Source organism: Ahaetulla prasina, chromosome 1 (genome assembly GCF_028640845.1).
Source record: "Ahaetulla prasina isolate Xishuangbanna chromosome 1, ASM2864084v1, whole genome shotgun sequence".
Taxonomy (NCBI): domain Eukaryota; kingdom Metazoa; phylum Chordata; class Lepidosauria; order Squamata; family Colubridae; genus Ahaetulla; species Ahaetulla prasina.
The window spans coordinates 213,382,185-213,486,151 of NC_080539.1; the positions used below are offsets into that span (position 1 = coordinate 213,382,185).

Here is a 103,967-nt window from a genome sequence, read left to right on the forward strand (position 1 = left end):
GAAGGAAGGAAGGAAGGAAGGAAGGAAGGAAGGAAGGAAGGAAGGAAGGAAGGAAGGAAGGAAGGAAGGAAGGGGCAGATTGTAAGAAGGTGACCAGTCAGTTTGGCTTACTTAGCCTTCTATGTGAGTCCTAGCAAACTTTCAGACTTCTGCAGTTTTTGTTTCTGATTTTTTAATTCTGGTTTGAACAGCATTGCAATATAGCTGATATAGTATACAGTGGCTGTGTAAAATACAAGCCAGGATAACTGGATGGAGATGTATTATAATCCTTATGGATGCTGGAGATCCAGAGATCTGTAAAATCTTCTCCCGTGGTTTTCAGAAGGTCTTTAAATATAGTTTTATTTCACCAGATCTTCAATTTTAGTTAAATTTTATTGGAATTCGTGGGGGAGAGTTTGATTTATTATAAACGTGTTTTGAAAAATAATTTTGATTTATTCTGTCGTTGTGTTTATAGTTGTCACTTACAACACACCCGAAGTCTTTTAAGCTGGGCAGGCAATAAAAGCTGTAAAATAAATACATGCGTGCAGCAAAAATTGACACTTAAAAGTCAGAAATGTTGGGAAGAATAGATGTCCAGCCATAAATAGAATGAGGACTCTGGGCATCCATATGAATGTACAGTCAATTATCCCAGCAGCTTACATACATTTGTACCAGTGGACAATGATTATCAAGTGAAGAATCAGGAACAGCAGCTCAAGTGAAAGGATAAAAGGGTACATCAAAGTCAGGAGTCACAGGAAGCAAGTCATCAGTATGAGCCCTCCAGTGACTGGATTTGGCCAGAACTAAGTGAAGGAAGCTGGAGCAGAATATGGATCCCATAGAAAAAAAAAAGTTCACTGAATTTGTTATATGTAAAATGTAGATTAAATTGGTTTGATTCACTCAGAGGTTGGTGTTTGGGGTTAGTCTGTTCTCCTGTTCTTAAATATTGTCACTCGCCTCTAATGAGGAGGTTTCTGGCAACTGTCTTATTTTAAAGGGGATGTTCTGGTATTTTTCTGATCTTCCCAACCGTAATGGGATGAGCCATTTGATATTTTCAGACAACTACAAATCTTTCTGAGAAATAGCGATCCAAAAGAAACTGAGCCACTATGATTTCTCCTGTGCTGCCATCTTAATTTTTTGGGTAGATCAAGCTAGATCAATATTAAGGCAAACCCCCCCCCCCCAATCTTAGATTTAGAAGCTCAAATAAAAATTGCTGCTTTTCTCCCAATAACCAATATAACAATAACCAAATATTAATGTCTAAACCAGCCTCATACTTGTATCACATTCCCCAAATTTAGGAAATCTTTACCCTTAGGTCAATTTAATGTTCTCCCTACAGTTGTCTTTGAAGGGAAAATATAGGAAAACTCCATATGAATCCTGAGGCTGCCCTGTGACATGAGTTGTCATAGAAACCATAGCCGTTGTTCTTCTCATATTGCCAGTTTCACAGGGACATTCACCAACAGTTAAATACCCTTTTATTTAAATTTATAGGGCACTCTAATAGCTTTTATCTGCACAATTTTTTGCTAATCAAGATAAATTTCCCTAAAAGTGGCAAAATTTTGTGAATTATGTGTAAGCTTCACCCACAAATGGTTGTCAGGTAGATCTGTTTGTGTTGTTCAATTTATTGGCTGTATTTTTTATTGACCAATGACTAAAATAAAGTTCTATTCTTCGGAGTCTTCCTACTATTTTCGTCTCTTGTGTTTTTACAAACACTGTTTTCCAAATCCATTTAGTCCTGTTGGAAGAAATGTCCATCTGAGTTCAGTTCCAAGTGGGAAAAAAGATACTGGAAACATGGAGACTGTTTGGAAAACTGGTTTTAATGGTGGACAGGATCACATGCCTTGATGATGTTGGGTGCCTCAGTTTTTTTTTTTGTTTTTTTTTTTGCATTTATATCCCGCCCTTCTCCGAAGACTCAGGGCGGCTTACACTATGTCAAGCAATAGTCTTCATCCATTTGTATACTATATACAAAGTCAACTTATTGCCCCCCAACAATCTGGGTCCTCATTTTACCTACCTTATAAAGGATGGAAGGCTGAGTCAACCTTGGGCCTGGTGGGACTTGAACCTGCAATATTGCAAGCAGTTGCTGTTAATAATAGGCTGCATTAGCCTGTTGCACCACCAGAGGCCCTTTTATGACCTCTCTGGGCTTTTGAATTTGAGCTTGTATTCTGATTGGTTGTCAGAGTCCCATGGGGCCATGCAGGGGCAACTCTGTAGGCTGTCCTGAGTCCCAGGCTTGGTTGAGCCTTGCTGGGTGATGTAATCTTCCCAGGTGCCACGTGATGAGTTATGTTGCTAGATAGGTAGAGGGTTAATCCTACCTTTGTTGGATCTTGGGTAAGGGCATTTGCCTATGAATAGTCCTAGCTATCTCTTTATCTCTTAAGTGCGGACATCTACTGTGGGCTAGTGAGGAGGGTGGAGGCTATTAAGAGAGAGTTTGCTTCCTGCCTTAAAAAAAATGTTTCTCCATTTCTCATCCAGGGAAATAAAATATTCTGCCTTGTTAATATTTCCTAAAATATTTCATTTTTCTAGGAGAGGGGTGAGTGTTAACTTCCGACAAAGAAGCAGATACTTAAATAATGGAAGCACATTGATTCTTTGCTTCATAGTTGAGTGAAAAGATGAAACCACATTCCTCTAAATCAAAGCTTGGTAAAGTGTTAAGTTCAGAATAAACATTCTTCAAAGTCTACAATCGACCATCACAGAGACAAACCTACTGTGTTCTCATGTGGTCTGCTGTGTTATGACTTCTGTTCCATACATACTATTCCCTGTCTTCCTTCAGCAGCTCTGTTTAGTGTTCTGCTGCAGTCACTTTCCATCAGCATGATTAGTCTGCTTTAGGAATTAAATTGGAGACAGTTGTTTCTAAAATGGTGTAGGAACGAACATGGAGGGGAAAACGTAGGCAGATATAAATATCCACAGTCTACACCGTTTAATATGCTACTAATGTTATGATGCTTTCCATACTGCCAACACATCCATTTTCCCAATTTTAATAATGCTTGCTTAAACAAAATTGAACTACTTCTGAATTGACTTTAGAGTTTTTGGGGGTCATAAACTATGCTGGCAGAGTGTAATCATGGTCAGACAGTATCTATCTAAATGAGCCTGATGCTTTGAGAGCAATGAGTTGAATCCAATTGGCCTTCCTTACCTTCAGCTTGGCCAACTTTGAGGCCATTCACAAGTGTCCTTCAAGAACACTAGATTTGTTAATTAATAAGAAGCCCTTAAGTCCTCTGCCAAGAAACAAAAAGTTTAGCATGCTTAGCAAAAACTATTTCACTACTTGTATTTTTCTACATTCGTCTAACATTCCCCCACAATTACTGTTGGTCAACTAAGTAGTAGTTAGTAATAATAATTCATTGGCTCTGTGATATAAAGTGTGGAAACAAATTCCTCTGAAATCGGTAACCCTGTAGTTATAATACAGCATGTTTGCATTTAAAAATTGTGGTTTTTAGGGTCTGGGTACTACAGAGCCATAGCACTAACTCAATAGTCAAAAGTTTTTCTTCAATGGTACCAGGAAGTACCATTCCCTAAGAAAGTATCATAAAAGTATCATTAAGAAAGTATCATGTAGCTGATAAGATCAAGGAAACAACTGCATGGATTTGACTAAGATATCGCTATTTAATGAAGTACAGGTAGTCCTCAACTTACAATAGTTCATTAGTGACCGTTGGAAGTTATAATGGCCCTGAAAAAAGTGACTTATGACCGTTTACGACCATTGCAGCATCCCTGTGTTCAAGTGATCCAAATCCAGGCACCTGGCAACTGACTTATACTTATGACAGTTGCAGTATTCTGGGGTCATGTGATCACCTTTTCCAGTCCATGGGAAAACCAGATTCACTGAACAATTGTATTACTAACTTAACAACTGCAGTGATTCTCTTAACAACTGGGGCAAGAAAGGTCATAAAATGGAGCAAAACTCACTTAACAAATGTTTCTCTTAACCACAAACATTTTGGGCTTCATTGAGGTCGTAAGTCGAAGTCTACCTGTGAACACAGAATCTCAGAAACTCCAATAGGTTTTTCCTAACCTCCTTTATAGCAAGTTCATTCGGGTGGATTTTCTTTGAAATGCTTTTTTCCAGATATTTCCACACCTGGCCTGAGCTCTCATTTGTAGTGCCTCGGGACAAACTGAACTGCCTATTCTCTACCTTCATTACAACACTGCATGCATGCCAAAATAGGGGGAAGCTTGTAGCCCTGCACCTGTAGCTCCTTTCATCATGTTGAGAAATGTAATGAGGTCCTGTGGATGCCACTGAGGGTGGTAAGAAAACACTCCTACAAAATTTGGATTGTCCTACACTTGCAGAAGATGCAAGATGATCTCCACCTGTAGAATATGTATTAATATCAGCAACATTAGGTTCTCAAAGAAAAAAATGTTTATAAGAATCTGGTAAAGGAAAGTGAAGAAATGAGTTAGAAATAGGGCAGAATAGATGGGGAATTCTAATGGAGGTTGAAATTTCAAAGTATTGCTTTCATTGCCAATAATCCATATTTAACAAGGGTTGATTCCAGATTAAAAAGGTAAAAGTTCCCCTCGCACATATGTGCTAGTCGTTCCCAACTCTAGGGGGCGGTGCTTATCTCCGTTTCAAAGCTGAAGAGCCAGCGCTGTCCGAAGATGTCTCCATGGTCATGTGGCCGGCATGACTAAATGCCAAAGGCACACGGAATGCTGTTACCTTGTCCCTATTTTTCTATTTGCATTTTTTACATGCTTTCGAACTGCTAGGTTGGCAGAAGCTGGGACAAGTAACAGGAGCTCACTGCATAACATGGTGCTAGGGATTCGAACTGCTGAACTGCCGACCTTTCGATCAACAAACTCAGCATCTTAACCACTAAGCCACCGCATCCCTCTTTGATTTGATTTGATTTAATTTGATTTGATTCCAGATTAAGATTTATTTATTTATTTATTTTGTCGAATACATATTAAATAATATATATATAAATATAAGTATGAATTGAATACATATAATGAATACAATTAAAGGGAACATTAGGAAAGGGACAGTAGGCATGCTGGTGCTCTTATACACGCCCCTTACAGACCTCTTAGGAATGGGGTGAGGTCAACAGTAGACAGTCTTAGGTTAAAGTTTTGGGGATTTTGGGATGAGACCACAGAATCTGGTGCATTCCAGGCATTAACAACTCTGTTACTGAAGTCATATTTTCTGCAATCGAGATTGGAGCAGTTCACTTTAAGTTTGAATCTATTGTGTGCTTGTGTATTGTTGTGGTTGAAGCTGAAGTAGTCATTGACAAGGACATTATAGCAGATGATTTTATGAACTATGCTCAGGTCATAGCGTAGGCGGTGTTGTTCTAAATTTTCTAAACCCAGAATTTCAAGTCTGGTGGCATAAGGTATTTTGTTGCGAGCAGAGGAGTGGAGGACTCTTCTTGTGAAATATCTCTGGACTTGTTTGATTGTATTAAAGTCCGATATGCAGTGTGGGTTCCAGACAGAAGAGCTGTATTCAAGAATTGGTCTAGCAAATGTTTTGTATGCTCTGGTTAGTAGTGTAATCTTACCGGAGAAGAAGCTACGCAAGATTAGGTTTATAACTCTTAATGACTTTTTGGTGATATTGTTACAGTGGGCTTTGGCACTTAGATCATTTGATATGAGTACTCCAAGGTCCTTGACAGAGTGAGGGTCATCTACAAGGTCATGTCCACTTAGCTTGTATTTTGTGTTCTGATTCTTTTTGCCAATGTGTAAGACAGAGCAGTTGTTGGTTGAGATTTGGAGTTGCCAATTTTTTGACCATTCCAACACAAAATCAAGATGTTTTTGAAGGGTACCTGCATTGTTGGTAGTGTTAAATAGTTTAACATCATCGGTGAAGAGAACGCGGTTACTTATAAGATGGGTCTAATAAGGCTGGTGAAAGAAGGCTTTTTCTTCCTTGCAGTAGACTTCTAGTTCCTGAAATGAAATACTGAAAATTGGAAATTTTATTAAGAATGGAGGAGATCAGAGAATTCTGTTTGGTCAGAGAATGGAGCTGGAAGATGGACATTCTCATAAAAGAATCGCCTTGTGGCCACTGCCAATACAACAAGCTCACTTTAACAGAGAGCAATTTAGCATACCTGAGTATGTTACATCATACCACCCACTCTTTTTCTTACGATGCCTCTGGGCAATGGGAAAGCATTGTTGGAAATTCAAATGCAGGCTTGAGAATAGACTTGTGGGTGCCAATATAATGGCATGCATTTCACTTGCATTAACAAACATCTTAGTTTGCTCCTCTTAATTTATTCTATATCCTCTTAAACCAAAGCAGAAGACAAGTTCAAAGTTACAGATGGACATGTTTATTGCCAGTACACAATCTAACAGATGTGAAAAACAGGACAGAAATATAAACCCAGTGGTTATTTCCATTTTCTGAAAACAGAACAAAAGAAAATCAGTCTAAAAAGAATGATTGCTGTTAGAAAAGCAGGTGAAGATGAAATACAGATCAGAAGACAACGGCATCAGTCCTTTAAAAAAAGAAAATATGAACTCTACATCTGTTATGGAATTATCATGGAAGGATCCTACTCCCTCACAGGAGACTAAATAAAGAGAAGAAATTTAAATGTCTTATCTTTTTGCTTAAATAGATATTTCAAACTTCAGGTTGGAAAAAAGTTTCAGAAATTAGCAGCTTCTGTTACTTCTTTTCAGTATCTGAAAAGTAAAAAAGGCTCAGTGACTGTTTTGCTGACCGAATCTTTAATCCAATGACCTCACAAGATGTGCTGTATTAATCAGTTAATGAGACAGAAATATGCCCCTGAGAAAGGTGCTATCGGTACAGTGAGCATATTTTCTTGGAAAAAATAAAGGACCAACTCAAAAAAGAAACAAATCTGAAAGAGGTTCATAAGGATAAAACCTTTTATCTTTGCTTTCCAAAAAAATAAAATAAAATTCAAGATCAAAACCAAGAATTTTTTTTAACAAAAATACATATTCTAATTTTAAAAAAATCTAAAAGCAAACAGCACAAGTAGTCCTTGATTTACCAGAATTCATTCAGTGACTGTTCAAAGTTACTGTAGGAAGTTAGCACCCATGCCTCTCCTAGAAGATGAAATATTTTAGAAAATATTAAAAAGGGCAGAATATTATATTTCCCTGGATGAGAAATGAAGAAACATGTTTTAAGGACAAAGCAGCTCACTGCAGCTTCCTGCCTCCCCCCCACCTTTGTCAGTGGGTCAGAGGCAGAAACTCATTCTCCCCACCTTTGTCAATGGACCATCATCTGCAACACAATAGGACCTATCTAGCAACAGAAACTCACCACATGGCACCTGGGAAGATTACATAAGCCAGGAAGGCTAGCTAAGACCCCCAACCCCTGGAAGTCTGACAACCAATCAGGATACTCTTCTTGTGCCTCAGGAAGTTCAAAGCTCAGAGAAAGCATAAAACCAAGGCACGCTCAGTATCTCTTTTGTCCCTTTTCTGTTCAGGAACTCAGACCATGTGAACCTATCCACATTAAACTCATCTGTTCAACCTGTCTCCATGTTTCCAGTGTCTTTATCCCCACTTGGAACTGAACCCAGATGGACGTTTCTTCCAACATTACAATAGTACTAAAAAAAGGGACTTATAACCATTTTCCACACTTATGACCGTTGCAGTATCCCAGAGTTATGTGATCCTCCGTTGTGACCTTCTGACAAGCAAAGTCAATGGGGAAGCCAGATTTCCTTAACAACCGTGTTACTAATTTAACAACTGCAGTGATTCACTTAACAAATGTGGCAAGGAAGATCATAAAATGGTGCAAAACTCGCTTAACAAATTTCTTACTTACCAACATAAATTTTGTACTCAATGGTGGTTGTAAGTTGAGGACTACCTGTATATGTAAATTTGTTTTTAAAAGACAATTCAATTTCCATATTTTTCACGTGGAAGACTGTGCATGAAATGGTACCATTTGTACAGTAAAAGTTAAATGATTAAAAGGTGTTACTCCCAAAGGTGCTTTTTTCAAGAGGCAACTGGACTTTCTCGTTTTTCTTTGAAGACATTTTGCTTCTCATCCAAGAAACTTTTTCAGCTCAGAACTGAAGAAGCTTCTTGGATGAGAAGCGAAACGTCTTCAAAGAAAAATCAGAAAGTCCAGTTGCCTCTTGAAAAAAGCACCTTTGGGACAACCATGACCTGGATGACTGAGAATCTCTGTAGAGAAAAGTTGTTACTGTGTCATTGAGAAGACTCAGAACATGTCTACTCTGTCAGCTCTTACTAGTCAGGCAAAAACTACAGGAGAGAAGGGCTTCCCCAAATAACAAGACTCCTTGATCGTCTCCGGAAGCTTACTGGCAACCAGTGCAGCTCATGAAAACAAAGGAGTCATATCAACATGTCAAGACACAGGGCTGCCATTGCTCATGTCCTTGCATTCTGGATCATCTGAAGCTTAGAGGGCAGCCCCATCTAGAAAGCATTACAACAGTCAAATGGAACATTGTCTTTTGTCCACTTCCACTCTTCTTGATATAGCTGCAAGACTCTATTGAGTCAACAGCACCCTACATATCTGTTTCTTGGTGTTCCCACCACACTGCTTATGTAAGTTGGATAACTCTGTTTTTTATTTGCTAATAGACTATCGTTTTGCTAGAGTTAGCATTTTGCTCCATTTTCAAGGTTTTTTTCTTCATTTAAAAATGACTGAGGGTAAAATATAATCCTATCTTGAAATGATTGTAGCTAGATAATTCAGGTTTCCCACATTTAAATGAAGTTTTGCACTATGAGATTCATCTTGTCATTCCCGGAGGACGAAACAAGAGTTCATGCTATACCCGACTCGCCGTAGCTTCACCTCTCTCACAGTGTCACCTATTCAAGATTGAAAAACAACATCTTTATTGCCTTCTGTCAAGACTGGGTGCCTGTTTTATTTTACCAATTGCTATGCCCCACCAAATAATCGCATATCACAATCCTTCAATGTCTTTTCTGAATCCATCATCGCCGTATTTTGCATGGCTGAACACGCTGACAGCAACTAACCTCTCAGGTAAAGTTTATATTGTTCCCAAAGCTTCTTGTGTCTGGAGTCAAACATGTGTTTCTTGGGTTAAAAGAGCACAAAAAGCACTGGACCACTGTTGCCCTTTCAATATTTTGAACGACAACCTTCACAATCCCTTCCTACTGGCAAAGTTAGATAAGTTTGATGGGAATTGAAGCCAGAACATCCAAATGGCACCAGGTTTCTGATCTCTACTGATCTCAAATTCTTCAGGACACTAAAAGTCCTAAAGTTTTGGTAAGCATATAGGAAATTCACATCTAGCTAAGTCGTGTCTGATCCATCGCGACCCCTTGGACAACATTCCTTCAGGCCTTCCTTTCCTCTATCATCCTCTGAAGTCCTACTCACATCTACTGCTTCAGTGACTCCATCGAGCAACCTCATTCTGTCGTCCCATTCTTATTTTGCCCTCAATCTTTCCCAGCATTAGGTTCTTCTCCAGTGAGTCTTTCCTTCTCATTAGGTGGCCAAGAGTTTGATCTTCAGGACCTGGCCTTCTAAAGAGCAGTAAGGGTTGATCTCCTCTAGGACTGACTGGTTTGATCGCCTTGCAGTCCAAGGGACTTGCAGGACTCCTCTCCAGCACCATAGTTCAAAGGCCTCAATTCTTTGGCACTCAGCCTTCTAGCTTTAAGTACAAGCAAATCCAACATATTCCTAATGAATCAAATTAGGGCGGCCTTGCATAGCTCATTTGGTCTCAGATGTGTGAACTACTGTACAACTCTCATACATAACCAAAACACTCTTCTTGTTGCTGGCCAGGCAACAAACAAGACAGGAAACACTCTGGAAAGCACTGAGATGAACCATGATGGAGTTGGATATGGGTTTAGATTTCTCTTCCTTCCAATTCTTTTTTATAAGCAATGCCAGATTATTTTAGCTTGATTGCTGTGTCACTTCAGTGCCCCAGATTAAGATTGAGAGTGATAAAAAATATTGCTGGCCTTGATTGTTCCATGACAAGAGGGATTCCAAGAATCATACCGGATAAATAGTCCTAAATATCCCTTGGAATATCTTGTCATGTGATAGTCTTGCACATGTATTATTTCCAGGTTCCAGCTGTAGGGCAAATCAACAACTTTCCAAGCCAGCCACTGACTCTTTCTCTTGCAGTGTTAATACTGTACCAAATGCAAAGAAACAACACTATCAACATATAGATGCAACAATTAATCCTACTTATACTGAAACCGCAAACTCTAAAAGAGACTTTTAATTCCAGTTTTTAAAAAAGCAATGAAGTAACAAGAGGCTATTTTTGCACAAGGTTAAAGAATGATCTGCTTAATGATCAGCACTCTTCATCATTCATAAACATTCCCTTATCATGCTGCCCCCATCACCAATCATATCAGAAAAGCTTAGATACAGATGGTCCTTGTTTAATGACCACAATGGGTTCTGGCAACTTGGACGTTAAGCAAAGTGGCCCTTAAATGAAAATCATGTGACCACTGGCTGTGCTTAGTGTTACTTCAGACTGGGGTCAGGATGTAACCCCAACAGCTAAGTAAACCAAAACAGCAGGGAGTTTCTGGAACTTGACTTATAAGGAAGCAAGCAAAAGGGAAAACCTTACAACCCTTTTTCGCCACGCTTGGGAATGCTAACCTTGGCAATGGGGTAATTAGCAAGAAGGAAATTAAATTTTGCATGCACATTTATTGGAGAAAGGGTTACAAGAGAGTAAACAATGGAGAATAAATACATAAAAAGTAGTGCGCTGGCGCCAGCTGTTTGCCTAGCATGCTCAAGGTTGCCAGCTGCATAGGAGGCAAACAAAGCTTTTAGCATGAAACTGATTAGACATTTCAGGGTCAGCTGTATGAGTACCAGAGGGCTGTAATTAACTAATGCAGATTTAACTTTATTAACTAGCTGTTAGCACTGTTTGGAGGCTTGCTGCACTACAAAGAAAAGCAGTTCAGCAAAGGATAACTTGCTCAGGCAATCTTTCTGCTTCTTGTGGAGGGAAAATAAGAAAAAAAAAGGGTAAGGCACATGTACTAACTGATTATAATGGCAAATATAATATGAGAGAGAGAGAGATATGCTGTGAAGGGTATAAATGCAAGCACTGGTAGCTTTTTTCACCACTGTTGTAACTTTGAACAGTTGTTGTTGGAGGCAGTCACTAAACAAAGGCTGTTTGTACTTCCTTTCACAATAAAGTTTTGGGAAAGGCAATTCTGAGTCGGACAAGAACCAGTGGAAAAATAAGTTGAATCGGGTTCCAGACTCAGCCTGAACAATTTTGCTAGGTTTTTACTCAACAGAATTCCACATGAATGGACTTTTAAGCCTCTCTGAAATCCAGCAAAATGTACACAGGTCAGACATTATTCTTTAACATTTAAATAGTAAAAGAGCTGTAGATAAGGAACCAAAGTAGTCCAGAAAATGGGAGACATCTGGCCTCATCCAGCTGCGACTGGATACATATAGCATGCTCTGCCATAGTTTACAGAACAATCTAAATGGCTTGGCTCATACAACATGCTAACCCATAAATACTGTATTTTTTGGAGTATAAGACGCTCCAGACTATAAGACCCACCTACCTTTTTTGGGGAGGAAAACAAGAAAAAAAAATCTGCCTCTGCCTCCCAGCAATTTGCCTCCTTGCAGCAAACACCCAACAGCCTGTTCCAGTTTCATCACACCCTGATTAGCACAAGGAGAAAAAAAAACTGCCTCTGCCTCCCAGCAATTTGCCTCCTTGCAACGAACACCCAACAGCCTGTTTCAGTTTCATCACACCCTGATTAGCACAAGGAGAGAAAAAAAACTGCCTCTGCCTCCCAGCAATTTGCCTCCTTGCAGCAAACACCCAACAGCCTGTTTCAGTTTCATCACACCCTGATTAGCACAAGGAGAAAAAAAAATCTGCCTCTGCCTCCCAGCAATTTGCCTCCTTGCAACAAACACCCAACAGCCTGTTTCAGTTTCATCACACCCTGATTAGCACAAGGAGAAAAAAAATCTGCCTCTGCCTCCCAGCAATTTGCCTCCTTGCAACAAACACCCAACAGCCTGTTTCAGTTTCATCACACCCTGATTAGCACAAGGAGAAAAAAAAATCTGCCTCTGCCTCCCAGCAATTTGCCTCCTTGCAGCAAACTGTGGAGGCCGAAAATGGGGCCCGGGCAATCCCTGCAGCCTGAAACAGCTGATGGTCGGGAGGCCAATCCAACTGACAATCAGCTCTTGTGCTAATCAGGCTATGCTGAAACTGAAACTGAAACAAGCTGTTTGCTGCAAGGAGGCAAATTGCTGGGAGGGAGAGGCCAAAGGGTGGGGGCTGGTGGGGCTACATTCAGTGTATAAGACGCCCCCAAATTTTCACCTTCTTTTGGGGGGGGGGAGAAAGTGTGTCATACTCCGAAAAATATGGGTAGTTATTTATAAACTACAGTCTCTGGGTTGACATGATAGGCTAAGCTAAAACCAGAAAGAGCACATTGATGCTTAGCTTATTCAGTAAGCTCAGCTGATTAGGTCTGGCTTCAAAAAATGTTATTTGGAAAACAATGAAGAGTTTACTTAAAGCAACGTTTTATATTCTAAAAGACTGATCCTTTGTCCCAAAGTTTATGTTCCTAAGATGCCAATAACTTCAATCACTGCTTGACATTTAGTTAAAATGTTTCAATAAAAGAGAAACAACAAGCCATTTGAAAATGTATTAATTTAATCAACTTATGGAGAACATTTAGGACCATTTTATTAATAAGCAACTATAATGTCAACATTGTAACAGTAGTTGTACAATTAACTTATCAATATGTGATCAACATGTTCTACATAATTAGCAGAAAATTCAATTCTTTCATTAGCTAGTAATATAGTGGATTAACTTTTTAATTTGATGTGCAACCCCCAAATGTTATGTTAAATGTACCCATGCATGTGCTTTTAAACTTTTTTTATTAGAACTCCATTTGAGACTTCAGTCTGAATCAAGGTTGGCTGAAAAAAAAAAAACCCTGCTCTTCTCCCATTTATGCCATGATCCAGACCCAAATTAATCACCCTACCGCGACATAAAAAACCACCACCATAAGGAAAATACAGAGATACATTTAACGTAACAATTTAGTCCCTAATATAGGCACGTTTAATATAAAGTGATTCCTAAGTAACTGGTTTTCTAAACTGAAAACCACAAAACTCCATTCTTCTTAAATTCAACATGTTTCTGAAAGGTACACAAACACGTGCCACTGAAAGATCTAAACACCAATACTCTGGTTTACAGTGTTGAATTTCAAGCCCTCTCCTGCACATCTTAAGAAAACCAGATCTAACCTATTACATTCCAGGTACAAAAGGCTGATCCCCTCTTGCCCATTTCTGTTACTTGTTCTTCTTCACAACCTACTTTTGAAAGGCCTCCCCATTTGCCTCATTATATGGGGGAAATCACAGTTTGATCCAGGGCCCTTCATCTATGTGGGCACATCTAATTCTTTACATCTCATTACTTGCTATGAATTAGAAGCAACTGTGAACAGTGGGCCACTGTGACTGAAAACTTGTTCTATCAGGATAGCTCCGAACACATTTTAACTAATATAAAGCTGATCCTATAAAACTGATGTTAAAGCAGGGATCTCCAACCTTGTCAACTTTAAGCCTGGCGGACTTCAACTCCCAGAATTCCCCAGCCAGCAAAGCTGGCTGGGGGATTCTGGGAGTTGAAGTCCGCCAGGCTTAAAATTGACAAGGTTGGAGACCCCTGTGTTAAAGGGTACTTCAGGCAGAATCCCCCCAAAATTGGCCATGGCATATCAAAATGGACCTTTTCTCTTGCAATTTTCATCATAACTTCAGTTACCTTGAAACCTATCAAAGAGACATCCTGCAACAGGGCCTACCATAGTCCTCACTGAGAGGGTCTGGAAAAAGCCCGTAACAGGGCTAGAACCAGTCTGAAAGCAGCAAGGCACTTTTCCAGGCTCACTCATCCTCTCCATGAGCAGTCCTGAGCAGTTATCACAAGGTTGTATTAAGCATCTTGTCTTGTTTAAAATATTTTCATTATTTAGTAAGAGCACCTGCTGGGAAGTGCTCCTGCTATGATTAGAGCCTCAAAAGCATGGGCACCACACGTGGTTCTATGTCATCTCCAGCAGTTTTGCTCCATGAGGGAAGAAGTTTCTGAGCTTCCTTACCTTCTTGGTACCCTGCATGGTTATGTACATTTGGATGTCTGGTGAAAAATATTGCAACTTCATCAATAAATAATTTTGACTCTATGTGTATTGGATTCTCATGAAAGGGCAGCAAGGTATTACAATGCAGCAATGGAGAAAAATTAAATATGCCATATACCGATATATAGCTTTCACATGTCTGTCAGTATGCCATGAAAAGATAAGCAACAGCTTCTTTATTTGGTGTATTTCTGATTTTTTAATGAACATCACTTTTCAAAATTAGCATTCAGCTAGTGCATATTTTACAAGTAACTCTTGCTAATATGCCAAACGATTTAACAATTAAAAAAGGTTTAGCAAAATAGGCATAAGTAAAGCAATTTACATTGTTCACAGTTATCTGCATTATGTCTTTCTCCAAAAGCCTGTCTACCTTTGTGACTTCACAATTACTTTGATAGGACTGTACCCACATGACACAAGATTATACTTCATGATTTGAACACTCCTTTTTATCTATAAAGATATGGAACATATCTGCAAAGTACACAATTCTGTACAACCTAAGGAAAGAGAGGATTAAGAAAATCCCACCAGTAAAATAAACCAATTGAGCACCTTAAGTGAGACTAGAAATTTGGGGGATAGCATAAATTTGGTCACAAGAGAAGACAACCAGGAAATTAAACTTCTGCTTTAATTCTATCAAAAAGGCAACTTTATTCCCTGTAACACACATTTGGTTTATATTTGGTACTCTACAAAAACAAAATCCAAATCCTCCATGTATCCCTGTACGAGTAAGAAACTAAACTAGTAATGATAAGGATACCTCACCCTAACTCAGAAGTAAAAATGAATGCACATATGTGACCGTCTTTAACTGGAATCCAGTTGGATTCCACCTGCTGACAAACAGTTTTGTACTTCCCTTCTCTATAGTCCCCTGCATCTTCATTAGAATCTACTTTGAAGAATTGGGACTTTAGCGAGATGGAGTCACGGAGTATTTGAGCACCTCTCTCTTTGGCTGACAAAATCTTAACTGAGACCAATGGGCAACTAGATGGAATGATCCAAATAGCCAATCTCTGCTGAATACAATTTTATTTCTGTGGATTAAATTTAGAAAAATGGCTGCCTATTTTGTAACCATCAGTATTACAATATAGTAATGTATAGGTGCCTATTTTAAAAGTATGTTTAAGCCATCTGCTATAGCAATCTTTAAGATTTGAACATATGTTGATTTTTGTCTTGGACCAGATAGCACTCATGTTTCTGAGTTTAGCTACATAGTTAAATTTGTATATTAAACTTCAATTTTATTATGAAAGCAGAATAAAAGCTAAAAAAATGTGTCAAGTACTTTTGTTTATATATGCTTCTTTACAATTAAATCTTATTTCATAATAATGGATTTGGATGGGTGTAACATGTAAACAGTTTAGTCCCAATAAAGCCAGATTGATTTAGGCATGCTTAGTAAAAATAAGAAACTCTAAGGAGCGGCTCTTGGATTAGCATAAAATAATATCCTTTTCCCTCAACTTTTCTTCCAAAAGGAATGTTTGCTCAGGAGATTCTGTTCTGTCATTGACAGAATAAAATTCTAGACCAATTGCATTGTTTTAACTATCCCGTGAAATTTTATATTATACATTTAATTTAAATGCTCATGGATACTTTTAGAAGCTTGGTATTTTGTTTTTGTGGGTAAACAACTTAAACATTGCTTTGATTTGTAAAGGCTGAAATTTCATTTTTTTTTTCCTATTGGAGGATTAGAACTAATAGCACTATTTTTATTCTTAGGAAAAGTTGCCCTCTAAAATAAAATGAAGACCAATTATGAAGTTTGACATTTTAAGTAACAATGAATTCCAATATCAAGAAAGAAAGGTTTACTTTTCTGGCTCAGTAAGGTTGATAAGAGGATTTAAAAACATTTAATTTTTTAAAATAGTATCAGAAAGGAAAATATGTTTTGTCTCCTATCCAAATATCAACCTTTTTTTCTCCAATTGCAGCTTGGCATTGCTTCTATCTGCTTGAACTGTTCCAATAGAAAATCGTACTTCAGTTAAATATACTCCTATTTTTCATCTGCTTCCCCAAAGTGCTTTTCTATCAAGAAAGTCTCCAACCACATCAGGGTTACTCTCAAACATTTTAGCACCTACAGCAGGAAAGCCATCGAAATAGGTTATCAATTGAATGGATCTAACTATACTTTGAACTGATTGCATGTGAACAGTCTTCACTCTGCAACTGAAAGAAGCAATAAAATTTGCAGGGAAGGAAAAGCTTTTGAAACTAAGTCCATGCTATTTTTGGATACTGGGAAAAGCTATGAGAGTCGAACATTATTCTTTCCGGTACTTCAGCATGGAGAGTAACGAGGTTATAAAAGGCTTCCATTCCCAAATATGTTATTGGGGTCCACAAATTGTTTGATGGATTTCAGCATCCCAAAGCCAACGTCAGATACACATTCTTTTAGCCAGTGTTTTCGTAACTTGCCCACTGGAAGAAAAAAACAACAAAAAGTGTCTTTAATATTCACCATAATAGCAGGAACCAATTAATCTTATGGCCATGAATGAACAAACACTGGGTGATAAATGCTTTTATTCAAAAATGAGAAATGTTTTGCTTTATTTGATTTATTGAGCCCACCAGACTATCAAGCTCATTAAGTTCAATGTATTCCCAAAGGAAACCTGGATTCCAGACTGCCTTTTCTCTTTACAAAGTATGAAATTTAGATCAAGTTTAGGCAAACATGATGACTTGCATTAAATATAATTAAACTGCAGCAGATATTTACATGTAAGTAGAGAATTCTGTACTCTGTTTTAAACAAACAATGCAGAGGCTATAATGAACGAGACAAAGTTATTTTATGAAAAACACTCAGGTTATCAAATAAACAAGAAAACACATTTCTCAAAAGTAGGGTGACAGATTTTGGCTGCAGTTCTATCTGTATGTATATTTAGGAGTAATTTCCTCTGAACCCAGTGGAATACTTTATTTGACCAAATGTGAATAGATACACAAGTAATTTGTCATTCTTATTGTACATGCAAAGCAAATAATAATAACAATAACCACAATAATAATACCAATAAAACGGGGAGTCAAGAAAATAATAAGAAAGATAAATAATAATACTACAGCTAAATGGGTTAATAGATGTTAGGCATTGTTTAACCAACATCTAAGTATTACATTTGCATACAAGACCATTGCTAGCTGTCTCTATCTTTACATAACTTTTTTTGGGGGGGGAAGGGGGGGCTTCAAGCCAGTCTTGACTCCTACTGACTGCTGGACAAGTCCCTGTAATTTGTTTGGGAATATTTTTGGAAGCGGCTTGCTCTTGCTTTCTTCCTAAAGCCGAATGGCCCCAAGTCACCCAGCTGGCTGTGTGCCTTTAACTACCACCCCAAGCTGGTTTCTTCCCACAACTTAGAAAATTATAAATATGAATGTAAACTTGACAGTTTATAACACACAAAACTACAGTTGCTTTAAATGACATCAGCTCTATCATTAAGCAAGTATTATAACAGCATTTAATCCTTGACTGAATAAATTGAAGCAGGTGCTGAATACAGCATGAATTTAAACTAAAAGCTCGATGTATTTGTATGAAAAAAAAAAAAGTTGCAACCAATGCCTCTTGTCTTGGCTGCATTAGGTGCCTCCCTCTGCCACCACCCTCAACTAAATCTAGGATGTCCCATGCTTGAGGTAGCTGGTTAAATTGCCTCAGGAATAATGAATGATATGAACACCAACTGAGAACAGAGTATTATTGTTCCTTTCCCCTGCCAAATATCAGCCTGTCACCAAGCTCTCTGGAAGAAAAAAAAAAGCACGGCTGACCAGGAGTGCATTCTCAGCCACCGATGTGCCAACCAGAGCTAAAGAGACAATGAATAGTCTAAGCCACTATACTCCATTATCTGTAATATTGTTTAAGTGAATGTATCCTGTGGATATAGATGTAATTGTCCAAAAAAAGACTGAAAACAACTGGTCCAACAAGCTGGAGCACATTAAAGCCACAGCAGGATGTCCAACAGCTAGCAGGCCTGCCTTTTCCCCACCTCCACAATAATGTGACTCCACCAGGGACTGAACTGATGTCTGAGCAGCCACCAAACAGCCACTGCATATTTAATGAAGTTGCTCACTGAGTGCTGGAAAACAGAAGGTGCTTGGACTGCATCATTAGTTCTGTCACTATGATAATTTACACATCTATCTTGTCACATTTTCTATGCTTTATACTTTTACAATAATAAATCTAGCATACATTTGATTAGCGAACCGGAAAGTAAAAAAGCTGTGCGGCGCACACCGGTGGTCTTTTATGAACATATTTGGTAAAGAAATTAACCCATTTGTAGCATAAAGCTGCAAACCCCGAATGTCAATTTTCACCGTGTTAGAGGCCCACAGTTGCTTTTTTGCAAGTATAACCAGGCAAGATGTCATTTAAAAAAAGATGATTTTATTTTGCCTGGAAAATATAGCGCCGTTTCTCATATAAAATAACAGCTGCACCACCTGACTACATGAATTCATGGGGCAGAGTATCCTGCAGTAAAAGGTGCAACCTACTTTGCTTATTTTCCATAGTGTGTAAATATAACACTGTTTTTTTAAATATCCAAATTATTTTTCAGTTGCAATCACTGATGTACATATGTAACAGACATACATACGTAACACTTTTATTGTGAATCTTTAATCTTTATTCTGCTTTAAGTTTATAGTTACTGCCTTTATTCAAGCTAATTCATTTTAATTAAGACCTTTTTAGGTCTAGTGAAAGACTTAAAAGCGCATTATTTTATTCTGAAGTATTTAATTTCTCAGCTACTGCAAATGCTTGCTTTTATCCATCCATTCAGCCAGCCTCTTAATATCTATAGTGGATTTGCTTCAGTGACATAGCTGAATAACAATTTACGTGAGACCTTGAAACTGCAAGTGAATATTCATGAACATCTCTTCAATAAACACATAAAAATACTGCCTAGCTGATAACTGCTAAATGAATCAATCAAACCATTTTTAATCAACAGAAACAAATACAAATGTGAACGATTAAGCTATCTTGAATATTGTAGGAATATTTAAGAACCTAGCAGTGTTTTAATTGCTTATTTTTATTCCAAGTGATTATTCTATTCAGCTAGGCTCAAAGATGCTACTGTATCTCCTCAATATACTTATATTAACACATTTGGTATATTACAGTGGACTGTTAAATTTAAATAACATGGACAGCCCTAACATGAGTGTTAACTACTGCACTATAATACAGAGACACACACATGCAAGCAAATGACAGCAGTCCACCAATACTGAATAGACTCATCAGTGCAAAATCTGCACTTCTCATGAGTCCTCCTCTGCATTTCCAATTATTGGCAATTGGGAGGTTAGCATAATGGAAGGGAATTCAAGAGAATTTGGAAATGTCCTCTAATCTCTCGGCAAATTTTGACTTCAAAATATAATGCTTTCCCATGGAATGGAAATGTTTCTTTTTTCTGGTTTCAAATTATCCTACGTAGCTAACATTAAATGATATATTTATACACAAAATAAATCCTGAGAAGAAAGCAACAAAGTCATTTGCAAAGGGCAACTATTTCTCATGAGTCAAATTTCTCAAGATTTTATTTTTTTTTCTCCTCCACCCCCAAAAGGGACTGTTAGGAGTAAAGACTTTAGTATAAACTGTCTACTTCCTTCCATAGAAGCAGTAAGTACTATGAAGATTAAGTTAAACATGCTTTATATTCCTTATAGCCTCAAGTCCCAGACTACATCTGTTTTCTTTGATACACAAAACTAGAGTTAAAATAGCTCCATTTATCACAAGATGATTGTGGTAGGCAGACAAACCAGGCTGTCTGTTTCGGGATAGTGAAAGTAACTGTTATTAATCACAATTATAGGGCAAACTCTGAAGAGGAATTGCATCAATATTCTCCCTTCCACATGCAGGAACAAAAAGAAATACTAAGAATGTCATGGTAAGGCCTGAAGGTCAGTAAATAATAATAAAAAAGGATACTACCAATTTAATCCCAAATCATAAATTGCAGCTCAGAGTAAGTATTAAAAGTCACTGCGGGAATTTAACACATGGTATTTGATAGAACTACTACAGAAATCCCTTTCTGCAAAATTGAAAAATACAAAATTCAAAGTTTATTTGAATGCTCTGTCAACGAGCCATGTATTAATCCCAGACTCAAAATATGAAGCAGCCACAATTCTTTAGTCAAAGTTTTAAGGTTTAGCTTCCATAAATACTGCATGCAACATTCTTTTGTTAAAACTTGTTTCCAACTATATTTTTAGTTTTAGAATAGGCAATAAACATAAATAGAACACTTACAGAAATAATACAGCCACTGTTAGCTGCTAAATTTCTGCCTAAATAAAAAATTCATGTTCAAATTCACTCACGAACAGGCAACCTAATACTATGGCGATCTGATGCTATAATTTCTTTCAACTGGTCAGGCCAAGAGAAATGAAAGCCCAAATCATCTGTAGGATAGCTGGTTGCCTGCTCTGCTCAATTGTTCTCCAGATCAATTCTAGACACATCTTTTGAGTCTGCCTACTGGCTCTCAATGTTTGCTTCCAAGGCCGATGCAGGCATTCCCACGAATGCCAACTTCAACATGGCAGCCACAAATCATTGAGCCCAATAGCTCACTTCTCATTCCATTCCGCCCAGGAAGACATTTCAGATTCATGGCGAGTTTCCCAATATCCAGTCTGTAACAAATCGTGAGATATCTGCTCAGAAATGTTACAGAACCAATGCAAACTTAGAGCATTGCTTCTGAGTACTCTTGACTTATATCCTTATAGGGACATTTTGTTCATCTTTAATTGCCCATCTTTAGATGGGAACCCATGTTTTTACATTTATTTTTTATCAGAACGAGTGGAATATCCTAGAACTGAGCTCTTAAGTTGGACCGGTTCAGGCCGTGCCTCCTGCTTTTCTTGTTCAGTTCCCAAGCAATACAAAGCAGAATATCCAAAACAAAAGGAAGCAGCAACTGCTACAAGAAATACAATATGCAGTAAGATATAATCTATCTCTTTTGTCATCCTACAAACTTCAGGTACGTTTGCCTGGATGAGCAGTATTAGTGAATGGGAACTGCATGACAACAGCATGCATTGCCCTTTGCATGGATATCACGCCCAGCCCAGATCCAGGATAGGTGTCTATCCACACCACAGCAGCATGCCTGGTAGTATATACCATGATGGGATTTGGAGGACAGAGATCTCATAACCAATTATTCCCTTTGAGAGCAAAATGATATAGAAAAACAACATAAGTGCATTGAAGACACCATTTTAAAATATGCATTCAGGAAACAACATCTATTTGGCCATTATAACAAAGAGCTGTTAGTCTTGAAAATATATCATTGTAATCCAGGTTGAGGACAGAGGGCTTGCATCCATTACATAAATGATGAAATGCTATCAGGAGCAACAACAGCTATGACAAGAAATCAGAGAAGTTAATTATTTATATACTTGGGCAGATGATCATTTATTTTTATGCATTGGAAGATTTGGGCTCAAAGCTCACCACCCACAGGCAGCCATTAGAAATACAGATTTTCAGATCAGCAGTTTATCGGAACACATACAAGTTGTTTGAAAGGTTCTCTCAGAATCACAGAAAAAGCACTAGAAAGATATTGGCCAAGTGACTTGGGGGTGGGGGGACGGGGACATGCTGGGATTGAGGAGTTTTCTTTGATCAGTGACACGTAAGGGGGAGAATGCTGAGGAATTGCCAACAGGAATAAAACACTTCTGCCAGATATATTGTTATAAAAGAAATGGTGAGTCTTCTGGATTTTAGAGAAAATAGAAATCCATCTTATACATGAAAAATGAGTTCCAGTCACAGCAGGCTGTTAAATTTCTAAATGAAATCCATTAAATACAGCATGAATTATTAGTACAGAAACCGTGAGCCATACAGTATACTGTAAAAGAGATTCAAATATCAGCATAACCCACAGGATGGAAGAATTAGAATTGTAATAATTAAAATCTGAATCTTTAATTAGGATGGAAGTTGCTGGACCACATGATTGATCAGCTTCAAAACCAAAAAGACACGTTTTTTCAAAACAGTATGGCTGAATATCTCATTTCTGAACATTGAGAGGATGAATCCAACCAGTATTGTTTCAAGTGCAATATCTATGAAAACTGTTATGGTCAGCTCCTAAGCAAAAAAGAGAGCATTCTAATGTCAATAGCTGTGCAAGAGCAATACTTGACTCAAGCAGTTGAAGGGAGAATAGAAATGGTTGGACTATGTTGGGTTAAAAGCAGAATAAGTTGCTGATAATTCTACCTGTAACATTGGACTTGTGAATAAAACACTTGGAAAATGGATGGCTTATAAATAACTTTTCCTAAGGTAATTGGAAAGACTTTGATCATTCAAACTATGAACATTTGTTTTTAGAAATTTCAATCTTTAATCATGCCCCCCTTCTTAATTTCCTACTTTTTCCTTCTTTTTGTGTTGATGGACTAACTGAGGCAAAATAGAAGTTGAGATACTCTGTGTTTCCTTGTTATCTGTTGGTATTTTGCCTTTTTACTGAGCAAATACTAATTAGATTCTTTCTTTTCTTTTTCTACTGAAAACACTTTAAGCCCATTCGTTATTCTTCGTATCCTGTGCTAAGGCATCTCAGTTTAACCTTACAGTTGCCTGTCAGAAGCACTACAGTTCTTTCAACATTTCCTTTTTTACCTAGCCCCCTTTCCCCTTTTTTTGTATGTGTTCTTATTTTGTCATTAGATTTTCACTAACCTTTTGTGTAGCCAAAATGTCTTCCACTTTCCTTCTCACTTGAATAGTTGTCTTAGTGACTACATAAATCAGGGGTGTCAAACCCAATCATATCACGGCCGTATCGGGATGGTGGGTGTGGCCTGTGCAGGCAGTATCCGGCCCACAGGCTACCAGTTTGACAGGCCTGACATAAATTCTAAGTCTTACTTTCCCTTACAATCAAGAATTTGAGCATTATACGATCCTTCTCCCACCCTATGTTCCAGTTACTTCCACTTCCTTTTTCTATCTTCTAAATAAGAACTATGTACAAGATAAATTAAGGGTTTTCTGGAATAACTATGCTTGGCAAGGTTTCTCTCTCATGATTCTGAATTTAAGATGAGGCTACCAAAAGAAACAATGAGAAATAAAAAAGTGTACATACCGTATTTTTCGCAATATAAGACGCACTCCCCCCCCCCAAAAAAAGTGGGTGGAAATGTCTGTGTGTCTTATAGAGCGAATACTGTGTTGGGGGGGAGGGGGATTGGTGCGGCAGCATTCATCGCTGCCGCCTGTCACCAGGGAACACTGGAGCAGCTGATCGGTGGTTGGATTGGCCTCCCAAAATACTGATCAGCTTTTCTAGGTGGCGGGGACTGCTGCTGCCACTGATCATTTTTGCCACCAAACGGTGATGGTGATAGGCAGTGAACCCTGCCACCTAGAATAGCTGATTGGCGTTATTCCGGAAGCTTGATCCAACCACCAATCAGCTGTTCAGCAGCGAAGGCTCCACCATTCTCCGGAGGCGGTAGCAGCTCAGCTCAGTTGACAGGTAGTGGGCGCAACGGAGCGGAGCACTGATGAGCTACGTGCTGAAGCTGACCAGGTTGTTTGCTGCAAGGACGCTAGCCAGATGAATACCAGATGGATACTGGGAGGCAGGGGCAGATTTTTTTTCTTGTTTTCCTCCTCTAAAGCAAATGTATGTCTTATGGTCTGGTGCGTCTTATAGTGCGAAAAATACGGTACATAAAATTCCTCTAAAGTCCCAGCTTTCATTCTTTGTCAGACAGGGTTGCTAATTTCCATGTAATCCAATCCTGGCTTATTTCTTTCCCCCCAAAATGTGCACATGGAAGCATTTTACATATCTGCAGGTGTCTATATGCATTTATCATAAGCCACATTTCAAAAAAATGTTCAGGTCAGGAGAAAAAAAAATAAACAAACAACTTGTGAAACAAGGTTCTGCATTTCCAAAATAAATTACTCTTTCATCTGCACACATCCACAATTTCTTTTTGCAAAGAAATAAACAGAAAAAGAAAATTTGGAAATCTGAACTTAGCAGAAATAAAACCAATCAATTAATTTATAATCAGCCTCACTGAATTCAGCAGCTTTAACTTCCAGATCAGTACATAAACTCTTGCTATGCCAGATATTCATCTATTTAGACCAGTCATCTCCATAAAAGTTGGGGTTAAAATTGGGAAGCAATTCTTTAGGCACTGAGCTGTTTCTCCTCTTGCTCTTCTCTTCATACAAAAATTGGGTGTCTGCAATGAAGAACCTCCATAGTGGTTGATGGATATTAAAAATCATCTTGACTTCTTCCATCTTTCCCCAGCTGTGCTGGCTAGTCTAATTTTCAAGAGCATTCAAGCTTTCAACTCAATATCTGCTCCCACTTGCTTTAATTATTAGAAACTCCTGCTCAGTTTTTAATAATGATATCTATTGTCAGAAAATATAAGATTACCACCCCCAATGAAAAAAATAGTCTTCCTATTGAGTAAATATAAGTGTTTTGTAAAAGATTCTCCATTATCATAGTGTAAAATAGCCACTAAGTTAACTGGATTGTGTTTGGAAATAGGCAAGTAGCTAGGTAGACAGGCCAAGAGGTAATAAGAATGATTAACACTTTTTAAAAAAACAGTACTGGGAAGCATTTTGTATGATTTATATTTTTAATCAAATAAGTCAGAGTGACTGGACTAATTAAAATATAAAACAGCTCACAATTATCTTTCAGTCTGTTCACTTTTTCCAATTTTATAATGTAGTTTTAACTCAAAAGATAACATTTTAGAGACTAAAGAAAATATTCTCCTTTTTAAAAGACATGCAGAACCTGCACATAATGGACTTATGGCTGAAAATATTGAGAACTGACATGGATCAGTTTATAAACTTGGCCAGAAATTATAAACGTAACATTTTATATATACATACAGAAAAAAGCTTGGGGATGTAACCTCCGTTCTTTAAGTGGCTAAACATATATAAAGTAACCCAAAAATATTAAATTCTTGTGCTGTATTTATCTTAATCTTACTCCTACTGATCACCTCCCATCCCTATGTTAAAAGACATTTATTAGTTGGACATTCCTCAAAAGTAACAACATTTCTTATACAGTTAGTTGCCACACTAAGTTTGCTTACTGTATAAGAAACTTCAGTCAGCTCTGAAGGTATATAACAATATGGGTCTAAAACAACATATACTGTAAATATTTATAATACTAGGTATGAGAGGTGTGTAAATATTTTAAACTCAAAATGGGTTATTTCAACCTTGATAGAAATATTCCAGATTGACAGTATTCCATTCTTGACAATTGGGGCCAATTTGGGGATAACTGTAGCTATATATTCTGAAACTATTTTTTTGTTTTGTTTACATTTATACCCCGCCCTTCTCCGAAGACTCAGGGCGGCTTACAGTGTATAAGGCAATAGTCTCATTCTATTTGTATATTTTTACAAAGTCAACTTATTGCCCCCCCAACAATCTGGGTCCTCATTTTACCTACCTTATAAAGGATGGAAGGCTGAGTCAACCTTGGGCCGGGCTTGAACCTGCAGTAATTGCAGGCTTTGTGTTCTTAATAACAGGCTTTACCAGCCTGCGCTATTCACCGGCCCATTTGGCCATAATAAACATTACAATACCTTGCAGTCCAAATGCATTAAGACTTTTTCAAACCAACTGGGATTATTGGAAACAATACAAAATCATCTGTATATAGGAATATAGCAAAAGTATTTTACATAAAATACAAAGATGAAAAGGGGGATCAGTAAAGGTTTCAATTGTAGGATCACATAAAAAATTAATAACAAGGGAGCCTATAAAACTTCTGATTCCACCCAGATTAGGCTCGTGTTCTATATATTTCAAAATTATTGACAATTTACTGTTCAACTATGTGTGAGTAAAAACAGCTATCTATTCTGCAAGCGATTCCTCTAATTCAGGGGTCCCCAATCCCGGTCTGCGGCTCAGTGCTGGGCTGCAGCCTGTTTGAAACCAGGCCGTGGAAGTGGTGTGTGTGTATGTGCAGCTGCATTTGTGAAAGAGGGGCGTGCGAAACCATCCCTTCCATCCCCCGCTGCTTCTGCTGGTCTGCCAAGCCCGAAAGGTTGGAAACTACTGCTCTAATTCCTTCTACAGGAATATCAAATACAAAGCATTTTACACACTGACAAATAAGTATACAATTCTCTTAAGTCTCTCTATGTATTAACTGAACATGCCTGACAGATTCGAAAACTGACTTGTTCACCTGTTATGTTCCAGCCACTCTATAAGCTTCCAGGAGAGATGATGAGTGTTTTATTTGCTAATGATGCTAAGCAGTCTAATTGGGCTATAATCTACAGGAGTATCTTTTCTCCTTTACAGATATATGAATCAAAAATCCCTACTACACAGTGAGTAACTAAAAGTATGATCTGTAACAATACCTCCATGATGATGTGACAAACTTCCTCCATTAGCAAGGATTTCATCTCTAGCTGCTGTCTAAAAAGGAATAAAGTAATATAAATTATTCAGTTGTTCAAGCAGGCAAGATAGTATGTTTCATTTAGTCATCAGCAAATATATAATATAAATGAAGGAGTTGTTACATTTTTTACACTTAAATAAGGACGGTAGTTTTACTTGCAATTTACCTTTTGAGAAACATGTTTCCAAAATGTTTTTTAAAAGTCCCTGATAAAAATGAAAACAACTTCTTTCAAAGCATTTTTATTCTGAAGTTCTATGTAAACATAATATTAGTTGCAATATGTATCACAAGTGCAATTAAACAGCAAATGTTAGCACATATTCATCTTCACACTTATTCCATCCAAAACTTTGTTAGAGTTCTGCAAATATCCTAGATTGCTTTTAAAAAGCAAACAAACAGAAAAGCATTGCAACCAAAAATTATGATCTTAATTGGATGATGGGGGTGGACTTGCCCAACAGCAAAAAAATTCTGGGTCAAAATTAAAAAGTGGCTGGAAGAAATAACTAATCAACATAAAAACTGACCTTCCTGCTGGGAATATTCAACATGAAATACAACAAAGAAATAGAATACTTAATTCTACATATAATAACAACTGCCAGAATAGCATACGCACAGAAGTGGAAAAACGAGAATATACCAACGGAGGAAGAAGTTATAAAGAAAATCTTGGTCTGTGCTGAGGTGGATAAATTAACAAAGGAGTTAAAAGAAAAAGAAGAGTTGGAATATTACATAGTATGGAACAAATTGTATAACTGGCTAGAGACTAGAAATACTAGATGATGAAAAATAATAATAATAATTGGATGATGGGAGAAATAGAGGCTAGAAAAAAATTAGAAATGAGGTTAGAACTTGGGGGGAAAAACTTAGGAGGGTTCAACTTGAAAAGAACTTGAATGGGAGAACCATCAGGAAATTCAGGGTTAATGAAACAGATGACCAACAAAGTCATAAAAAAAATCTCCTTAAAGTTATCAAACAGTCAGTTTCACATTTAACTTTGGTTTAGGTAAAGTTTAAACATAAACTTTATCTAGAACATTTAAGTTATTAAAAATGTAGAATTACCTCTATTTCTTCATAAACCCGAATAGGGTCACTAATTCCTCTGTAGTTAAAGCCCAAATAGAAGTAGACACATGCACCGGCATCATACATCTGCGTCACCCTGTTTTATTTGAAGAAAAAAAAAAACACCATGTCAGATCAAGTAACTTAATATTCTTGTGCAGAGTCCAGTTTAAAAATAAACGATATGGTGACACTGGGATGTAATTGTACAAATATTCCCAGAATTTCCAGCAGCAGGACTTCACATTCCCAATGTAACATTTTACTAAGTTAAAAAAAGAGAGTGCAAAAAAAAAAAAAGGGGGGGGGGAAACAGCAGAATTTCTTCTTCAGGAGTAGCAAATTTGTAATATAATGTGGGAACCAGAACAAGAGTTAAACTCAAGTATTTCCATCTCTCTTAAGTTTGGATTATTAAGTTTAAAGTACCCCAGCCAGCATCAGGATATTCTGGAAGTCCACATATCTCAAAATGGCTAAGGTTAGAAAACACTGCATTATAGCGATAACGATGCTGCTGAAGCTGAACTAACTATGGTTACATTTCAGTCTGATCAACAGAGAAAAGTAAAGGTCACACTTTAACTTAGAAACCTGACTTGTTTTGACTAGTGATGATTTAGATTAAGTGCACACTACAGCTTGCATGACAAAATGTGGTGATTATAAACAAGATAAAGGATTGTTGTAATTTAATTTTCTTTGTAGCAATTAGGAGATTCAGCTGATGCAAGTGGGCATCTTAAAATATTTTACAAAAACTGGTCACTAAATAAATAAGGCTACATAGCATTAGGGTTTTGATGCAAAATTATAATGACATGATTTCAAAAGGATTCTGTGGGCGATAAAGCTCATACTCTGGGCCTATATATCACTTATAGGCTGCCCAACTCATTTTAGAACTTAATTTATATGAAGGTGCTTTACCGACAGGTAGCAAATGGTGGGAACTGAACACCTTTTTCTTTGCATTCTCTTGTTATTCTTTCCTTTACATTTTTGCACAGATCGAGAACCCTAAGGATAAAATAGTACAAAAGTTAAAAAAATCAAAATTATTTAACATATTCATTGATAGCATTTTGTGACCAATATAAGAATGGATTTATTGTAAACCAATATAAGGATTAATTCTGGATCATTAAAAGTAAAAATGTGCCTAGACATTCTGCTTGGTTCTTAAATGTACATATTGCCACAAAATAATCAATAAACATTTAATAGAAACTAGAATTATATTTAAACATGTTACAATTTTTATCTTGATTAAAGCTCCCTAAATTTAAGATCTAGATGAATAGTTCTCTTTATCAGGGCTTTTTCCGCCACAGGCAAATTATATTGGCTCTACAGATTCTTCTGAATGTGGTATGGAGAACCAGTTGACAAAGTAAAGGTTACAAATTTGATTACATTAATTGTAAAAGCCAAATGTACATAATGTATATATACTTGGTACTTGAAAGCCACAAGATCAAAAACGTCTGAATAGTTCTAGAGTAGTCTCCTATAACTGAAAGCCTTAATTGACAATAGCTTAGAAATAATGGAAAACATTTGCAAATTAGAATTTGGGAAATGACAAAATCATAACAAATATTAGAAATGTGAAGATGAGTACTGCCAACTTAATAGTCTCTCAGAATCACAAAACCAATTACAGGACTAAATTTAGAAGGTTTTTAGAAGATGATATCAATAAAGCCATTTAATTAAGCTGTTCTAATTGTAAGATTTTGGAAACTATGTTATATTTTTATAAGTTATTCTTATATTAAATTCATTTTTAACTTTGCTTATGCTCATTAGGGCATCACCAGAGAGATGATGACTGTCCTTTTCTTTTAAACAACAAGTTCTTCTATTGGCTCAAAAAGTGCCTGAAGGCAGAAGTTGTTCTTCTATTGGAGGATGGGAAAATTAGGAGCAAAGTGAATAGGTTTCCTTATTTCATCAAGAACCTTTGATGTATTACTACTAAAATAAGTTTCACATGGACTGTCAAATAATATAGGGTTTTTTTACTATTCCAGAAACAATCTTTATTTTCTACAAAATACTTAGATCATTAAAACCTAAAACCACCACTTCTTAATAAATTTTCCAGAAAAAAAACACTGAATAATGTTTTGATTTACCTATCCCAAGGAACGGATGTTTCAAATGATTCTCCTATTATACAATAATCCATGCCAAGATCCTATTTAAGAAACCAGAAATGCCTTGGATTAGTATTCCATCTTAGACTCATATATTTACTATGTATAAATATGCAACTGAAAATAGTTAAGATTACTGAGGCAATAGACCTGCATTTATCTAATTAAATGACTAGGCTCAGTCTAGGAGTATGGAAAATGTATCTGAAACTTAGTTTCAATTTCTTGTCCTATCAAATTGTGTGTAATATGTATCATGGACTTAATGTATACCTTATAAGCAACATTGTAAAACTATATAATTTTATAAAGCACGAAGAAAAAAAGAAGCAAAACAATTCAATTTTCATGAGTATTGTACTTTGAAAGTTCAAAGACTATGTATTTACTATATAAAACCAAAGACAACGGGAAAAAAACGTATAATAAATATAGTAAAAGGATAAAAATTGCAAGAAAATCCTGAGAAAATTAATAGCTAACAATATCACGAGGAGGAAGCAGATGGTTTCTGATAACTACTTCTTGTTACTTTTTTAAAAATCAGCCTTTTTAGAGGTTTCTGAAAAGTGGTATCCTCAAAAGAAGGGTAATGGCCTCTTGGTCCAATGCCAATTAAAGTTGTTAGCAACTTTCAATCACAATTCGATGTACACCACTCAATTTTAATAGCATATGTTCATATGTATCTCCAAGAATTCTGAAGCCCTGAAATACGGGTGCGTTTCTGAACCGAATCAGTTCAGGATTTTTTCTTGCTTTATTTCAATAGCTTTCCCAGGTTAAGCAGAGTGGAAAATTATATATTTATATATTGTTCAAAAAGTAGAATAAACTTACCCTAAGATAAGCAATGATAAATGTCATCATATAGCCTCTCTGTCCATTGTCTTCTCCAGCTGCAAGACCACTGCAAATTTGAAAATATTAAAATATACTTTCTAGCTCTAAAATGTCAACACTAGCCATTCTGAGGATACAATATTAGTACAGGTAGTCCTCCACTTATGATCACAACTGAGCCCAAAATTTCTGTCGCTAAACAAGGCAGTTATGAGTTTTGTCCCATTTTACGACTTGTTGCCAGAGTTGTTAAACGAATCACTGCAGTTGTTAAGTGACTCACATGGTTGTTTAGTAAATCCAGTTTCCCCCATTGACTCTGCTTGTTGGCAGCTGGTGAGACACTGCAACTGTCATAAATACATGCCAGTTGCCAAGCACCTGAATTTTGATCATGTGACCATGGGGCTGTTGCAACAATCTTAAGTGTGAAAACTGGTCATAAGTCACTTTTTTCAGTGCCGTTGTCACTTCAAATGGTCACTAAAGGAATGGTTGTAAGTCAAGAACTGCCTGTACTTTAGTTGCTAGAATTTATATAGATTAAGTTTAGTTCTAGATATAATAATTGACATAAGAAGTTATACACGCATGTGCATATACACACATAGGATTTTCAAGTGACACAAAGTCCATCATTACAATATGTTGATATGGGAACCCTGCAGATTTGCACTGTTTAGATACTTCCACACAATACCGAGACGATAAAGGACAAAGGTTTTTGCTATTTGGCAAAAAATATTATGCAGGATTTGGAGAAAAATCATTTTAAAAGATTGCCAACACAGTATAGTGGTGAAGTTGGACCAGGAAACCTGAATTCAGGTCTGCACCAGACCCCAGAGATGTTGGACCTGTCCCTTTCTGTCAACCGGTCTTTGAATACTCAAAAGGTTTTGGGGTTTTTTTGTGAGGATAACATATGTCAACCCCTCCTCCCTTTCTCCCATAGCCTACCTTAAAGTAGGATATATATGCAATAAAGCAGACTTTTCTAGCCCTCAAATGATGATATTGAATGTCCACATACGGACAAAGCCCATTCTCAGGTATTGAAGTATGGTAAGATTTGGGCAAATAAAATATTTATCTAGGGGGATTTACCTCATGGATATTGTGGTACTCGCAAACATCCTGTTGCCGCATTCTGTCAATTCTCTGCATTAAGTTTATGATTGTTAGTCAAATTCCTCAGAGTAGGAACATTTTGGTTTGTTTTTTAAAAGGACCGTGCTTCGGCTCCACTTGTTGGTGCTAATGAGCACTGTTCTATGGAGGAGTCAGGGGAGTAGGTTGCTAGCGACATGTTTGATTACATGCAGCAAGAAAAGCAGTTTAAACGGGCTTGGGGACGGTTGATGCCATGGAGCTATTTTCTTTCTGCTGTTACTGGCTCTTCAAAGGAGCAAGAACCTGAAAGCCAACTGGGTTTGCAGCTTGATAAAGTGATAGCCAGACACGAGTTAACAGCTGCCTGGTGGGAAGTATAACAACGTCTTTTAATAGCTGGCTGTATTTTCTCCCTTTTTCTCTGGCATTGTGACAAAGAACACAGTGTGCAAAGGACAGTGTACAAGAAAAACCAATACAGGGCTCCTGTACAGAATCAGTAGCTAGAACAACTAATAGAAGTGCTATCTTATTCCTCATTTTGTAGTTTTCAGGCCAAAAGTGAAGCACAATAGATGTACAGATGTACATAGAGACGTACAGATAGGATACGGAGCAAGAAATTAATAGGACAGCCCATGTTAATCGCAAATTGATTGTGAAATTATATTTATATATACCTATATACACACACACACACATATACACACACACACACACTCTCTTTCTATACTTCAAAAGTACTTCTTTGCATCTGAATGTTTGGGGATGTTTTGGAACAAACCTTTTATAGAATAACATTAAAAAGTAGAATGCTGTTAGCAAAACCTGTAAAACAACTGAAGCTAACAAAAGATGTGCTTAGCAGTAGCAATGCTGCTATTTTTTTTTCTTAAATAGAAAATAAAGTTGTTGTAATCTGAATAAATATCTTCACCATAGTTTCATTATCAGACCCATAATCAATCAAACCAGCTGGACACAAATTACCCTTCCATTACTCAGCTTATAAAAGTGAAATGTTTTCTGTTTCCTTGCAACAGCACAGAGCAATAGGTGACAGGAGGTGGGATATATATAATTAATCAAGTTCTGTTGATTAAAGACAGACAATTTCCTTTTTAAAACAGACTTGTTCATTCCAGCTGTAAGTCAATAATGAACATTATTATATCTTAATCTCTAAACATTACTCTCCTTCCCTGTATTGACTCATTTAGTATCAGAAGTTGCTTTTAAAAATTAGAAAAAGAAAACTATTATAAACAGACATGACTTCAGCTGAATGAGATAAGTATTTACATTTTGTTGTTAATAGTTACGGCTTTGCCAAAATGCACACTTAGGCAAACTAATAGCGATAATATTTGCAATATTTATTATAAAAACATAATTACTGAATATGTGCAGCTAAAAAGACTCAGAACAATGTTAGTTTGTTCTCACTTTTCCATTTTCTATAACTGAAAAATGTGTGACATCCAAGGGTCCATCCAGTTCTACTTAACTCTGAAAAGGTTTTAGGATATGAAATGAAAAATAGCAGTAATAAAATTTTAAAAATCATACCCAAATTTTGCAGCAATATCATAAACCTGCTTTTCGTGTTGGAGGACTTTCTCTCTGTCACCTTCAAAGACCAACGTAGCAACACATAATACATTGGGATCAAATCCTTTGAACTGTGGAAAGAAAGCACCTGCATTAATTATATTACTGTAACATGCACAGCAAGATCTCAGTTATTACTGTCACTAAATTCATTTTCATATTACTTTTGATAAGATCAATTTCAAAAGTAAGAAGAAGAATGACTTTTTTTAAAAAAGGATGAAGTTGAGAATTCACTTTTTGAAGTTTTTCAGGCTGAAATAAACTAAAGTATAATTTCAACTACCAAATACCAACAAATATCATATTTCTTCAAGAAATATCCAGAAATAACAAGAGGCCTGGTAGCTGGAGAAAATAACAAGGACAGCAGATTCTGATGTTTCATTTCTATTGGCATGGAAATGCAGAACAAAAGGGATCAATCACTGTCTCATGTTATAACTTATCTCCTTCCCCCATTTTGGGTTTCAGTGGTAAAGAGGATGCTAACTTTATACTTGGGGGAAGGGAGTTATGGTATGCTTAATATTGGATTATCTACAAAGCTAATAATGTGTTTTTTACAGGTTATAAAATTGTTCTTAATGCAGAGTTATTTTTTCCACAGAGAAAGACAATATATTGCCCCTAACCAAGATTTAATACTATATTTGAATGATGGAATTCTATATTTCTGGCAATATGATAATGCTACACTGTAAATGGCTCGAGAAAAAATTTAGAAGACAATATAGAATGTTTTATTTTTGACCCTACTGAAGGTTTTGTTAAAGAATGGATTCAAGAGATGTGTTCTTTGTCGATATTTGAAATAAGAAGATGGAGCAGTTTGTTTCTACATATAGTCTGGATTTAATAATATGTTAAAGAACTGAGATAGTTGTATATCAATAGTGTATGATAGCATTATCACTGTTGTATTATTTTAATTTTTTTGCTAAACTTTACTATGAAAACTTACAATATATTTCTGAGCTCCATGTATCACTCACAATATCTCACTAGAAAAAACTCTGGGGAAAAATCATTTTAAAAACATTCCAAATTATGCTGCATTTAAAAAAACAAGCCCAACTAAAGATTTGGGTTTATAGAGGATATCATAATTTAGATCCCAATCATACTTTAAGAAAAGCACCAGTTCAGTCCTAAGTTCAATTGTCCCTTGTAATACTTTCCATCTCTATAGCTCACACTTCAATCAGTCTCTAGTGGCAGCTAGTCCATAATTGCTCCCTCAGGGCACCATGCACTCCTTAAATGTCTGCTCTTCTTGTCCACACTTCACCCTAAAAAACCCTTTAAGCAGCCTAAGCCAAACCAGCAGGTCCTTCCTGCTGGCCTGCTCCAGGTAGGACTATTTAAAAAAAAATAAAAATAACATCCTAAGTTAAGTTCCAACCACATCACCTCACTTAAAATGGAATACTCAAAACAGTTTGAGTAACTTAAATTAGAATGAGATATTCAAAATATTTTTCCATTCAAAATAACCACATTTGGGATTGCAAAACACATGCGTTTTTGTTCATCTGCAAACCATCTGACACTGTTCGCTATCAAACGGACCCATCCATACTAAAACTACTTTCTGTGAAACCCACAAAGCTATTTAAAATGTGTATTTTTTTTATTGCCAAGATTAAGATTAGATACCTTCGTGATGTAAAATTTTTTCAGTCCATCCAGTAGTGAAGTAAAAATAGATGCAACCTGTGGTTTAAGGGCATGACCTTGCCAAGAAAGAGGAAAAAAAATTGTAAGAAACCAGAAAGATGAATAAAATTCAGATATGCATAATGGGAATGTATGCAATACGCTAATTATTTGGATGCATGCATATGTACTTGAAACCCGGGAAATTTTGAGATGTAGGGTGAAATAAAGCATTTTTGCATAAACTTCTAGATCTAGCATTTCATGATATGTAAATTATACACCACATCACTCTAGCCTACTTCCTGGATTTATATTCTCTGGTATAACTGTATGGTAGCCTTTTCAAGACTCAAGCACACAAAGAATGTGGAACTTAATTCTCCTCCACATTCTCAGGGCTTTGGGGGGGGGGGAAATCACAAACAGCACTGAGCATAAGGTAAAAGGTTTTAGGCAGTGGTAAAATCCAATGTTTTTTACTACCGGTTCTGTGGGCATGGCTTGTTGGGCATAGTGTAGCTTGTTGGACGTGCTTGTTGGGCATGGCAGGGGAAGGATACTGCAAAATCTCCATTCCCACCCAACTCTGGGGCCAACCAGAGGTTGTATTTGCTGGTTCTCCAAACTACTCATAATTTTCGCTACCGGTTCTCCAGAACTTGTCAGAACCTGCTGGATTTCACCCCTGGTTTTAGGTCAATCTCTGCTTATTCTCTGAACTTTAGCCAAGTTCAATTACTTCCTTAAACTCTTAATGAACTGGCTTTTACCGTTATTGCTGCTCCTACACTTGGGGCCTTCTCTTTGGGGATTTTTTGTTTCTTGCCTTGCCTTTTCTCATGAGAGGGGAATTTTTCTATCACCCTGTTTATACTCTTCCAATTTCATAATCACAATAGGCCTCACCAATTCTCACCAAATACATCAAAATGCAAAGAGGGATTAGAATATTGCAAGTGCCATATAGAATAGAATATTGCAACTGCAACCTTACCAACAGAATACTAATGCTAACAAAGCTTTTTAAAAGTAGAGGATTGTCCACCAGCATGTTATGTTTCTCATAGGACATCTGCTCCACGTGGAATAGTACTTATTTTCTTTTCTTAAAGCCTATAAATGGATCTGTGACTAACGTTGGGATTGCACATTTAATTTTTTTTAAAAAGTTTGTTGCATAATCAAGTACTTGTCCCAATTAACTGTTCAAGAAATTTTAATCTGATTAATCTAACTAAACAAATCACTATTATCGTCCTGGCATGTTTTAGCAATATGTAGTGATGGCTGCCTCTTTACGGTAGTGAGTAACTTACTACAGTAAGAATGACTTACACATCATGTCTTAGTTTCCTGACTGCAATGTTGGGCTACAATTTAAGATTAACAATTTGATTAACATCAAAGGAAGCTTACCCAAGTTCTCAAGAACAATTTAGGATGTGTCTAGGAACTCGAGTATATTGTATGCGATTTTTGAGATTAAAGCAAAAAAACGTTACTTATAAAAACAAGTTGGTACCTATCACTAGCTACTGCAGTTATAAGAGCACATGCTTCATGTTGTTTTGTGATAACCTGGATAGTTCTTTGAATATTGACTTCAAAAATGAGCTATGATGATTAACATCAGATGGATAAGACAGTACAAAGTTGCAGCACATGAAATAAGTACAGGAAGAATAGACAGTATATTCCAGGATGCTGCTTCCAAGTCACTACTTACAATTAAGGAAAGTCTGGTTACCAAAACAATTCCTAAAAATTTTGTTAAAAACCTACCAAACTGAAACTGTACATTGTCCATCAGGCGAATGGATGCAGGAGCACATCGCTATGGGAAAAGAATAAAGAATAGTGGTGAAACATACAAATTAAATTATATCAATGCGCCTGAAAAAACCTGCCATGGGAATAAGTACTGCTGTTTGACCAACATTGAACTTCTGCAGAGGGTTTTCATCATTCAGTAAAAAGATATTCAATAATTGTTCAACACAGGGAGTAAAGTCTAATGTTTTACATTTTGAATCATAATATATTGTTATATTGGCTTTTTAAATAAGTTGTAGATAATTCAAATATATGAGATTCAGTACTATAAAAGATTTTAAATACTGTATTGAACCACAGTTAACTACACATGTTTGAGGAGAATACTTTCTAAAATATATATATTTTTGTCTTTTAATGAGCCCATAATCCCTTGCATCGGGGTGAAGTCAGGGCAACTGAATGGAACCGAGTGCATACTGGCCGAATGCCCTTTCTGTTGCCAATGGAGTGTTTGCAGCTGATATTTACTCATTGTTCCCAGAGAGAGAACTATCTGCCGCTATCTAGGATCGAACTCACGAACTCCTGATTGTGAGGTGAGAGCTCCACCTCTAGGCCACTGCACCACTCAACTTTCTAAAATATAATGCCATATCAAAACACAAGTTAATTGTAACAAGTCAAAAACCACTTCAAAAATGTGATAGCAAAGAAAAATCTTGTTGCTTAAGTCTGAAGGATGAATTCAACCACCAGTTTCCCTTGGTCAAACAGTAAAATGTATATTTGTGTGTAATTTGCTCTCCCTCTGCAATCTGACCTGTAAAATCTGCCCTGGACAATTAGGTAGCTCCCTTGAGCAGGTTTTAGGTAGGATGCCTGGCCACGCTCTCTACATGGGGCTCCCCTTGAAGAGTACCCAGAGGCTCCAGTTGGTTCAGAATGCAGCTGTGCGGGTGATAGTGGGAGCCACACGTTGCTCCCATGCAACACCTCTCCTGCGCAGTCTGCACTGGCTACCTGTGGTCTTTCGGGTACACTTCAAGGTGTTGGTGACTACCTTTAAAGCGCTCCATGGCTTAGGGCCAGGGTACTTACGGGACCGCCTGCTGTTACCGAACACCTCTCACCGACCTGTACGCTCGCACAGAGAGGGACTCCTTAGGGTGCCGTCCGCCAAGCAATGTCGGCTGGCGGCCCCCAGGGGGAGGGCCTTCTCTGTGGGGGCTCCCACCCTTTGGAACGAACTTCCCCCTGGACTTCGGCAACTGCCGGACCTTCGGACTTTCCGCCGAGAACTGAAGACCTATTTGTTTGTTCGCGCAGGATTGGCATAGGATTTTAATAGGATTTTAATTAGTTTCAATGTTTTAACATTTTAAAATTTGGGTTTATTTTAAATGTTTTAATTCGGCCATCTGTAAAATAAGTTTTTTAAATTATGGTTTTATGTGTACCCTGTTGTTGTTTTTATCATGGCTGTAAACCGCCCTGAGTCCTTCGGGAGAAGGGCGGTATAAAAATTTAATAAATAAATAAATAAATAAAAATAAAATTGTGATTGAAGGCAGGGAAAACGTGCTTGGATGTTAAATTTCATCCAAAGAGGTACACTTGCAAAATCAGAGGTTCATAGCAGATATTTTAAAAATAGTCAAAAGATGACCAGAGCAGATAAAGAATAAAAGTAGTAAAAAGACAATGGAAGATTTGAGCATTTAAAAAATACTGTGCCATTCAAGAGTAGAGAGGAGAAAGTATAAAACATGTATCAAAATATATACAAACAAATAGAAAAACAAATAGAAGTGTGCTTGTACAATGGACTGTTCCATGTACTGTATTCTTTTCTTCTCCAAAAATGTCCCTGTGGTTTCAAAGAATAGCATAAAATCTGATAGTATTAAGAAATGGGGAAAGAGAGAGGGCATTCGCCTTTTTTTAATTAGACATCTGAAAGGAATATAAATGAAAAGAAATAAAAGATAGGGAAAAATGAATAAAATACAAAGAAGTAAACAAAAATCTGGGAGATTACAGCTTTACAATGTATCATTAACTACCTATCCATTATAGATTATAATACGGTACTTTAAAAAAGTAAGACTCACTATTAGATTTTAAAATAAGAATGCTGCTTGAAATTTGAAGTTTCTCCAGTTTAATATTTTTATTAGGTCTCTATTTCAAAATTATATTAACCAGGCTTTTATAAGAAAAATACTGATTTTAAGGTAACGGCAATAAATGAAAAGCCTTTTCTACTTCTGAAAATTGCCTACTTATCCCCTTTCCTTCTTATATCTTAATTCCTTAGATTTATCAGAATAACAGAGTTTGAAGGGATTTGGGGGGGTTTCTAGTCAAATATAAATAAATATCTTAAAATATTTTTAAAAATATACTTAACGGTGTTTTTTTAGAAAAACCTGTTGTTCAGTTATACAAGAAAACATCTTCTAAATCCTTTTTAGCACTGATAGAAAGTTTAACAATTTGAAAAAAACCCCACAATAAAATAACTGATGCCACTTCACTTCCTAGAAGAGGACATTTTATGTTTTAAGTAACGTAACTCCAAACATGCAAACAATAATATTTCTGTATTACATGAAAATAGTCTATATCTAGGTTTAATTACTTTGATTTGATATAAATTGGATTTAAAATACTCAGGACTAATTAAAGACCTGCCGATTTTGGTAAAATTTACTCAGTGACTTAATCTCCACCACCTCTCTTCCACTTTAAGATTGTTTTAAATGACAAGGCAGAATTGGAGGGTTGTTTTTTTTTTAATAAAAAAGTAAATAAAACGTTTAAATATTAAAACCATATTGACACAGGAAATAATTCTATATTTATTATTCGTGGCATCAAGAGATCAATTCTCAAAAATGTAAATGTTTTAAACATTTCACCTAGCCCTCTTTGGAATTGATTGACTTGCAGTTTTAAACAGATTCCTCAGCCTGAGAGGCAAGTGGAGTAGGGCACAAGCATGCCATCTAGTGAAAGTACTTGGTACTGCAGCTTTTTAAAAAGTGCAATGAAATACAATTTGAAGACAAGATTACTTTACCTGCTTTGCTACTTCTCTTAAACAGGCCACCCCTTTCTCAAAGTTTGGAAATACTACAGAGCCATACTTTTGGTATTCAGGGACTGGTCGAATTTTTACTGTAACTTCTGTTATCACTCCAAGGATTCCTTTATAAAAAGAGGAAAATAATCATTTTGCTACTGCAGCTGAAAGATATAGAGAATTTTATGATTTCATACCAATATCCAAAATTCTATTCCACATATTATTTAAAGTCATTAAAAATAAAAACCACACGATAGTGTAGTTCATTTCTTTAAATGTTTCCCATCTTTAAAATTCCAAATGATAATGTACAGGGAATGCAGTATTTCTCAAACTGTGAGGATTAGCCTTCCAAATATAATAGTATTTATTCACTATAGCATATTATAAGACTAAATTTTTAAAACAGTATTAAAACTGTTATTCAATCTTCTAAAATGTAACTAAAACTCAATCTGTGAAATAGATTTGTCAAAGGACCCAGCACAAAGTACTGCTCTAGCACTCATTAAAACGAGAATAATTCACACGATTTGGTATAAGCAAAACATCTAAATATGTTTTTACTTGCAAATATAAGTTATTTAAAATGGAAATGACTTCTGACTTCAAAGAAAAAGATAGACATATTTCGAAAGAAACATTTGCAGGTCTATGCAAATGAGCTCACAAAAGAATGTTGATGCCCAATAAACTACTGCCTGTTTCAAAATCCAATCAACCTTAGAAACTATGTGAATACAGTGGCTGTGTGATGATACATATACCATGATTTTATTCTGGTTTACTCCAGTAAGTGAACTCTGCAGTTGTGATTTGTAAATAGTACTTTATGGCTAAGTGTAATCCATCATACAGTTTGTTAAAACCATGGTTAAATAAAGTATGATTTTGCACAATGTCTGAACTTCAGTTGAGAGTTATGAAAATCTGACTAGTCATTAATTTGTGCTAATTACTCTTCAGTATGTTTATTTGGTTCATCAAACATATTAAGGATTTGCTTCTGAAAGCCATTATGTTAAGAATTTATCCATAAGGAAATGTATAGACAAGCATTTCTGAACTATGAATAACACTATCCAGTTAGGCAAAATATCCAGGATGAGTTCACTATCTGTACCAAACAAAATCAGTAAATACAACAGTACAGGTGCTCGACCTACAACTATTCATTTAGTGACCATTTGAAATTACAACACTGAAAAAAGTGACTTATGACTCTTTTTCACACTTATGACCATTGTGGCATCCCTGTGGTCATGTGATCAAAATTTGGATGCTTGGCAACCAGCATATATTTGTGACGGTCACAGTGTCCCAGGGTCATTTGATCCCCTTTTGCAACCTTTTGCAAAATGGGGAAGCCAGATTCTCTTAGCAACTCTTTTACTAACGTAACAGCTTCAGTGATTCACTTAACAACTGTGGCAAGAAAGGTCTAAATGGAGCAAAACTCACTTAACAACTGTCTTGCTTAGCAATGGAAATTTAGGGCTCAATTGTGGTTGTAAATCAAGGACTAACTGCAGAGTTTAATACAGCACTTCTAAGATACATTCTTTTTTAAGTTTATTTTAACATTTTTTTTCAGCTTGATTATGCTATGAGTCTTATTCAAATGGAAATCTTAAATTAGGTGCCCTTAATATAGTGTTAGATTTAAGACTTCTGTGTTTTTTTTTTGACAGATGAAATGCATCAAATTTGTAATTTTCTACCATGATTGAGAAGAAAATTCTGGTCAAAGTTTTGCTTTGCATTTAGTAAATGACAAAAAGAATTAGTGGCATCAGATGAGGTTCTGCAGCCTTTTTATATTTTCTGTTAGTGATTAGGACTTCCTTTTAATATCTGTCATATTAAAACACTATATGTCATTGCCTCCACCGAATGGACCTGATATGAGGCCATATTAACTAATGGATTTAAACTGCAGAAAGGATACCGTATATACTCGAATATAAGCCGATCCGAGTATAAGCCGAGGTCCCCAATTTTACCCCAAAAAACTGGGGTCTCGAGTATAAGCCGAGGAGGAAATGAGACTTGATTTTATTAGATGTGTTCAAACAGAAGTTAGACAGTTCTCAGACTAAATTTGGATTCCCGTATCTAGCACAAAGTTAGATTTAAGACTTCTGTGTTTTTTTTTTGACAGATGAAATGCATCAAATTTGTAATTTTCTACCATGATTGAGAAGAAAATTCTGGTCAAAGTTTTGCTTTGCATTTAGTAAATGACAAAAAGAATTAGTGACATCAGATGAGGTTCTGCTGCCTTTTTATATTTTCTGTTAGTGATTAGGACTTCCTTTTAATATCTGTTATATTAAAACACTATATGTCATTGCCTCCACCGAATGGACCTGATATGAGGCCATATTAACTAATGGATTTAAACTGCAGAAAGGATAATTAATTAATTAATTTTAAAATTAGCAAACCTTACTTAAGGTAAGGCCTGACTGATTGTGGAAGCAGTTATCGAAAGAGGAAGTAGACTTGATTTTATTAGATGTGTTCAAACAGAAGTTAGACAGTTCTCAGACTAAAATTTGGATTCCCGTATCTAGCACAAAGTTAGATTTAAGATTTAAAAGGGCCCTTCCAACTTTATGATTAACTAAATGGCTGCCACATGGGGAAGAGCTGCTCTCCAAAATATACTAGCCATTGTATGACAGCCAATAAAACCCCCACACCATTTACTAGGGAAAAAATGATGAGGCTGATCTTAGCCATCTACCTCTAGCTTCTATTGAAGAAGTTCCCTGCCAAATGATGCACATGAATGCATCCATCCACCATTTAAATTGCTTTAGACTGCTGTTTGGACTCATGTGATAGTTCAGATAAAAACAGTGGAAGCTGGTATCTTGCAACATGTCAGTATCTCACTTTTATGTTATTGTTTTTTCAATCCCCATTATGCACCAATGTAAATGTCCCTAGGAACCACACTTAGTATTCAAAATATAGGATATAGGCTCAATAGTTTAACATTGATACTCACAACATGGTAGCTAGACTATCAATGTTATAAAAGATCAGTTGTTAGGCTCACAAAACAGAGCTATGCTATTTTGTGTTGAATTGTATGAATCAGATGAACAGTGGCATTTGCAGGAAGTAAGAGGCATGTGGGCAGAATGCCCTGTTCCCTATTATATGTGCATGCATATGCAAAAAGAGAAGAGCTTGTGGTATAACAGTGCATTGAGGCACTCCATATTTTGTTGAAAAACCTTGCAAGTACCCATGATTATACAGTTAGTAAAATTCCTTTTCCTTAAATCAGAAGTATTAATTAAATATTGTGTTATAGAAATATGTGAAAAGCATTAAAGTATTGCAATTTTTTTTAAAAAAATATATACCTTCAGATCCTAAAATGAAATGATGAATATCAGGTCCTGTTGACATTCGTGGTCCTTGACAGCTTTTTTGGATTACGCCTTTGGGTGTTACCATTTTTATATGAACCACCTGTATAAATTAGAGTCGGCTTAATACTACATATGAGAATATATAAAATATTCATGTATATTAAATGCCCAGGAAAAACTAATCTACATCCTATTTTGCCATTGTAGATAGAAATAAGGGAGCAACTGACACCACAGAATTTTGTATTACTCTAAATAATATGATCTAGTAAAAAATTTTGGTGCCATCTTAATTCTTTTTCCTCCCAAACCACAAAACGCAGAGGAGTATTTACATTGTTTTCTTTTCGTATGTGTCAAATAAATCCAATATTTGTCAACCACTAAACTACATTTTAATAAATATCAGCTAATGTTTGTTAGTAACAGAAACGTAATACAAATGCAGAAGTTCGATTATTTATTGATAGAAAAATAGAAAAAAATAATAAGAATTATAGAAAATGTTTACCAGATCTTCAATATTTCCATAAACATTTTTCTTCATGCCTGATGCTCGGGTGGCTACCCATCCTCCAAGAGTACTAAATTCCATCGAATCTGGTTCATGGCCTGTACAATAACCACTTTCACCAAGCTAAAATAGAAAAAACACACACACTATTTTAACCACTTTTAGCTGTTAACGTCCACTGCAAAGTTCAGTTTTTTAATACTTCACTTAGACAATACAGGTAGTCCTGGACTTACAACCATTCATTTAGTGACCTTTCAAAGTTACAACAGCACTGAAAAGTGACTTATGACCGGTTTTTACACTTACAACTATTACAGCATCCCCATAGTCATGTGATCAAAATTGCGAGACTTGGCAACTGGTTCATGTCTATGACTGTTGCAGCTATTTTGGGCTTATGTGATCACGCTTTGTGACCTTCTGATGAGCAAAGTCACATGATCAAACTTCAGATGCTTGGCAAATGGCATGTATATGATAGTCACTCTCTCCTCAGGTCATGCGATCACCATCTGTAAGCAACCCAACCAGCTTCTGACATGGGGGAACCCAGATTCACTTAATGACCATATTACCCGTCAGTTGAGGAGTACCTGTATTCTACTTTTCCTGATGGATTATGTTCAAACAATGCTGGTGCAGTATATTTGCCCCCCTATCGACATCTTGCTTCCAATGCTGGAACAAGTACACAGAAACTCTATCTAAATTTGATAATGGCTGGATGATGGTGAACGTGACATTATATTGAATAAGTGGTGGTACTGTCAGTCAGAAGAAACAAAATGCATTCAACTTGTCCTGGTGCTTGTACTCCACTTGGAAGAGTAAATCTGTAATCTGGTAAGGATCCTTAACTCCACCTCTCTATGGATATCCAGATGATGGCGGCAGTTAAGAAATGCAATTTCTGCTTTTCCTGAACTGTATCTTATTCATATCTTGATTGCAACCTAGTTAGACCACAGGAATATAGTCTTCTCAGGATTAGAATAGTATTTGAAAGCTCTCCAAAGGACCAAAATATTGCAGGCTAGGCAATTCTAGGGGTATAATACGCCTACAGTTAGTCCTTGTTTAGCGACCATTCACAGTAATGACAATTATGAAAAAGTAATTTTGCAACCGGTTCTTGCATTTTCAATCAATGCGAGTCTCTAAAACAAAGGAAAGCTGAAATAAGGTCATAAAGACGGTCAAGGTTTCACTTAGCGACCACTTTGCTTAACAACTGAGTTGCCAATACCAATAGTGGTTGCTAAACGAGGATTACTTGTACATTGAAATACTTGATCTTTTGTGTAAAGATGGGGGTGGGGGGGTGGGTACAATTTAAGGCATTGGTGTTCACCTTTAAAGCCCAAAACATCCTTGGACCTGATTATTAGGGACTGTCTATCTTTGTATGAATATATCTACATATTAAGATCAACAAGACACGTTATCTGCTTTCTGTTTCTTCATCTATTTGGCAAATAGGAAAGGCCTCCTGCTTGGTATCAGAATTCTAAATCAGGGGATACACATAACTACCACTGCATAGTTCATATGCAATTGTATGCATTTAAATATGCATTAAATATGCATTAAATATGCATTTAAATATGCATTTAAATATGCATTTATGCATTTAATTAAATGCAAATATGCATTTAAATATCCATTAAAAAAAACTTCAAGCATTTAATATTTTTTGAAGAGAGTCTAGGTAAAGGTACCACTAAATGTAGCATGAATTCATAATTAAGATGTAGATTCCCAAAGTACATGTTATTGAAAACAGAATTCATTACTATTACAAAGGCGTCAAACATTTTATTTTAATAAGATATTAAAATAATAAGCTATTCTAGCTAATACCCATATTTCATTATTTGACTACATAATTTTCTTCAAGATGATAGCTTATTCTGGATCTAAATGGAAGATGATAGAAATGTTCTCAAAGATAGTGACAAAGTCGTTTCTGGTCAGTCACAAAAAACCCAATTTTTAACATACATATTATACTTGCTAAGATTAAAATAAACAGAAAAATTAATAACATAACCACTGCCATTAGGCTGGATATAATGTGCATAACCATACAAATATATTTACTTTATGAGCCAATATATGGCAGTATATTTGGGGTTATAAAAATACCAGCATTCTCAAAGACGTAGGTTAACGATACCTGTTTTTCCAAGTCTTGGCCAACAATGCCAGCATCAACGTGAGCAGTTAAATTTTTCTCATCTATCCAGTGGATCCTGTTCTATTACAAAAAACAACAACATTGTGAAAAATACTGGCATTTAATTATTCAACAAAGCCCAGTTAAAGTCAGTGATTAGTGTAGCAGTAGGCATTAATTATGTGTAAAAACCACCATTCCAGGAATGGAATGTTCCACCTCCAAAGGCAGAATTTTGCATAGCTATATAGACTATAAATCAATAGAGACAAGAAGATGAATGCCCCTTGTCTATTTGCATTGCTGAAATTGCACATATGAAGACAAAAACATCAGTCAGAAATCAAAATCCATACATTCTTTTAAGAATTAAGGAATTAATGAGATGAGGTTGAAATCAAATTTCATCTTACTTCAATTAACCGCAGATGTCGAAATAATTCTAAAGTGACAATATACCAAAGACAAGGCTTTCAGAATAGTGAAAAACTTCAAAACATGTTTTTCAAAAAGAAAATAGTAGGCTCGTGCCAATTTTAAGCTCTTTGGTGTAAGTTTGTCCCTTGGCTTGTTTTATATTCTGATATAAGTTTATGAAAAGTGATATTATAAATACTAGACTTTGAACTGGGGTCAGACCTAACCTGCTTTTATACAAGGTAGGTTCCTAAAACTGCTCCTCCACTAGTGCTTAATCCCTGCACAATAATTATTTGATCAAATAATTTTTCCCATCCTCTTATAACATGATCTTCATCTTATCCACTGTGAGTGTGAGTGAAAAAGCCTTAAGTAATTACCAGGATCAGTCTTAAAGTTATATTTTTCACTTATTCATACAGCTATCCCAAAACAGCTTCAAGGTATGCAAAATTGTTTATGCTTTGTCACTCATAACCTGGGAGGGAAACCAGACAGTTTAGCAATGATTTCAAAGAGAGGCAATGATGAAGAAGAGGCATCAGCAATAGGGATTGCACATTTCATGCTGATATTGTTTTTTACCAACTCGAGAATGTGTGGGGGAAGAGAACAATCCTACCAGTAGATTTTTACAGTACAAAGTAGAATGGAATTCCAACTCTATTGGTAAAATCAGTTTTCTTCTCCTTCCCCTAATCTGTCTAGACTGCATCTGAATATATTTGTAGCTTCTTCAGGAGGGGTGAGAAAATCCTGCTTGTCAATATAAATCAGGGGTGTCAGGCTTATGGCCCATGTTTTAGTGAAGGGGGAAAAAATTGTGATATGTCATGTGCCGACAATGTGTCATCGCACATTTGATACCCCTGATGTAAATCCACTACCGTAATATTGGGTTTCATCCAAAAAAATGTGACAAACTAATATTCAGTAATTCATGAAATCACGTATCAGTTTAAAAAACTAGTCTTGGCCGCACATTAATTAGTTATGACAAAACATTCAAAATTTTCTGATTGAATTTTATGTCTTTAACTACTGTATCAGTCATGAACCCTGAAAGTTTTTTTAAGGGAACTAATGCTGAAATGGTATTATCTCTAATGCAAGTAAACAGCAACAAAATGACCCTGGGAATATAAAACTGGGTCTAAAACTATTTAATTGCTCACTCTAATATTTATTACCACTGAAAAAGTTTAAATCTAAATTATAGCCTTATTTTCATTGATTACTATTAAAGAATGTGGATGCTCGGAGTCATGAAGCAGATTCAGCTGGTTTACCACAATCTGGATCTTACTTTTTCAAATCACAAGCTCTACAAAATCCAATATATTTGATGGTATGTAAAATGAGGTGATAAAATGAGGGCCCAGGGTAGGGGTGGAGGGGTGGCGGTTGCTATTAAAGAGAGTCTAGAGCCGAGGGAGACCACTGTACCTCAGATCGCCGGGTGTGAATCCCTCTTTGTGAGGTGGGGTCATAGATGTCAGATGGGCTTGCTGGTCGCGTACCTGGCTCCTTGCTGCGTGACAGCTGCCCTGCCCGAGCTCCTGGAGGTGCTTGCCGGGGTGGCAGTGGAGACCCCCAGACTGTTAGTCATGGGGGACTTTAACTTGCCATCTGCCGGCTCGTCATCGACGGTAGCTCGGGAGTTCTTGGCCTCCATGACGGCCTTGGACCTGACTCAAGTAGTGGATGGCCCCACTCACATCGGGGGAGGCACACTGGACCTGATTTTTGTCTCTGGTCAGTGGTTGAGAGATCTGGACTTAAAGGAAATAGTCATTGAACCTTTGTCATGGTCAGATCACTCTCTCCTTCGCCTGGACTTTCTGACCGCTACCCAACACCGCAGGGAGACGGAACCATTACGATGGTACCGTCCCAGGCGCCTGATGGACCCAGAGAGGTTTCGGACGGAGCTTGGGCCACTTCCTGAGGGTCTGGCTCACGGCACGGCAGAGGAACTAGCTGCAGCCTGGGAGCGGGCTGCGGCTGGGGCTTTAGACCGTGTCGTGCCTTTGCGGCCTCTGACCCGGCGCAGATCCCAACCGGCTCCTTGGTTCTCCGAGGAGCTGAGGGGGATGAAACGCCGGAGAAGACGCCTAGAGAGTTCCTGGAGGTCCAGCCGCTCAGAGGTTGATCGGACACTAGTTAGATCCTAACCTAGCACCCACCTAGTGGCACTGAGGGAAGCGAGGCGTTTCTACCGCCCCCCCCTCATTGCGCCGGCAGATAACCGCCCAGCTGCCCTGTTTCGGGTGACCCGCTCCCTCCTTCACCAGGGGGAGCGGGATGACCCGTTGCGGGGACGTGCTGAGGAGTTTAACGGTTATCTATACGATAAAATCGTTCAGCTTAGGGACGGTCTGGACCAAAATTGTGGCGATTCAGACGGGGTATCTGAGGGCGGTCTTGGTGATGTTGTTTGGGATGAGTTTGACCCTGTGACTCCCGAGGACATGGACAGGTTGCTGGGTAGATTGAATGCCACCACGTGTTTACTGGACCCGTGCCCCTCCTGGCTGGTGCTGGCCACTCAGGAGGTGACACGAGGCTGGCTCCAGGGGCTTACGAGTGCTTCCTTGTTGGAGGGAGTCTTTCCGGCCGCCTTGAAAGAGGCGGTGGTGAGGCCCCTCCTCAAGAAGCCTTCCCTGGACCCGGCTGTTTTGGGTAACTATCGTCCGGTCTCCAACCTTCGCTTCGCGGCGAAGGTTGTAGAGAGTATGGTGGCATATCAGTTTCCCCTGCACCTGGAGGAAACTGTCTATCTGGACCCGTTCCAGTCCGGCTTCCGACCCGGTTACAGCACTGAGACGGCTTTGGTCGCGTTGGTGGATGATCTCTGGAGGGCCAGGGATAGGGGTTATTCCTCTGCCCTGGTCCTATTAGACCTCTCAGCGGCTTTCGATACCATCGACCATGGTATCCTGCTGCGCCGGTTGGAGGGATTGGGAGTGGAGGCACCGCTTATCGGTGGTTCTCCTCCTATCTCTCCGACCGTCGCAGACGGTGTTGACGGGCAGAGGTCACCCCGCGGCACCTCACTTGTGGGTGCCGCAGGGTCGATTCTCTCGCCTTCTGTTCAACATCTATATGAAGCCGCTGGGTGAGATCATCAGTGGCTTCGTGTGAGGTACCAGCTGTACGCTGATGACACCCAGCTGTACTTTTCCACACCGGCCACCCCAATGAAGCTATCAAGTGCTGTCCCGGTGTTTGGAAGCCGACGGGTCTGGATGGGGAGAAACAGGCTCAAGCTCAATCCTCCAAGACGGAGTGGCTGTGGATGCCGGCATCCCGCACAGTCAGCTGAGTCCGCGGCTGACTGTCGGGAGCGAGTCATTGGCCCGATGGAGAGGGTGCGCAATTTGGGCGTTCTCCTGGATGCACGGCTGTCTTTGAAGATCATTTGACGGCCGCCTCCAGGAGAGCTTTCCACCAGGTTCGCCTGGTGCGCCAGTTGCGCCTTTCTAGACCGGGATGCCTTGTGCACAGTCACCACGCCTTGTGACGCCTCGCCTGACTACTGCAATGCTCTCTACATGGGGCTCCCTTGAAGGGCATCCGAGGCTGCAGTTGGTCCAGAATGCAGCTGCGCTGGTGATAGAGGAGCCCTCGTGGCTCCCGAGTGACACCTATCCTGCGCAGGCTGCACTGGCTACCTGTGGCCTTCCGGTGCGCTTCAAGGTGTTGGTGAACGCCTTTAAAGCGCCCATGGCATAGGGCCGGGTTACTTACGGGACCGCCTGCTGCTACCGAATACCTCTCACCGACCTGCGCCTCACAGAGAGGGACTCCTCAGGGTGCCGTCGGTAGCGACAGTGTCGCCTGGCGACACCCAGGGAAGGGCCTTCTCTGTGGGGCTCCGCCTCTGGAACGAACTCTCCCCAGGACTTCGTCAACTTCCGGACCTCCGAACCTTTCGCCGCGAGCTCAAAACTCACTTATTTATTTGCCCTGGACTGGGTTAGCTTTTTATGGGTTTTTAATTGGGTTTTATCGATGGGTTTTTAATGGGTTTTTAATGGGTTTTATTATTTGCTAAATTTTAATTGCGGCCAAATTGAATAAGTTTTTTAGTGGTATTTTAATAGTATTTATTTTGTAATAGGAATGTTTATTTTATCTGGCTGTAAACCGCTCTGAGTCCTTCGGGAGAAGGGCGGTATAAAAATTTAAATAATAAATAAATAAAATAAATAAATAAATAAAGCTGTCTCCTAATTCCATATTTCATGCTGCTATCAACTAGAAATGATTTCTCAACTTATAGATCTGGTTTCACAAAAAATGTACTGCCATATTTTTAAAGTGGTCTTTTAATCACAATTTTCTTCCTAACATCCAGTCAATTGGTTCCCTTGTGTGGTCCTTGTAAGCAGAGTATTTAACAGTTTCTTCACATGTATTATTAAATAAAGGCCTTTTGCCATTTCAGAAAGTACTGAAATTAACTGATGAAGTTATCATTAAAAACCTAAAGGAGGGTTCCAGAGGGAACTTTCTCTCATCACATCTATATCAATATATATAATACCCGATAATTTTAAATTTCAAGTTTTAGGATAAATTGATGAAATGCTATTAGCATGATTGATACTCATTGTTTAAGATATCCTGATTCTCAAGACCAATATTGTGAACGGCCTTGCTGAAAACTTCTGATCACTAACTGAAAATATTTTACAAACTCATCATGTTATGAGGAGATGCCATCTAAAAAGCTAATTCTTATCAAATAACTTGTGAGAGATAATGGATTTGAAACGTGAAAAACAGATTAAAATGTTTACACAGCTACTCAGCATAAAAACCTCACAAGTGATTACATAAATTCCAGAAGGATTAAAATGCTCAATGAATTAAGGGGATTCTTAAACTAAGTGAAACATTATATGAATGACATTCTGTGAAATTCACTTGCAACTGTTTTGCACACATACCATTTGTGAAGTGTCTAGTGAAACAATTGTTCTTTTTTCATCAGGAGGACACTCAAGTGCGCCGGTAACGCTTGTGCCTCCTACAGATATGAGAAACAGATCAATTTATATTTCATTTGTTACCTCAGTTACCTCAGTTCCTTAGATTATAATTTATAATATCCATTGTCAGAATAGCGGATGCTGTGAATGAAATTATGATGTAAGCAATGGATGAGACCAAGGAAAACAAGCCACAGTCGCAAATATTTATGGAATTTAAATAAAAGATGCATATAACCTGACCTCCAGACCTTTCGCCGCAAACTTAAGACTTATTTATTCCGTCTTGCTGGACTGGCTTGAATTTTTAAATTTTTAGCTGATTTTATGGGTTTAAATTTTTATTAATTTTACAGGGTTGATTGTATTTTAAAATGGGACCAAATTGAATAAGTTTTTTAATGTTTGTTTTTAGTATTGTATGCGTTGTTGCTGTATTTTATTTTGGCTGTAAACCGCCCTGAGTCCTTCAGGAGAAGGGCGGTATACAAATTAAAATATTATTATTATTATTATTATAAGGATTTCCATTAACAAAATACCATGTGGCAAAAGGTATTTGCTATTAAAACTAAACAATTCTATTTGATATATCTTAAGATATAATTGTGCTTTGGGGCCTGCCTTAAAAAACATTTCTTAAAAATTGTTGATAGTTTGATTACTTACCACCATAAGGTATAATACAAATATTATGCTTGCAGGCTATTTCCACAATTTTAACTACATCATCATGGCATTCTACAAAAATGAACAGAGCAGTAGTAAATAGTAGTAGTAAGTAGTAAGAGTAGTAACATTATATTTTAACATAAATTACTGAATGATGCAGCTAATCCCAAAACATTTAGAAGTCAGTTTTCTAATAATGAAAATACTTAATTGTATTAAAATAATAAAGTCACCAATATTTCTGACAGCTTTTAGACTGAAAAGAATCCTTAATGCAAAATAACCACTAACTATGGGAGAAAATGAGATGCTAGGCTCCTTTTAAGCATTTGAGCCCATACTATAAACATTTAAAAATGTATATGTTGTTTATTTCATGACCTCAAATTAGCTTGGATTAACCAATCACAATACAGCAGAATTGATTGTTACAGTTCAACTATCGAGTTGCAGATTCAACAGAATTTTTTTTAAAAAAGGCAAACAAACAAAAAAGCAGTCAAATCCAAGAGTCTTGAAAGATACACTCCACTCTTAATATTTAAAATTAATAAAGCTTCCAGGAAAGGCTTCCCATAAAATTTGAACTGCAAAGTCCATGCTCCTAGGACCCAGACCCTTCCCTTTCAGGGAGGGAAGGCACAGCACTCCTGACGCTGAAGTGCTGATCTAAGTTACCTGGGCCTGCAAAGAATGCTTCTTTTCTGAGGCAATTAGTACAGTTCTGATTAATATATTTCAATTGACTGTGGTCACTAATAATTTTCATATTAGAAGTTTGCACATGATCAAATGTGTCAAAAATTTCAGGCACCAGAAAGCCCTGATTGATTTCATGGATACAACCTCTGTTTTAAAATCAAGTATTTCATTAGCTTCAATGGTTATTTTAGTCATGCCAGGAGCAATATTCATTTAATCATGAAAATTAAGTTCTACATAAAGTGCTAAGAAAAAGTAATTTCTTTGTGATTTTTTGTAATATTGTAAGCCTCCCAGAATTACCCTATGGTAAAATGAGCGGACAATAAATTTTACAAATAAAATAAAATAATAAAATAGTCTATTATACTAAACACTAGCAATTGGAGCTTGGATTAATTTTATTATTGTGGTACTTAGATAAAGTGATTGTCTATTCTCACACCGTGTTAGTAAACAATCACAAATCTTGGATATAGGTTGCTACAAATTTTGCTCATTTCTGATAATGCAATGTCATTCAATAACAAGGATTATCCTAAAATGATTTTTGAAAGAAAGACATAACACATGCCATTCTCATGATCAGATGGAATTTGTTCAATTCTTAATCTGGATAGCTTTGTGTAACTACTGAAAATACCATGTTCAGAAGCTTGGTGAATAGAAGGAGCACATCTTTAAACATGCATTTCAGAAAATATAACTCATTTGTTTAGTAGTAATTGTCTAAAAATAATGTTCAAAAGCAAGTAATTTTAAGACTTGCATTTAATTTTCAGAAAAATTGGAGCTTTGTATATGGTGACATAACATTGTATTATTTTATATGTTTTTATTGTTTGGTACTCTAAACCAAACTTACCAATATTGTTTGGTATTGTTTGGTGTATTCTAAATTCTGAATCATCCCTTTACTTTGAAAGAAATAAGCAAGTAATTTTAAGACTTGCATTTGATTTTCAGAAAAATTGGAGCTTTGTATATGGTGACATAACATTGTATTATTTTATATGTTTTTATTGTTTGGTACTCTAAACCAAACTTACCAATATTGTTTGGTATTGTTTGGTGTATTCTAAATTCTGAGTCAAGCATCAAGCGCAAATAGAGGTTATGTTTTTATAACAGTTCAACCAACATGCGACATAAACAACATTCTTGGCAGATTCCTAGGCTATTTCTGGACTACTTCTCTAATACACACTTTGTATTCTGAGGTTTTTATAAATTGCTTCTCAATTCCATTTTTTCCAAAATTGAAAACACTATGACATAAGTTCAGTAGGTATCATTAAGTGTTAAATTTGTACCCTATGACTATCATTAAGTGTTGTAGTGTTGTTGTACCTTGATGAAGGTATCTTTTCTTTTATGTACACTGAGAGCATGTGCACCAAGACAAATTCCTTGTGTGTCCAATCACACTTGGCCAATAAAAAATTCTATTCTATTCTATTCTGGCCCCAAGGGAAAGGGTGCGCAACTTGGGTGTTCTCCTGGATGCACGGCTGTCGTTTGAAGATCATTTGACGGCCGTCTCCAGGAGAGCCTTTCACCAGGTTCGCCTGGTTCGCCAGTTGCGCCCCTTCCTTGATCGGGATGCCTTATGCACAGTCACTCATGCTCTCGTTACCTCTCGCCTGGATTATTGCAATGCTCTCTACATAGGGCTCCCCTTGAGATGCACTCGGAGGCTTCAGTTGGTCCAGAATGCAGCTGCGCGGGTGATAGAGGGAGTTCCACGTAGCTCCCATGTAACACCTCTCCTGCGCAGACTGTACTGGCTACCTGTTGCCTTTCGGGTGCATTTCAAGGTTCTGGTTACCACCTTCAAAGCGCTCCATGGCTTGGGGCCTGAGTACTTACGGGACCGCCTGCTGTTACCTCATGCCTCCCACCGTCCCGTACGCTCTCACAGAGAGGGACTTCTCAGTGTGCCGTCCGCCAAACAATGTCGGCTGGCGGCCCCCAGGGGAAGATCCTTCTCTGTGGGGGCTCCTACTCTTTGGAATGAACTTCCCCCTGGTTTACGCCAAATACCTGACCTTTGGACCTTTCGCCGTGAATTGAAAACATATTTGTTTATTCGCGCGGGGCTAGCTTAAGCTTTTTAAACTGTTTAGTTTTTAAATTTTAAATTCTATTTATGTTTTAAATTGGGGTTTTTAGATTTTAAATATTTTAATTTCTCGGCCAATTGTGTAATAAGTTTCTTAATTTAGTTTTTTAAATTGTATATTGTGTATGTTTTTTAGCCTGGCTGTACACCGCCCTGAGTCCTTCGGGAGAAGGGCGGTCTAGAAATTCAATAAATAATAATAATAATAATAATAATTTCTATTCTATTCTATTCTATTCTATTCTATTCTATTCTATTCTATTCTATTCTATATGGAACAGGGAAGTACAAGAATGAGAAAAGTGTTCTGAATAGCTTACCTGGCCATACCACTACATCAGGAACCCGCTTAAACATTCCTTCCCTGAGCAAAAAAATCTCATGTAGGCAATGACCTGAAATACAAGGTAAAAATAAGTCTCACAAAGACATCAAACGTTGAAAGCAAGCAATTAAGATGTTATTTTGTGCATGCTGATTTTGCTTACCATGGGCTCTAAAAAGTCTAGATTCCGCTTCCTGTGTATATGAGATTTTAGCATTTTGGAGGTCTTGGAGAAATTCTTCACTTGCAATGGAGGGAGGTACATCACTAATATTTAAGGATGCCTTCAAAATAAAATAAAAAAGAGAGAGAGATAATTTCCAGTATACCTATTCAGAAAAAAATGAGTCACCTTAGAAGAGCATCATTTTCAGATATGCTACAGGAAAAGCAATTCCGACTCTTTTGCCAGCAACCTCTCTTTTAGCAAATCAATTACTTTCCCTCCCATTTTATGAGCTTATCACACACAAAAATCCTTTGGAGGAGTCTCTGGAGCGGACTTTAAGTAAGTGCAGAGAAATAATGAACAACTGAAATTTATTGCTAAACAAACAAAAAATTATGTGTGATACAGTTCTTACTATTTTTATACCACACTTTTATTCAAAGGCCTCCAGAGACAGAATAATGAACTGTTTTCTAAGAGAGACATCTTGAAATACTGCAACTAATTAAAATCAGTGATCTATCACTGTACGAAAGCAGAAGTTTTAAACCAAACAATCTGTGTTTAAGAAATTTTGAATTAACAGATTATATTTTCAACTACAGATCCTCACTGACAAGATAACTACCTGGCAATAAGGCTGGAAAAATTTTTATGTCAGAGTGCCAGAAGGACAATGGACAAAATAAGCAGTTTTATGTTTTAATTGAACGATATATAAAGAATTAACTACAGGTTAATGATTAAAAAATACACACGGCCCATGTATTCACTTACTTTAGGAGTAGTTTTATGTTCCATACTTCCACCAAGGTTTTTCTCTACCCAATCTTTCAAAAGTGGGAATATCAGTCCGCCTATTCGGTACCTGAATCCAAAAGCATTTTCATCAGTTCCTTCCAGAGTGAAAGCTAGTAAAACCCTGGTGCTAATTTCTTTATTGAGATATACACAAGCAGTGGGCATATAATTTCTAGAAGTAAAAGTCTGAGTATGTGGGAAGATGGGGATCTTAAAATATCAGTCATAATAAACTGATAAGAAATTTAATATCCGAAACTTCAAGCATAAAGCAACCTTGCAAAGAAATATTGCTATGATTTTTGTAATAAGAATTTCAACTCAAAAACTTTTCAGAATTCTGTCATGGTCAAATACAGAAATAACAGTTACATAATTTTTAAGTTCAGATAAAGTATTCCACTGCACGTTAAGCAAGCTATAAAACAAATCCCCATGCTGATTACAGCAATCAAAACATAGAAGCAGGTTATTGTTTTTGCAATGGAGAGGAGCAGTAATGGAATTTAGTATTGGCATCAGAATTATTCTGTGTATTAATATTGATTCCCAATGACACATTATTTAAGAAATACAAGACTGAAAGTAGTCAGGAATGCAAAATATGAGCTTTTTGCACTGAGCTTGCAAACAAAATAATTTTTCCTAATGTATCTTGTGCCTAAGATCATTGTCCAAATATGCAAAGTGATGCATACTGGGACAAAACCAGTTACAGGTAGTCCTCATTTAGTGGCCAAGGCAATTCAGTCATTAAATAAAATGGATGTGAAGTGAAACCGCAACTGCGCTTATGATCTTTCTTCAGCTTTCCTTTGCTTTACAGACGTCACAAAGGATAAGTCACAAAGTTACCTTTTCATCAATATCATAACTGTGAACAGTTGCTAAACAAGGCAGTTACTAAATGAGGTCTATCTGTATATGTAGAAAAGGTCCTTGAGCTTCCACATATTTGCTTTGCAAACAAATCAAGAATACATGGTTACTGGGAGCATAGTTCAGGGTTACAAATTTATCTACTTTATCTCAAATTTATCTCTCTATGAAGGAATAACTTCAGCAAACTATAGATTATTAAATGAGCTGGTTACAAATACATAAAAAAGGCACCTTTATTTCCTGAAAACATGAACATCTGAAACTTTTAAAAAATTATGTCTTTAGAGCAGCCAAAGGTATAAATGACTATTGTTATCTATTTTGTAACTGGAGAAGACAAAGTTAACAAGTGGATTAGGGTTCAAATCTTAATTCAGAAACAATATACAATATGTGTGTGTGTGTGTGTGTGTGTGTGTGTGTGTGTGTGTGTGTGTGTGTGTGTGTATAACAATATACCAGTAATTAAGATATTTCTGGTTCACTCAATTACAATAATAGCTATAAAATTCAGGAGATACAAATAAAAAGATATTTTTTATAGAATGCATAATTGTGTGGTACTTTTAGATAATTCGTTACTGCAGAATTTGATAAATATGGTTTAGATGAATTTAATAGCAAATATATGTCACTCAGTGTTGAATTATGGACTCAGATTTCAACTGTGGAAATATAAACAGGAGCAAACTCCACATTAATCTGAACTGATTAATTACATAGTTAATGAAACATTTGCAAGCAAACAACTTAGCTCATAGAGCACCAAGGACTTAACACATAACTTTAAGAAGCACTTAGATTAATGTGTGGAAGCTAAACAGCACATGCCCCAAACAAATCCAACAGTAAATAAACTCTAACTGTAATTACTTCCTAACAAAAGAAAGGCTACTCCAAAGTTAATTACCTATATGCTTCAGCAAATCAATCATATTTGTCTGTGATTATGTATATGGCAGCTTGCAGCTGAAATATTTGATAAAAGCAGAATATGACAGAATTGCCATTGCTCATTCACATTGGGAAAGAGGACACTTGTTTGTGTCACAGAGAATACAACATGGACGCATAATAATGTGATATTTTTTGGCTTTCAATGCTTGTACTCATTTCTTACAATATGTCATAACTTCAATATAGTCATATTTCCCAAAAAGAAAAGAAATTATTTATCTTACTGTCTCCATAGCTGTTACCTTTTTCCGGTGAATTCTCCTTGCCCCTTCTTATTGAAAATGAATTTTGAATCATTGTATCCCCATCCATTCCATTTTAAAATTTCTTGCCTTAAAGGGAAATGATTAAAAAAAATGTGCTGTTAGTTCAATATTTCCAACTTGTTTGGTAAATTAAATTGCAATAAGACTTTTTCCCCCTCCAATCTTTATTTTGTTCTCTGGCAGAAATAGGAGTTGTTATTCAACACTCTTGAAGACATGTCACTGGGGGAAGGCACCTAATAGGTTTTCCGTCCTATGAAAAGAAATAATCTTCCTTCTGCCTAATTCTGTTAGAACAATTCGATGCCAACAGATATTCATCTGATAAAGTAGGCTGTTGATCTGAGAAGCATAGGCAATCATAAATTTATTCACCTTATCAAATACCTCTAAATTCTTCATTGTCTTAGCTATATAGTCTAAAAAAGGGGCCTCCAACCTTGATAACTTTAAGACTTGTGGACTTCAACTCCCACAAATCCTTAGCCAGCTTTCTATAAATGGTTGAAAGTATTTTAATTAACATTGAAAAGTTTTTAGCCTTGGAGCTGCATATATTCTGTTAGATCTGTATTCTATTCATTCCATTCATATGCAGCTCCAAGGCTAAAAACTTTTCAATGTTAATTAAAATACTTTCAACCATTTATAGAAAGCTGATCATTTCAAGCAGCTGAGGGTAAGTGTCAGAGTTTGACCATGTTTAATCCAAAGGTCATTCTAGTTCGGTTACTTAGGAATAGCAATGGGGGAATCAGACATAGGCAAAGGAAACAAACCAACAGTGCCAATCCCATCTCAGCACATTAATAAAAGCGTTTCCTACAATGTCACTGATTCTAACCATAATAATTGGTTAAGCTTTCTCCTTCTCATCCATTTTTTAAAATTTTAGATGGCAAGGATCAAAGCAGGAAGAGTCTTTTATAATAGATTATTCACTAATAAATGGAATAAAGAAATGGCACTAGCTCTTTTGCCAAAAGCTCATTTAAGTTCACATGGACGCTGATAGGAGGGGAAGCATTCTTTTCACAGACACTAGAACACGCACATTGAGAGCAAATAAACATACAGTAACCTAAATGTTAAGTAGGCACCGGGAGATAGCAATTTCGTTTTTCTTAGTATTGTCCATAGAGACATTATATAGTCCAAAATGAGACTACCAATACCAAAATTGTTTTGTAGAAGCCTTTTGAGTTTTACACGATTAAAGAAAAATCTAAGAATTAAATTAAAAACATTAAATTTAAATAGGATTTTAAAGTATTTAAAGCATCATATGAAAAGGAACTGAGCCCCAAAATAATATATATTCTAATAATCTTATAATTATAGTCAGAGACAAAAACAAATCAATGAACAGAGGTTTGTGAATGTGAAATATCTCCCAGCAGGAAGAAATAGGTTAAATGAGACAGCCAAAAGGACTCAAAATGGAACATGGGAAAGAAAGAGATATCCATGCAATCCTGTGTGTCTCTCTCCAGAAACTTTATCTAGAAATAATAATGTTCCTATAGCTTAAATATTTCAGTTTGAAGACCACCAAAGTGGTAAACTAGCTTCTGATTTATATTTTTCAGAAGTATGGATTTCTCCCCAACATCACCTTCCTTTGAACTTTATTCTAAATTGAGAATTAATTTAGGCAAGAAAAAAGCAGGAAAACATTTACCGTATATACTCGAATATAAGCCGATCCGAGTATAAGCCGAGGTCCCCAATTTTACCCCAAAAACTGGGGTAAACTGGGGACTCGAGTATAAGCCGAGGGTGGGAAATGAGGCACCTACCGGTTGGGGAAACCTCCTCCTCAGCTGAGAAGGCTGGCGGCTCCCCGCCCGCCTCTCACTGCACCGGCAGGGCTTCAGTCCGGAAAAATGTGAAAAAAAGAAAAAAAAAACTCGAGTATAAGCCGTATATACTCGAGTATAAGCCGAGGGGCTTAAAAAAAAAACCTTGAGTATAAGCCGTATAGACCCGAGTATAAGCCGAGGGGACGTTTTTCAGCACAAAAAATGTGCTGAAAAACTCGGCTTATACTCGAGTATATACGGTACTTCTTTTCCTGACTATAAACCAAGAGGTACACCAACAGAAAGAAAAGCTCTGTTATACCAATCTCCTATTTTGACTTCACTGAAATTTTAATTCAATTTTAAAAATGTGTTACATTTATTTTACCATCCAGAAATGAATGTGCCTGTTTCTAAACTATTCTGTAAATATATAAATACAGTTTTAAAGCCTGTATAATGTTATAGCACCTCTTGGGAAAAAAAATCCTCCAAGCCTGATTAATTGAACAGGAGCTAGTTCTCTTCATAGTGATTTCAAAAGTATGTATTTCGAAAACAATTTCTAAAGTAATAATTGCTCTGTAATATGTGCTCTCTTAGAGTCAGCTCTCTGCTTTTGCTTCTCAAGAGCAGACAACGTTGACTAGGTGCTGCCACCTGGTGTGATACAGTTTATTTTGTTATTTCTACAAAATAAAGTTACGCTGATAACTGATGAATAGGCCTTACATATATACCGAAAAGTTCTGTTAGCATCTTACCAAGTTTTGCTGGTTTTGAAAAGTGAAGTTGGGCTACTAGATGGGAAACCATCAGGAAATGCCTCAGAAGACTACAAAGGTGAACTATTTTTCACACGGTAGCCAGGAAAATAACATGGACATGCCCATGAAGTTATTAAAGTCAAACTCAAGAAGATTTTATAAAACAAAAATGCACTTTTTAAAAATAATGTTCACTAAATACGGTAGAATATTCCTAACAATGGTTTATACATTAAAACCAAACCTTCTTGTGAAGTGGCATTAATCACATCCATCTTGGTATGATAAATAACTGGAATTTACTCACAAAGTTTTCGAAAGGGATGTGCATATATATATAAAGAAGAAGTTTATTAATGATACGCTAAGCAGCCATGATTCAATCCAAAGGTGACTAGATTTAGTATATGAAGGTAACAAATTTAGTTTGTAACAATTATATATTTGATATAATATTCTACTACATATGATAATGATCTGTTGATTCTAGGTAAAGTGCAATACCTTAATACCCTAAAACCCTAACCATGTTAAGAAACCGCCAAAAAGGAAAATACACCCCTACCAAATTTGTTATTGCAAATAAACCAGTGGGAGACACCAAACTCAGATCGATCGTATTTCTACACGGACAGTGAAACATCTATAAGCAACTAACCAAGCTCAGATAAGAGCACAAACATGCCTACCGTTCTTGTCCTATTGTTTTCCTTCGTTATATCCAATTAATATAGTTATTACATACTCATATATATGCTTCTATATTGTATAATTATTTCATGCTTATGCTTATATATACTGTGTGACAAAAATAAATAAATAAATAAAAAACATCAAGGACTCTACAGTTCAACCCTGAGTTGTCTTCTATCTTCTACTATTGGAAGATTCATTTACCTAGGAAGTATGTTAGCACTGTTAATACTATCATAATTGTAATTACGGTATTATTTTTAATGTTATATGCATAACACAATTTCTTACTATAAGATGTTTGTAAGCTATCTACATTTGTTTCATCAAAGCAACATAGAAACACTTTGCAATAAAACCACTGGATGAAGTAATTTACTGACACAGAGTCAGATAACATCAAAATGTTGATAACATCCACGTCAACTAATTGATGGTGTCAAAGATCTATTGTAGCACTTGGGAATCATTTAAAACAAATTTGCTAGGGCGAATCCTAGCAAGATTATGGGCACATGGGCTATAGGTTTCTGGGGATTTCCCAAATTTAGTTCTGGATAGGCTGGCATTTATCCAGACAAAAATGGTGTGCAATTTGGAGGTCCTTTGGATACCCAACTTTATTTTTATTTTTTATTTATTTATTTATTTTTATTTGTCGTAACAATATATACAAGCGTTGCATAAAGGGTTATATAATATAAGAACGTATATATGAGGAGAAATGAGGTACTATAAACATATATATACATAGGGGAAGAAACAATAGGACAGGAACGGTAGGCACGTTTGTGCTCTTATGCACGCCCCTTAGAGTCCTCTAAGGAAAGTGGTGAGGTCAACCGTGGACAGTTTTAGAGTAAAGCCTTTGGGGTTATGAGAAGAAACCACAGAGTCAGGTAATGCATTCCAAGCATATACAATTCTGTTACAGAAATCGTGTTTTCTGCAATCTAAACTGGAGCGGTTGACATTGAATTTAAATCTGTTGGTAGCTCTTGTGATATTGTTATTGAAACTGAAAAAGTCATTGACAGAAAGGACATTACAACGGATGATTTTATATGCTAAACCCAGATCCTGTCGAAGGCGACGAAGTTCCAAGTTTTCTAGACCCAGGATATCAAGTCTGGTGGAATAAGGTATTTTATTGGTTTCGGAGGAGTGGAGAATTCTTCTCGTAAAATACCTTTGGACACGCTCAACTGTGTTGATGTCAGATATATGGTATGGGTTCCAGACAGGAGAGCAGTAATCAAGAATTGGCCTAACAAATGTTTTATATGCTCTGGTCAGTAGCGTGGTGTTTTTTGAAAAGAAGCTACGTAAAATTAAGTTAACAACTCTTAGAGCCTTCTTAGCTATATAGTTGCAGTGGGCTTTGGCACTTAAATCTTTAGATGTAAAAACTCCAAGGTCTTTGACAGGGTGGGGGTCATCTGTGAGACAATGTCCATCAAGCATGTACTTTGTGATTGGGTTCTTTCTTCCAATATGCAAGACTGAGCATTTACTGGTTGAGATTTGTAGTTGCCAAATTTTAGACCAAGCAGTTAGATGATCAAGGTCCTTTTGAATTGTGGATGTATTGTCAGTGGTGTTGAAAAGTTTGACATCATCAGCAAAGAGAACACAGTTACTTGAGATATGATTACAAAGATCATTTATGTATATTATAAAGAGAGTAGGTCCAAGAACGCTACCTTGAGGAACACCACTCTTGACAGGAACAGGATTTGATAGAGCATTACCAATTTTAACTATTTGTTGTCTGTTTGACAGAAAAGCAGATATCCAGTTGTGTAAGGGTCCTGAAATGCCATAGGATTTTAATTTTAGGAGAAGTTTATCATGTACTACTGAGTCAAAAGCTTTACAGAAGTCTATGTATATTGCATCTATTGATTTACCTAGATCAAGATTTGTAGTCCATAGGTTTTTACAGTGAAGAAGTTGTAAATTGCATGATAATTTTTTCCTGAAGCCAAATTGTTTATTCGAGAGAAGGTTGTGTATTTCTAAGTTCAAGGTAATGGATTGGTTGATGATGGATTCCATAACCTTGCAGGCAACGCAACATAGGGAGATTGAAGATTGAACTTCTAATTGAAGAGCAAGTGGCAGCTGTAGCCAAGAGGATATTTGCATCAATTCACCTTTTTGCTAATTACATCTATTCCTGGATTGGCAGGCACTTCTCAAACTCACTCATGTTCACTCACAGAAGGTAATACAGAAAGTATTTCCAGAGAAATTTGATAAGAAATTTAATTGGAGGCAGAGGTGTATTAAAGAGGGTGTTAAGCAAACAATTTTAAATTTCTACTGGCAATTTCTAACGTTTAAAGCAGAACTGATGACATTTCCATACATCAGAGTATAACTGAAATTGCAGTTCGCACAATCCCCCATTTCCCAAAGACCTACTAGAGCAAAAGATTGTAGGAATATTAATATTCATAATTTTGCAATACAGGTAGTCCCCAACTTATGACCATAACTGAGCCCAAAATTTCCATTGCTAATTGAGAAAGTTTTTCAGTGAATTTGCCCCAATTTACAACCTTTTTTGCCACAGTTGTTAAGTGAATTACTGCAGTTGTTAAGTTAGTAACACAATTGTTAAATGAATCTTGTTTCCCCATTGATTTTGCTTGCTAGAAGGTTGCAAAAGATGATGACATGATTGAGACACTGCAACCATCATAAATATGAGCCAGCTGTCAAGTGTCTGAATTTTAATCATGTGACCATAGGAATACTGCAACAGTAGTGTGTGTGAAAAATGGCCATAAATCACTTTTTTCAGTCCCGTTGTAACTTTGAACCGTCACTAAATGAACTGTTGTAAATCTAAGACAGCCTGTACTTCAAAACAAGAGGGGAGGCAAATAAATGTAATAAATAAATAATAAATAAATAAAATACTAGGAAATGTTACAGTATAGTACTTAGAAAAAGTTGAATCACACACAGCATCCACAAGGCAGCATTATTTACTCCGTTATCTGGGTAATCCTATTATTGGAATAACATTTTTTTCTATATGTTCTTTAATGTACACATGGATTAAAAAAACTTTCAAGTGTAAATGCAAAAATATGCAGAATTTAATGAGATGTTCAGTAGAATTTGTTAAAGTGCAACGATTAATACAATGCCAATGACTTGTGTATCAAATGAATGAATTCTGTATCAAAAATTAGTGGATTGGGTACAAAATGAAAATAGGACAGCTGGGTTTAGAGGAGAACGATCAGCATTAGATCATTATTTGGTTGTCCCATCATTTTAGCAGAAAAATATTCCGTACCCTCTGGATCTTTTGAAACTTTTGTCATCAAAAGTCAACTTTTGATCTAATACCAAAGAAGAGACTGAGACTGCATTACTGTATGTTATTATGCCCATTTTGCAGATAGCAGTAAGAAAAAACACTAGCTCTATTCTGTATAACATAAAAGTTTATCAATAAATTATCAGAAAACTAAAGTTTTGTGCAATGTCATAACATTCACAAATGGCAAATACATGGGACTCAAATTGAGCATGTGTGTATCTACAAATATCTTGGGATGCATTTTCATGCTTCTATCTCCTAGAGTGCGCTTTTTTTTTTTACCGGATAACTACTGCACAGTATATCTCTACAGCTACCGTAAGATTTTGCCACTCAAACGAACGAAGTCTTTCAGCTTCTTTATGGCTCCCAAATGTGCTCTTTCACAAAGCTCAGCATCCTTGAAACTAGTCACAATAAGTTTATTAGGGCCATACAGTATTGATGATCCCCAAAAGTATCAAAAACATGTTGCATGCAGACAGGCATAGTCTTGCTGGATGCTAGAGCATAGTTTCTTCTTATTGCCCTTTTGGTTAAAGTTAATTCTACTTCTTATACGCTTAGCCCTATTAGTACTAGAAATCATTGTGAAACCATCAAATCATTGTGGCTTTAAAAAGCATTAGTTAAAATTCATCAACTGGACTTACCTATGGAATGTCTGTGCTCATTTGGTTTTGAGACTGCTATAACTGTCCTCAAATTCGGGACATGTACCTCCAAATAAATTTAACCAAGGTATCATATCCCATTACTCATCACTTTCTTCAAAAAGAGTTCACTCTAGCTTCTTATTTATCATCCATCACTATTTTGGAAACTTTGCAAGGTTTTCATTTTAGCCAGGCTGGACTCAGCAATCCATTCAAGATATTTTAATGGTACTCCTATGAGATTCTGGTTATGTCCATGTGGTGCTAGCTCAATAGAAACTTTAAGCTAATGCTACTTTGCTGTTCCTCTATTAAGACTCCAGACAGACCTTCAATTTTGAAGAAATTTCCAGGCAAGTAATGTAAATTCTGTTTACTGTTACTTCTTTCACACAAGGATTATATCTTCTCAAATTTTTCAGTTTTGTGCGACTTGTTGTACAACATGTCACACTGTTAACTAGGTTTGTTTTAGAACTAATACGCTTGTCATGCCAAACCTTTAGTAAAACCCTTGTATATACTTAAAGCTAATGATCCAAATAAAGATTTCAATTTGCTACCCAAAGCTACACTGTCTACTAAAAAAGTTTTCCTGGCCCAGATCAATAACTCTAGTATATTCGCAGCTCAGAGGAATTTATTTCGGTGAAAAAGATCAAGCTAAAGCACTGCAGTAGGAGGCTAAAAAGGTAGCAAATCTTACTCAATTTATTCAAGTCTTATGATCATGTTATTGTGCCTCATTTCACTCTACTCTATATTCCCACATGTAGTGGCTGCTATGTTTGCATCTGGTTGGCATTCCTTAATGTACTGTTTTTGAAGGGTGGTGATAAAATTCTAGTAAGCAGTAAAATAAAGAGCTATATGCCATCCAGGGGGGTGCAGTGGTTTAGGAATTAAGACGCTGGGCTTGTCAACCGGAAGGCTGGCAGTTCAAGACCCAAGTATTACATGACAGGGTGAGTTCCTGTTCTTGCCCCAGCTCCTGCTCGCCTAGCAGTTTGAAAGCATGCAAGTGCAAGCAGCTAAATAGATGCCACCTTGGTGGGAAGGTAGTAGCGTTTCGTATGCCTTGGTGTGTAGTCATGCTGGCCACATGACCACGGAAGGGTCTTCGGACAACACTGGCTTCCTCAGCTAGGAAACAAAGATAAGCACCGCCCTCTAGACTCGAACACAACTGGGCAAGGGAAACTTTTACCTTTACTCTTTATCTTATTATATGCCATCTTATTTAAATGGGAATACTTATATCTCATACTCAACTTGAAAATTAGTTTCCAAGGTGCTACAAGAAGTTGGCTTTGAAACATTCAGGAAACAAGATATAGGGAAATATAGTCTCTACTCCTTGGATCTCAAATATTGCTATTGCACAGAATGTTGAAGTCATGACAACACAAAGAGATTTAATAGGCGATCCAATGCTTATGTGCTTTATCATCACTGCGTACATTAAATAATTTAATATGTTTAAGAAGTTTGCATCCCCCAAAAAAGAAATTTAATTCTTGGAAACAGCAAATATTATTTCATAATGTGGTATAAACATTTTCATTACAATAACATAACAGTGCAATGTTTCTTGAACTTTTTACCCTCAGAATCCCCTCCTAAATTTAAAAATTACACAGGACCTAAAGAAAAAAAGCTTTTATTTGTATGGGTTATATTCATTGATATTTACTATATTAAAAATTCATACAGTATTTATTTATTAAATCATGTAAAAATAACATTAGACCACTAAATACTAGTATATTTTGATGAAGAACCCCTACATCTTTTAAACAAAGAAAAAATAATGAGAAGAGTGACACCATTTCAAATGTTTGTAAGTATCTTTAATATCTGGCAAATAATTTTGGTTTTGTGGGCCACCAAGAATATTTTAAGAAACACTGTCACAATTTATACACACACACACACACAAAGTTCCAACCCCTGCAGTAACCCAAGACAGTGTTGTAAGTGCTGAAACTGGAAAGCATAAACAAATGGATCTGAGGACAGGTATAATTATTACATAAACATGGAATAAATATTCATTAACTCAGAGAAACAGGAGGAATATGCAAAATGCTAATGCTGATGTACAGAATTTGATTCCCATATTTGAGTGTCTAGCTATGCAATTTCTGAAGCTACTGTTGTTATGTTACTACATGCAGTGTTTTTCTGGTATGTAAGGATACTGCCGTGGATAATGTGAAATCTGACCAATGGGAATATAGGAATGATTTCCTTTTGTTTCCAAAGCACACAAAGCAATGAGTCTATTTGCAATTAATCTCAAGAAGACAGGAAAAAAATCTCACACTATCCAAACGTTTTAGTCGAAATCCTGGAAATAAAAAGAAATCAATAAATACTAGTAGCTTTATTATTTTTGACTAGATTCCTGCCAGGATGATAACTATACGATACAATTGGTAAAACAGTATCCTTTACATTTAATCCAAGTACAAACAGTCCTTGAGTTATGATGGCAAGTGAGAAGGAATTTCTGTCACTAAGTGATGCAGTCATGGAGCACAAGGTCAATTGACCATACCGCGTAGCAATGGCGATCCCTGCAGTTCCCCCACATTATTAAGTCAAGATCGTGGGTCATTAAGCCTCCTCCTTGCAACTTCCTGCCAGCTTCCAACAGCCAAAGGGAATGGGGAAGCTGGCAGGAAGTTGCAGACCCCAAGCAGACCATAGACTGACAGGCAAATAAATAGTTGCTGCTGGATGAGAAAGAGAGCAATGGGATGTGGGTGGCTGGGGAGGCACAGGGCAAGCATAGCGGGGCTTGGGATAGCTGCTGCTGGATGGGAAAGGGAGCACAAGGGTGCACAAGTGTGTGTGAATGGCTGGGAACAGTGTGACTGGATGGTGAGGCACAATGTGATGCAGTGAGGTTCAAGGAGGGTATGTGAATGGGCGATACTTACTCAAACAACTTAAAACTTTCCCTGTAGGCTTCTCCATTGAGTTTGCTTTTGGGAAACGGCCAGGGATGGTTACAAATTGCGATCATGTACATTGGGACAATGTAACCATTATAAGTGCAGCCCTATTTTCAAGTGCCCTGATCGAAATCACATGACGAGGGTGCAGGAATGGCTGGAACTTTGAGGACTGGTCATGACCACCACTGGTGGTTACGTGTTTGTTCAGTGCTATCGTAACTTTGACCGGTTGTTGAATGAGTGATCATTAATCAAGCCTAACCATTAACCCCTATATACAAATTCTCCCACATATCCTGCTGTGCTGTCTCATCATAATGGGGTAGGGGTGTTCAGGAGTATATGCCAAGAGTATAGATTCCCAGAAGGGTCACCCAAGGCATGAAGGTCATCTCAGCTGACTAGCTAAAGCAAATAGGCCCCTAGATTATCTGCCTTGAAGGCAGATAATCATTTTAGTGATAATCACAAAGACATCAATTCATGTTGTGCTAGAGAAGGCAATAATAAACTATTCCTGCATTTTACCAAGAAAACCATAAAGATAAAAAATATAAAACGATAAACAATATCGTGTTGGATGATGAACTCTTCAGATTGGACAGTGCTCAACAAACTGAGAATGACCTGAGGAAGAGCCTTCAGGACATCGATTGCTGATGTTGTAAAGAAAATCTGAAGTGCACGGATAGAATCAAAATAAGAATATGAACCACAACAAACATGAACACGGGGGGGGGGAAAGTAAAAGACTACTTCTGCTTCAATCGCAATAATACAAGAGCAAACAATAGATTCAAACTTAATGTCAACCGCTTCAAACTTGATTCCAGAAAATATGACTTTTGTAACAGAGTTGTTAACGCTTGGAACTCACTACCTGACTCTATAGTCTCAACTCAAAATCCCAAAAACTTCAACCAAAAACTGTCCACTGTTGACCTCACCCCATTCCTGAGAGGACTATAAGGGGCGTGCATAAGAGCACAAAAGTGCCTACCGTTCCTGTCCTATTGTTCCCTTTCATTATATCAAATTAATATAGTTGTTGCATACTTTTGCTCATATATGTTTTTTCTTTTATGATGTGTTGTTGTTTTATATCGATGTTTATGTATACTGTTGTGACAAAAATAAATAAATAAAAAATTGAGAGTCCAGAGGTATTTCACGAGAAGAGTACTCCACTCCTCTACTCACAACAGAACACCGTATGCCATCAGGCTTGAAATTTTGGGCTTGGACAACCTAGAACTATGCTGCCTACTGTCTGACTTAAGTACACAAAATTATCTACTACAACATCCTACCTGTCAATGACTACTAGAGCTTCAATCACAATAATATACGAGCACACAATAGATACACACTCAAGGTAAACTGCTCCAAACTCGATTGCAGAAAATACGACTTCAGTAGCAGAATGGTCAATGCCTGGAATTCACTACCTGTCTCTGTGGTTACATCCTCAAACTCCCATAACTTTAACTTTAGACTGACTACTGTTGACCTCACCCCATTCCTAAGAGTCTGTAAGGGGAGTGCATAAGTGCATCAGTGTGCCTACTTTCCCTGTCCTATTGTCTCCATTTGTTTATACCCATTTACTGTGTTTATATTTATATTTATACCTGTTATCTTGTACATGTTTGACAAAAAAACAAACAAACAAAGTTCAACACAGTGATGCTTCAGGTAGTGTCATATGCAACAGCGTATTGTAATTATTGGTGCACTGGGATTTTCCATAAGAGATGCACTGTCTGTCAATTATTTTCCAGGTGCAATTTATCGTGTTCATCTTTAAAATCCTAAACTACTCAGACACTGGATATCTCTGAGACCTTTCTCAGAGTTGAACCGCTTTTCCAGTAAGAACTAGGGAGGACTTTCTCAGAGACTCACTACTGAGGGAATGCCATTTTCAAGACTCTGGGCTTTTCTTAATAATATAGTCCTCTTTTTGGTCAATTTACTGAGTGATTATTTAAGCTACTTTTTCCTTATGTTTTCAGAGAACTGGAAAAGCATGGCCCATCAGAAAGGCATAAGAGGACAGGTAAGATCACACTGTGCTAAAAACTGGCTCATTACGCTGATTGGTTTTAGTTGTATTGTTGTTTTTTGTTGTTTTGTTTTTAATCTTCTAATATTAACAATGTAGCTGTCAGAGTCTCCAGCAATGAAGCAGCATAAAATACGTAAGTAATACAAAAGAAATAAAAACATCAAGGTGTCCCTTTGGTTCATGATGTTGTTGAATATTCTTCCCATATTTTAACCTACTTTCATTTGTTTCCTTTCCTCTAATTTAGGATTAAGAAACACTTTAAGGTGGTTAAAGGCAATGTGTTAGAAACCAGGAATCCATCAATTCTACTCCCACTTTAGGCCCAAAACCAGCTAAGTGACTTTGGGCCAGGAATGTTCTCTCAATCCTAGGAAGAAACTATGGCAAACCACTTCTGAAAATGCAGCCGAGTAAATTGCATGGACTTGTCTAAGCAGTTGACAGGAGTCAACAGTACACAAAAAAATTAAAAAGGTTCTGTTATATGCATTAATTGATTATGCCATTTATCCTCACGACATCGTATGGTTTTACATAATTCTGTACCTAAGTCAATTTAATTTCCATTCAGAAGGAAACACATTTCAAGAACAGATCAGCAATACTAACTCCTGAATCAGAAGTAGGTAACGACTCTTTGGTAGGAATATCTGCCTTACCTTGCCTCTCCTGCATTAGAAATCAATGAATAAGAAGCTAAAGTAACAAGGCATCTAATGACCATTTCACCACTCATAAATTGAACCACTTTTCTTTTTCTCATCATAAAAACAAAAGCGGTAAGGCAAGAAGAGAGACTGGCTATCTGTATTTTTTCACTCTCCTATTGGTCAGCTGTAGGGAATTCTACTTCCCTCTGGAAAGATCTGTGCACGATAGGAAAACAACAGTGAGGATACTAGAGATCTTGAGAAAATTTTAAGACTTTGGAGTGTAAAAGATATGCAGTAGTGATATTTTCTGTCATCGTTAAAGTCTTTTGTATATTACACAACGTATAGGTAATCCTCAACTTTAAATTCCACAGTTGGAAGTAGAATTTCCATCACTAAGTAATGTGGTCATAAAGCATGATAACATGTGACTGCATCACTTAGTGACAGCAATATCAGCACTTCCTGTTGCTGTGATTGCTGTTGGTGTTGTTAACTGTTAAGTGAGTAATCAACCCAATCCAAGCTTGGTCCCACCCACCCCAGGGAGGGATCTTGGTAAAGAAAGGGACTGTCTTCTTTTCAACTCCACCCATCAGCCTACCTCCCCCTCCCCCATCAACTCTATCGTTTTGGTCACCTTATATCCAACCAAAGAGCTGTGGTGCCGCAATGATTAGAATGCAGTATTACAGAGTTCAATTCCTTTGATCCTCACCATCTGAAGGTTGACTCTGCCTTCCATCCTTCCGAAGTGGGTAAAATGAGGAACCAGATTGTTGGGGGCAATATGCTGATTCTGTAAATCTCTTAGAGAAGGCTGTAAAGCACTGTGAAGCGGTATATAAATCTAAGACAGATTGCTAGTGCTATTTGTCTGGCCTTGCAGGGCAGCAAGCAGTTCCAGAACAATATGGCTCTGGGGCTGATTGCCATGTTATAGCTCTGAAACTGCAAGAAGCTGAAATATAGCTATTGCACAACGGAAAGCCCAACCTCGGCTCACCCATCAGGGCAGTGTTAAGCAGCTGCCCCTGGAAGTCTTAGAAGCGTGGTGCAAAACCACCACCTCATCAAGCCTCAGGTACCCCAGCCCAGACTTCCTCGCTGCCCTGCACCCCAGCTAATTTTCTTCTTGAAAGTCTCCATCATCTTGATCCTTGTTGCTGCTGAGGCATGCTTGCCCTGGCCTTGCTGTGAATTCATTTTCCTCCGGCCTCACAAGGAAACCAAGGCGACCCAGGGAAAAAAAAGTCTTGGGCAACCCTAGCTGCCTTGTGAAGAACCAGAGCGGGGAAACTTGGTCAGCAGTAGGAACAAGAAGATGGAGGAGGTCAGCTAGAGCAGCAAGGGCCACAGAGAGTAGAAGGTGAAAAGGTCATAGATGTGGGGGAGATAGGCAAAGTAAGGAAGTTGAAGTGCTCTTGGGGTCATAAACATGTTGCTGCCAAGTGCCCAAATGTTGATCATGCGATTGTTGGGGTACTGCAACAGCCATAACTTTGGGGACTGGCCATAAGTCCCTTCCTAACTTCAAATGGTCCCTGAACAAACGGTTATAAGTTGAGGACTATCTGTATAATGAATTATTTTAATAAATCTATACTTACCATAATAAACTTTTCAAGTTATTTATATAGTTGCTTTTCAACTCTTCTAACACAACAGATATGCATTTTTTAAAAAAATGAAAACTGCACCTTTAACTGCATGTGTGTGACAGAATGTGTGGATGACCATGGGGAAAAAAAATCAGACAAGAGAAGCAGGATCCCCCAGTAGCTTAATGGGCAGAAAAAGAAACCAAGAAGAGACCCACCCTATTAGATCAATCAATTAAAGTGGCAGTGGGAAGTTTGTTTTTCCGGATTTGCAAGATTCTATTAATTTAGCTTTACAATAAAGTAGGATTAGTTCATCTAGTCATGCTTCCTGTCTGGTTTACCTGGGAGGGTTGACAATATGCATAAGGACAGCTTACTTGACAAGTATTGTAGAATATGCATTTCTTGTTGGTGGAATGTAGTTAAGTTACCTATTTCAAAACGACCTTGGAATTCTTTTGCCACTGGTATTTAAAAATTTACATCAAGAAAATCAACTAGTGGCAGCACCAATCTAGACACAGAAGTTAAGCAAAGTTGGCCCTCTTTAATACTTGGATGGAATATCTCCATGGAATCTCAGGGCATTTACACTAGATCAGAGGTGTCAAACTGAAGGCCCGTGAGACAGATCCAACCCCCAGGGTGCTTAGATCTGGCCCACGGGACTGCAATGAAAACAGCAAAGGACCGGCCCACGGTGCCTCTGCCAGTGAAAATGGAGCTCAGGAGGTCCACATGTGGCCCACCCAAACTCCATTTTCTGCTGCCACAGCCTCCTGCAATCTTCTGCCAGCAAAAACGGAGCTCGGGAGGGCCATACGTGGCCCTCCCGAGCTCCATTTTCACTGGCAGAGCACTCGGGCCGCTACAGGCGCCCCGACACGAGTGATGTCAAGTGGCCATGCCCACCCTGGCTACATCCCCAAGGCCCCCTGAGGTCAAACACAACCCTGATGCGGCCCTCAATGAAATTGAGTTTGATACCCCTGCACTAGATTATGAAGGCAAAATAACATCACCAAAGGAAATGGGAAATTATCTCCATGTTGGTTCCCAGAATACTATGTCCATGAAATCATCTGAGTTTTACTTGACTCAAAGAATATTTTATTTCAGGTAAACTCATTAGTAAGCTCCTGAATACACAGAATATGGTTCATAAATATTCTATTTTGGCCATGCAATCATTTATGATGCACCATTTTTTGCACACCTTTTCAAAAATTTCCCTTATTATTCTTTTGTCATACACTGACTGAATTCTAAATGCCCACATTATTGTTTCCAATATGCTCTGCCCAGAACAGCCCTTTATTTAAAGAATATGTACATTCATTTCAAAAAGACATCGTTTCCTCTATCCCCCCCCCAGTATAGGTAGTCCTCAACTTACAATAGTTCATTTAGTGACCATTCAAAGTTACAACGGCACTGAAAAATGACTTATGACCATTTTTCACACTTATGACTGTTGCAGCATTCTCATGATCATGTGATTTACATTCAGATGCTTGACAACTGGTTCATATTTATGACGGTTGTATGGTCCCAGGGTCATGTGATCATATTTTGCAATCTTCTGACAAGCAGAGTCAACGGGGAAGCAAGATTTACTTAACAACCATGTTACTAATTTAATAACTGCAGTCATTCACTTAACAATGGCAAGAAAAGTTGTAAGACAGGGCAAAAATCACTTAACAAATTTCTTACTTAGCAACATAAATTCTGGGCTCAACTGTGGCTATAAGTCAAGCCTACCTGTACCCTTACTATTTTAGCAAGCTGAGCTCTAAGCCATCCTGGCTAAATATAACAAATTCCTCAGGGCCAAAGAAGAGAATGAGTTAGAGATCTATCTCTTCAAATGTTAGCAAAAGGCAAACATAAGAAAAATCCAAAGGCTTATTTGGATGCTTCCAATTCCGGCTATTGTTCATCCAAACCTTTGGCTCTTCTTTCAACATTGTGTGTTGCAAACTAATCCACAAAACATTACTATTAGACTGAGTTTTGAAATCCTTAATTAAAAGTGAGCTATAAATCCAATAAAAACAATGGGGCTCAGAATTATACTGCTCTTTATAAACCTGCTAAATTTTGCTCATTACACATCTGAATGGATTTACAGTCCTCCTTTCAGAACAATTCAAGATCCTTTTACAATTATTCATAAAATCTCAATACATTTTAAAAAGGAAATATAAGATTAACTGCCCTGCATACAAAAGTTTTAAATAACTGAGACATGCAAACCTATTACAGACAGAAGTCAGTTAAAGAAATAAAAGCAAATGTTTATGAACTGTACAACATTTTATACCTACAATTGTACACATCTAGCACTTTAACCTTTAGTGCCAACCATTATAAAGAAAATACAATATAACACCACCATATCTTTACAAAGATTATATCTATCTATCATCTTTACATATAAAGATTATCCAAAAATCACATGCAAGAAGGTCCAAATTGTCCAGAAGTCTTCATCACACACACAAAATTACAAGTGACAAGCATGATTAAAACTAGAGTTGTAACCTATTTTAGGAGTACTAAGCAGGTGACTTCCACTGTGCTTCTAACAAAATCTAGCGGATATGTCTTTTGTCAGCAGTTCATGACTGAGTAGGATAGTAGAATGTACTGGTAGTAGTTCTCTAGCTCAAGTGCAACAGCTGTCTCATCCTCCAATGTCCCAAATTCACATGACTTTACGCCATCCAAATTAATGATCGCCATGGTGATCAAGAACTGTACAGGGGTGAAAACTTAGATCGGCACATTCACTGCCGAATTAAGTATGCAAGTATAAGTCCTTAAGAAAGAATTAAGTAGGGGAGCTAGCAAACTTTATTACTGAACTCAGCGACAGCACTTTCAAAAGTGAAGCAAATTTATCAACCTCCTCCATTTATCAACTCTTCTACAGGTTTGCCCGCTAGGATTCACGGGGACTTAATAAAAAAAAATTGCCTGCCTTCCAGCCCCATAAAGAAGAGGGTGGTTGTTTTTTTTAATTATTTCCTTTGAATGCTTCAACTATACTTCAAGCGGACCGTCTATCACCTGCTTGAATATCAGGCAAGGGATGAAGACGCGAGGAATTGACCGGCGGCACATTTCAAGCTGACAGGCAAGGCAAGGCAGGGCAGGGCAGGGCAGGGCAGGGCGCTGCCTTCCTCTCTCCAGCACCGCTCAATGAAAGGTGTCAGGAATCGGGCGGAGGGTCAGGCCTCTCGGGAAGCCCGCAGCCACCGACGAGAATCCGCAACCGCCGCCCTCGACCAGCTTTCCCTCGCTTACCGTCTCTTGGGGAAGGTGCCCGACTGAGATCCTGGTGGCGTCGCGGTTTCTCGCCCTCGGCACTGGCTAGGTGACAGGTCGGCCTCCGAAGCGCCGCGCAGGTGGCCCGAAAGGATTCGCAACCTCCGGTGAGCGGCGGACTGGGACCCGCTACCACCCTCATCTCCCGGCGCTGCCGCCGCCGCCGCCATTTCACTTCCGTGTTGCGCCGTCAGGCGCCGCTAGGGTTAAAAAGGTGCGCGCGCCGTCCAATAGCAGTTATAGGGGGTCCCGTCGCGCACCGCGCCTGCGTGTGTGTGTCTCTCTCTCTCTCTTTCCCTCTCCTCTGTCCATTTATAAGCATGGGGTAAAAAAAAAAAAAAAAGATGGATGCTCCGCCCCTATTGGCCCGGCGAGAGGAGCTGGCGCCTTCTGAATGGCTCCGCCCGCCTCGAGTTTAATGAGTTCTGAAACCTTCAAAGGGTTTTAGTGACCCTTAGAACTTGCCTTCGTCGGAGTATTTGATTTTGCTTTGGAGCTCTCTATGATAGCGGATTTAAACGTCCACAGGTCACCTTAGCAGCTGGAGCTATGGGAGCGGGCGTTTAGCAGAGTAGAGTGTTGCAACAATGGTACTCTGTGTTTAATTGTACAATTGTTCACTCAATGGTTCAGATATACACAGTGCACTGATTGTCTTCTTATTCCTCTGGGGGTTTTCACCACCCACAGCCACCAATTAATGAACCAGTTTTAGCCTAATGTTGGGGGTTGGGTTTTTTTTGTTTTTGTGTTGTTGTTGTTTTGCAAAAGTTGCCAGAGTGATGATACTTCAGTAGTCTTTTTACATACAAAAATTGTATGGCAATTGAACCAATTGCCATGGAAAGAATTTATTGAATTTGCTATTGCATTGTTTCCAGGAGCTGCAAAAAGGCTTGATGCTAACATAAGGATTTACCCAAGTTGCTAAATTCAATTTTATGGCACCTTTTTTTTCTTTTCTTGTGGGTTAGGAAAGGCTCCCTGACTGCAAAGACGTCAAGGAAACTTGCCAAACCCAAACTTTTAAAATTTAATGCCTCATAAAGATAAATGTTTTTCTGATCAGGAAAGCAAAGTGACATTGATATACAACTTTATTATTGTCAGTTTCTTCATGCATTTTTCATTCAGAATCCATTAAGAAAACGTTCTTCAACAGTTCTGTCTATGTTAATTTGGCCTTTCAATTTAACCTATTTTTTTTTATAAATAACAAAGTGGTGGGTTGGACCAAGAGAATGGGACTGGCCAAAAATTACCCATCTGGCTTTCATGCCTACGACACTTCTAGAAGTCCTCTAGAAGGGCCTCTATGGCTCAGACTGGTAAGACAGTCTGTTATTAACAGCAGCTGCTTGCAATTACTGCAGGTTCAAGCCCCACCAGGCCCAAGGTTGACTCAGCCTTCCATCCTTTATAAGATAGGTAAAATGAGGACCCAGATTGTTGGGGGCAATAAGTTGACTTTGTATATAATATACAAATGGATGAAGACTATTGCTTGACATAGTGTAAGCCGCCCTGAGTCTTAGGAGAAGGGTGGGATATAAATGCAAATAAAAAGAAAAGTCTCCTGGTTTTATCCTGAAGCATTAACTACTAGACCAAACTTACTCTATAATTATATTATAAATTACTGTATTGTCAATACGTTTATTTTTCAATGCAAAAATGTGGTCACGCTGTATATTAACATCTCAATATAGGAATACATACTTGTAATTCTCAAAGTAGTCTGGATTGGATCCTGTATGTCTCTGGTCATATGTTCTTCCATATGTTTCTTATTTATTCTAGTTCTCCTTATGAACTTTCTTACTTCCAAGTTAAAAGCAAACACATCTCTCTCTCCTCCCTCCCTCCCCTTTTGTCTCTCAGTTCAAATAAAATAAGTATTTGGAGCATAAAGGTTCCCCTCGCACATATGTGCTAGTCGTTCCCGACTCTAGGGGGCAGTGCTCAGCTCCGTTTCAAAGCCGAAGAGCCAGCACTGTCCGAAGATGTCTCCGTTGTCATGTGGCTGGCATGATTAAACGCCAAAGGTGCACAGAACGCTGTTACCTTTCCACCAAAGGTGGTCCCTATTTTTCTACTTGCATTTTTTTATGTGCTTTCAAACTGCTAGGTTGGCAGAAGCTGGGACAAGTAACAAGAGCTCACTCCATTAGGCGGCAGTAGGGATTTGTCGACCTGATCGACAAGCTCAGCTTCTTAGTCACTAAGCTACCGTGTCCCCTATTTGGAGCATACATACATGTAAATATATGAATATATATGTCAACCTGTGGAGAAATATAGTCTTGCCTAACAGTGACATTTTTAAAGCTTTTTGTTCTATGTTAATTATTTCATATGGCTGGACTGGCCTGATTCTTAAATTTTTAAATTTTAATTGTGGGTTTTAAATTGTTGTAATTTGTATGGGTGTAATGTTATTTTAAATTTTTGGCATATTTGAATCAGTTTTTTAAGGGTTGTTTTAATTATGGTGTATATTTCTGTTTTGTATTTTACTTGCCTGTTCACCGCCCTGAGTCCTTCGGGAGAAGGGCGGTATACAAATTAAAACATCATCATCATCATCATCATCATCATCATCATCATCATCATCATCATCATCATCATTATTATTATTATTATTATTATTTTTAAACCAGATTATCTGCTTACATTTTTAAATATAACTGGTCCAGTAAAATTTGTATTGTACTTCTTCAGTGTTTTTAGACTAACAATAGCAATTAAAGAAATATGTGAAACAGCATCAATTTACATGCCTTAGGAAATATAAAAACAAACTAACAATAGCCTTGTATGTTTTTATTACAGTCTAGCAAAATGTCTGGGAAAGTTGCTAAATTTCATCTTATGACAGCCACTGTTAGAAGACTTTGAATCTAAGCTATGCACAGAGAAGAATAGCTTTTGATAAACATGTTGATTTATGAAGTTTATTTGTTTTTTTTCTTGATCTATGATCATCAAGCAAGTAAATAAAAAATACAATAGGCCTCATTGTAAATTGGGAAGGAACCTTCCCAATTTCTTCTTAAAAAATTAACCAAAGAGATTGAGTAACTGGTCGATGCCAAAACACTTCTCTCTTGAGTGATGTTCAAGTGTTACTCAAGAGAACATAGCTTTAACAAGAACACCCATGCACTTGTCATAGTTTTGAAAAAAAAATACTTTCTGATCATTAAATTAAGAACAAATTTTAAAAAAATTACTGGAGAATGTAGTTTTATAATTTTGGAATTTTGAATATTTTAGAAAATTTCATACAAATAGCCTTAAATAGTTGCTGTAGTAAGGTGCCCATTTAAAAAGAATGAGATATTCATGACAAATCATAGAATTATTAGTTCTCAGAAGACTAAACATAATTACCTGTAGTCTAACTAAACCTAAGTATAAAATAGTGACAAGCGCCCCCCCCTTTACTAATATATTTCACAGAAAGTAGGACTTTATTTTTTAAATAAATTAATTTCCACAAATATTTCCCAATGTAATAAGATCATCTTTAAATCACAAATAGAAATCATATGTCCCACACAGCATGCACAAAAACAACAACAACCCTATCTCTTGAAGCATCCTCAGTACTTTCTGGGCAGTCAAATATCACTAGTTACAAGGAGAAACTAGCTTAATTTTATCAGAATTGGGTCACTAATAAAGGAAAATTAGGTCCTGAGTATTAATTGGCTCCAGTTTCCAAGATACAGCTTCAGGTCAAAATTGCATCAAAATAATTCAAAATTACAAGATGTGTGATTATGCTCCCTAACGTTTCTGCAAAATGTGATATAGCAGGGATGAAATCTAAAAATTTTCCCTACCAGTTCTGTGGGCGTGGCTTAATTGTTGGGCGTGGCTTGGTGGTCAGATGACTGGCTGGGCGTGGCCAATAACAAATAATAAAAATAATAAAGTGTACAAAACAATAAGAGGTACCAAAAACAAACTTTCACACTTTACACACAACCTAACACAACACAACTACACAATGTAAAAGCAAAGCTGGCTGAGGAACTCTTTTTTATTTATTTATTTATTTTTGTCACAACAGTATGCACAAACAATTGTCATAGATAGAACAACATATTTTGAAGAAAATATATACATATATGTAAATAATATGCATCAACTATATCAAATAGATATGATAAAGGGAACAATAGGAATGGAACAGTAGGCACTTTTGTGCTCTTATGCACGCCCCTTATAGTCCTCTTAGGAATGGGGTGAGGTCAATAGTAGACAGTTTTTGGCTGAAGATTTTGGGATTTTGAGTAGAGACTATGGAGTCAGGTAATGAGTTCCAAGCATTAACAACTCTGTTACAGAAGTCATATTTTCTGCAATCAAGTTTGAAGCGGTTGACATTTAGCTTGAATCTATTTTTTGCTCTTGTAATATTGTGATTGAAGCTGAAGTAGTCTTTTATAGGAAGGATATTGCAATAGATGATTTTGTGTGTTAAACACAGGTCATGTCGAAGTCGATGGAGTTGTAAGTTTTCTAATCCCAGGATTTCAAGTCTGTCGGTATAAGGTATTTTGTTGTTTTCGGAGGAGTGAAGAACTCTTCTAGTGAAATATTTCTGGACTCGTTCTATTGTATTTATGTCAGAGATGTGGTATGGGTTCCAGACGGATGAGCTGTATTCAAGAATAGGTCTGGCAAATGTTTTTTATGCTCTAGTTAGTAGTGTAGAGTTTTTAGAAAAGAAGCTGCGTAAAATTAGGTTTACAACTCTTAGGGCCTTTTTCGCTATGTAGTTGCAGTGGGCTTTGGCATTAAGGTCATTTGATATGAGAACTCCAAGTCCACAAGCTTTAAAGTTACTAAGGTTGGAGATTCCTCTTTTAGATAAAAGCAGCTAAATTTAAAACTTCCTTAACTTTAAATTGCTGTCTAAAAAAAAAACTCCTTAAAAAAAATTAGCCAATTAACTATTTTTTAAAGCTCTCCCCCACCCATTTACTTACCCAATTGGAGGCAGGCAGATTGAATTGCTCACTGAGGAGATGGATTGCAGGCAGGCAGATTCAGTTGCTAGCTGATGCAACTGATTGTAGCAGCTGAAGCAAGGCAAGGCTTAGCGAGCCCTAAAGGAGCAGCAATTAGGCAAGTGGGGATGGGTGATTGGGTGGGCATGGGCGGGGGCTGTTGTAAGAGCTTGTAGAAAATATGTTTTTTAAAGGTTCTGGTGATCAGGCAACTCAGCTGGGATCGCCAGATGAGCCTTTTAAAAGCTTTTTTTTTTTTTACAACCTCTTCGGCCAAGAGGTTGTTAAAAAAATTTTTTTTTAAAGTTCTGATGATCCCAGTTGAGCTGCGTGATCATTAAAGGCTTTTTTTTAACTTTTAAAAGCATTTTTTCGACTGAAGAAAAAATGCTTTTAAAAGTAAAAAAAAAAACCCTCTGATGATGGCGTGGCTCAGCAGAGGCAGTGGGCAGGACCAGGGATTTTTGCTACCGGTTTATTTTTTTTTTAATTTGCATTTATATCCCGCCCTTCTCCGAAGACTCAGGGCGGCTTACACTATGTCAAGCAATAGTCTTCATCCATTTGTATATTATATACAAAGTCAACTTATTGCCCCCAACAATCTGGGTCCTCATTTTACCTACCTTATAAAGGATGGAAGGCTGAGTCAACCTTGGGCCTGGTGGGACTTGAACCTGCAAGTAATTGCAAGCAGCTGTGTTTATAACAGACTGTCTTACCAGGCTGAGCCACCAGAGGCCCACTCTCCGAACCACCCACTGCCATTGCTGCCGGATCGGGCAATCTGGTCCAAACCAGGAGCATTTCAACCCTGTGATATAGCAATGAGAATGGTGCCATACCAATCATTACAAATTTATCTTTTTATTGATATCAAATAACATAACTTTCCATTCATTTATTGGTTTTTCATGTGACATTTTCATGCTTTTTGCATGAAAAACTGACCAGCTGTAACACAAGATTCCATTTTATTCGGTATCTAAATTGCGCTTTTTGGCTTTTCTCTTGTGAACTGCAGTAGAATCATCCCTGGGGAGATTCCAGCAATAATTGGCAAGCATTGACAGGCTCCATTTCCCTTGGTATCTTTTCTTCATGCCTGTGATATCCTGATGGAATCTCTCCCCACGGTCATCACTCATTGCTCTACAGCAGTGGTAAAATCCAATTTTTTTTTACTACCGGTTCTGTGAGTGTGGCTTGGTGGGTGTGCTGTAGCTTGGTGAGCGTGGCAGGGGAAAGATATTGCAAAATCTCCATCCCACTCCACTCCAGGGGAAGGATACTGCAAAATCTCCATTACCATACCACTCTGGAGCCAGCCAGAGGTGGTATTTGGCGGTTCTCCGAACTGCTCAAAATTTCCGCTACCGGTTCTCTAGCACCTGTCAGAACCTAAAGTTCTGAGGCATCATGATCATTAGACACCTCCCACTCTTGTAGGCAAATATATTTGCCTGTGTATAAATCTTTATTGTGAAATATCTTGAAATCTTTAGCCAAGCAGCACCTTTATTAACTGTTTTCTAATTCATCTAAACAAAATATGTAAAGTTAACACATTTTATCTTGGAAGTAATTTTATCAGGTGATAATTTCCCAAAATTCGTAGACCAGTGTATCCACGGAGGATCATCAGTGAATTCTCATCCAATGAAAAAAGATATCAAAAAAGTGCTTCAAGTTTCAGTTGTAGCCTTAGTCTAACATCTTTATTAAGGACATGAATGAACAGGTAGACACAATACTTACAAAATTTACATGCAACACAAAATCTTGTGGGGCAAGTCATACCTGTAGAATGTAGATATAAAATGCAATACAGGCTTGATGGGGCTGAAAATACCGCAGTAAAATTTAACTGAGACAAATGTGAAGTTCTTCATTCAGGAATTTTTAAAAAACGCCAATGTACAGATATGAGATGAGATGTGAGTACCTGACTTAGCTTGTGACACTGTGATAGGTGATTATAAATTGAATATAAAGAGCCGAGGTGGCGTAGTGGTTAGAGTGCAGTACTGCAGGCTCCTTCTGCTGCCTGCCTGCTGCCTGCAATTTGGCAGTTCAAATCTCACCAGGCTCAGGGTTGACTCAACCTTCCACCTTCCGAGGTGGGTAGAATGAGGACCCAGATTGTTGGGGGGAATAGGCTGACTCTGTAAACGGCTTAGAGAGGGCTGTAAAGCACTGTGAAGCGGTATAGAAGTCTAAGTGCTATTGCTATTGCTAAAAATCAGCAGGATGTTGGGGCTGCAAAATGCAGAGGTGGGATTCTACCAGTTCGCACCTATTCACTAGAACTGGTAGTCAATTTTCTAAGCAGCTGGGAGAACCAGTTGTTAGAAGAAATCTCCTCCCCCCCCCAACTTTACAGGGTTAATCCTGTAAGGAATTACAACATTCTGGTGTTATTTCTAGCCTAATCTTTATTGCTCTGCTTTCAGAAACTGCTTCTCCGTTAATCCTTATTACATTCTTGGCAGTATGCCAATGGTGGGTTTCTACCAGTTCTCACTGGTCAGGTGAACCAGTAGCAGTAATTTGGCCTGGGCCGCCAAACCAGTAGCAACTGCTGGCTGGCCACAGCCCCGAACTGGTAGCCCGGTCGCCGCTTGCTTGCCCTACCTGCCCGGCTGCTGGGAAGCGGCTGGCAAAGAGGTGGCGGCTGGGAGGCTTCTCACAGTCGCATCGAAAAAGAAAAGGCCAGCCGCCTCTTTGAGAGCCACTTTGGGCCCTTGGTGGGAGGCCAGCCACTGCATCTTTGCCAGTCGCTTCCTAGCAGCGGTGGCTGGCCAGGTCATATTGCCTTCTGGGCTCTGGACCAGCCACCACGGGAGAAAGGTAATCAGCCAAAATAAAGAGGTGCGGGGGAGAAGTGGGGCTAGGGTTGGGGCTGCTGAAGGAGGGGAAATGGGGCGACGAGTGCGACTGGCAAAGGGAGGGCGGGGCAGCATGCAGGAGGCAGCCTTTGATTGATTAGGCCATCCCTGGGCAGAAAATAAGTAAATAGGTAGAAATTCCAAAAAAATTCCTACCTTTTTCTGTGGGTGTGGCAAGGTGGGGTGGTCATGTGACTGAGTGGCCGTGGCTGTGAGTGATGTCAAGTTGGCCATGCCCACTCAGTCACATGACCACCAAGCCACGCCCACCAAGCAAGCCACGGTCACAGAACCAGTAGGAAAAATTTTTGAAACCACCACTATAGTATACCTAGACTTATTGTCACCTGAGCTCTCCGGAGGTTTTTTTTTCTTTACTGGTACTTTTTTTTTTCTTTGCTGGTATTTTGCTTGACTTTCTTAAAGGGGAAGGGTTGTTTTAAGCTTTTTAAACTGCTGTTTGGAGGAAATACTCCCCTGTTGGAGTTCTTCCAGCCGTGATGCAATGATCAGCACTTTGAAGAAATAATTGAATAATGAAGCAGAGCTGCTGAAAAGAAGCTTTTAATGACAAGGAACCAAGTTGAGTGACATTCAGCAAGGCTTCTTGGCTAGCTAGAAAAATTGACATTTAAACGTGAGTTTACATACCCTTTCTGACTTTTGGTCAAAAACTGGTTTTTGGTGAAGTTTAATTCTGTGCTTGGTGATGTTTAATCCTGTGTTTATTGATGGGATAATTTTCCCTATTCAGCTTTTTTTGGAAGGAAAAATGTTAATCTCTGTTCCTGAAAAGAAGCAGCTTCAGAAATCCGGCTAGTTCGTGTGTCTATTTATTCTGGTAATTGGTTTAACAAGCAACAGCACTCTGTTTGTTCCTTTGCTTCATTCTAGTGTTAATTGCTTTCTTTGTAGTTAGGCTTATTTCAAGTGCTATCTGGGGAGAGGGTCTTCTTTCACTGCTTTAGTGGTTCTTGGCACTCTCCTTTTGGGGTGTACTTCCAAGAGGCAAGATGCAAGCTTGGCACTGATTTTTTGTACTGCCTTTCTGGGAGGCATGTGATCTTTCCTTAAATGGGGATGATTTCCTTAGGATATCTTATGAGGTGAGTGAGACCAACTGGTATCTTTAATTGGTGCAAATGGATCTAAGGATTGCTTCTCCTGGGTGTGCTCTTTCTGGAGAATGTAAATGACCTCTCTGTTAAAGGATTTCACTTTATGAACAAGAGTTGGCTGTTGATAGTTATCATTGCATTTTAACTATTTTAATTTCTTAAGATGCTCTGGCACTCTGCCTGATTTGTAACTCCAGCTTGCAGGTATTTCTAATCTAATACTGACATAAGAGGGGTAATAAAAGAAACAGGTATAGCTAGGAATGCTCTTAGAAGAACATTTCACAGACTTCCAAACATTACCTCAGTTGTGAAGCATCCATTTCTTCCTCCCACTTCATCTCCCTCTCTCCCATTACCTTATTTTAAAATCTCTTCTACTTTCCTGGTGTATTAGAAGAAGAGTTTCCTAAGCCGGTTTTTCAAATGCATTCTGAGCTATAATTTCACATCTGATAATAATTTCAATCACATCGCCATCATGATTACAGGGATAAAATGGAGCTTGCTGCTTTTTGTCTTTGTGTTTGTTTTTTTAGAAAAGAATAGAATAGAATAAAAAAAATTATTGGCCAAGTGTGATTGGACACACAAGGAATTTGTCTTGGTGCATATGCTCTCAGTGTACATAGAAGAAAATACAGGTTCATCAAGAATCATAAGGTACAACACCTAATGATAGTCATAGGGTACAAATAAGCAATCAGGAAACAATATCAATATCTATATAAATCGTAAAGATACAAGCAACAAAGTTACAGTCATACAGTCATAAGTGGAAGGAGATGGGTGGTGGGAACGATAAGAAGATTAATAGTGCAGACTTAGTAAATAGTTTGATAGTGCTGAGGGAATTATTTGTTTAATAGAGTGATGGCATTTGGGAAAAAACTGTTTTTGTGTCTAGTTGTTCTGGTATGCAGTGCTCTGTAGCATCGTTTTGAGGGTAGGAATTGAAACAGTTTATGTCCAGGATGTGTGGGATCTGTAAATATTTTCACATACTCCTTTTTGACTCGTGCAGTGTACAGGTCCTCAATGGAAGGCAGGTTGGTAGCAATTGTTTTTTCTGCAGTTCTAATTATCCTCTGAAGTCTGTGTCTGTCTTGGGTTGCAGAATCAAACCAGACAGTTATAGAGGAATAGATGACAGACTCAATAATCCCTCTGTAGAACTGGATCAGCAGCTCCTGGGGCAGTTTGACAAGGGCACCCCTGTTTATTTATCATATTTATATGGCCTCCTTTCTCAAAAAACATGACGCTGGGTGGTATACAATATAAAAACATAAAACAACAATACTAAAATAAATTCCATGATTAAAAGCACCAATATTACTTACTAGAAGAGAACATTGGATATTACAAACAATGAATTCCCCTAGTCAGATCACCATTCACTTAAGAGCGAGTCCAGAGGTATTTCACGAGAAGATTCCTCCACTCCTCTGTTCACAACATAATACCATATGCCGCCAGGCTTGAAATTTTGGGATTAGACAATTTAGAACTATGCCGCCTTCGGTCTGACCTAAGCATAGTACACAAAATTATCTGCTACAACGTCCTAGCTGTCAATGACTACTTCAGCTTCAACCGCAATAATACACAAGCACACAATAGATACAAACTTAAAGTACCGTATATACTCGAATATAAGCCGATCTGAGTATAAGCCGAGGTCCCCAATTTTACCCCAAAAAACTGGGGTAAACTGGGGACTCGAGTATAAGCCGAGGGAGGGAAATGAGGCAGCTACCGGTCAGGGAAACCCTCCCTCCCTCAGCCGAGAAGGCTGGCGGCTCCCCCGCCCCGCCCTCTCACTGCACCGGCAGGGCTTCCCCGCGCTAATGCAAAAGCCCGCCAAGTTTGCACCATCCGGTATAATGTGAAAAAAAGAAAAAAAAAACTCGAGATAAGCAGATATACTCGAGTATAAGTTTAGGACGTTTTTCAGCACAAAAAACGTGCTGAAAAACTCGGCTTATACTCGAGTATATACGGTAAACCGCTCCAAACTCAATTACAGAAAATACGATTTCAGCAACAGAGTGGTCAATGTCTGGAATGCACTATCTATAGTTACTTCCCCAACCCCCATAACTTTAATCTGAGACTGTCTACTGTTGACCTCACCCCATTCCTAAGAGGTCTGTAAGGAGCGTGCATAAGTGCACCCAATTTCTGCAACCCAACAAGAAAGACACAGACTTCAGAGGATAATTAGAACTGCAGAAAAAATAATTGCTACCAACCTGCCTTCCATTGAGGACCTGTATACTGCACGAATCAAGAAGAGGGCCGTGAAAATATTTACAGATTCCTCACATCCAGGACATAAACTGTTTCAACTCCTACCCTCAAAACAATGCTATAAAGCATTGCACACCAGAACAACTAGACACAAGAACAGTTTTTCCCCGAAGGCCATCACTCTGCTAAACAAATAATTCCCTCAACGCTGTCAGACTATTTACTAAATCTGCACTACTATTAATCTTTTCATCGTTCCCATCACCAATCTCTTTCCACTTATGACTGTATGACTGTAACTTTGTTGCTGGCAATCCTTATGATTTATATTGATATATTGACCATCAATTGTGTTGTAAATGTACCTTGATGAAGGTATCTTTTCTTTTATGTACACTGAGAACGTATGCACCAAGACAAATTCCTTGTGTGTCCAATCACACTTGGCCAATAAAAAATTCTATTCTATTCTATTCTATTCTATTTTATTCTATTCTATTCTATTCTATGTGTCTACCGTCCCTGTCCTACTCTCCACGTTTATTCGTAACCTTATCCTGTATTCATAATCACGTTTATGCTTATATCTGTTATCTTATATGTGCTTGACAAATAAATAAATAAAAATAAATAAAAAAGAGCTAGGCCTATTGACACGACTAAATTTTGAGGGACTTCTGGAAGTTTGGCAAAGATGGGCCCTAATCTTACCTAAAGATGGGAACAGTGTTTTACAGGGTGGGTGCTATGGCAGAAAAGGCTTGTCTCTTGGCTTCCATAATGTAGTTCCTCGCATATGGACTCCACAACATACCATTCTGGTGGACCTGATGAGCCGGGTTGATATAATTGGCAAGAGGTAGTCCCTCAGATAATCTGGCCCCATGCCATGAAACTTTTGATGATTAAAACCAGCAGCCTGAATTGGACCCAGAAGCAAATTAGCAACCAATGCAGCTCGCGAAGAAGAGATATAATGTTTACCATTCTAAGGCTCCCCATAACCTGTGCCACCAATTCACGATCCTTTTCAAGTGCAAGTCCGTGCAGAGTGCATTACAGTAGTCCATCCAGGTGTTGACTGGGGCATGAATGACCATGAACAGATCTCCTGATCAATTTATTAGGGGCCACCTTCCTATGGCAGGAGGCAGCTCCAGAGAATCTCATTGTGACAAGGGCATGAGTTGATCGTGACAGGAAGGCCACAGATGGTTCCTCCAATTCCAGGTCACATTGCTAGTGAGAAAACCAAATCAGATGTGCAACCACTGTCCAGTTTTGAGTCCTGGATGACCTGGGATAGGCCCATAGCTATCATGGTGGCTCAGATCCCACTCCACAAAAGGCAGATTGAAGTCCCCTCAGGACTATAATCACAGAGAACTCCATTGCCAACCCTGAGACAGAGTCAAGGAATTTCAGGTGGAGAGATTGCTACATAGCACAGAGGCTGTTGCAATAGATATAGTCCCAGCTGATCCCTAGAACTCAACCTTAGGAACAGGGTCTCATGTCTGACAACTTGTGGAGCAGCATCCCTAAAAACTATAAGAGATTCTGGAATGACGACCACTGATCCTCATCTTTATCCTGGAATCTCACTTGACGCCACACTTGAAACCCAGCTGGATATGTTTCTGAGAGGGGAAACCCCACCTCCAGAACCAGCCAGGTCTTGATAATGCACACCAGATCAGCCTCTCATCTCTCGTTAAATCAAAGATGAGGGAAGTCTTATTACCACTGACCTGGCACTTATTAGCAGCAACAGCCAAAAGCAAGGGCTTCTGAAGACCTGCTGACCAGGAAATTTCCAGGGTTGAGTTCCAGGAGGCAGAATGTGGAACTGGTATAAGACACTGGGCCTGCTTTCTCACTGTGTGACTGCCCTGGTCCCCCACTACATGTTCCCATCACCATCACACTATTCAATATTGTTCTCCCAGTTCTCCTAATACCACACTCCTTATACCCCCTTACCCTATGCCCACTGACTCCCAATAACATCAAACAATTCCAAAGAGTAGATAAACTGGGTCTTCTGACCATTTTTACTCAAGATCTCAGACCATTGAAAACTTCAAAACTTGCCCCATAATCACCCATCAATGCCCTCCTCCCATCAGCCACTTTCACCAGGCCGGCCAAGAGTTTTCTTCCTTCCACACCAACACCCCAGTTCCATTCACCATCTCTCCCGTGAGGAGACAATTAGTTCCTATTCTGGGAAAATCGACCAGCCTCTCACAGGTCCATCCATTAGGTGGCATCTGCACAATGAATGTCACTGACCACAAAATGGTCGCCACAATTGCTTTTTCAGATCTCAGTCAATAAGAAGACAAAATGGCTTTCATGAAAAGAGTCCATGGAAGTCTTCAGGAACTAGCCCTCCTCAGTCACTACTTCCTCTTGACTCAGCGGGTTGCACCTTTCCAACATTCCAAGAGGTCAATGAAGCTATTCTTTGAGTCCGAGACAATTTTGAGGCCACAAAAAATGACCCCCGATCCATCCTAGGCATAGGCCAAACAATGTATGCCATCAACATTACCACTGCTGCCAATGTCACCTTTGTCAATACACATCTGGAAGTCATTCTGGGTTTTGAGGGCTCCTAGATTTAATTATTTTTCATCTTTAACTGTAGATGGGGTAGCATTCCCCTAGGCCAGTGGTGGGATTCAGCCAGTTCGGAGCACTTCGGAAGAACCGGTTGTTAACTTTCTGAGCAGTTTGGTGAACTGGCTGTTGGAAGAAATCATTAGGGCCGAGAACCGGTTGTTAAATTATTTGAATCGCACCACTGCCCTAGGCCTAGACAGAGTTGGTACAGAATCTGAATCATAACACTTGCTGAAAGAGAAAGTAACATCTATGGTGAGGAAGTGCTTTGCATCTTGTGTGTCAGTTGCACTTACTGCTGGACCAAGATGTTCTGCTTCCTGTGATTCATACCTTAGTCACTTAGTCACTTGATTGGATTATTGTAAGGTTCTTGACATGGGACTGCTTTTGAAGAACACTTGGATTCTTCAACTGATTTGATTGCACATTTTTGAGTATTCCAAAGTTTGCCCTTAAAACATCACTACTGCCTGAGCTGAGTTTGTTTTCAGTTTGCTTCTGGATATAATTCAAGGTTGTGGTTATCACTTTCAAAGCCCTGTATGACAAAGAGCCAGCTTACCTGTGAGAACATCCTTTCCTGAAGGTTCCCACCCATTCTATCAGATCTGACAGGCTGGACATACTCTGAGTCCTCTCTTAAAAAGAGACATCTTGTTTTGGGAGATGTGTCTTTTCTAACAAAACTACTGCTTTACGCAATAGCCCCCCTCTGAGATTCAGAGGGCACCAACCTTTTTATCTTCCTAGAAGGACATTAAATTCTGGTGTGTGTGTGTGTGTGTGTGTGTGTGTGTGTCCCACCCAACATTGGGTATGAGAATATCTAATGTACTTTTGCAGAATTCGTTGTATTCTTTCAATAGAAATAACCCCTGTAACCCCTAATAATTCAATTGGGGAAGGTCAAACATATATATTTCCAATTTAGCAAAATGTTTATGTTTTCAGCATCATTCTCAGATGTTGTGCTGCTTATCTTAATTGCTTAATTGCTACAAGAAGACACATAAAAGACAAGCAAGAATAATGAACCATACAATGATGCAACCCCAAAAGTTGATTTTCCACAGGTGTGGAGCAATTTTCAAAAAAAGCTTGCTCAATTACATAGAAATTGCCTCAGCTGGCTAAATAACCCTTTCTGCCAAGCGCAACTGAAGGTTGCAGCATAGAAGATTTATTCAAGAATCTACAGTATATGCAAGAATCTGGTCAACTAAAGTTGAACACTAAATTGGCCCCAGATACAGGTGAACAGAATTCTTGGGAGATTAGACTAGGAGTCCTTGTGAGAATGCACTGGCTCTAAGCTAATGATGTATTTAACTCCACCTTTCAGCTCTTCTGCATTCTCAGCATAGATATTGTTTGTATATGTAAAACAAAAAAAAGGGGTGGCACTACTATCTCCTCATGAATCTTCCATGGTGCCCTTAAAGTTATCAAAGGAAAAAACTGAATTCATTGTGACATGAAAATCATATCTCCCTTGATGCATTTTATTCAACCAATTTATATTCCCTCTTTTTATGGGACTCTAACCAGTTTAATTATATTTTATTACATTCATATGCACAAATATGTGCATCAAAGCCAACCTATGTAAATGTTATTCATTTATTAAACTTCCTTAAGCCTACTTCAGAGCCTGGATTTCCAATATTTTAATACTGAGAACATGCTGACAACTTCTTTTGATGCCCGTGAGGCTTCCTGACTTAAGTGTTTTTATTTCTTTGTACATTTAGTTTTAATTAAAACCAGGAAGTTAGCAGGCTGTAAAACAAATTGCTCACCTCAAACTTCAATTCTGATTCCAGTATTGTTTCTCGGTCCAAGTGAGCTGAGCTGCTGCCACTGCTGGGGACACTGGAGCCTTTGCTGCCGAGCAGCTGATTGGCGGTTGGATCGGCCTCCCAGAATACCGCTGATCAGCTGTTCTATGCCGTGGGGATTGCTGCTGCCACTGCTGATCGCCGCCACTGTTTGCTATCGCCACTCGCCTATTGCCACTGCCGCCTATCGCTGCCACTGCCATTCCACAGCTGCGATCAGTGGTGACAAACTGTGGCGGCGATCAGCAGTGGTGCGGCAATCCCTGCCACCTAGAACAGCTGATCAGCAGTATTCTGGGGAGCTGATCCAACTGCTAACCAGCTGCTTGGCAGCAAAGGCTCCAGTGTTCCCCAGCAGTGGCAAACAGCGGCAGCAAGTGGCAGTGACAGACGGCGGCACTCTAACCCCTGTTTGCTCTGCCACAATATTCGCTCTATAAGATGCACAGACATTTCCAACCTCTTTTTTTCTTGGGTGGTGGGCAGTGTGTCTTATAGTATGAAAAATATGGTATATAGAAAATCCCAGAGTGTAGCTCTGATCAGTAGCAGGTCATAAAAGTGGAGCTGGGATATGGTGTTCGTTGCAATATACCGTATATACTCGAGTATAAGCCGAGTTTTTCAGCACGTTTTTTGTGCTGAAAAACGTCCCCTCGGCTTATACTCGGGTCTATACGGCTTATACTCGAGTTTTGTTTTTTTTAAAGCCCCTCGGCTTATACTCGAGTATATACGGCTTATACTCGAGTTTTTTTTCTTTCTTTTTTTCACATTTTACCGGACGGCGCGGGGAAGCCCTGCCGGTGCAGTGAGAGGGCGGGGCGGGGGAGCCGCCAGCCTTCTCAGCTGAGGGAGGGAGGGTTTCCCCAACCGGTAGGTGCCTCATTTCCCACCCTCGGCTTATACTCGAGTCCCCAGTTTACCCCAGTTTTTGGGGTAAAATTGGGGACCTCGGCTTATACTCGGATCGGCTTATATTCGAGTATATACGGTAACTCAATTCTGTGGCATTTAATTGATTTGTTTCTACAAATATTAATTTTTACATTGACGTAAGCTTATAGATAAGATAAATATGACAGTGTGTATTGTATGGTTAGTTTGTTAAGCTAGAATAGTAAAAGACTTAATTCAAATATCTACTTAGGTAAGCAAACTAGGTAAGTTTCAGAAGTTAAAGATGTATTTGTCATTTAGAAATACTGTGAGAGTATTGAGGGAGGAAAATATTTTTTAAAAAGTAATAAATAAACCAATAATAAAAAAGAACAGTTGTCAGTATGAAAACAAAACAAAACAAAAATGAGTAGCTCACAACGGCAGTCAAGATTTTTTGCAGATGAACATGCAGTTTGAACACACTTCTCCTGGAATAAGAGACCCAGTTTGGTGTAGTGGTTAAGACATCAGGCTAGAAATAGGGAGACTGTGAATTCTAGTCTCAATTGGATAAAAAGCTGTCTAGGTGATCTTGGGCCAGACTCTCTCTCTCAGCCCTTGGAAGGAGGCAATGGCAAAACACTCCTGAAAAACCTTGTCAAGAAAATTGCAAGGACTTGTCCAGACAATATCTGAGAATTGGACACATTTGAATGGAAAGAAAAAACAAAGTCAGGAATAAACTCCTCTGAACCAAGTGAGAGTTACCATATATGTGAATACACAAAACCAGGATTTCACTCTTAAATGGCCACGGAAGCTGCTCTGGTATGGACGATTGATATCCCAAAAGAAAAGCAATACAATACAACTACTTTATATCAATCTTTCTTTTGTTGATGCCCCACAAATATATTGGCTAACAAATGCATCTTACCTGTTTGAGGATAATTTTTTTGCAATGTAATCAGCATATAGAGAAAATATTAAAGTGTCTGCACATCTAAATATGAAGTATTTTGCAACAGCTTAAAGAAGAGATTGCAATTGTAATTGTATAATTACAATAGCAATTGTAATTGGATAATTGTCCAAGCTAAGGGTGTAGTCAGTTCATTTGCTAAAGCTAGTAATAAGCAACTTACCCAGAACCAGCAGTAAAGCAAGCTTAAATAAATGGATCCATCATATTTGATTTTTGGGAGGAGTATAATCCCATCATGATTAGGCAAAAATCCTGCCCCTCATATCTTTACTTTGTTGTTGTTGTTAGTTGCGAAGTCATGTCCGACCCATCGCAACCCCATGGACAGTGTTCCTCCAGGCCTTCCTATCATCTACCATCCCCCGAAGTCCATTTAAGTTCATGCTGACTGCTTCATTGACTCCATCCAGCCACCTCGTTCTCTGTCGTCCCCTTCTTCTTTTGCCCTCAATCGTTCCCAGCATTAGACTCTTCTCCAGTGAGTCCTTCCTTCTCATTAGGTGGCCAAAGTATTTCAGTTTCATCTTCAGGATCTGGCCTTCTAAAGAGCAGTCAGGGTTGATCTCCTCTAGGACTGACTGATTTGATCACCTTGCAGTCCCAGGGACCATATCCTTGACTATATGCACTTTTGTTGGCAGGGCGATGTTTCTGCTTTTTGGTATGACGTCTATCTTTACTTACCAACCATAAATTCAATTGTTTGCTGATTTTTTTCTGCTGACGGTAATAATTTCCAGATATTTCTTGATGTAGGATATTACTTTTAAATGTGGTCTTGAGTTGGTGTGTCACCAGCATCTGCCAAAATTTGAGAGGTTCTCTCCAAAGGTTGCAAATAAATAAATAGCAGACAAAATATGATAATTAAGGAATCAGTAAAATAAGTCCAATGGATTGTGACCACCAAAAATAATGCCTTCAAGAACAGATTTTTACAGCTTACCCAGACAAATTAATGGATATTGTTCTGAAAATCTGAAAGATACCAAGAAGCACATCATCTATTGAAGAGCCGAGGTGGTGCAATGGTTAGAGTGCAGTACTGCAGGCTACTTCAGCTGAGTGCTAGCTGCAATTCAAATCTCCCCAGCTCAAGGTTCACTCAGCCTTCCATCCTTCCGAGGTGGGTTAAATGAGGACCCAAATTGTTGGGGGCAATATGCTGACTCTGTAAACTGCTTAGAGAGGGCTGTAAAAGCACTATGAAGCGATATATATATAAGTGCTATTGCTATTCTATCTATTCAAACATAATATCTGTTAAGATGTACATACACAAAGGGTTTGTAAGCATAATTTGCATTCAAAATTATGTGCACATTCATGTCCTTTACACCAGTGGTGAAATCTGAACTGATTTACTACCGGCTCACTGGCTGCACCATGCACCATGCACTATGCACTAAATGCAAGGTGTGCGTCCACGCATAGTGCACACCAAAAGGAGGCATAGGGTAAGTAGAACAATGCGCACAAGGGGGTGGTGATCAGCTGTGGCATGCAATCTTTTTTTTACTTTTAAAAGCATTTTTTTACAATCTATTCGGCTGAATAGGTTGTAAAAAAATGCTTTTAAAAGTAAAAAAAAGGCTCTGATGATCGCACGGCTCAGCTGTGATCGTCAGAGCCTTATTTTTTTACCTTTTAAAAGCATTTTTTACAAGCTATTCCTAGCATTTGGGCGGGAAAGCCGGAAAGAAACAGCAAGTGAGCAAGCAGGATACCGGGCGATTGGGTAGGCATGGGCAGGAGGACCAGGGATTTTTGCTACCGGTTCTCCGAACTACCCGCCACCATCGCTACCAGATGAGCCAAACCGGGAGCATTTCACCCCTGCTTTACACATCTCTGATATCATTGCTGATTTTCTTTTCTTCTTTTTTTATTGAAAAAGTTTTACAACAACAATTAAATTTTTTTCCCCTCCCCTCCCCCACCTTCCCCCCTCCCTCCAAAACCCCCCTTCCCCCCCGACTTCCCGGAGCAAACACAAGGTATAGTTCAATAAACAAACAATCATACATCAAATTTTTAAAATCTAATACAATTATAATCCTTCTCTCTCACATAACCTGACTTCTTAAAATTAAAATCAAAAACAACATCCTTCATTCAAAGGCAATCTGAAATTTCTTAATCTGATATCTATTTTGAATATAATCAATCCAGTTCTTCCATTCATTTAAATATTTTTCTTGAGTACTGTCTTTCAAGAAGGCTGAGATTTTAGCCATCTCAGCCAAATTGGAAACTTTCAATATCCATTCTTCTATTGTGGGTAATTCTTTTTTCTTCCAATATTGTCCAATCAACAGTCTTGCTGCTGTTATTAAGTTCAAAATCAACTTAGTCTCAATCACTGTACAGTCCGTTGTTATTCCCAAAAGGAAAAATTGCGGTAGGAACTTTATCTTCTTCTTCAGAACATTCTGCATAATCCACCAAATTCTTATCCAGAAAGACTTAATTTTCTTACAAATCCACCATACATGAAAATATGTAGCATCATCACAATTACATCTCCAACATTTCGCTTGCATATCTGGATACATACATGATAATTTCTTAGGATCTAAATGCCATCTATAAAACATCTTATAAAAATTTTCCCTTAAATTATCATTGCTGATTTTCAAGCAATGTCCTCTCCCTGTACATTCTGGTTTTGGCCATCAAAGAAGGCATTCAGAACTGGTGCCATCTTCTGGAAGAAACACCTTACATCACAGAGGTTACAGTGAAACATAAAACCTAGCCTAGAACATCTACAGACTAGTCATAACTTTACTCGAAAATAGGCAGATTTTTTTCCATGTTGACTTTTCAATCTCTTTCATTCACAACCTGGCCAATGCTTTATCATGAGCGAGCATATTTCGAGCCTTACAATACTCCTCAACTTCAGTTCTTAGCCCAGAAACCTTGAAGACCTTCTTCTGATACCTTCTTTGGAGGAGGAGGAGGAGGAGGAGGAAGAGGAAAAGGAGGAGGCCTCCATATGGAAGTCAGAATGGACCACACTCAGAGAACCACTTTACCTCCTTCGTTCTCCTTTTCCTGAGAGATGGAGAATTGCGCCAAAATGGCTGGTTGTATATTCTTCCTTTCTTGAAGGGGAGGTTTTGCAATACTGTCATGGCATTTCTTTATCTACATCTGCTACTGTGCCCAATCTGAAGATGGAAAGTGCAATCACCTTCCACCAGTGGTGGTTTTCTACTGGTTTGCCCCGGTTCGGGCGAACCGGTAGTGGTGGCTGCAGAAGCAGTGGTGGGTTGCCCCTGGTTCGGACCGATCTGCAACAACCGGTAGGAAAACTGGTGTGAGGCTCCACCCACTGACCATCATCAGGAAGCTTCTACGCGTACGGCCCCGTTGCAAACCGGTACTAAAGGTATGTAGAACCCACCCCTGGGCAGAAGGCTGCGCCCACCCGCTCGGATGTCATCATAGATGCTCTGCACATGAATAGAAGCACCGCGCACGCAGTTCCAAAACTAGTAGTGAAGCTAAGTGGAAGACACTACTGCCTCCCCACCCTCACAATAACTTTGTGATACAATTTCCTTGGACTTCGCAATGGATGTACCAATATATTAATGGTCTTGTTGCTATTTTGATGGTAGCTGATCTTTTTTCAGTGGCTCATTTAATTTCTCATTATGGCTCCCTCTGCCACCGAGTAATTTTGCCTGTTCATTTAACAACTGTTCCTCCCAGTAAAATAACAGCTTCCTTGCCCTGGTGCCACTTAGTTCTACCACCCTGTTTTATCTTGAGGAGGAAGAATACTGGTGGAGTGTCTTCCTGGCACAAAAAGGGCAGATTTCAGTATGTGGTTCACTGAAAAGTCTCTATGGATATTGAATGCTCCTGAGAGGAGGCAGATGATATACATATATACATACGCCTACACCTCCTCCTTTGTTGTTTTTATTTGTATACTCTCAACCAGTCAACCTACAAACCCAGATTCATTGCATATTTCTGATTTCCCACAGAATACAGATTCTGCAGTGTGATAGAGGTGGAGGAATGCACAATGGCATCATCGCGATAAAGGTGAAGAAATAAAAGATGACATAATCACCAAGGAAATAATCCTGTCCCTTCACCCCTGCACTAGAAGGCACTGCCTGAATAGGTGAGGCGGCTCTGAAATTGTAGAGGTTTTATTAGCTCTGGAAGAAAAACGAATGGGAGTATAGGGTCAGAAGAGACTTCAATATCCATGGTGATGGAGTGAAGAGTTGAAATACTTCTCTTCCTGCTGCTTTGAGGCAAAGAGAAATAGGTATTATTTTTGGTCTTTCCCAGCATATAGAATGTGAGAATGGAGGCCAGAATTGCTGTCAGGGATGAACTATGTCACAGGCTCTTAATCCAATAGCAATAGCACTTTGACTTATATACCACTTCATAGTGCTTCACAGCCCTTTCTAAGCAGTTTACAAATGTCAGCATTTTGGCCCCAAACAATCTGGGTTTTCATTTTACTGACCTCGGAAGGATGGAAGGCTGAGTCAACCTTGAGTATAGTGACCAGACATCCCGCTTTTGGCGGGACAGTCCCGCTTTTTAATAATTTGTCCCACGTCCCGCGGCATTTCAAAAAAGTCCCGATTTTTCCCCCCACTCCCATTCTGAAAATGGGAGGCAGCAACGCAAGAGGAGGAGGAGGCGGCGGAGAAGGGGGAGTGGCGGAGAAGGGGGCAAGAGATTGCCCGCTGCCTGGAAGAGCCAAGAGGAGAGCCGAGGAGAGCCGAGCCTGCCTGGAAGAGCCGAGAGGAGAGCTGAGCCTGCCTGGAAGAGCCGAGAAGCAGCAGCCACTCCTCCTCCTTCAGCCAGGTGGTGAGACTCAGCGTGCATGCGCAGCCCCGCCCCCCCCAGTCAATGGTGTCCCGCTTTGCCATCGCTGAAATCTGGTCACTTTAACCTTGAGCCAGTCAGGATCAAACTCCTTGCAGTCAGCAGAGTTAGCCTGCATACTGCTGTCTAACCAGTGGTGGGATTCAGCCGGTTCGCACCACTTCAGGAGAACCGGTTGTTAACTTTCTGAGCAGTTTGGCAAACTCGTTGTTGGAAGAAATCATTAGGGCAGAGAACCGGTTGTTAAATTACTTGAATCCCACCACTGCATCTAACCACTGTGCCACCACAGCTTGTAATGCAATCATAATCATGCCAACAATCAATAAATATTCAGCTTCAAAAGTATGAAGTTCAGATCAAAGAATCTTTTGAAATGTGAGAAAACAGGAAGCAGCAACAACAGGTATAACTGCAATAACAGGTATAAGAATGAATAGTACCCTCACAATAAATGGTTTAATATAGCTCCTGCCATGTTTGAAACAACAGGCTAGTTAAAACATTGAGGGACTTAATTTCATAGCTATAGTCTGACATTAATAACCTGCAAATGATCCTTTTAATTATACATGTAATAGCGCTGTGTAATACTTCAGATTTAATTCCAAAAAAATTAAGCCTGCTTTGTGAACGTGTGAAGGTGTGTTCATAGGACTTGTCCGCAACTCTTAAACCACCTGCAGTTTTTCTGTGGGTCACATTCCAAAGAGCTTTTTAGGAATCAAATTTAAGAGAATTAACAGACAATCTTATTAGATAATCTAAATAACCTGTCTCAATAATATGCAATTTTACGCAATCTCATAGGTGGAACAGGTTGGTATAATTTGTAACATCACATTATGTCTCAACCTTTGCATATTCTCATTGATATTTTGCAACATAGCACATATACAGGCAGATAAACTGAAATCTTATGTGGTCTTTATAAGAATTGTCTCTTATGGATGCAAACGTGATTATGATTTGTACCTGCAATTAAGATCATCGCATCACTCTGTGGTCATGTGATTGCAACTGGAGCTTTTGGCAACTGGTTTGCATTTACAACTGGTTGCAACACTCTGATTTTACATAATCGTGATTTGCTCTCCTTTTTTCTGACTTCCAGCAAAAGATACTCATTGGGGAAGCAGGATTTGCTTAATGGTTGCATGATTCGCTTAACAGCCACCTGATTCTCTTCATGACTGATCAGTTTAGCACTGCCATTAAAATTGTTATAAAATCAGGTCCAATTTTACATGATTTAGAATGGAAATTGTGGCCCTAAGTTGGAGACTGCCTGTATAGCAATAAAGTAGCATGAAGTAGAATGAAGTACAGTAGCATAATTGAAATCCCTGAGATTTCTGTTTCTTGACCAGGCTTACCTAATACAAAATAGAAATCAGCCTTGAAAGCCTGTCCGCGTTTTCTCTGTCCCAACCAGGGGTGAAATGCTCCCGGATCGGACCAGATCACGTGATCCAGTAGCGATCGTGGACGGTAGTTCGGCGATCCAGTAGCGTTAGCAGGTCAAAGCTCTGCCCACCCACCCAGGGGTCATTACTTCCTGGTTTTAACTTCCTGTGTTTTTTACCTTCTGTGCATGCGTAGAAGGTTTTGCGCATGCGCAGGTTTGCATGTGCATGTGACGTGCACACGTGCACTTCTGAACTGGTAAGGAAGGTAAGTAGATTTCACCCCTGGTCCCAACTCATACTAAGCAAAATCAGGGTGTCATGTTTGCTATGATTTCTGGGAAATATCTTTTCTTTTATGTACATTGAGAGCATATGCACCAAGACAAATTCCTTGTGTGTCCAATCACACTTGGCCAATAAACAAATCTATTCTATTCTAGTCTAGTCTAGTCTAGTCGAACGACTAGCCTTGTGGTGCAACCAAAACAATCTGGAACTGAACACACTCAAAACCGTAGAAATGGTGGTAGACTTTAGGAGAAACCCTTCCATACTTCCAAGACAAATTCCTTGTGTGTCCAATCACACTTGGCCAATAAAATTCTATTCTATTCTATTCTATTCTACTAGACAACACAGTATCAACAGTAGAAACCTTCAAATTTCTAGGTTCTATCATATCGCAAGATCTAAAATGGACAGCTAACATCAAAAACATCATCAAAAAAGGACAACAAAGAATGTTCTTTCTGCGCCAACTCAGAAAGCTCAAACTGCCCAAGGAGCTGCTGATTCAGTTCTACAGAGGAATTATTGAGTCTGTCATTTGCACCTCTATAACTGTCTGGTTCGGTTCTGCAACCCAACAAGAAAGACACAGACTTCAGAGGATAATTAGAACTGCAGAAAAAATAATTGCTACCAACCTGCGTTCCATTGAGGACCTGTATACTGCACGAATCAAGAAGAGGGCCGTGAAAATATTTACAGATCCCTCACATCCAGGACATAAACTGTTTCAACTCCTACCCTCAAAACGACACTATTGAGCACTGCACACCAGAACAACTAGACACAAGAACAGTTTTTTCCTGAAGGCCATCACTCTGCTAAACAAATAATTCCATCAATACTGTCAAACTATTTACTGAATCTGCACTACTATTAATCTTCTCATAGTTCCCATCACCAATCTCCTTCCACTTATGACTGTATGACTGTAACTTTGTTGCCGGCAATCCTTATGATTTATATTGATATATTGACCACCATTTGTGTTGTAAATGTTGTACCTTGATGAACGTATCTTTTCTTTTATGCACACTGAGAGCATATGCACCAAGACAAATTCCTTGTCTGTCCAATCACACTTGGCCAATAAAAAAAATTCTATTCTATTCTATTCTATTCTATTTTTAACAGTCATTTCATACCTTCCCCAAGATGCTCTCTAAATTCTTCTATAATTTCTCAGCAACCCAAGGAGCTGCAGAGGCCATGCTTTAGAAATTTTATCCAGTGTTCTAGCCACTTCCGTGCTCCAGAGGTTGACCAGGTATGAGATGAAACTGTGTTTGTCCAAACTCCCTCCAAATGTCATATGGAAATCCTCTAGTTTCTTAGCTGCTATGGCAAAGTCACCTAAAATAGGGCTCCCTAAGCCTTCAGTTCGTCAACCCTTTCATGAAGTTTCAGATTGTTCATCGAGGTCCCCCGCAAACGTTGATTACATGAAAAATAACTTAATAAATGTTAACTAATAGTATTATGAATAATTACAACTACAGTAATGGGCACTCCCGTTAACCCTTGAGGGGTTGATGATCTTGATGACTTTGGGGAACCTTGATCTAAAAACAGGAAAAGGTTTAGACTAGAGGCATTATGATTCTTTAGAGAAATGTGGAAATAATCTTGATGAACACATGCAGGAGTCACTAAGGGAGGAAAAATGGCGATACCAAGAAAGGGGAAAGCCTGAGAAAGACATTCCAAATAATCCAGCCTTGATTTTGTTTGGCCTAAAAAGAGTCAAAGGAAATGTTGGTAGGTTTTCAAGATTCTTTTATTATACCTATTATACCACAATAAGTTAAATTATACCTTACCACAATAAATTAATATTTCTGTAAACCTTGTGGTGTGTGTGTATCTCTCTCTGTCCTGACCTGAACTTTCTCAAAGGGCTGACAGATTTGCATTTTGACAAGGAATTTATCTGATCGTGGTTTAGGATTAGATAATTAGATGATATCATTCATTTTGAGATCATATTTCACTTCTGGAGTGAAGACTAGGTCAAGCTTCTAAGTATCTGTGTCACACTTTTGTATAGTTTTGGAAAAAAGACAAAACCTTTAACCCTGAGTCCAGTATATTATAAAGACAGCTCATCCTGTCATAGACCCAATCCAGGTGTTCTTTCATTACAAAATAGGAGGTGTCTTCCTGAACTCTACCTGCATTTCTGATGGAGATTCTGATAAGAGATTCTGACAGTCAGATTCTGACTGTCCTTCTGCGCATGTCCAAGATGGCGCCGCCCTGCTGATCGGGGGCGCGGCGACGGGCCTTCCGGGCTCTTTTTGGGTCTGGGGGGGGCCTTAATACCATCATAGGCCCCCGCCCTGATGGACGAAGATCCAGCCACCCGTAAAGAGGGTGGCTGGGCGCTGTGCGACTCCGCGGGGCGTTGGGAGAAGCCCCGGAGTCACGGCGGAGCCACGGCGTCTCAGCGGTAATCCTGGCGGCCTAGCGGCCTGCCGAGCCGCCACCAGCCTTTTTCGGCGATTTGGCGGCGGCGGTGGCGGCGGCGGGGGGGGGTAGGGGGGCGTTGGCAGCGCCCCCTGGACCCTGCCTGGAAGACTTGGCCAGTTTGGAAGTTTGGAAGTTGGGTCTGGAGTTTGGGCGTCTCCGGTGGCGATGGGAGGAGCCCCGGAGGGGCTGCGCCCCAATGAAGATCTGGAGGGCCGCCCGGGCTCCATCGGCCTCTTTGAACCTGCGGTGGCGAGGGCGGCGGCCTGGCCCTTCCCTCTCCGTCGGACGTTGGCACCGGTGAGCCCTGGGTCTGCTGGCGGATTTGGCGACGGGTGTCCCCCTCTCATCTGGGGGAGCTCCAGTGGCCTGCTCGCGGTGGCGATGGGGGCGTTTCCGGCGGCGATGGCCTGGCGGAGGCGGTGGCGCGGCAGCGGCCTGCCTCGGTGCTTTGAAGTGGCGGATGGCCCGATAGGCCCAGGCTGTGACCTTGCCCTAGTGGCGCGGATATGTGGCAGCGCCGGAGGAAGGCCCGCGGGTCCAGTGGACACCCCTCCACTATTTACCATCTTTATAACATCTCTACCATCGTTCCTCTCCCCTTCTTCCTTAGCCCACCCCAGGTCGTTTGTATGGGGTGGTGAACTGACTGAGTCAGCGGTTTTGCCATCTACCGCACATGGA

General features: G+C 38.4%; 1 protein-coding gene across 1 annotated transcript; it reads right to left on the minus strand.

Moving 5' to 3' along the window:
- Positions 1-14,566: 14,566 nt before the first annotated feature.
- Positions 14,567-76,934, minus strand: AGPS (alkylglycerone phosphate synthase). Its single transcript, XM_058189709.1, has 20 exons — positions 76,612-76,934; positions 58,727-58,816; positions 56,622-56,712; positions 55,839-55,959; positions 55,671-55,745; positions 52,524-52,595; positions 51,813-51,892; positions 46,438-46,518; positions 44,256-44,381; positions 43,736-43,844; positions 40,350-40,477; positions 37,274-37,325; positions 35,489-35,565; positions 33,788-33,900; positions 31,103-31,172; positions 30,242-30,303; positions 29,031-29,120; positions 28,098-28,197; positions 26,971-27,028; positions 14,567-16,863 (listed from the first exon to the last, which is right to left on the minus strand). The coding sequence occupies exons 1-20, from the start codon at positions 76,800-76,802 to the stop codon at positions 16,742-16,744; spliced, it is 1,908 nt and encodes a 635-aa protein (XP_058045692.1). The 5' UTR covers positions 76,803-76,934; the 3' UTR covers positions 14,567-16,741.
- Between the last annotated feature and the right edge of the window lie 27,033 nt (positions 76,935-103,967).

Bases quoted from the DNA above. Each gene is read 5' to 3' on its own strand.
- AGPS (XM_058189709.1), bottom strand. From the start codon at position 76,802: ATGGCGGCGGCGGCGGCAGCGCCGGGAGATGAGGGTGGTAGCGGGTCC. The intron at 31,173-33,787 runs GTATGATTTTTA...TCAAATTTGCAG, and splicing joins GATATTGCTGCAAAATTTGG to TGGTCTTGCAGCTGGAGAAG. The intron at 30,304-31,102 runs GTAAGTTTATTC...TTTCTTAAATAG, and splicing joins TTATCATTGCTTATCTTAGG to GATCTTGGCATGGATTATTG.